General features: G+C 40.7%; 1 long non-coding RNA gene across 6 annotated transcripts; it reads left to right on the top strand.

Moving 5' to 3' along the window:
- Positions 1–52,319: 52,319 nt before the first annotated feature.
- On the top strand, positions 52,320–126,160 carry LOC120405766. 6 transcript variants are annotated; one of them, XR_005598845.1, is made up of 9 exons: positions 52,320–52,592; positions 54,317–54,432; positions 76,330–76,532; positions 94,401–94,454; positions 95,226–95,342; positions 95,680–95,809; positions 98,408–98,534; positions 98,778–98,889; positions 107,142–107,239. It is a non-coding gene; the product is annotated as an uncharacterized LOC120405766 (long non-coding RNA). The 6 variants fall into 6 exon arrangements; XR_005598844.1 differs by having other exon boundaries at positions 94,372–94,454; XR_005598847.1 differs by lacking the exons at positions 98,778–98,889; positions 107,142–107,239 and adding an exon at positions 126,040–126,160 and having other exon boundaries at positions 94,372–94,454.
- Positions 126,161–144,179: the final 18,019 nt, after the last annotated feature.

Genomic DNA, 144,179 nt, shown 5'->3' with positions numbered 1-144,179 from the left:
AAGGCCTGTGATCTGGAAACTTCAGTTAGTTTTCCAAAGAAAGCCTCGTCTACCTCATCCTCCTGGTCTGGTGGTCTATAGCACATGCCCACCATGACATCATCCTTGTTGCTCTCTCTTCTAAACTTAATCCAAAGACTCTCAACAGGCTTTTCTCCAGTTTCATACTGGAGCTCTGAGCAATCATACCACTAATAGAGAGAACAGAATAGGGAACAGCTTGACAGAACATGAGGGAACATAGAGTGGGAAAAGACAAGTGGAAAAACAGGCAGATAGGGCAGAAAAAGAAATAGAGATGTTCTTTGAGGAATGACAAAACAACAGCAAAGAGGACACAGTAAATTTCAATGTTATCTTGTGCAAGGAAGGATTGGTTCCAAATTATGACATCAGACCCGATCTTTGTGTATATGATATTTTTGGTCTGGTATAAAGGAGGGTCAGGAGACATGGCTGGGAGGTAGGCATGAACAATTAGTCCTCTGACTTTATATAGAATATACCGATAATTTGCTTTTATGTATTTTAAAAAACATATAATCCCATTGTTGACACTTTTTTTTTTAGAATGGATTATTATATTATGGTGTCTGATGGAAAATACATGCGTCCGTCTGGGGTCTAGGGTTTTTGCTGCATCCATGTTGGTGTGTAAAAGGGATGCCAATAACTTTATCAATTTAAAAAAAAAGATTTTAAAAGTAATTTCAGGTGCTTCAACTATATCTGAATTCTCATGCCAGTTTTAATAGTTTTTAACAGTCACATTTTCCTAAATTTTTTTAAGGGTGGGATTTTCAGAAGCATTGAACTCAATGGGGTCAGATTTAGGCCAGCGCTGAGCATTTCTGAAGAAAGCCACCCTAAATGTTTTTGTCTCCTCTTTGCTGTGTGACAAACCACACCCACCCACCCATCCACCCAAAAGGATGAAAAAGGACTGACTGATTAAAAGGGAAACAGAGAAAATAGCTCTACACAAAATACTATCAGATACTCAAAGTAATCAAACTAGAAAAAAGACACATTTTCTTTAATCTTTCTTGGTAATAGTATTTTGAAATGTTTTAACAATGGTAAGTTTAAAAAAAATGAGACCAAAATGTGTCTATAAATATGAGGCAGGATTCCTAGTTGTTGTGGTATTTATTAGTTTATTTTGGTCTAAAACCTTGTCACGGTTACTTTTCATGCCTCTCCACAGTACCACACTTCTTTTGTTTGCCTAACGGCCTGCACTTCTGCTTCAGATTTGTAAATGAACAATCGATCATATTAAAATACATTAAACTTTCACAAATACTCAGCAGCCATCCAGCCTACGTGAGCAGTCAATAAGACCCCACGTATAACAAATTAAATCCTCTGCTTTTATGCTATGTGAGCAGCACTTCTTGTATTTAGCCATCAGATGCCTGTTTGAGATAGATGAGAAATGACTTGGTGGTCTCAGTCCAACTCCAACAAGACAGGTGTCCAGATCATAAAACTCCCCACCATAATTGGCACTAATTGGCATCCCTGTCAGCAGACTAGCCAACGACTGTATAGGAATGGAGACTGAACAGCTTCTCTCATAGCCTAGAGGTGGTTCCAAATCCAGGAGTGTGGGTGGCCCATTGATAAGGAAGTTTGAGGTTTTTTGGTTTTTTTTTACTGCTGTTTCTTATGCTATATCTTTTCTAGGGATACACAGAAAAATTCTGTTTCTAGGCATTTCATAAACTATAAAAAAAATTTTTAAAAAGTGCATCACTTTGGAGGGAATTTTGGAAACCATGAGTGAAACAGAGGTCTCACTGAAGTCAGTGGCAAAAGTCCCATTGACTTTAATGGGGCCAGGTTTACAACCAATATTTTTAAAGATGCTCTTATCAAAGAGGTTTGGGACAAGACTGTTTGAAAAGCTTGTAGGAAGACGAGATAAGGTAATGAGTGCCATCCTTGCTGCCTAGTTAGGACCCAATCCTGAAACTTGTTCCACATAGGGAAAACAAATTGCAGACTTGGGCTCTTAAAGTCCCTTCATATTTGAATGTGTGAGTGAACAGCAAAAAATGTATAGCAATAGCAAAAAATATAATCAAAATAGAAAAAAAATCAGTATATCTCTTAATGGCCTTAAAGACTGTGTTCACAAATATTGCTAGGGATTTGTCATAAATAAATGGAACATTGTGTCCTCAGCTTAGCTAAGAGATTTATCACAAATAACATGCCATGGAAATACAATTGGTACAAACCTGCTTAAAGAGCTCCTTTGTAAACAGCTGAAACTCCCATGTGTCATAAAATGGGAAGCTAGAAATGTATAAATATTGCAGATACAGGGCCAGATACTATGGTGCCTTGCAACTTATACAGTCATTTACACCAATGCAGAGTGTCTATCCAAATCGGCAGGTTAATGATTTACATGCACTTTGCGCTGATGTAAATACCTACATACAGTTCAGGGCAATGGAGATCCTGGCCCATAATGCTGAACTACATACACCCTGAAAGATAAATGTTCTTCTACATCTATATCATTTATTCTTGCAAGTCTACATATTTTTTTCTTTCCCAGTGATTGTTTTTTAAAGAAGAAAGTCTTCTCTTTGACTTTTATGTTCTCTCTTGCATAGGAGCTCTTGACAAACTGGGGGGAAATGTAGGTTACGTAACATGCCTGTGGAAAAATAGATATGAGTTGTTTTTTTTATGAAAAACAAAAATAGGGTAAAGTCAGATGGGCATATGCTTTGTACATCTCCCAAGTGCTATCTGAAGAGCACCGTACAAAAACAAAGCGTGGTCAAGAGGAAGCAGCTGCAAGGGTGATATAGAGCCTTTTCTCATAAACAAAGAGCACCAACAAATCTGTTTGAGCATGAATATTAGATTTGCCGAGTTCTGCTGACATCACTATGGGAGATAAACATATTACAAGGAGTGGAACAGCTTGTTGTTTGAGAGGTTGCCAGATGAGATAAGTGAGTGGTAAAGTGGCAAATGAACACAGGGTGCCCATCTTGACAACCTCGGATGTGGTTGCTGGTTGTGAGTTAGTGAAGTGTCATATCGAACATAACTAATCTGGAACAAGTGAATAAAAATGAACTAAGGCCTTTGCTATAAGGGAAAAAAAGAAGTTCAAACAGCTGCTTCCATCTGGGAACTATGTGAAAGTGTTGTACAGCTGTACAAAAATAAACAGCTTAAAATTCTGCACAGCCTACTGCTCCATTTACATTCTTTCCCAATCTTTCCCCTTGTTAAGCTGTAATCTTGCTTCTAATTATATTTTATCAATCTATTGTTTATGCAACTCTAGCTTAAACTGCAAACCTATTCAAACAAAAATAAACTCATAATTAGTTGTCTTCTCCCCAAACCCCCCCACATCCTTTTGTATTAGCAAGTGCATCATTATCAGACCCTTGGGGAGGGGGGGACGCAGTCAGTTTACATGGTGCCCTTTTGGCAGCAAAGAATAAAAAAATTGTAGCTGTATAATGTGATTTACCAGCTCTGGGGCTCCGGGGTCTACACTTCCATAAATATAAGTGACAAATTATCAATAAATCATTCCTGGGTCTACCATATTGCATAATGTTTGTTGAAACCCAGTTCTAATAAATATAAGAATCACCTTTTTTAGCCAAAGCATAAGAAACAAAGATGACAGCGATTACAAACAGAAGTGAAAAATGAGAAATAAGCACCCTGGAAAGTAATGAGCTTTTTTCCCCTAGCATCCTTGGTGTTGTTGGCCTCTGGAAAAAAAATGTGTCTTACTGCAAGCATGCTCTCCAATATCGGTTATTAGTCATTGTGTACAAAATAAATTGCATGTCATATATTTCTGACAAGGTGAGGTGTTAACAACTAATTCCTGACCTCTGAAGAAATCATTCTGATTTTTTTTTCATTATGTGAGGATAATCTTTTTCAGAATCAATAGAACTCAGGCAAAATTAATTCAGCACAAGGAGATTTGTGCTTTGAAACTGTGATGCTGCCACAGTTTATCAAACAAAATTAACTGGAAAGTGAAGCAAAAGAAAACTGCAACATTCAGGGTTCAATTACTGCCATTTCTTTGTTGTTGTTATAAATTGAAAATGCGGCATTAAAATTAGCATTTAATAGATACAAAGGTGCTTACATCTGACTATGTACCCAGTATGTAAATACTCTTATTGACTTCTGAGGGATAACTCAAAGGAGTAGACTGGGCGAGATTTAGGCTTTTATCTTGTCTCTTTCCACTCCTCCCCTCCCAGTATTTTGTTAGAAAAATACAACCGAAATTCCTCAGCTATAGTTCTGAAGTATCTTACCTGTTACAGGTGCTGGTTAAATATCGGGTTATAATATCCCATGGTTTTTCATGCAGGTCAGCATCTGGGAGTAATTTATACAAAGGAGTCATTAGATTTGGGTAACACTTTAAAAAACTCAGCTTGAACCTTAATTGCAATTCCCTATTATTTTATGTTCTGTAATCTCAAAATCAAATAAATGGGTTAAGCTAACCATCTGCTTCTCTTTAGAAACATTAAAATGGCCACTTAGTACCCTTGCTATCCTCTGATTTGTGCAAGCTAGACTTCTCTTTATCACAAAGATGATCCTATGTTAAAATACATTCAGTTTTAAGACTTCTGCTAAGCACGCTTTGCAAATATATATCAGATCCTGTAATGTTTACATTTTGGGCCATTTGTAGATTCCTTTGCAGATTAGACCCACATTTAAAGCTCAGTCCTCCTCCCAGTGATATCAATGCCACATCACCAATTGTCTTCAAGGGAGCAAGGCCCAAATGGGATGGTTGAATTTCCCTTATGGGAAATTCAGACTGAATTTAATAGGAAATGGTAAATATTCTATAGACTGTATGGCCTTAACTGACTGCCCAACTGTGAACAATCACCTTAACCTCAGTGGAACTATTCACATGCATAAAGGTTTGCATGATCAAGGCCTAACTGTCTATAAACAGTTTAATGAAACAGTCTTAGGATTTTGTTCTAAAAAAAAATACATTATTTTAAGAAACATAGTTCAAAAGAGGACTCCCGCACTGCCACAAAGTTGCCTTTTATAGACATCCCTCCGGTTTGCAGTCCCCAACATGGGGAACATGGCTAGAGTTCTCGCATGATCTGGTACATCATGACTGCCAGTATGGCACTAAGTCTGCTCTAAGATACTGCTCATGACAAAACCACTGTTTGGCAGACCAAATATCAGGGAATTTACAGGCACACTTGCAGGCTCCTCGCCACCTGACACTGCACAAGACATTGAACAACCAGTCACTTTAAAAGAAAGCAACCCCAGAAATTCATCAAGAGGAAGAGAGGATGCAACATGCATCAGTCACTCAGAGTCATGTCTCTGATGCAGAGGGAGGAAACAGCTGCAGAACAGGCATGCAAGGCAGATTTCATTCCCACCATGCCTATCCCAGCATAAAGGGATGGGACTTTGGTGATGAGCTGGGGAGGAGGTGAAGGTGAGGCCACTGGGTTCAGAGAATATTTCCATTCCCTGGACAAAATCAGAGAAACATGGACATTAAAATAAAAAGCAAAATAATAAAAATAGCGATGTAGAGAATGACATCATGTGAGAGAGTATGAGCAATGTGGCTGAAGATATCAGAGGAGCAGAAAGTAACTTTTATATATTTTAATGCCAGGGCTATTGCTCAGAAGTCACAGATCACTTTCTGATGATATCCCCTAGTGAGGTCAGAGCTCGGCACTTCAAAAAAACTGCAGATTGGTCCTATTGCCAAGTAAATCAGGCCAAAAAAAAAAAGTAGTCTACAGGAAAAAGCAGACTTCTCTATTCTATTGTGGAGATATTGTAAGAGCTAAAAACTCAAAGTAGGTCTGCCCTTCAAGCTATCCTCTGAAAAGCTGGAAAAATCCCCCATTTTATGCACAGGGTTGGCTGGAATTCTGATACCCAGACCTCCCCATGCTAAGAAATTATTTCTCATGATTACTTCAGTGCTTTAGGTCCTGTTGTACTTTTCCTTTGGATAACTTAAATGATAATGAATAATGCAGGTGTTATTTTCCTTCATGGATGCTGCTGTGAACTTTTCTATTCTTAGCCCTGAAGTCTTTCTTTTCTGTTAGAGAGATTATACAATCTGCATTTACTGCATTACCTTTGAGAATTTTGTACACATTCATATAATCTTTCAAAGTCTCTACATGCTTAATTACCAGTTCAAGACCATTCATGACACCCTGATTTCTGTGCTGACCCTGGTGTTTCTTATGTTTATATTGATCATTTGCAGTATTTCATGGGGTCTTTTTGTTTTGATTTTCTTTTAGATGCACTACATTTAGTACAGAACATTTTCTGTTTATTTTAGTAGTGTGCCTTTATCTGACATTTTCCTCCAATGATCTATGAGCCTTTACAGAAGTCATCTCGTAAAACTTTTCCGGTTAATTATAACATGGTGCTCTCTTGTAGATAAGGTGTGTGTTAGAGTTTTAACTAGCTATGTGTTGATACTAATACTTGTATCATTAATTCCAGAACCAAAAAAAGAAAGTCTAGCAAAAAGATGTATGAAAACAAAGCAACAAATAATTCATGTTCATCTGAAATGTTAAAGCTATTTAGAGTTTTTATAGGAGCTTTTTTAAGCTTTGGCTACGTGATTACTGGTTCATAGCTCATAAAAACATAAGATGGAAGTCACTGAAATTGAATAATTTATCATCAAGAAGTTACATGCAATTATTACATTTTTGACTAACAATTGCTTTTGCAGACGGCACTGTTAAATCCATTTTTAACTGTCAGTGTTAACTGCAGGATACGTTATCATCTAGTTCATCATATTGATATCATGTATCTATTCTCCTACTGTCTGCATATGACTTGATATCAAATGGCCAATTATAAGCAATTAGGGACCAGTTATGTCCTCTAATGCAAACACACCGCTCTCATTAACTTCAGTGGGAGCCACACACTTCTGCATCTGAGGACAGACTTTAGCCTGAAGTTTACCAGACAGGTGAGGTGTGTATTTTTATCCTATTTATACAATGTCAGTAGCCATAAAAATGCAGCAATCTATTTGGTATTGCATAAATCCCCACTAGAGATAAGCAGAAAATTACTTGCAATTTTTAGCCATGATTTTAAAAATCATAACAAGTTAGTTATGTGCCAGCAAAAGTTACAAAGCCAAAAGAAAAGCAGGCTGATTACCTAGGGCAATATATAGTTAATGAGTGATATTATGATGACAGATGAGTCACAGTCTACCTAAAATAGTACCATCAACAATGCAAACAGCCATTAGTGTCTGGGGAAGGGCTGAATTATAAGAGGTTAAAGATTATAATGACTTGCAATAGCAGGCATAAAGGTGTGGGCAGGCCCAGATCTACGTTTTCTTGCATAGGGAGAGAAGATTCTAGAGCTGATGCCATACAATTTCTGCATCTGCCCCAAATCTGGTGTTACTTCTACACCTTCTGCAAATACTGAAATCACCCATATCTATCTTAGGTACCTGCATGGCCCCCATCACTGTAGCATTTGAACATCTCACAATATTTAATGTATTTACCTGTGAGGTAGGGAAGTCCTCCAAAATTATCTCTGTTTACAGATGGGGAAATGAGACATAGACAGACATGCCAAAGGGCAGCATGCTAAACCCGTGGAAAAAACGCAGAAATTGGGCTTCATTTTGGCTTAATTGGCTTGTGAGTTGCATGATTGCTAGTTTTTGCTTGTAGCTTATAGATTGTTTGTTTTGCTTGTTGCTTGTTATAGCTTGTTGCTTTTTTTTTTATTGGCTCCCAGCAAGCAGGGGTAAGGGACAAGCGGCAAGCAGGGACAAGGGGTGGGGGGGAGAGAGTCAGGGGTGCACAGTCCCAGACTGCAGGCCTGGGGGATCTAGTCACATAGAGTGTTGGGGGTCTTAGGGATTGGCTTGTTTTGAAATGGGATTAGCCTGATTTTTGGCTTATTGTGAAAGTCAGGGTGTTTATTTACCACGTGAAAGTTGGCAACGATGACTAAGGGCCAGATTGCAAAAGGTATTGGCGCCTAACTGCCTGTAAAAATCTGGCCCTAAATGATATTCCCAAGGTCACACAGGAAGTCTGTGGTGGATCTACACATTGAATTTAGGTTGCCTAAATTTCAGGCAAGTGCTCTAACATCTGAACTATCCTTCCCCTAAGTATGTACCTTTCTCCAGTTCAGCAGTTTTGCTTCCATGTCACTACGCACAAGGCTCTCCAGTCAGGCTGTAAACCTCTCAGAATCAAGGCCGGCTCCAGGCACAGTGTTGCTTTCCCTTCCTCCGGGAAAGCAACAGCAGACAATCATTTCAAGCCCGTTTTCCCTGGATTGCCCTGGCAGACGCCACAGCATGGCAACCATGGAGCCTGTTTTGCCTTTTGTGCCTGTCATCGTATGTGTACTAGATGCCGCTGACAGAGGCGATTCAGCAGCGCTACACAGCAGCATGCTTTTGCTTTTGCATGACAGCAGAGATGGTTACCAGCCATACTGTACCATCTACCATACCATAAATTGGTAATAAGATGGTCATGGTTAACAGTCCTTTTGCACTGCACCATTTGCTGCTGTCATAAGTGCCCCTGGCTGATCTCAGCCAGGGGCGCAAAAGCCAAAATTGGGAATGACTCCCTGAGTCAATCCCTCTTTTAGATACCAAAAAGATAGAATCAGTCCTGCCTAGAATATGGGCAAGTGTACTAGAGAACCACTGTATCAGAGAACCAGAGAGCACAGCTGCTCTGTGTCAGATCCTGCATAGATTATGAGCTGTATGCTATTCACAGGGGGTGCTCCTGCAACAACCCCACCTGTTCATTCCATTCTTCCCCCAGCCTTCCTGGGCTACCATAGCATTGTCCCCCCACTTGTGTGATGAAGTAATAAAGAATGCAGGAATAAGACACAGTGACTTGTTAGTGAGAAATGAGTGGAAGGCAGCCTCCAGTTGCTATGATAGTCCAGATAGGACATTAAGGAGTGTGGAGGAGAGGAGCCCAGCATCCCTCTGCTAGTCCAGGGGCAATTGAATCTTTTCTTTACACATGAAGGGTGGGGGCTGATGGAGCTCAGCCCCCTGTTGCTATGATGAGGACGGTTACCAGCCATACTGCACCATCTACCAGGAAAAATTAGGAGCAGGCGCCCTTGATTGACCTCACGGATGCTAGTCGGCATGGTTACCAGTCCTTTTGCACTGCCCCATGTGCCAATAGGCTGATGATGACGATGGATATCAGTCATATTGTACCGTCAGCCACCCATGGCGGGGGGCGGGGGGAGCAAGGATATTGGTGTTGAGTGCTGCAGCATCGCATCTATCTGCAGCATTCAGTAAAGATACGGTGACATGTAAAAGAGTCAACAGAGGATTGTTTTCCCTTTCACTTCTGGGGGTGGGGGGGAGTGCGTAAATTTCCGAGCTATGCCCTGACCCACCGCGGACATTGTGTTTGACCCTAGAAGCATTTGGAGCTCAGCCAAGAATGCAAATGCTTTTCGGAGACAGCAGGAACTGTGGGATACCTTGCGTCCTCAGTCCCCCCTCCCTCCATGAGCGTCCATTTGATTCTTTGGCTTTCCGTTACGCTTGTCACGCAGCAGCGTGCTGAGTCTCTGCTATGCTGTCTGTCCGGCGATTTTTTAAAAATACTTTGGACCAGGCGTAACATTACAGTAATTCCCCTAATTAGATGCAGGAGTCTCCGAGCGAGATCACCCTGAGGACGGTCACTGAAGCAGATAGAGAGCGCATGCTGCGTGAAAGCCAGCACAAACCAGGGCCCTGTGCAGCCATGCTCGGGGAGGCAATGCTCCCTGAGTACCTCCATGAAAGCCTGGCGTGGAAAAGTGTGCTACCACGGAGCACCCAATAAGGCAGCTCTCCTCAGGAACCTCCTGCGGAGGCTTTTTGATTACCTCCAGGAGAGCTTCGTGGAGATCTCCCAGGAGGATTTCTATTCTATCCCCATATATAGAGAGACCTCCTTTTCACATACTTCAGATTCCTGTTATATTAAGAATAAAAGTTTACATGTTTAAAGCTCTTACCGACTGCTCCTTCCCCTGATTCTGGATCCGGGTTAATGGCCGGGGAGGGTTGGTAGGGGATCTCCGTGACGGTGATGAAGAGATCCTGGCTGTCGGGGAAACCAGCGTTGTAAGCGCTGTCACCTGCCTCGTCCTCCACAAACCCTTCCTCATCTTCCCCGTCTGCGAACATCGCTGAGGAACTGGCCGTCGACACTGTCCCATCGTCAGAGTCCATGGTCACTGGTGGGGCAGTGGTGGCAGGCTACGGAGCGTCCGTTTGCCGCTTTGATTTTTTGGTAGCCTTGTCTGTGGTCCTTGATTTTCAAGCGGCGCTGCGTTGCATCCCGGCTGTATCCTCTGTCTCTCATGGCTTTGGAGACCTTCTCGTAGGTCTTTGCATTCCGATTTTTGGAGCGCAGCTCCGAAAGCACAGACTCCTCGCCCCACACACCGATGAGATCCAAGAGTTCCCGGTCAGTCTATGCTGGGTCCCTCTTTCTATTCAGAGATTACATGAACTCCTCTGCTGGAGAGCTCTGCATTGCTGCCGGTGCTGCTGAGCTCGCCCCGATGTCCAACCACAAAATGAGATTCTAACTGTCCAGACAGGAAAAGGAATTCAAATTTTCCTGGGACTTTTCCTGTGTGGCTGGTCAGAGCATCCAAGCTCGGACTGCTGTCCAGAGCGTCAACAGAGTGGTGCAGTGTGGGATAGCTCCCGGAGCTACTAAGTTCGATTTGCATCCACACCTAGCCTAATTCGACATAGCCATGTTGAATTTAGCGCTACTCCCCTCGTTGGGATTGAGTACCGAATTCGAACTAAAGAGCCCTCTAGGTCGAATTAAATGGCTTCCTGGTGTGGACGGGTGCGCGGTTAATTCGAATTAACGCTGCTAAATTTGAATTAAAGTCCTAGTGTAGACCAGGCCTAAGGGGGGACATGATAGAGGTATATAAAATCATGAGTGATGTTGAGAAAGTGGATAAGGAAAAGTTATTTACTTATTCCCATAATACAAGAACTAGGGGTCACCAAATGAAATTAATAGGCAGCAGGTTTAAACCAAGTAAAAGGAAGTTCTTCTTCACGCAGCGCACAGTCAACTTGTGGAACTCCTTACCTGAGGAGGTTGTGAAGGCTAGGACTATAACAATGTTTAAAAGAGAACTGGATAAATTCATGGTGGCTAAGTCCATAAATGGCTATTAGCCAGGATGGGTAAGGAATGGTGTCCCTAGCCTCTGTTCGTCAGAGGATGGAGATGGATGGCAGGAGAGAGATCACTTGATCATTGCCTGTTAGATTCACTCCCTCTGGGGCACCTGGCATTGGCCACTGTCGGTAGACAGATACTGGGCTAGATGGACCTTTGGTCTGACCCGGTATGGCCTTTCTTATGTTCTGATGTTCTTACTCACATTTTACGTTCACAAAATATTTTAAATAGGTTGTGCAGATCACAAAACTTCAAATTCTCCTTGGATTTCACACTCCTGTTTTCAAGAAAATATGGTCTCCTTCAGATCATTGCTTCACTTACTATGAATTTTAGCAAAGTGATCTGTTGCCATGAATTATATAGTATACACAATTTTCATGCTGTATTGATAAACTTTTCATCCTTTTCTATAAACCCTGCTGCAGCCAAACAGGGTAGAGATACACCTGGACCTCTGACAGAAATAATTGGGTAAAACATAGTGCTTTGCTGAAAAAAACACACTATCGAGCAAGGAGACTCACAAGCCACAAGTAGCTCTTTAATGTGGCTCCTGTGGCTCTTTGCAGCACATGATATTAAAACACTGTTTGATGTAATTATTAGTCAGTCTAAGTTATTAAGCAATCAAGATAACAGTGGAGTCACACTTCTGTGGCTCTTGTGGATAATACTGATTGTGAATTTGGCTCCTGAACCACTGAGATCTGAGTATCACTGCTGTAGCTCCTAATTTAAACACAAACTAGTCCATACCTTCTGTTTTTTACCTTGGTGGTCACACAGCTAGAAGAACAGCTAGTGAAACAGTTCTTGTCTTTCACAGAAGATAATTACATAGTTAATAAAATACACTGATGTTGAATAGATCTGTAATCCATTTAAATACATGCAAGTATACTTTAATTAGAATGTCTTGATCAAATTCTATACACTGTTTCCCACACTGTAACGTGTAGCATTAACTATATGTTATGAAAAATCCTGTTTCATCAGATTAATTCTATAGTAAGATACTATTCACCATGGGTTAGATATTATACATGCCTCTAAGACTTAATTTAATTATTAATTAAAAGTATATCCATGATTATTACCCAATAATTACATATAAAGACATTTTTTTAAATGTACTGCATTTCAGAAAGACATAGTTTTGCATAATTTAAACAAGGATACAACCAATAATAAGACAGGGGGTTGGGAAGGAAATTGTCACTTAAATAACACTCTATTCAAAATATTGAAGATGACAGAAATATAGTTCTTTTAATGCCTCCAGATCTTCTTAAAGTTGTCTGACAGTAGCTTTTTTTTTAACTAGGCTTTTCCTACTAAAATGTTGCCAAACTATTCTAATGATTTTATCCAGACAGTTCTAAATGCAGTTAAAAAAGGAAGAAAGGACCGTTCATCCAGTCTGTTATGTTTAATTATTTAAAGATTCAGGAGGTCAGATATATAACAGGCTCTGTTAATACAGAACCTTATTTGAGTTTGCCTTTAGCCCTGTCCTTTTATCCTTCTTTCATATATTTTAAAGTTAATGTCATATCAAATGCCTAAGCTGGGGGAAATGGACAGCTTTTATATTTTAGTTCTACTTAACAGTAATCAAGTTTGTTTGCTAATCCTTCATATATACAAACTACATGATCAGTTCTGCTTCCTATTACAAATATATGGGTTTGTGTGACACATCCTTTTAGTAGTTCTCTTTCACTCTGAAGCAAGAGGCACTGCTTCACTTAAAAACAACATTTAATGTATTTAATTTGCACAGTGACTTGCAAATAGCTAACAAGAGCTGGACAGAACCAGGCTTGCATAGATGTCTTCATATTTGATCAGTGGCTGTGGTTGTTTAGGGAGGCAGGACATGGAGTTTAGACTATTTGGAAACAAAGAAAGAAGGGTGCATTTTCAGGCATTGCATTTCAGAGAAAGAGAACCCTACATTTTCAATAGCATTGTGCTCCAAACTCATACTTAATTAGAAACAGGAGCATCCAGAGGCATTATCCCAGGATTGGAAGTTGGAAAGCTCTAAATTCTGCTCTCTCCTTTATCACGGTAGCAGTATATGTCTACCTCAGTTATCTCATCTGTAAAATGGGATTAATAATACTCCATACCCAACATGTGAGGAATATTGCATGCATTAATCAATTAATGTTTGTATGACTCTTTGAAAACCTGAAGTGCTATATACATTCTAACTGGTGTTATATAAGAAATAGCATGGTACAAAAGGGCACCTTACATTTCCTTGCATGCACACACAACAAATCTTCTGCCTTCTGTAAATGTCCTTCAAATATGTGTACACAATTATCATATCTTTCCCAGAACTCCAACCTTACTAATTAATTTTATCTCAGATTTGGGACTTTTCTACATGGCACAGTAATGTGTAGTAGAGGGGTCTGATTTCTAAACTGTACCAACGTGGTGCATACTATCTGGCCTATATAGACCCTGCTTGCATGCACTAAAATCTCCTAGCAACTGAATCCTTCTAGTGTGCAAACCCCTCTAGTACAAAATTTGTAGTGCACACCACCAGAGTGTACACAGGCCAGTTACTGTGCAGCACATTGGTGCACTCTTTGGCAGTCACATCCCTCTATGTTGTGGTTCTCATTTAAACAACAGGAGCTTATGTTCAACAAATATATTTTTTATTCATGCTTTACGGACATCTAACATCACAAAAACCAGTCTGCTTTTAACTGCAATCTGCAGTTCTTGGCTAAGCATTCCAATATACGGAGTATTTTTATCACTACAAGCCACTTCTCTGATGCTTACACAACAATAAAAGCTTTACATTCCACAAGCCATTATTTTTTCTAAATTAATCCATCAGTTATCTTAATTTTTGTTGCTGTCTTCTGAATTTCCTCAGTTATATCAACACCTTTTTGTTAGTGCCCAGAAATGAATGTCATATAGTAAGCACAGTCTCACCTGTGCAGTGTTGCCAGCTATAATGATTTTATCATGAGGTCTCATGGTATTTGATGTTTGCCTTAAAGCCCCAACTATGGGAGTCATGTGATTACATGAGAATCTCTGCTTTCATTTTTCGAAAGAGTAAATTTCTAGCCCACATGATTCCAGAGAAAATCTTGAAAATGTGAACCCTAAAGGCTCAAAACCCAGAAGAAAACCAACACTTATTATTTAAGCAACAAAGAATCCTGTGGCACCTTATAGACTAACAGACGTTCTGCAGCATGAGCTTTCGTGGGTGAATACCCACTTCTTCAGATGCCTCTTGCATCTGAAGAAGTGGGTATTCACCCACGAAAGCTCATGCTGCAGAACGTCTGTTAGTCTATAAGGTGCCACAGGATTCTTTGTTGCTTTTACAGATCCAGACTAACACGGCTACCCCTCTGATACTTATTATTTAAAAGCTCATGCATTTTAGGACAATCTCATGATTTTGGGGTGCCTGAATCATAATTTTGAACACTTGGGTTTGGCAATGCTGCTAGTGCCATGTAGGGCTTGAGCCTATGGCTCTCTGAAATCAATCGCAAAGCTCACATTGATTTTAATGGTGGAGGATCAGGGCCAGAGAGAAAGGAACTATCATCTTCCCGGTCCATGATGTGATAGCTCTATGTATGCAACCCAAACATGTAACAAATGCTCTGTTGCCATATCACACTGCAATTACATATGTAACTTGCATCATCCCTATCAACTGTGCAGCATTACTGCTTTCTTAGGGTTCCCCAGCCTATATTTTTGGTCACTTTTCCCAAATGTGTTAGCTGCATTTTTTCCAGGTTGAATCTCTTTTTTTATTTCCTGTCCATATATTTAAACTCTGATCCCTTTGTATTTTTGCTCCATCCTCCCTGAGGTTAGCAAGATCTTGCAATACAACATCATCATCCACAAATGTATTTAATGTGACCTTTACTCTTTCTTCCAAATCACTAATAAAGATGTTAATTAAAAGCAGGTCTAACACTGTTCCTTGTGGTATCTTGGACACTTCGATATTTTGCCATTTTTTATTACCCTCATTTGTTTGTTTTTTCAGGCTATGTGACTGTACTCACATAAAAAAATTGAATTAGTTTTAAGCAATATTTCATGAGACATACTCAATATTTTACATAAGCTGAGATACTGAATGTAAAGGTACTTCATTTCATTCATCCCTTAATTTTCCAGTTCTACCACAAAACAATTCAAGTTTATCTGCCATAATTTATTCTTTATAAATCCAGTATTGTTTGTTGCTCCTGGCTCCAGGAATAATATCTTGTGTAACCATTTTAAATAACAATTAAAAACTAGAAACCCACCTTCCTGAGAGGAAGAATTCCTCTGTCGACCTAGCACTTTCTACACCAGGGGTCAGGTCTGCTTAACTAAGTTCCTCATGGATGTGGATTTTTCACACTCCTGAGCAATGTAGCTGGGTCAACCTAACTTTTTAATGTAGACCAGGCTTAAGTGACTTGTCCAAGGCCACTTGCTAAGTTCTTGTTATTCAAGAAGTTGTCATGGGATAAAAAGGAAGGTCCTTTTATGGATTGAGAACTGGTTAAAAGACAGGGAACAAAGGGTAAGAATCAGTGGTGAGCTCCAGCTGGTTCACACCAGTTCGCAGGAACCGGTTCTAAAGAAGCTTTTAAATTTAACAAAGGCTCGGGTAGCTGTCCACCCGGTCCCTGGCCCCAGCTCACACCCGCCCCCCCCGAACGCTCTGCCTTCCTTCTCCTCCCCATCAAATGTTCGTGGGAAGCCTGAAACAAGCAGCAGGCAGGTAAGCTGGGCGGGGGGCGGGCTCCAGGGAGGCACGGCGCGCGTGGCCCAGTCCGGCTCCCCCTGGCCCCGGCCGAGCGCCCCTGGCTCGGGCTGGTCCCGGCCGAGCGGCGCCGGCCTGGCTCAGGGGAGTCGGGCCCCGGGGTGCCGGTCAGGCCCCAGGCAGTGGGGTAAGGGGGCAGGGAGCAGGGAGGGGGTGTTTGGTGGGTTGTGGGGGGTGGATAGGGGTCGGGGTGGTCAGAGGGTAGGGAACAGGGGGATTGAATGGGGGCAAGGGTCCCAGGGGGCAGTCAAGAAGGAGCAGGGGTTGGATGAGGTGGGGGGGGCAGTCAGGGACAGAGAGAAGGGGTGGTTGGATGGGGCAGAGGTCCCGGGGGGCCATCAAGAATGAAAGGAGGGGTTGGGTGGGGCAGCAGGGGATAGTCAGGGGACAGGGAAGGGGGGATGGGTCAGGGGTCCCTGGGGGTGTGTGTCAAGGAACATGGGGGGGTTGGATGGGGCACGACCCCCCTGGGGGGGCACGACCCCTCGTGAGGTGAGGAGGAGGGAACCTGTTGTTAATATTTTGGCAGCTCATCGCTGGTAGGAATAAATGGTAAATTCTCAGAATGGAGAGGGGTAACTAGTGGTGTTCCCTGAGGGTCAGTCCTAAGACCAATTCTATTCAACTTATTCATAAATGATCTGGAGAAAGGGGTAAAAAGTGAGGTGGCAAAGTTTGCAGATGATACTAAATTGCTCAAGATAGTTAAGACTAAAGGAGACTGTGAAGAACTTCAAAAAGATCTCACAAAAATTAATTGATTGGGCAACACAATGGCAAATGAAATTTAAGGTGGATAAATGTAAAGTAATGCACATTGGAAAAAATAACCCCAACTATATGATGGGGGCTAATTTAGCTACAACGAATCAGGAAAAAGATCTTGGAGTCATCGTGGATAGTTCTCTGAAGACATCCACGCAGTGTGCAGAGGCGGTCAAAAAAGCAAACAGGATGTTAAGGATCATTAAAAAGGGGATAGAGAATAAGATGGAGAATATATTGTTGCCCTTATATAAATCAATGATACGCCCACATCTCGAATATTGTGTACAGATGTGGTCTCCTCATCTAAAAAAAGATATACTGGCATTAGAAAAAATTCAGAGAAGGGCAACTAAAATGATTAGGGGTTTGGAACGGGTCCCATATGAGGAGAAATTAAAGAGGCTAGGACTTTTCAGCTTGGAAAAGAGGAGACTAAGGGGGGATATGATAGAGGTATATAAAATCATGAGTGATGTGGAGAAAGTAGATAAGGAAAAGTTATTTACTTATTCCCATAATACAAGAACTAGGGGTCACCAAATGAAATTAGTGGGCAGCAGGTTTAAAACAAATAAAAGGAAGTTCTTCTTCACGCAGCGCACAGTCAACTTGTGGAACTCCTTGCCTGAGGAGGTTGTGAAGGCTAGGATTATAACAGCGTTTAAAAGAGAACTGGATAAATTCATGGAGGTTAAGTCCATTAATAGCTGTTAGCCAGGATGGGTAAGGAATGATGTCCCTAGCCTCTGTTTGTCAGAGAGTGGAGATGGATGGCAGGAGAGAGATCGTTTGATCATTACCTGTTAGGTTCACTCCCTCTGGGGCACCTGGCATTGGCCACTGTCGGTAGACAGGATGCTGGGCTGGATCGACCTTTAGTCTGACCCAGTACGGCCATTCTTATGTTAAGCCCTAACCCAAGGCTATACCTAGATTAGGCTAGGTAGAAAGAAAGATGTTGGGTCTCTACCATATCCTGCAGCTTTATCTAATGGCACTGTCATGATGGTACTGGCTCCGGTTCCAGGTCCGGATGACTCGGCAGGAAGGAAGACAGAACCTTCTGGCACAGGCTGATGGATGCCCTGTTCTTGCTCTTCTTGCAGCGGTTCTTCCCTGCATCGTCGTGGGTGGATATATGAGAAGGATCAGAACGGCAGGTGACATTTTCTGTCAAAAAGAAAAAAATAATGTCTTTGTGAGCTATCCAGATTGGCGCTAGAAGGATTACAGCCTCTGAATCTTTGCCTCTCTCTGTAAAAGAAAATGGAAAGGCTAGCTACTGGCAGGCTTCATTTTCAGAAATTGTAACTTTGCTTAAGTGTAGTTCCAAAGTGTGATCTGTTGCATTATGTGGAATTTGTTTATGTTCTGGTTTTATGAATGATAATAGCTGAACTTGAAATAGATCTAAAATTAAACTGATAAAATATTTTGTATTTCAATGCTTTTTATTTGTGCGTGTGTAGAGAGAGGTTTTCTGCAAGGGTAAATTCAACTGAAGAAATGTTTTTCATCAATGCTTCTTATCATTCAGCAACAACTCAAATTATGGGGAGAAAATGTAAACAAAACTACACTGAACCAAGTTAATAGTATAGGAGGTTTGTAATGTGCTGAGAGGATCATCTCCAGATTTTGACCAGAATTTTGTAGCAACCAAGTAAATCTCGGATAATATATCCCAGGTTTTATACTGATCTCAATGCATGCTGGGAACAACACTTTAGGACAGTGGTCCCCAACCTTTTTGTGGCCAGTAGCACATTCATGTTTACAGAAGAGTGTGGCGGGCGCCAGCAATTACTCACATACAGGGCCAGCTCCAGGTACCAGTGGAACAAGCACGTGCCTGGGGCAGCACATGCTACGGGGCGGCATTCCGTCCGTTCTGCAGAGTCAGAGTGGTTTTCTTTTTGTTTTTGTTTTGTTTTTTGGCGCCAGTTCTGGGCAGTGCAGAGAGAAGCTGGAGAGAAGCCGAGAGGACAGAGAACACTGGTGCCTGCAGCCCTGGAGTACTCTGTTCCCAGCAGGTGCAGGGCCCAGCTTCTCTCCCCTGCTGGGCAGTAGGTGGGCCTCGCGCCTGCCAGGGACAGAGAATACCAGCACCCACTGTCTGCAGCCCAGGAGTTCTCTGTCCCCAGCAGGCACGGGGCTGCAGCTTCTCTCCGGCTTAAGCTGCAGCCCCGTGCCTGCCGGGGACAGAAAACACCGGCGCCTGCAGTCCGCAGCCCCGGAGAAGCCAGAGAGAAGCCGCAGCCCCGTGCCTGCCAGGGACTGAGAACACCTGCGCCTGCAGCCCTGGAGTTCTCTGTCCCCAGCAGGCGTGGGGTTGTGGCTTCTCTCCCCTGCTGGGCACTAGGCGGGTGCACATAAATGCCCCGGCGGGCGCCATTGCGCCCACGGGCACTACGTTGGGGACCACTGCTTTAGGAGGATTGTTAGTGCCATGTGTGCCCATGAAAAGCAGTGATGTTCTCCAGAGCTTCTTGAGATCTCACATGACTCACTCATTACAATTTTTCCATAAAATTTAAGGGAATTTTGGGATGATTTCTTTGAGGACTTATTCCTGAGGTACATGAAAAATTTTCTGACGAGCAAATTTTTGGTCTTTCAAATGAACCTGGTTGTACCAAATTGAAGGTCTTGTAAAAATATTTTCCCCAGGTGGAGGATATGCCTACTTACAAGACCTATGTACCACTTAAGCCTTTAAGAGCTGATGAGGAGGAATTTCAGAATCTAGCCTATTAAGCTACCAAAGCAAGTACTTTGAACAAGCTGACAATAAAGAGTCCTAAGCCATCAAAGAGACCAAAGTTCTCTGGTAGTGACAGTCATCCCAGGCAGATAGGGTGGCCAGGTGCCTGGTTTTCAATCCGAAAGTTCAGTCGAAAATGGGAACAGACACCCAAAGTCTGGTTACTGTAGCCAGGGGAGGAGGGAAGGCACCAGATCATCACCTGCACCAACCCCTATTCAACTGGGGCTGCCTGCTACCTGTGTTGGGCGGCTGCAGCTCCCAGACGTGGCTCTGCAGGCAAGTCTCTCCCAACCTGGGCACAGGGGAGGGCGTGAGAGGGGAAAAGCAGCGAGTGAGAGGGGAAGGAGGGAAGAGGAGCAAACAGGGATGAGGCCTTAGGGAAAGAGGTGGGGCAGAGGAGGTTCTGGCACTCCTGCTGGAGTGTCCAGTTTTTAAATATTACAGAGTTGGCCAGCACACCACACACCACTTTAAACGTTGTTTTGCTGTGGGTATAGCAGTGTGCTGGCAATATTTTAACGAGGGACTCCCCCGAAAACAGGGTTTATGTGGTGCACAGGCTTTGTGCTGCAGCCTCTGCACTGGAGAGCTTTGTGTTTGTGCTGATGGCTGCTGCCCTCCCCCACCTCCTTTGTTTTCTAAGGGCTTGTCTACACGGTGTGTTAGTCCAAAGCACTGAAGTACAAATTTTGGTCCACACTAGTGTGCTGTGCACTAACTGACCTATGCGGTACCTAGTGGTGTGCACTAAAAGTTCCCTGGTACACATTAATGTAGTCCTGTTTCAAACGGGCTACATTAATATGCACTAGGGAACTTTTAGTGCACACCAACAAGGTCCCCGTGGGCCAATTAGGGTGCAACACGCTGGTGCAGACTAGAATTTACAAACTGGTGGTGCGGACTTATGCACCGTGTAGACAAGTCCTAATTTAATAGTCCTTTGTTCTTTTTCATCCTTTAAGTGCTAGACAGAATGCATGCTCCTCAGGGGGGTGCAGCCATTTCAGTTTAGCATCTTAAGCTTTGAAAGGCCATACTGACATAAAGTGCATATAGCCATACTATGACAATCCAGAGACAACTTTCCAGAATGGATATTTTGCATTAGTGGGACACTAAAGCGGCTATAAATCATCTTCATTTAATTTTTACGTAAATTCAGTGTGTGGTATCTAGGTTGACTTAACATTTTGGAGAAAACTTGAACCTTGCCTAAAACTAGGGGCTTTCTATACATGCTTAAACTGCACATCAAATCTTGCAGTCTGTCTGTACATATGTGCCTGCGCTCAGTCATGCGAGATGTTAGATGGGGAAGAGATGTTGCATAGTCAAAGACAAATAACCATTTCATGATATGGGCCTCTTTAGGAAATCATTTTATTTAAAATAATTAGGATAGATTAGTAAAAAATGCTTTCATCTTTGCATTTTGTCTATGTTGCATTTTTAAATAATTAAGAATCCAGATTGTTTCTGTTTTTCACCTCAGTTTACTGGCATCCAGCAAAGAAGCCTACACTTTGATTTTAATCATGGCCAGACAATATAAGGTCTCGGTCTTAAAGGCAACTAGAGCAACAAGCAGAAACCCTGCTGTGTAATTTCAAAGCAATGTACTTCATGCTGCTAACCCTACAGTATGATTTCTGTTCTGCCAATGGCTCCAATAGCAGACAACTTCCAATTTGCACCTCTCACATAAATCTACATTATGCCAATAGGTTTAGAAGAAAACCACAAGCTGCCCAGCTCAGCAGTCAGAGGTCTGTTAACAGATCTTTAACTATGATCTATTGTGCAGGAAAGTCTGAAATTATGGATGCAGAGTTTCACTTTATAGAGCTCTCACTTGTGTTACGCAGTTTTTCTTGAGATAATTATAAGTGTTTATTTTGGCTTTTAACAACTTTAATCACATTATTTAGCATGTTCTTATTTTGTCACTGAGTTAACCAGTACTCTTACCAGTGATTTCACTCGCATAAGTTTGCTTAATTGGCAAACAGAATAGAAAACTGAGTTTAAAGCAGTTAATTGTGTTAAACTTCACAGATGCCAATATGTTGGTCTTAATTAAACTTTTTACAAGATATTTTCCAAATGCCAGAAGTGCTGTCTCTCATAAGTATATAGCATAGTTTCCTACTTTCAGTTGTGTTCCCACTTTAAATGGCTCAGTGCTATGAATGTTCCAATAACAGACTGGCCTAGAGAATGGAAGGCTGTGGTTGAGGTTATAATAGTAGTGAGTTCAGTAAAGCACTTCTGCTTATCTGAATTCCAATTTATAAATAACCTTGGCTTCCTGGAGAGAGTAATTCAGTCTGTTAATTTCAGGCCACCATTTAAGAAACATGCTGTGCATCAAATTGCATTTGATAGCTTTCTAATGGCAGGACTACAGTATGCTTAAATGAGATCTATAAACATATCTCCTAGTGGGAATTTCAACCCAGGTTTCCAGTGGTAAAAATGACAGTTCATTCATATTTGGCACTTCTTGTTTTGTATGCATCCTAGAACAGTGTAACTGTCCCATTCTATACAAAAAAAATGCACTTGGCTCACATTGTTTTGTGTAGTTTCTAACTAAGCCTTGTAATAAAGTATTGTAAAAGCATAGAGCTTGTTTCTTGACATACACATCTTACTTTACATCTCCAAAATAAGGTATTAAAACTTGCTGTCAAAGGTGACTGAACATGCAGTGTTTGTTAAAGAACAATAATTTTCCACAATAAGAGTGTTGCTTCTTCGTCCCTAGCAAGTACTGGTATCACTTACAAAGGTGCATGCCCACAATAGAATATTGTCCCACTAAAGGCATCTACCAGGGCGCAGGAATATTCTGCAGTGAACAGAGACATCTTCACTCCCTCCCCTGGAGATGGAAGGGAGTGAAAGCCTTTGGGAAGGTCAAGCTCTATGCCCAGGGGTCATGGGACAGGACTGAAGCTAGGGAGTCTGTTTATTTTCTAGTTATGTTGAACTGTGTTGTTCTCTTGTTGTAAACAGCACTTTTTAACCTTCCCAAATAATCTTGAGAAGAGACCTTGCTGACTAAGATTGTTTTTGTTGCTGAACCATTCTACCAACTCATGGCATCCCACTTAAATGAGGAATAACATCCAGAGAGAAACCAGTGCTAAAGCACTGATTTGTATTTTAAAATATGGTAATGAGTTGCTATACCTTTACAACCAAATCTAAAGTAATGGTGCAATTTCTCATAAAATTGTTTGTTTTGTTTTGCTGTTTGGTTTTTTTTTAAGAGTAAAGAGACTTTTTTCCCTAATGTCCAATGTACTCCAATCCTTTAAAGAACTTCCACTTATAGGCTACTATAATGCCCTGAATTATACCATGCTAAACAAAACATTGCAAATGTTTTAATAAACTTCCTGGATCATGTCATGACTCCTCCATATTGAAACAGTCAGACTATGCCAAACTGTTTGAAAGCAGAGAGATTCATGGAGCACAGCTTTTGTGGAAATGGTATTCGCCCTTAGTTAACTCTTTCTGAGGCCATATAGGTATAATTGTCAATGGCTTTTGAATCAAGAATAAAGTGAGCGAGTATTTCAGGATGGAGAAAGTGTCTGCATCACTTAGATTTTGTTCCACTTGATTTTCTATCTTCAAATCTGCCTTTAGAGCCCTCAAGGCTTCCTATGCTGATTTCCTGATCGGTAAGGACTCTTCACCTTCTTTCACTCTATCAATTGTGTCTGATTGCAAGGTCTTAGGAGCTAGAATGTTGTCTCTTAAAATGTTCCATTAAGCACCACGTGCATTTATGGCTCTATAAATAATAGATACGAGCACTCTGGTTGCAGTACTGCCAAAGCTGCTAATTATTTCAGCTGTCATACTTCATCCTTTTAGAGATACTTTCAGCCTTTCCTGCTATCATAGCTATTCATTTCATAACTTTCTTCTCTGCAATTCAATTACAACTAAACATCAGAATAAACTGAGTCACTTCTAGTTTCAGGTCAGAACTCTCATTTTCTAAAATATCTTCAGGAAGCATGTATATCTTCACCCACAAGTCTGACATGCTGATACAGTACAATGTGTCTACACTTCCTACTAGTCATAATATTTACAATATATTGTTAATAATGAATTTCATAATAATCCTGTCACCTGACCAGAGAGTGAACTTCACTAACTCAGTGAATATATATTTTGATATTTGGTGGAAAATGAAACATTATGATGTAATTATAGACAACATTTTGACAAGCAATTTTTTAAAATGTTATACTTCTTATGGCCCCATGCATATTTCATCACACAGTGAATGTGCCATGTTAGTCTTGTTAATAGGAGTAGTGCATCTAACTCCCCAAGCATTGAAGAAAATGCACCACTTAAGGGTCAAATTTAAACAAAAGCTAAGAATTTCAGAATTAAGCAGCTACTTCCTCATTAACATAACCTTCCATGCCAAAAAATTGTACCGGTTTTAGAAAAGCGTAAGGACGTGTCATTGATCACATGTGCTATCTAGGCTTAATAGAGTGAGGACATTGACTCTGACTCTGAATTTTCAGTCCTTCTGTGGGTTTAAATTACACTCTTAAGGATAATATTTAGGGAAGGGGCGGAGGGGAATCAGAAATCAACCATAGTTTTGCCCTTTATTCAAAATAAACCTAAACTTGAACTATTGCTGTTTTTTGGTTGGTTTGTTTTGTAATGCCACAAAACAAACTAAAGTATCATGTGTTGTGACCTACCAGCTATGTCAAGCTAAGCAGCTTCAGGCTGGTTCAGCACTTGGCCTGGAGTCCAGAAAGAGAAACCTAGGTGCTGCAGGAGGTGCCAATGATTCAGCAGGTGCTATTCTTCCTTCTGATATTGTATTGGCTAAACACCCTCAGTGAGGGGCTTCTAGAGATGCTGACTTTCAGATGTCAAACCAAGATTTGTGGCCATTCAGGGCCACTTGGAATTTGGCAAGGATACTGTAGTTAACACCTTGACTTTTTCAAATAATGCCAGTTGGCCTACCTAACCCTGTCCTGAAGTTTCAGTGAGAAAAGGAATTTACTATTATGTACTGTTGCTATGGACAGTTTGAACAACTGCTTCCTTTGATTTCAGCATATCATTTCAATGGTGAATGAAGTGATTCTTCTGTATAGTACACGTATCAGTTTGTTATACTTACAAAGTATGTTGGGATGCTTTTGAAGTGAAAGGTGCAATGTAAGTATAACAACATTCTCCATCCTATTCAGGAATCTCTGCACTTTCTAAATCTGGCCTGAAGTAAAAAGCTTATATTTCTGAGTTCCAGACTCATTTTCAGACTAACGGCTCAGAAGCTTTAGAAAGATGTCAATTTCAACAAAAATTGAATATAATAGAACTGGGAAAGGTGTACTCAAAATTTCCTGTCACCAGTGAGCTGGTTTTACATCCTAGCATACACCCTTGCAATACACCTGGGCACTTATAAGCAATTATAATGTGATTCCTAGAAAAGTGCATAAAAAGACAGAAGAATAGTGAGGCAATCATCATAAAACCAGATGGCTTGATGGCATATGTCACAAACCAGCCAGCAAACGTTGTTTATGCTGGCAATCAGTCCCAACACAGATGACTTCTAATAAAAGTCTTTTAAGGAAAAGACAGTAGCATATGTGTGCACTATATGGGCCAGGAGAGGGTACCTATCATGGCTTATGAAACATTGTCATAGAGTTGGTTACCATTAATATAATGATCTTGCTGCAGGAGTGGAAATACAAGAAAAAATCAGGTAGTAACTCATGCATCCAAACAGGCTCTATAAAATTTCCCGGTTCTTTACTCCTATAATGACTGTGTGTATGTGTACATTTGAAGTTGTATATATTCAGCTAATGGTGTCTGATGATTACAGGCAAAATTAGTGCCTAGTATGGCTCAACTGAAGTCAATGGAGTTACACCATGGGAGAATTGTATCCTGTGTGAACAGTAACTACTGCAGTTTAGTGTTGTGTACCATGTAAGTCTAGCAGTAAATTTAAATACAGCAAATATATGGCTTTGTGAGCAGTGCTGTCTCCTGTCAGATGCACCCTATTCCCTTGACTGTAATCATTGTTGTTGTCAGACAATGGCACTACATGGATCTCCCGTTGACCATAAGAGCTAATAGCAAAAGATGTAGTGTAGAGTTGCCTAAAGTAGCAGAGTATACTTTGTGTCAAAAATCTACAAATATAATTATTTCTAATGTTGTATGCTCTTGCACACTCTCTATCTATATAATATAAACTTAATATATAAATCTAATTGGGGAAGCTAAATGTCTGATTAGTTTGATATTATTTCTTAGCATACAGGATACACCAAAAGCAATTGCAACCAATCACAAAGGGAAAAATGTATATGCTCTTTGTGCATATGCACAACTCCAAAATGTCATTAATATAGCACTGAGTTAAAGCAATGCAATGTTCAGATCACTTTAAATTGTAATATATAAGTAATACACAAGGAGATATAAAACAAATATAGAGATATCTGTGTGTTTACATACAGATAGGTTAACGGACTTCATATGGATATGCAGTGGCCTGTGTATCTGGATTGCAGTGCCATATTTCTCTTTAGCTACTATTGGATTTCCCCATAATGCTTAGCACAGTTGATCAAAGGTTTTGCTGCAGCAATTCCATATCAGTTCAATTTATGTGAAATAGCATTAGCATGTTTGAATCAGATTTTATCCAGTGCAGGCAACTTATACAGTTACCACCACTTTTTTCAGAGTATTGCTGAGGAAAAGGAGGCTGGAAATAGTGAGTGATGAGAAGTCAAAAGGGTTTTTCGTAAAGGGGAGGATTAAAAATATTCAGAGGTAGCATGAATGACGGTGCCAATGATGTATAAGACATGGGTTAGGAGGTGAAAATTGAAGGTAAAAGGCAGTCTAGTGAGATGCTTATTTAAAGTAGGTCATTCATATCATCAGTGAATGAAGGAAGGTGCCAAGTTGAAGATTAATAAAGCACAAGGCAGCAATGAAGCTCAAAAAAGAAAATGTAGTCAATTTCTTAGAATATATTGAGGTGAGGGACAGAGAGAGGAATTTGGAGAATATGGTGTAGGAAAGCAAATAGTCCAGATCAGGCACCTAGAAATGTCAGTAACCTCTATGATGACTGAATAGAGAAATTGAGTTTTCAGACTCTAGAGTAGAGCTGGTTGGGAACTTTCTGTCCAAATGACTTGACGGAAAGTGCAATTTCCATAAAATTTTTGATTTTACCAAAAAGTTTTGATTTTTCCATTGGGAAAATAAAAAAAATACTTCATTTGGAGTTGGTTTGATTGGATTGAACCAAAACATTTTGAGTCAGTTCTACACAAAACTGCATCTGCCTAAGTTCCATGATGACTTATGGGCATTGTAGTGCGAGTGCCTCGTGTCCCCATTCTTCTCTTTGGCCAAGCATGTGGTGCATCCTGGGGAGTCACATAACTGCAAGTACGTTGTGGCATATGTAGTATGGTCAGGGGACATGAGGACAAGAAGAACCTGAACTACAGCTCCCATGAAGCACCAAGGTCCTTGGACAAATACAGTTTAGAGTTAAACTTGCTTGAAATTAAATCTTTTGATTCAGTTTAACAAACCAAAATTCAATATTTTATTTCAGAGATGTCAGTGTTTCTTTTCTATAAGATATGTCAAATACATTTTTTGGAACTTTCATTCCATTAAAAGTTTCAATATTTCAGTTTTTTGTCCCAAGTGGGAACAAAAAAAGTCAAAAATCCAGAATTTCCCTTGGGTTACCCATTCTGATTTTTCTCAACTCAACTATAGAGGGAAGCTTAGTAGATGGTAAGCCTATTCTTTCCATGTCTGCTCTTGCCAGTTACTCTGTCTCTCTCCTCTTTGATTTGCATCTTTTTATCTCCACAATCTGACATGAATTTGAGTTTGCATGTACTCATGTACTGGTGTGGTGCAGTAGGAGAGACAAAATTGAAGATAATCAATTTGTTCACGAGTCAATGAAAAGATAAAATTCTGATACTGGATCCTTCCCTTATCATCAAATATTACTTAGGGCATTAAGAAGGATGAAAGTGGACAGTATATATTATGAAATTAATTAGGGAAATAGACTTTGCCAATTAGAGCAATGTGCAGATGTTAAAGAGGATAGAAAGAGTTTAGGGAAGCCAGAGTCAAATTTTAAGATCTTCAGTATTGACAGCATCTCAGTCATGCAGAAAGGGAAGGTGATCCTTAAAATGATTAAGTTGTACGTGGTGTGGAAGGAAAGGTGGGGTGAACCCTAGAGTTGCTGGGAAAGTTGCCAGGCTATGAATGTCCAGAATGAAAAGCAGGATAGGGTAAAGTTTGCAGGTGGGGTTATAAGCATGGCTGTAAAAATCCCCAGTGATGAGACTAGGACCAGGACAGACCAACAGAGTTGCTGATGTCCAAGAATAATTAACAGAGTTTATTAGACTGAAGCAGTTCATATCCTACAGAACAATAGAAGGAGAAGAGAGAGACTGAGTGAAGAGCAGGGAGAGTAGAGGAAAGATGGATTGCTTCCGCTAAATCATTGCATTGATTTATTTAGATAGAATGACAGTTTTTCCTTGTTGAATTAATGCTCCATGTAAATATCTACCCTTTCAATTAATTTATTTGCAGTTGTAATAATGAGAGATAAAAATGGTCAAAACTCCAAAGGAAACTTCACAATTGTATATATGTGTCAAATTAATCATTAAAATAAAAAGTAGTATCAAAAGGAATATAATGTGATAAAGTGCAAACGCCTGCATAATGCTACAATGATTTGTACAAGCAACATTCAAATATGAAATATAAAGCTTGTAAAATGTAAAAATTGTGAAATCTTCCATCTAGTACAAAATGTGCATTACTGTGAAGGTTTATTCGGAAAAACAAGTATTGTGCTTTGTAATATAAAGTATCTTTTATTTCCAACTTTAGTACCAATGGATGAATTATGTTTGTTTAATTTAACTACTTCAGATGTTGTAAACAAAAGTGGGTAAAAAGTATGGTGTTTGAATGCCAGAAAGATAAACTACATTTATATAAATTATTTGGGGGAGTTCTCTACTAAAGTTGCATTTGCAGTTCTGTTTCCTTTAAAATGAGGAGGGGGGGGAAAGTAATTTGAAACTGTTTACATTGCTATTGGTTGTTTTTAAAAAGGGAGTGCTTAAGAATAGTAAAGCATCAGATTAAAAGACATACCCAAACCACAAATATGGGCTAAACATGCCAAGCTCTTATATAGCTGTTTAATGATCATTCATGCATAACGTTATTTTAATGATTTTGTTTTTCCACAAAAGCACAGTACAGGGTATGTGAAACATGCCAAAAGGGCACCCTGACCCCCTTTAAGATCTGCTATTAACCTAAAAAGGATCTGGTACTGGACATCAGATGATTGCATAGTGTAATTATAGAAACAAGAACAATTGGAATATACATAGCAGACAGGCAGTGGGGAATCAGTAACTGCACGTGTACAGCCTAATCCTGAGAAATGCTGATCACGCATAACTCCCACTGACTTTCAGCTCCTGTTGACTTCAATGGGAAATATGACTGATCAGCATATTTTAGGATATAACCTTTAATGATCAAAAATAAGGACCAGCAAAATGATCCTGCACACTTGACGGTGGAGCAATTTCACCTTCATCTGTTCTATTACATTCTGGTTAGGTTCTTAAACCACACCCATCACCATGGTACTTGAGTGCCTAGTAAAGACAGCCCTCCAAATCAGTCTTTTTCAAACTGTAGTTCTGTCTTCTTCCAGGAAGACTCATACAAGCCCTCCTCCTACCCCCCGCCCCCCGAAAAAAAAATGAGGAGAAAAGGGAATGTCCATTTTTATTACAGTTTTATTAAGGCCAGAACCCATTATTGAATAGTTCAGGATCAGGAGTAATGTTATGCCTGTAAGGGGAAAAGAAAAACACTCAAAATTGGGCTGTAACAGGGACTAAGGTACATTGCATTGCAGTTGTGTAAACTCTGCATTTGTTCAAGCGAGAGCATGTCTAATCCAACAGCAGCCCATGTCTGTCATAGGGGTTATTTCTCAACCCTCGTCTTCCTGATTTTTAAAGCAGTTTTAAAGATTAGCTTTCTGTGTTGTGGTCTTAGGCTGTACACAAAAGAGAGAGAGACTATGTCAGAATTGGAACCAAATGTGTTCTACAAATATGTATGAATAACTCAAATATGCATGATCCTGAAAAGTGTTTCGTCCACTGTGCTGGGGCAGGGGACAAAGGAATTGAAACAGGTAACCACTTCAGATCTAAGGTGAATAAAAAATGCTGAGAGGAAACAACAGTTTTCTCACAATGCTAGAAATCACCAAAATTTGCATACCTTGCATTTTATAATTTTCTTTTGATATAATTAAGATGATTATGTATTAAATTATGTTAAACTAAAAAGAAAATCATAAGCTGTATGTTAGAAAAATTCTTTCTCCAAAATATTCTGGAAGTGAAATTAAATGTGTGTGTGTGTGTGTGTGTGTATGTGTATTTAAGTGATGTAGTTTTGGGTACACTATTCAAAAATGCCTCAGTCTCATTGAAAGTCAATGGGACTCAAGCTCCTAAGTCACTTAGGTGCTTTTGAAAATGTTAACCTTTATCAATTAAATAGGTTTGCTAAAGAATAACCCCTCAGGATAGCAATAATAAATGTGCATGAGTAAAATTTATAAAGTTTCTACTGCACATATTGAATATGTGGTCATAACTTTGTGTAATAGGCTACCAATGTTTTCTTGAAAAACCCTACCATGTTAGCAGATGTTGATGCTGCAGGAAAAGGGTTAATTGTGCACTGAACTATTAAGGCAGATTGTTCTTTATTTCAGTGGTTCTCAAACTTGGGCCACCGCTTGTTCAGGGAAAGCCTCTGGTGGGTCAGGCCAGTTTGTTTACCTGCCACGCCCGCAGGTTCGGCCAATCGCGGCTCCCACTGGCTGCGGTTCACCGCTCCAGGCCAATGCCAAAATGTTTATTTTCAATATTTCTGGATTAAACTGTTTCATTCTAATTTGTGGAACCAAACTGAAACATTTTTGTTTCAAATCAGTTCAGCATTAACCTAGATCTGTGTATGGTGCTCTGGTACCTTTAGGGAACTGTACTTTGGGTGCTGCTTGCCCACACTCTTCTCTATAGGCCAGGCTTCTTGGCTGGACTACATCTCCCATGATGCAGTGCAGTTATGTGACTCCCATGATTCACCAAGTACCTCAATCAGAGAGGAGACCATGGTGCATCGTGGGACGTGTAGTCTGACAAAGGAAAAACTGCTTTTACATTGAAAAATAATTTCAATGGAAAATTCCTGACCAACTCTAGTCAATAGCAATCTAGCCAGAGCAGAGGCAGCCATTCAAGGTGCAGCATTCAAATCATATGGCACATGAACAGTGTTGGAATTACAAAAATAAAGACATAGGACCAAATTTATCTGCTGAAACTCCATTTACAGCAGGGATGAATTGGCCCCCAAAGGGTAGATACTTGGTAGAGAGGGCTGCAGTCTACAGAAGTCAGGGGGGAAATGTGACAGTAAATCAAGTTGGGAATGTGTTCCTGTTTTCTGGTAATATATTAAAATGAAAACGCAATAAGTAATAGAATGTAACAGCAGACTGTAGAAATAGAACACTCAAACATTAATTCTTTCTAGTTTCATCTAAGTCAGCCTGCAGTGATGTTTCATACTGAATGCTAAAACCAACACGCATCCAGAACCAGAAGAAAACAGTCTCTGTTTAATGTGGAAGCAGAAAGGGGAAAAGAAAAACATTTTGCTTGCTATAGTACTTTGCTTTCAGCACAAAAAGTTGAGTCTGCAGTAAGAGCAAGAACTGTAGTAGAGGATGTCACCTACTGAGGCAAATATGAAAATCTAGGCTTATAGAAGGAAGAGAGGGATCCAGAATCTACAGCAGGAGAAGGATGGGACATTATTTCTCCTGTAGCAAATGGACAGAAGGCTAACGCCTGTAGTAAAAGAAGTCTGCAGAGAGAGAAGATGACTGAGATATGAGGAAAAGGAACAGGCCAATGTGAGAAAGGGAGAATGTTCTGATCTTGAACACAATAACTTCAGAGCAGAGAGAGACCAAATGAAAAATCAAGGTTGGAAGGAGATGAACAGGGATTTAACATTGAATACCAATTCTCTCAGCTCAGAAAAGGCAATGGCAAAAAGGCTTTCAAGCAATCTTTGGCCAATGCACAGGGGAAGACACTGGTCAAATAGAAATGTAAGTGGGCTAGCAAAGTACAGAAATCCTCTTTTTGCATTTTGGATTTCCCATGCCTGTTCACCAGTCAGCTAATCAGAATTAAAGCCATATCCAATTAGCAATAGCAAAGACATTCAGAGTTGTGTAACAGCCACCATTTTGGCTGACCCCAGGGATTGGACCAGGGATTTACACAGGTAGAAATTTACAGCTTGAGCCAAAGAGCCAGGCTTTGTAGCTAAGAAATGGGAGAAACTTGCCTCTTTTCTGGATCAGGCACCAAGCGGGTCATGTAACAACCACAAACCAGAGGGTTGCATAGGCTAGTGGGCTACTATTACTTCCTCACTAATTAACTTATGAGACATCGCCCCAACTCTAACATGGACTCTGTCTTTCAAACCCCACAAAAGAGGTTTCTTCTATGGTTGCAGTTCATAACAGCCTCAGCCCAGTACTGGCACCCAGTCTTATGGATCTCAGTAGGCCAAGTCTTTCCACTCTTTCACTAAGGATTGGGGTCCTCTGTGGACCAAAGGTTCTGTCTGTTTGCTGAATCAGGAAGAAGGCCCTGACCTAGTTTAAAACCAAACTCCATTTTTGTCTCTTGGTCACTGGAGAATCCAGTCTGAACTAGTATATGCAAACCTCTCCACGGTGGTGGCTTCAAAGGGCTGATAGTGGAGGAAGTTCATTAGCATCCCCTTCTTACTAGAGAAGGCACACACAATAACACACACACAATTGCATTTCTAATTCAGTGGCTCCCAAAGGAATTAACCCTAAATCAATAAGGTTTATCTTAATTCCGTAAGGTTCATCCAGGATATTACAGATTGTCTCTGTCACATTTATAGCCTAAAATATGTAGGTGAGACATCTGCTTTATTGCTGAAAAAATTGATCCTCCCCACACACTCCCATACATCTGCACAGGAAGCAGAGAATTACCTGCATGAGGTAGAAGAATTAATAGCTCTTCATGTTTTCACTATGTATGCTGTTGTTGGAGATAGACAGTTGGGGGATAGTGACACCGCTCAATTGTTGATAGGGATCCCCCCTTCTGAATTTTCCCCAGGGACATTGATTTCCTATTCTTATATTCTGTTACACAAGTTTAAGCAGCACCTTCCCTTCTTTCCTACTTTCTTTCCCTGTTCTTCTGCCCCATGTTGTAATTTAAGATATTAATATAGTTCTATATTTTTATTGGGTCAGAAGCCACTCAGGATTTACACCTTTACATCATGCCATCAACAAGTGCTATTCTTATTAAAGTGTGTCAATGTGCAGGAATAGCATGTTATCATGATGTACAAATGCAAATAATTTATTTGAAATGTTTAAGTTTCATTGACTTTGGGAAAATGTCTAATATTTTCCCCATATGTGGAATGACAAATATTAAATCTTAAATCAGGTGCCCACAATTTCATATGCCTAGAAATTATTTGCATTACAGTAGTATAGGTCCCAGGTGGGATCAAGGGCCCATTGGGCTAGATACACATAAGACAGTCCCTGCCCTGAAGAACCTGCAATCTAAATTACATGCAAAAAAATTCAGATGAATGTCCAGGTTGCAGAGTCAAGTCCTCAAAAGTTAGGAAATGGCCAAATTAAGGTTGCCTGTGCAAATGCGTAGATCCAAGAAATGTGAAATGTGATTTGTTCTTAGGGGGGAAAGGTGACAAAAATGAAAGTTTAGCCATTTCATCAAAGTTTATCTTGAAGAGGATTTTTCCCAGTTTTCCAGTGAAAACCCCCAAAATTTTGTCAAGCAGATATTTTCCACAGAAATCTGTTTTGACAGAAAAGTTACTTTGATCAAAAAAAAATCTACAATTAAATATTTCAACCAGGTCTATACGTGCATTATGGTACAATCTTGAAAAAATATTGTGAACATTTTATTAAACAGGAACCCTCTAGTCCTTCTCTCTTCAGCTTGGGGTTCCAGTCTCTGTTTCTCATCCCTAGGTTTGGAGGAGATGGCTATAATTCCTGGACATGCTGCTACCAGCCTCCCAGTTAGTCCTCTGTGTCAGATCTCTGTAAATCCAAATCTAGAGTGCCAGATACACATGATCTGATCAACCAGTGCTAAATGCACTGAAGAAGCCTCCTTTTCATACATATCACATAACTATTCTTGGCATTATCCTAGTGGCATTAAGTAGTGTTTTGATACATAATATGTGGCTATATACTTCCCATATAGTACAAATAATGATAATATAATAAAGTGGGAAATGATCTGTTTGGCAAGTGAGGCTAACAAAAATAAATGTCCAAGCACCAGGAAGCCTCTGCAGCATTATAGTGGAAACATGAATAAATTAGGAGACATGCTAATATTTTCCTGGATGAGTCACTAACAATATGTATGAATGGTGAGGGACCGAGAGTATTGGGGGATCTCCAGCAATTCATTTGGCCACAACTCTGAGACAGCACTCTCTATGCAAAGAAAAGACATTTTGCCTCCATGATGGCTTGTTACTGGCTTCATTTATAAAAAGAGCTATAAATTATTATGAAAAATGTCAAATGTCCAGTTCTGTGATGTTAATGGTTCATGAGGGGAATGAGAGGAATGCAAGTACCATTCCAGTCATTTAATTGCAAGAATCTTTTTTTATTTTATTTTATGGCTGAGGATTGGTTAACTTAAATATAAGTCTAGTGATTCTTGTTATTCTGCTCTAAAAACGTAAGTAATTTTAAACAGCCACTTAGCCATAGACCCATCAAAGAAGCCTCCAATTAGCAAGTCATACTGAAGATAAATTCAGATCTTTGCAAATAGTTATAATCACAGCTCACCAAACTTGCTTCAGCTCTGCGCTTGCCCTGTAGTAGTAATGGAGTTGGTCTGCCATTACAAAGGTGTTAATTTCAGCATTGTGTGTACCCTTTTCTTTTACTAGATTGGCACAAACATTTCACACTCGAGAGTGTGCTGTAATTGGAACAAACTGCAACAACCGAGCTCTTTGTAGCCATTGCTTAGCCCCTCCATTTAAAATTCCCAAGCCACACTTCTGCCTCCCAAGCTGCCTTTGAAGGCAGATTTATATGTTTTAAGCACAATTCAAGCACATTGCGGGCACAGCAGGAGATTGCAAACAATCAGAAACTGAACAGTGGCACTTCTCAGCATCCCAGTATGGCAGAGGCTAAAAACCACCTGCATTTAACTGTTTACACCCTATGCACAATATGGATGTTTTGTGATTGTTATTAAATGTTATTCAGGAACATCATTTAGAACACAGCATAGTGTACTTGGGTAACATAAAGGGCTTTTCATGTAGGTCAGTCATTGCTACATTGAAGATAGGGATTATTCCCTTACTTTTGAGACAGTCATGCAGCTTTTTATCATCCTCACATTCCATATGTCACAGTTCATCAAAATACATCTCAGGCACTGCACAATGCAGAAAATCATGAAATAAGAATCTTCTGCTTTGATTTAAATTCCAAACTGATTACACCTTTCTACATCTTGAAGGGCTTTCTGTTTGTAAAATATCAATTAAGTAAACATGGGAAGAAAATTAGATTTAATAATTACTATTTTTAAGGTTCACTTCCTTGATCTCAGATGGCCCAGAATTAATACAATGACAAAGTTGCTGGCAGAAAAAATACTACATTTTCTACAGCCCTTATAAATCCCACCTTGATATGTAGAGTTAGGGTTAGATTATGCCAAGGCCAGAGGACTGAGATACAAGGAACTGTAAGGGAAAATTTTTATTTTTGCCATTGTTTTCTCCTATGCCATCTTGGATTCCCCTTAACAGCAACCAGGAATCCATGTTTAGCATCCTTCTTCCCCATCTTCTGTTACCTTTGGTGCCTTTTCTGTCTAAAGGCAGGAAACTGGCAGGCCACCTGACTGGGAGTCTGCCCAGCAACTAGGATGGTATATAAGACCAGCTCACCAGTTATGTTAGGAGAGACTGCCTGTCTGGGAGGTAGCAAGTGCTGCTGAGTGCTGCTGTTCACCTTGAAGAGTAGGCCTAGGATCACACTAAGGGTTGTCAGGAGGGTACATGCCTTCATGCAAGAACAAGCTGTCACCTGCCGTTCTGATCCTTCTCATATATCCACCCACGACGATGCAGGGAAGAACCGCTGCAAGAAGAGCAAGAACAGAGCATCCATCAGCCTGTGCCAGAAGGTCCTGTCTTCCTTCCTGCCGAGTCATCCGGACCTGGAACCGGAGCCAGTCCCATCATGACAGTGCCATTGGTTAAAGCTGCAGGATATGGTAGAGACCCAACGTCTTTCTTTCTACCTATCGTAATCTAGGCATAGCCTTGGGTTAGGGCTTAACATAAGAACGGCCGTACTGGGTCAGACCAAAGGTCGATCCAGCCCAGCATCCTGTCTACCGACAGTGGCCAATGCCAGGTGCCCCAGAGGGAGTGAACCTAACAGGTTATGATCAAGTGATTTCTCTCCTGCCATCCATCTCCACCCTCTGACAAACAGAGGCTAGGGACACCATTCCTTACCCATCCTGGCTAATAGCCATTAATGGACTTAACCTCCATGAATTTATCCAATTCTCTTTTAAATGCTGTTATAGTCCTAGCCTTCACAACCTCCTCAGGTAAGGAGTTCCACAAGTTGACTGAGCGCTGTGTGAAGAACTTCCTTTAATTTGTTTTAAACCTGCTGCCCATTAATTTCATTTGGTGACCCCTAGTTCTTGTATTATGGGAATTAGTAAATAACTTTTCCTTATCTACTTTCTCCACATCACTCATAATTTTGTATACCTCTATCATATCCCCCCTTAGTCTCCTCTTTTCCAAGCTGAAAAGTTCTAGCCTCTTTAATCTCACCTCATATGGGACCCTCTCCAAACCCCTAATCATTTTAGTTGCCCTTCTCTGAACCTTTTCTAGTGCCAGTATATCTTTTTTTGAGATGAGGCGACCACATCTGTACACAGTATTCGAGATGTGGGCATACCATCGATTTATATAAAGGCAATAAGATATTCTCCGTCTTATTTTCTATCCCCTTTTTAATGATTCCTAACATCCTGTTTGCTTTTTTGACTGCCTCTGCACACTGCGTGGACATCTTCAGAGAACTATCCATGATGACTTCAAGCCCTTCTCTGTTATAGCCAGTGCCTGTTATGTTTTTGGTCACCTGGTTGGTTGTATTTTGGGACTCCTGAGTGTTTTGTTTAATACTTTACCTTGTTATACTTACCTGAGTTTACTTTTACCTCAGAGGCTGATAAAGGAGGTGCTGTTGTCATCATGAACAGGTCTGACTACCAAAAGGAGGCCATCAGACAACTCTCCAATACCAAATTTTACAAGCTACTTCCCTCAGATCCCACTGAGGAATACACTAAGAAACTGCACCATCTACTCAGGACACTCCCTACACTAACACCGGAACAAATCAACATACCCTTAGAACCTCGACCAGGGTTATTCTATCTACTACCTAAGATCCTCAAACCTGGTAATCCTGGACGCCCCATCATCTCTGGCATTGGAACTCTCACTGAAGGACTGTCTGGATATGTGGACTCCCTACTCAGACCCTATGTTACCAGCACTCCCAGCTATCTCCGTGACACCACTGATTTCCTGAGGAAACTACAATGCATTGGTGACCTTCCAGAGAACACCATCCTAGCCACCATGGATGTAGAGGCTCTCTACACAAACATCCCACACACTGATGGAATACAAGCTGTCAGGAACAGTATCCTGATGATGCCACAGCACAACTGGTTGCTGAGCTCTGTGCCTTTATCCTCACACACAACTATTTCAAATTTAATGACAATATATATCTCCAGATCAGTGGCACCGCTATGGGCACCCGCATGGCCCCACAATATGCCAATATTTTTATGGCTGACCTGGAACAACGCTTCCTCAGCTCCTGTCCACTCACGCCCCTTCTCTACCTACGCTACATTGATGACATCTTCATCATCTGGACCCATGGGAAGGAGACTCTAGAAAAATTCCACCATGATTTCAACAGCTTCCACCCTCCATCAACCTCAGCCTGGACCTATCTACACGGGAGGTCCACTTCCTAGACACCACGGTGCAAATAAGTGGTGGTCACATTAACACCACCCTATACCGAAAACCTACCGACCGCTATGCCTACCTTCATGCCTCCAGCTTCCATCCCGGGCACACCACAAGATCCATTGTCTACAGCCAAGCACTGAGGTACAACCGTATCTGCTCTAACCCCGCAGACAGAGACCAACACTTAGAAAATCTCCACCAAGCATTCTCAAGACTACAGTACCCACATGAGGAAATAAGGAAACAGATCAACAGAGCCAGATGTGTACCCAGAAGCCTCCTACTGCAAGACAAGCCCAAGAAAGAAACCAACAGGACTCCACTGGCCATCACATACAGTCCCCAGCTCAAACCCCTCCACCGCATCATCAGGGATCTACAACCCATCCTGGACAATGATCCCACACTTTCACAGGCCTTGGGTGGCAGGCCAGTCCTCGCCCACAGACAACCTGCCAACCTGAAGCATATTCTCACCAGCAACTGCACACCGCACCATAGTAACTCTAGCTCAGGAACCAACCCATGCAACAAACCTCGATGCCAACTCTGCCCACATATCTACACCAGCAACACCATCACAGGACCTAACCAGATCAGCCACACCATCACCGGTTCATTCACCTGCACGTCCACCAATGTAATATATGCCATCATATGCCAGCAATGCCCCTCTGCTATGTACATCGGCCAAACTGGACAGTCTCTAAGGAAAAGGATAAATGGACACAAATCAGACATTAGGAATGGCAATATACAAAAACCTGTAGGAGAACACTTCAACCTCCCTGGCCACACTATAGCAGATTTTAAGGTGGCCATCCTCCAGCAAAAAAACTTTAGGACCAGACTCCAGAGAGAAACTGCTGAGCTCCAATTCATTTGCAAATTTAACACCATCAGTTTAGGACTAAACAAAGACTGTGAATGGCTTGCCAATTACAGAACCAGTTTCTCCTCCCTTGGTTTTCACACCTCAGCTGCTGGAACAGGGCCCCATCCTCCCTGATTGATCTAACCTCGTTATCTCTAGCCTGCTTCTTGCTTGCTTATATATACACACCTGCCCCTGGAAATTTCCACTGCTTGCATCCGAAGAAGTGGGTATTCACCCACGAAAGCTCATGCTGCAAAACATCTGTTAGTCTATAAGGTGCCACAGGATTCTTTGCTGCTTCTACTTTTACCTTGTTAACTGTTAATAAACCTGTTCGTGTTTGCACCTTATCCTTTTGTTAGTTCTCTTTGGGGAGCAAAGGCCCCGATGAAAGACGAGGGATAGGGGAGACATACCTGAAATTGGTCCTTTGGTCAAGTATAAAATCCAGCCAACAGAACCAGGAAAGGAAAGGGTTTTTTTCCTTTGCAACCATACTTAAATTTCATAGGCAGTAAGGGAAACCCATAAAGCCACTTTGGTGAAAACACATACAGCTTAAGTTGCTGCTGAATGTAGCACAGGTCATTCCATGTTAATAAACTATGCTCCTCTTTTTATTGTGTGTAAAGTGATCACATATAGAACTTTGAAACATTGAAACAGGGGAAATATATAAAAGCATGTTGGACCACAGAACCATATTTCTGTGGCACGGATGGAATAAACTGCAATTACCTTTCAACTTAAAATAAATATTAGGTTTGTGAAAGTAGCAATGTGAAATCCCTCATGAACACAGATCTGAGGTTTATCCCACCTTTCTTTTCACTAGAGTGTGGATTTTTGCTAGAAAACCACAGGCAACTTTGGTTTGTGGTATGTTTGAGCTAATTAAAGGTAAATAAATAAATAAAATAAGGAGAAATATTCAATTACATATCATGAGAGAACAGAGTGAATGTGAATGCTGCTTAGTATTAAATTAATTTCAGCCTTTTAAAAAAATATCTGGATAGATTCAAGAAGTAAAGTAAGACTGAGGAAAAATATAAATTAATAACACACTTCTGCGATAGAATGTTTTTGACTACCACAGACCTACTCATAGACTTTAAGACCAGAGGGGACCATCACGATCATCTAGTTTGTAATAGGGCCCATACCCTTTAGCTGAGTTATTGAAGTCCTCAAATCTTGATTTAAAGACTTCAAGTTCCAGAGATTCCACCATTTACTCTAGTTCAAACCAGCAAATAACCTGTGCCCCATGCTGCAGAAGAAGGGGGGGGGGAAACAATCTGACCTAGGGGGAAATTCCTTCCCAATGCAAAACATTGCGATCAGTTAGACCCTGCGCATGTGGGAAAGATGCACCAGCCAGACACCTGGGAAAGAATTCTCTGTATCACTCAAAGCCCCCTCCATCTAGTGACCCACCTCTGGCAGTTGAGATAATTGCCCATTGCAGTCACGGATGGGCCATATGCCTCTGTAGGCAATTTCATCATACTATCCCCTCCATAATCTTGTCTAGCTCAGTCTTGAAACAAGTTAGGTGTTTTTTCCCCTCACTACTCCCCTTGGAAGGATGTTCCAGGACTTCACTCCTCTGATGGTTGGAAATCTTTATCCATTTCAAGCCTAAACTTGCTGATGGCTTTTGTTCTTGTGCCATCACTGGCCTTTAACTCAAATAACTCCTCTCCTGCCCCGGTGTTTATCCTGCTGATGTATTTATAGAAAGCAATCATATTTCCTCTCATCCTTCATTTTGTTAAGCTAAACAAGCCAAACTCCTTAAATCTCATTTTGTAAGGTAGGTTCTCTATTCCTCTGATCATTCTAGTAGCTCTTCCCTGCACCTGTCTAATCTGAATTCACCTTTTTTAACATGGGAGACCAGAATTGCACACCGTATTCCAGATGAGGATTCACCGGTACCTGGTATAAGCCTTTCGCATGGCTGCACCACATTGGCAGCTCAGAATCATCCTTTTATCGACCAATACAGCCTTGTCTTTCTCCTCCTCTGTCACTTTCAACTGATACACCCTGAAGTTATAGCAAAAATTCTTGTTGTTAGTCCATAGGTGAATGACCTTTCACTTCACACTGTTAAAATTCATCCCCTTTCTATTATTCTAGTTTTCAAGATCATCCAAATCTTGTATGATATTCTGATCCTCCTCTCTACATCAGTTTTTTTTTTTCAAAGAAAGAGATCAGGTTGGTCTGGCCAATCTACTTTTTGTAAAACCATGTTGTATTTTATCCCAATCCCCAACTACCTCTATGTCCTTTACTACTATCTCTTTCAAAAATTGTTATAAAATCTTGCATACAAGTGAGATCAAGCTAACAGGCCTGTAATTTCCCAGATCACTTTTTCCCCATTCTTAAATATAGGATCTATATTTGTAATTCCCCAGTCATAGTATATGACCCTTGAGTTTACAGATTAATTAAAAATTCTTGCTATTGGGCTTGCAATTTCAAGTGCCAGTTTCTATAATATTCTTGGATGGAGATTATCCAGGCCTCCCAATTTAGTCCCACTAAGATATTTGAATTTGGCTTCCACTTTGGATGCGGTAATTTCTACTTTAATATCCTCATTCCCATTAGTCACCCTGCCACTGCCCCTAAGCTCCTCATTACCTTTATTAAATACTGAGGCAAAGTATTCATTTAGGTGGGCCATACCTAGATCATCTTTAAACTCCACCCCATCCTCAGTGCTTAGTGGTCCCACTTCTTCTTTCCTTGGTTTCTTTTTATTTATATGACTAAAAAACCTTTTGCTATTGGTTTTAATTTCCTTTGCAAGGTCCAGCTCTGCTTGGCTTTTGGCAGTTTTCACTTTTCCCCTACACTTTCTGCCCTCCAACACATAGCTTTCCTTGCTGATCCATCCTCTCTTCCATTCCATAAAACCAGCTATGTGCATATTTGGCACCCACCGACTGAATAATGTTAATGTGAGCAGACACAGCTTTCTGGAGTCTTTTTCTATGAAATGTGGCTTGTTCATGCTTTCAATGCTATGTTAATGAATGCCAATGAGAGTATAGGCTGTATTTTAACTTTTTGTTTACTTCACTGGACATGTGCTGAGAGAGCAGTAAGTGCCATTCCCATGGTATAGTGCTTACCATATGTACTTAAAAGGTCCATACTTACACAATTAATCACATTTTTCAAAATTATTTGCTTTCCCACATTCAGCACAATAGGCCTTTGTTATATTTTACAGCTTCAGCATAAAAGAAACATACTAGCTACTAAAACACTATAATGGCATAACTTTGGCCACAATAAATAGCTAAGTTTTAATATGTCTGGACTGCAACAGTCTCCTGATTATCCAAGATGGTGATGGATAAATCCCCACTGAAAATAGAGAATAAATAGGGAATGTAGTGGTGACTTTTTGTGAAGAAGGAAATGTACTGGAAAGTTCAGCTGAGAGTTAGAGAAGATAATTAATTGTATAGCCATGGAGGAGATGGAAGAGACCAAAATACTGAAACCTCATCAGCAAAGGCAGATTCCAGCTAAGCTGTAATGGAGGGGATGCTAGGCATGAGGAGTGGATCTGAGTGGCACAGCAGATTGGATATAATGGTAATCTGAGCAGGACAGTGGTGACTGGGTTTATTTTTGTTATATAGCAATTCAATAGCTATGTAAAGAGCTAAGAAGTGGGTCACTGGAGTGAAAAATTGAAGGCAGTCTTGTTGATCTTGTTAGCATTTAACGATGGATGGTGACGGAGATTGCTTGTGAGATCTGGTGAGAGCACAGCATACGTTGGTATGGATGCAGGAATACTTAGAGTTATGGTATAAAAGCTCTAAGATTTTAAGCACTTCTGTGTGTATTTTGCAATGAACTATTGAACGGTTGGTTTTAATTGGGCTACTGCTTGTGCTGATGGTGTGTGAAAAAGTAGGGGGAGAGGTTCACTGGCTAATTGGCTGTTTTTATGTGATGCTTCATTGTCCTAACTTCCATTTTTGGCGCCGCAAGCCTGGGAGGCGGGAGAAGTGAAGCAGCGACGGCGTGCTTGGGGTGGAGGTGGGGCAGGGGTGAGCTGGGGCGGGGAGTCCCCCTGTGTGCCGCCCCCCCCCCCGTTACTTGCTGCAGGCGGCCCTCCCCACGCTCCCCTGCCCCAGCTCCCTCCACCTAAATGCCGGCAGTGACCGGGGCGGCCGAAGATCCGGCCGCTGAGGTCGCTGCCAAAGAAAATGTCGCCCCCCAAATCCTAGTGCCCTAGGCGACCACCTAGGTCATCTAAATGGTTGCACTGGCCCTGCCAGACACATCAAATAGGCCATCAAATTAGTTTGATTTTTCCATCATTTTACAGTGATTACTTCCTGAAGACATTATCCTCACTAGGATACACACCAGCTATTTTAGTTGGCTTTCATATTTGCTTCTCACTGTTCACAAATCTATTTGCATTTAACAGCAGATCATCAGTATGATTTATTAGCAGTCCAATAATGTAGGATCAGTGTTCAAGTTTACTTTGTTTGTTGTATGTTTGGTTGCTTTATTACTTTTTGGTAATGCTGCAATAAAGAAAACATCCTGGTGCTTTTTCTATTTGTTTTATTAAACCTCTTTGCTGCAGGGTATTTGGCGGTTGTCAAATAGGCTCTCTTTTAATATACCAGCTGTACTTCATACTCACTCATTTCCTTTATCCTTATATATTCCTCAATAAACTAAACAAACTACTTATTAGAAGTAACTTTTAATGCAATATTTATATATTTAATACAATACTTTAGAAGCTGCTATTTTTGTACTGGGCCTTGGATTACAAAATCTTGGAGTTACAAAATTGCATGTTTGATATATCTTGTAAATGTGTTTTTCAGAACTAATTTACATTCATATGTACATAAAGTTCCCGTGGACATAGAATTTACAAAATATTGTAGTTATAGTTGTCAGTAAAAGTGAATAGATAGACATGTAGACTTTTACTAGATTATTCTTTCATTGCTATCAACATACTTTACACAGGTTTGGTGTAAGAAAATAGATATGAAAATAAATATGAAGCTCTTCTCCATTCCAATTCACTTCCCAGCATATTATAGTATTTCCTGCATTCACAGCCTTTTCTCTCTGTACATATTTACCAGGATTTTTGGTCTGGGTCTGATTCTCATTTAGACTGAGTCCCCTTTGAGTATGTTTATGTTGCAGCTGGAAGCGAGCCTCCATCTGGGAGGTAGACAGTCTCTAAAAATAGCTGTGAGGACGTTGCTCACCCCAGCCCTGGGTTCTGAGCTCAGGTGCCCAGCAACATCGCCACTGCCATTTTTATTGTACTATCTCGAGTTGAGGTACTGCTAGTCTGTATACCAAGGCTGGGAGGTTTGCCCCCAGCTGCAGTACAGACATAATTTTTAAGCCATACAGAGTAAAGAGGCCTTAGAATAAAGAGAATTGCACCCTTGAAGTTCACTGAGAATATATGTGCATCAAGCACAGTAGTGTTTCATATGCATGGCTTGTAACAAATTGTAATCTGCATAAAGATGAGGCACTCATCAAGTTAATCCCTTGCTCTTTGGGTGTCCTTTTACCCAAGGCTTAATAAATCATTGCTACATTTTCCAAGGTTTGGGAAATAAGACACTTCTACCAGCATAGATCAGGGGTAACTATAATGAGGTCAACTGAGTTACACAATTGTAAAGCCCATTTAAGTTAAAAGGGAGTCAGATCTTGGATCGCTAATAATACTGTTATTTAATTAACTCTTTTTTTTAATATCATTGTGTATAACACCTTCACAGACATGACTTAGAGATCAGCTCCTCATTAATTCTCCTGTTAGGTGGGCTGGGCACAGCAGATCTACATATCAGAATCTAATGATGGCTGAATAGTTTGGAGGTAGGAAGCCCCTTTCTCTCTGATCCCAGGAAATCAGAGGTCCTTACAGTGTATTCAGGGTCAGAAGCTCCAGAAAGTGATTTACATTTGAAACAGAGAGCTCTGCAAGACTCACTGGAGGAGTTAATGGATCTCCCTGCACCATAATAGCTAAACAGTCCAACAAAAGCTCATGGGCCCTATTTATTGGATAGAAGTATTTCCATTCTCCTATTCTGTGATGGGAGAATGGGACCCAGGCCTGTGGATTACAGGAAAGTGGATTGCCTTCTGTTTTGCACCAATTTTTCTACCATGAAATTATTAAATTTTTAAGATTACTAATCTGTACTTGTTATCACAATGTAATACAAAACAACTTTACTACTGACAAAGCCTCACCTTTTTATGCATTTCGACTCCTAAACCACTGGAGATATTTTTTGAGCCCTACAAAATTGGCATTGGCATCTTTCCACATACACTAAATGCTGAAGGTATGGAAATCGGCAATCAAAATGATCATTTCCACCCTCTGTTTGTATCCTAAATTCAATCATATCAATAGTTTCCAGTCTTTTCCTTTCTTTTCAGTGAATTGTTTTTTATCTGCAAGCTCTATCTGCAGCTGTTATTGCCTTAAATATCACTAACATAAGAATGGCCATACTGGGTCAGACCAATGGTCCATCTAGCCCAGTATCCTGTCTTCTGACAGAGGCCAATGCCAGATGCCCCAGAGAGAATTAACAGAACAGGTAATCATCAAGTGATCCATCCCCGGTAGCCCATTCCCAGCTGCTGGCTTCTGGCACTATTACGATACTCTATAATATTTTTGTATGTAGTCTGTTAATTCTAGTCTATATTGGTTTTTATATAGTGCCCATCACCATAGTATCTTAGTGCCTTCTATAATTAAACATACTTACAGGATTACTTAACTTGTTACCAATTCCTCTCTACTCCACCTGCCCTGAAGAGGAGTTAGCTATGGATTTCTTTGATTTCTGATCCTCTCCCCTCCTCCCCATAAATGTTTGTAAAGTTGTCACTTAGTGGGAAAGCAAAGTAAAAGAAAGAGATTTTACATTTGAAAATAAAAATGCTGAGTTCTCTGGTTGCTCTTCATTCCCAGAGAAGTGAGTTCCATAGTCTCATGCCATTTGCAAAACGGCCAAAATCTCTAGCATATCACAAGCTTCACCCAGGAGTTAGAAAGTTCCATAGATCCTGAGGAAAGGCTGAAGGAAGTAAGTCTTGAAAGGTGAGGCGGTCTCTTAGGTATCCTGGTCCCAGTTCACTGAAGGTCTTGGAAAATAAGGACTGAAATCTTAAATTGACAGCATGTCCAATTGGGAGCCAATGAAGAGCACAAAATACAAAGATGATATGTGTTCAGTTATATTGGTTGTTAAGGTGGGGAGGGGACCTACATTCTGGACCATTAGTTACTTTTTCAGTGCCAGTGCTTTCAATACAATATAACAGTCCAATATAGAGGTACCAGACATGTGTAACCGAAGCCAGGTCAAGGTTATCAGACAAGATGGAGAACAGTCTCCTGCATAACCCTATATTGTAGACAGTGTTTACTGCAGTCATTGCTGCAAACTTTACAGTCTGGGGCTCAAGGACCTTGATAGAGTGACTATAGGATGGAAGCAAACCCTTCCCAGTCTCTACCTCATCCTACCAATACAACCTGCACCTTGCTCAGGTTTACTTCATTCAATTATTATTCATATCCTGATGTTGGCTAGTCATTGGGATAGTAGATGGATAGCAGAGTGATGGCAGTGTTTGCATAATGTGTATGTTCCTTGACTATCTGGTGTATATGAGAGGGAGCCTTGTTTTAATTTTTTGGTACATTATTTCTCATTTTTGAAGTGTTTGCAAGTCTGAAAAGTAAATAGTGCTTTAATCTTGTGTGTGGAAGAAAACTTAGAATATTAATCACCTGGCTAGCTTTTTCAAATGGGAACAGTAATGTAGAAGTTTTACGATAATGGGCATGCAGAACAATTATGTATATTCTTATGCACTGAAAAGATCTATATTGTTTATATAATAATGGTCTAGTGTGTGCTTTTTGTTCCTGCCATGGTTTCTAACCAGAGATTTGGACAGAGTATCAATGAGTTACACTTTGCCAATCATCTAATAAATAACATAAATAAATTCTCAACCTAACGGTCTAATGAATAAATGACTCACAAAATGACTGGAACCAATGCCATCAATCAATCTCATATACCCAATATGTAAGCTATTTAAATGGAGCAAAACATGTGGTAGTAGTTTAAAAAAAATCCTTTGGAAAACTTTGTACAATGGTGCTTAAATAGGAGCTAATCTTTGACATAATCCAATATGAAGAGAGTGAGAGAGATTTGTTTCCTTCCAATCTGATTATAAAGTCTGCCTTTTAAAGAGCCTTTTCCAATCTCGTACATTATATTCAAAGTGCAATACTTAGATACACAGAAATTGCATAGGTTATATCTTTGTCAAAGATAATACTGATGGTGTAACAGAAAAACAACCTGTATGTGAATTTAGGGACTACCCTAGCACCTCTCTCTGGAGGGGGAGGGTCTAAGAAAATTACATATAAAGGATTATCATCAATCCTAATCAGCCACACAAGGGATTAAGGGGGCATAACATTCCCTTGAGTGGGCTACCTGTAATGTGGGTTGCAACATGGGAGGAAAAGCAGGCTCTGCGGCGCTCCTCTGCTTTTCCATCCCACGTGTGAAAGGGAGGGGACGGGGACTGTGCAGAGCCTGGGCTCTGCTCCCTCTTTCAATGTGCTGTCCACCATACTTAGCTACATTGGGTGATGTATACTGTGCCAGCTCTCACTTTGACACTCTACTTCCTCAGTGAAGAAGGAACGAAACTACGAGACAGAACGTGACAGTATCACAATTTGTTTCTTTGGAAAGCACAACTATACATTGCCACTTACTCAGAGCAGCTCATACTGTGATGAGCTAATGTAAAATGTCTTCATTAGATCCTGACACAGTAAATAGATGCACTAGTGTGGACTCCTAAGCCAATGCAAAATCCTAATCGTCTTCACCTTTTTCCAGCACTGGGGCCTTAGTTAACAACATTTCCAGTGTTACTTGAACTCACTCTTAATCTCAGCTTCAACTCAAAGTTTTATAGCTCAATGAAATGAAAATGCAGGAAATTGTTTTAAAATATGGATGGTTTTTCCTTGCCGTTGCTTAGTAGAAAAGGAGAAACAAAATTAGAACTGACATATATGGATATGAAAAATCTGTTCTTGTAAGAGATGATTTATTCTAAATGTTAGCAATAGCAACATTTATGTGAGCTCTATGCATCAAGGTTGATGTGGAAAATGGAGTCCAACCCTGGAAATGTGCATGTAAAACTCCTCTTGACATCAAAGGGAGATGCACACATGGTCTCACTGTAAAATCAGCCCTACGCTTTCTTTTAAGCCTGTTCTTGTATATGTCATAATATTCTTTTTTGGATTTTTTTCTGTCTATAAGTCCCCAAATCAATAGACAATGTCAAGTAGTCTACGGAGGAGCTTGGATATCTCAGTCATAAGAATGGTATATAAAACTAGATTGTTTAGTCCCCAAATTTGCTTTTGTTACAAAAAGGTTAATGTTTTCATGAAAAGTGTTTAAATGAAGGGTTTTTTCCTTAAAAATCCCTGCAATACTTGCAACCCAAGGTCCTGATCCTGTGACTGACAGCACAAGGGTGCACCGCTGTGATTGTATGCCACCAGTTATTAGACCAGAGCCAAACACTGCAGCTATGTACTGCTGTAAAGAAACCAAAGATTTAACATAGGTCACTGTAATTTCATGTCCAAGCTACATGAAATGGAAAAAATAAAAAAAAATGTAGATTTTTAAAAGTCTTTTAATTTAAATCTTAGGTGATTTGGAAATTTTTCCCATAATATCTAAAATCCTTTTTCAAAAGTGGCTTGAGTCCCAGACCTGAGTTCCTAAGTAGATGTGGGCAAAAATTTTGGGACAAAACTTTTTTTCAGTGAAAAAATGCAGATTCAGGTCCACTGAACTTTGTCCACTGAATTTCGTGAATTTGTGTTGATTTCATTGAATAATTTCAGTCAAGAAAAGCCTTTTAAAAATTCAAAAAATACCCAAAACCTTCTGACATTTTCAAAACAAAACACTGATTTTTTTTTTCAATTAATTTTTAAAAAAATCAAAAGAAAATGTTTTGTTTCAGGTTTAACAAACTGTTGTGTTTGTTTTGTTTTTCACTTTTTGATTCATCAAAATATTTTTTAAATTTTCATTTTGGGTCAACTCAAAACATTTTTTTTCAATTTTTCAGAATAGCCAATGAAGCAGAAAATCAGTTATTTGCACAGCTCTGTTCCTAAGTGCTTTTTAAAATCGGACAGGGAGCCACATCACTTAGACACCACCAGAAATTTTACTTTAGAACAGAGGTGGGCAAACTGCAGCCCACGGGCCAGATCCAGCCCGTCAGGGCTTTGGATCTGGCCCGCGTGATTGCCAGCCCTGTGGCACAGCAGGGCTAAGACCAGATCCCTGCCTGCCCTGACCCCATGCCGCTCCCACAAGCGGCCGGCACCACATCCCTGTGGCCCCTGGGGAAAGGGGGGGCAGAGGGCTCTGCGTGCTGCTCTTGCCTGCGGTCACCACCCCGCACAGTTCCCATTGGCCAGGAATGGGAAACCAGGACTAACGGGAGCTTCGGAAATGGTACCCGCAGGCGAGGGCAGTGAACGGAGCCCTCTGCCCCCCTCCTCCAGGCACCGCAGGGACATGGCGCCGGCCACTTCTGGGACCGGCGCAGGGCCAGGGCAGGCAGAGAGCTGGCCTTCTCCCGGCTGTGTGCCGCTGCCACCCTGGAGCTGCTCCAGGTAAGTGGTGCCGGGCCGGAACCCAAACCCTGCACCCCTCCTGCACCCCACAAACCAACCCCCTGCCCTAAGTCTCCTAATGACCTGCTGCATCCCTCCCTGCACCTCAACACCCTGCCCTGAGCCCCCTCCCACACTCTGCACCCCTTCCCTGAGCCCCCTCCTGCACGCCACATCCCTCCTGCACCCCAACCCCCTGCCCTGAGCCCCCAATCCCTTGCCCAGAGCCCCTTCCTGCACACTGCTTCCCCTTCCACACCCTGCACTCCTTCCCGCACCCCACCCCCTGCCCCAGCCCCAGCCCTAACCCTACATTCACGGCCCTGCATGCAGTTTCCCCACCCAGATGAGGCCTTCCAGCCAAAAAGTTTGCCCACCCCTGCTCTAGATCAAGCCTACTTTTGTTTTCAAAAGTAATATATGATTTTTAGCCTGCCAGTCTCATTCAGAAAAAAACATTTTTCTCAAATACTTTTTATTTCAAAGAAGTTGAAATTTCAGCATTATATAAATTAGGCATTGACATACACAGGTAAGACTGTCATTTGAGTCCTCAGTTTCACAAAGATAAGAAACACCTGGAAAATAAAAATATGTGGGAAATTTTTAACTGTTCTTGCATTTCTGAAACAGTGTAACTAAGAAAAGCAATACCACACTTATATTAAAAAGTCAGGCCTAACTCCTGCAATAAGTAGTCAATATCAAAAATTCTCATTCACTTCTAAGGGGGCAGGATTTGACTCTTTATATAAAGAGGATAACATACAGTCTTCTCACAAATAAGAGGTATGGTCATACTATAAATGTAAGCTACGCTGCCAAAATATGTGTCCTATTGAGAGAGCTGTGAAAGTTCTGAAATGCCTGAACTTTCCTACGTGAACTTCTAGAAAGCTCGGAAAATCATAATTAACTTCTAATACACTATTCTAGGGAGAAAACAAAATCCGTAGCTTGTATTCTGAACTTCTTAGCAGTACACAGAGAGAAAATACCATTTCAGTTGTTGCTTTGCTGCATGAAGGATCTTCTCAGAGTATTTGGGAACAAAGCTGTCTGCCACAGCTAATAACTCACTCAGCAACTACCCCTCCAAAATCATAGTGCTTCAACCCCAACTGCGTGCCTGATGAATGGCAAAGCAGCTGATGAATGGTAATAGCAAGCAGTCTTGGGATTCAGGGGGGACCCTCACCCAACTTATGGGTTAGAAGAATTTATGAAGATAACATGACATGCTAATATATTTTTACAGCCTAAACAAGATATTTTATGCCAGCTGTGGGCACCACATGTAGTTTATCAATATAATTTCCAAGACCTTTATCCTTTGGGTTTTTTGTTCTTGCACACAATATCATTATCAGAAAAGGTGAAAGCAAACTGCTAAGTAAAAATATTGTGAACACACAGAAGCTTCTCTGCTTTTTACTCTTGATCTCTTAAATCCATTTTCAATAGCAATAAAAGAAAATCAGCACCTTTGTGTATAGGACTTGAGCCTGGCATTTAAAACCTTTTGTTTATCCTCCATTTCTCCACAAGTCTATATTAGTAAAAGCAAGGCATTCTCCAGACTGCTGTTACTTGCATATTTAATTTTATTTCCACAGACACTTCTACACTGGCAAATATTAAAACACCTAAAGTCAAAATTATCAAATCTGATTTTGTTTAAAAAAAAAGTGTGAAATATTGGGACTTGATGCTAACATGTAGTTCTTACTGTTAACTGCTGTAAAGAACCAGCCGAGTTTGATGACTATATGAAATCTCCTGTAGTTGTGGTACTTCCAGGCCTCATATCACAAGTTTCACAACACTGGTCAATAAGTTTCTTACTTCCAAAAATGGTAATGGATGTTTCCTCTTTACTGGTGGAACTATACAATAAGGATGTAAGCAGGGTCTGAATGAGCTCTCCCCTGAGAGCTAGTTGGTGGGGGGAGAGACTTCAGGAGCAAACTGCATTTACATGAACACACTTACTCTGCATAGATATCCTGCAGACAGGAGCTGTGTTGCTCAAAGTGATCAGCTTTGGTTGGTGGTGGGTTACAAATCACTTTAGTTCTGAATGCAGGGGTAATGAAATGTTCTCAGTGTTACCTTTATTGTATGAGTAAATGGCAACAGAACTGTGCTGAGCCTGTCCTGATTGAGGGGTAATCCTTAGTTGAAAGGAACTAGCTAAGCCAGGAACTTGAATGCCAGACCCCTGTGAAAAGTAGGAAGGGTGGGGACAGGTATCCCAGTCAGGAGTCCCTGGTCTGGTTTAACCTGTTCCTCTCCACTGTTTAAAGACAGAGCTAAATAGGCTCCAATAGGAGTCTTTTGTTATTTTAAGTGCTCAATAGAGCTGAAATCACTTGTGGTGGGAAAGTGTTTCCTCCCAGCCTGCTTCAGGTTCCCCCACTAAGAGCTGACAATCACTATAAGTTAAGTGACTCTCAAGAGACTGACCTGCAGAGATCACAGTAGAGAAACAGGTGGCCCGTGGGAATGGCAAGCAGCTGGTGGGGCGGCCAGCAGAGCAGAATAGCAGCTGGCGGGAGGCCAGCCAAATCAAGTGGTCACATGGCAGAGCAAGCAAAATGCCCTCTTCCCTAGGTGGGAGGTGAACTCACACATATGCACCTCTGAAGCCTGGGTCCTCACGGACCAAGGACAACCGCTGTGAGTGGGGTATGGTGAGGCAGCAAAGAGGAGCACAGTAAAAGAATTTTTGGTTGTAGAAGTCAAGAACATGAGGTGGAAGATACTGCCCCACGCACTCTGAGGTGGGTGTCCTGCTCACAGTTTTATGATTATGAAACCTGCTTGATGCATTTTCCCTAATTAATATCTGGTGACTTTCCTCCTTTCATTACAAGTTTATTTTCTACACTCAGACTCTGTGCTTGCAATTTGGGAGGTATTGCCTCTCAGAAGCACCCAGGGATGGTATGTAATTTTCCCAGGTTACTGGGTGGGGACTCGAGCCAGTTCTGTGTTGTATTGTTGAAAAGGAACCCCTAGATATTGAGCCCAGCCCTGATTGCTGCTGGAACCACCTGGCAGAAGGGTTACAAGCAGGGCCGGCTTTATGAAGGGCGGGGCCCAATTTGAATACCTGGTGGAGGTCCAGGGCTTCGGTGGCACTTCAGCGGCAGGGGGTCCGCTCCGGGTCTTCCGTGGCACTGAAGGACCCTCTGCAGCCGAAATGCTGCCGAAGCCCTGGAGCGGACCCCCTTCCCCCCCCCTCCCCCCCCGCCACTGGGTGAGTAAAAAAAAAAAATTAAAAAGACTCCTAAGGTGTGAGGCCCTCTTGGGCGCGGGGCCTGATTCTGGGGAATCGGGGGAATTGGCTTAAAGCCGGCCCTGGTTACAAGTACTGGAAAAAATTATAACTATTTCATTTTCAAAATGCAAAGAAGTATTATTTGACCACCTCTACTAAAGTAGTGTGAACTGGGTAATCAGTCATAATATTATATAGCACCCTCTTAGGATACCAAAGTCCTTTTCAAACAATAGTAAATTAAGCCTCATTGCTCCTGAGAAGTAGGTAATACATATTAGAGTGTAGTCAACTATTCTCAGTGAATAATATATTTAAAAAAATTCTCCTTTATTTGCAAACAGAAATAATCTGTAAACAGATTTTGATATTTTTATGCATTTGCTTATTAATCATAACTCTTCAATGAACATTTTATTCAAGCTAATTTCAACCAATGGGCAGTATATGAACTATTCACTTGAACTCTGTCTATGACTAAATGCTGTCTGTTGTTTGTGGTATATGATTGGCCACATAAATTACCAATTGTAGTGAGTATCCTGACTGGATGATAGAATGGAGATCCAAAGAAATTTCAAAACAGGCCCCTTCTGGCACAAAAGCCCAGTTTTTGGTAAACCAAAAAAATTAGATAATGTTTTGAATTTTTAAAAAATGTGGAAAAAATTGGTCTGTTTCAAACCCTTTAAAAAGAAAACAAATTGAACCTTTCTGAACTTTTTTGCAACAGTTCATTTTTTGACCAGTGGAAGTAACATACTTACTCCTGGGGAAAAGTTATGCTAAGAATAGGTATTCTGATGCAAAGTGAGCTGTTATGTCTTATTTGCATGCTGATACCTAGTATGCAGAGCACTCTTGCTGCTGCGGCTGTGAGAACAAACCAGAAATGTGGGGGTACTTGTTTGTGTGAGGAAGCTCTCTTCCATACATTTTAAAAGCTTGATTTGTGGAGGGTAACCCCATATTTAGCGGTTGTACCAGCTCCAAACAAAGCTGGATGCGGAGGACAGAAACAAAACTATAAAAGTAGTTTAAAATATATTTCACTTGTTCCACAGTTGTTCTACTGTTGCTTGGCACAGTCATGGCAGAGAGGGAGATGGGAGACACAGGAATGAATGAACTAACTAATTAATGAAATTGCTACTTGTCAGGGGTGCTGGAAAAATGTGTATACTGGGGGTGCAGCCATTGAACCATGTAAACCCCATATATCAGTGCCACAGGTTGCCCACCACTGCTGTATATGATGGAAACCACATCAAGCCAAGAGGTGTGGGAGCACTCCCAGCATCCCTAGTTCCAGCACCTATGCTACTGGTGTCCTTTTTTAGGTAGGTGACAGTAAGTGAACTGGCTAATTGTGTTTGACTTAATCATATAATCAGACAGAAATTATCCTAGGTTTTAAACCAGGAAAATGAATAATTCATAAAAACTGGCCATAAAAACTGAAACTTTGATACATAGTAATATGGTTTTATTGTGTTTTATAATGTATAAACAAATTCCCAAACAGTAAATATAGGTTAAGTCAATTGTGAAAACAGATTGTTAATGAAAACAATGTAGTTTTATGCTCATTTCCCATGAGATGATTTCTTCAGTGTATAACAGCTTATAAATTTATTGTGATTTAAAGTGAAATTGCATTTCTTGGAATTTTCAAAGCCAGCAATGGTATTCAGGCCCAGATTTAAAGGAGACAATCTGTCTTGCTTGTCATGTGTATCAAGGTTTAGAACACAATATAGTTTCACATCACTGAAGCTGTGCCAAATCTCCTAAAATTAGAGCAGCACAGAGATACATCTGGATTGTTACTTTCCAGCAACATTGTCATGTCCATGGTCAGAGCAGCGAGGGTAAATTTCACCCACTGGGCTCACAGAATACCATAGTAGCACTGCTTGGTTCTGCAAAGGCTCAAACATCTTAATATTTCTTAATGAAACTCCATGTCCAGGAAGTCCACTTAGAAAAAAAAAACAACGCACCAATTGAAATGTGCTGTTTCCTTCTATTTACCCTGTATGCATGAACCATAGTGTCAGTTTTTGTTTAGAGTATAAATTCTTTGGGGCAAAGATTGTATCTTCATCCATGTTGTTCAGTGCTGAGTGCTACATTGACACTATATAAATTATTCGTATTAATGCCACCATGTGGAAAAGGCAAGTCTTCTGCTTACTATACGTTATTTAATATAAGTACTTCTAAAAGCTTCTGCTCTTACCTCACAGCTCAAGAGGTTCCTAGTTCAGATTTAAGTGGTTCCTTCCATATTGTGCCTATTTTGATTGAATGAAGATCATTCAGTATTGTTGACATGTATTTTTAATGTAGTCACCTTCTGGTAAAATAGACCTTCCAAGCAAGATTGGGAGGGTTCTAGGGGTTGGTACAGACTGTTGTCTGCTGCACTCTGCTAAGCCCCAGAATCAGCCAGAGAAGCCCTATTTGGGATATGTTAATGACAAATTTCTTTTAAATGGGTTTCCAAAGGAGCAGGAGCCCATGCTATCACGCAAGAAAACAGGCATAATCAGAGTCACTGCATTCCCCTGTGCATAGATACTATTCGGTAGGGCATTAGCAACATTAAATAGAAGGAGGAAGTGGGGTCATCTCCTTTACCCCTGCACTAGCCAGAGAAAGGACCATCTGCACCTTACTATAAGATGGTGCAATGGGCACAATCCACCTACATGCCTGAAATCATTATCACATTTCTTCTTGTGCTTCCCTGAAAATGTTTTGCCTCCAGATGTCAGCTTTTTAACACCATCCTTAAAACACACACCATTGGTTCAAATCAGCCTAGCCAGAATGAATTTGTGATAGTTATTGTGATAAAGAGTAACTCTTTAACTAGAAAACATATTGTCCCTGCCAGCAGGTATATGGGATCTTGGGGAACAATTACCACACAGGTGGGGTGCAAAATAAACTTTATTAAGAAAATACAAAACAGGGAAAATTCAATAGTGAGGTACAACACAGTAGGATACAATACCGTGGGTAATCAGTTAACACTGAGGTATAAATGTAACAGGTAGCTAGCGATTTCTATGTAAGAAGGTGTGTCACAGCAGCATATAACCAACTAACAGTTATGGATAAAATGTGTTAAATAACAAACAATTTTAGGTAGAAATGTGTCACAGTGGTGTAATGCAGAATGTGAGGGGTGTCAGAGAGGAAAAAGTAACCAATGGGGTTTTGTGCTAGACCTCAGCAATACAATTGAGGTTTGGCAGTAGGAGCACAGAGACACAGACACACAGAGAACAAGCAGGCTAGGAAGACACAGAGAACAAGCAGTCTGTAAGTTTAAGCAGCAAGGACTTCAGGGAAGTTCAGAGGGTGATGCAGACGTGGGGGAAAAGGCAGCAAAAACCTTATCTATCTTCTAACTTAATCAAACTTATATAAAATGACAAGCAGCTTATATGGAGCAACAAAACAACGAACTATAGCAAGGCAGGTGAGACTTACAAGCTTTACAATCTTAACAAACTATAACTTATTAAACTAAAGAAACAAAATCTGTGGTGCACCTTATGCTATGGGGAAGTTACAGAGGGCAGAGTGGTATGTGCCCCAGAATACTGCTCCCAAGGCAGCCCCCAAGGAAGCCAAGGGAGGTGGCTGCAGCAGTGGATACAGCTGAAAACAGTGAGTCCAAGGCAAAGCCCACAGGAGCAGAGCTTAGCAGCAGCACAAACTTATTTTCAGTGGCAGAGTGCCACAGAGTTTAAGAGAGGGTTTTTAAAACGCAGACCAAGGTTTAGCTTGAGTCTGTGTGCTGGGGAGACAGAGCCAGGATAGGGGGGTGGGTAACAGAGGTTTTAAGACACAGACCAAGGTTTAGCTTGAGTCTGTGTGCTGGGGAGACAGAGCCAGCAGCTAAAATAATAAAATAAAAGTATAGAAAGTTTCACAGAGGGATTCTTACCATCCCCCAAGGCAGCAACAGAGGCAGAAGCAGCAAGAACATCAGAAGGCTTGGTACAGTCTTGATAATCAGGAGATCTCTCAGGCAGCAATTCGTTCTTCGTGGGGTTCCTCAAAAATAAAACGAGAGCGGAGAAAGGACCCCCAGAACCCCTGGCTGATCAGACCAGGCAGCAATGCAAGAACCTTTCTGAAGTCTGTTCAAAATGTCTGTTTTTAAAGGCAAACCCTGGCAGCTTCCCGCCAGTAACTCTGATTGGTTCCCCTTCTCACAGGGAGGAGAGCAAGCAGGGAAAAACTGCAGGTAGCCACAGAGGCATGTTAGGACTAGTCCTGAGCCCAGAGGTATGACTCATGCCCAGGATCTTAAAAACACAATAGTCTTGCAGCTCTGGATAGAGCCTACCCTACACCCAGCCCAGGTTTTAACAAGGTGATAACAGGACTAACCCTTTGAACAGGGCAGTGGTCCCACTTAGCATAAGTGGCCATTCCTTTGAGAAGGGCAATGGCTTTTGTTAGACTTGAAACAACTTAACAGCCAGAGAACAAGAACAAAATGGAGTAAGGGGACAGCTTTAAGAAACAAAATGGAGCTGTAACAGACATGCCCCCCTGGCCGACCTGAACGGGCTGTGAGGGGGATATCCCATGCAAAGACCAAAAAAAAAAAAAGGTAAAAGAGAAAAGAAAAAAAAATAGGTGTTTTACAAGTGTATGGAGGTGGTGGTTTGCTGCTGTCCAAGGGGATGGAGGAATACCTCACCTGCAAAGGCAGGGCTGACACAACCTTACGAATTAGCTGCTTGACCACTGCCATCCCCAACAAAAAGGCTACAAGAACAATAGCAACAGTAATAAGCCACTGCTTAATGGACTGAGCCCAGTACCCCAGCCCCCAGCTCGACCACTGGGCTTGCCACCAGTCCCACTGCTCACGCTCCGGAGGATAGTTGGTTAGCCACGGCTGAGATGTTGTTCCACCCAGGCTGGAGGCGCAGGCAACATTGTCCTTTAATCGAGGATCGAGGTCCTCGTAGGGATCACAAAAGTCCTTCTTTAGGATGGTCTGGATCAGAAGGCGGTTCTGCTAGGAGTAGTTAGCAATGAGTGTGAGAGCATCGCTGGTTCGACGAAACCCTTAGGCTGTGATGTTGGTGAGGGCCTCCAGACCAAGCGACAGTCCACGGATTTGCTGTAAAGTTAAACTGTAGGAGAGGGGGTTAAACTGTACATAGCCCTCTATGACCATCTCGGTGGCGCTCCCATGCGGTGGCTGCTCGTCGTTTGCGTGGTGAGGAGAAGATGGTGAAAGAGTCCTCCCTTTATGACAAGTTGGGTAGGGCAGTTCGGCAATGTTGTTTCCACAGAGCCACACTTGTCCTGGGGAAGAGGGTAGAAACTGGTCATGGATGGACCTTTGATGGGGGTCTTTGGCCGGGTGGCGCATCGACCTCCATCCATAGGGCAGCTCTGACCTGTCTCAGTTCTACATGGGTCCGAGCTGTGGATAAGTATTGTTAAATACTGTACTTGTTGGAAGATGATTAATAAACCTGGTGAACTCAATGCGGTATCTTGAGCTCCCTTTCTTGGGGTTGTCCTATGAACCACTGGGTGCAATTGGGATACTGTCCCAATTGTGTGGGATTGGAGAAGCCGAAGAACACGATGCAGGGGCCGGGAGTGGTCCTGTCACCGCAACAGGGGCAAATGAGTTGGGTCTTGTCGTCGCTGGTGGTGTTGCACGTGAACAGAGGCCGATGAACCCAATCTCTGTTGTTGCAGGCTGAAGCTGGATGCTGTGGAGTCAGGTTCGTGAGGGGGAGAAACTCCCAGAGGAAGGGGGACCCTCCCTCTGAGGCCTCTGGTCTTGTACAGGCAACGCAATCGTGCGATGGGGGGACATCTGACAGGTTCCCGATGAGGACCTCCTGTAGGGCGTAGGCTCTCAACCAGGCAACCAGGGGGTTTTCTCGAGGCGGGGCGGCAATCATGGTGACTGATTCCTATGAAGACATAAAAGAAAAAGTGGCCCATCTAGGACCTGTTATGACCGAACACTAAGCCAGTTGTGGTGGACCAGGTCGGGCTTGCCCCGTCCATCTATTTGAATATGATAGGTGTTAGGGAACCGGCCAGGTGTGATGATGGTGGCTGCTAGTGGAGTGCAGGTTCCCTGGGCATTGGGAATAGAGACCCACACTGGCTGAGAAATACTGTAGGCAGGTTTCCAAGGTTCCGGTGGTTTAGCGATCTCTGGCCATCGGCTGTATGCTGCATTAAGGAAATGAGGGTTTGAAGCAGGACCCGGTCCCACCCTTGTAATCAATCTGGGTCTTCAGCATTCCGATCCGTCTCGGGTGATATGGCAGGTGGGTGTGAATACGCACCCACTGGGACACCGTCTGGTCTATAGCTTTACTGGTGAACGGTGGCCCTCCATCGGTCTGGATCTCTTCGGGTGCCCCCCAGGCAGCAATTACCTGGAGAAGGGCTACAGAAACAGCTGGTGCAGTAGATCGCCTGAGGGGAGAACACATTAACTGGCGAGACCCTAGGTCAACTATTACAAGGCCCTTTGGATACTGTCCATCTGCCAGGTTTTACCGGGCTAAAGTGCTCAGGGCTATAAGCACCATGAGCATAGACAGGCTTGTTAGTGATTCGTGCCTGTTGGCAGCTCAGACACCCTTGGACAGCTTGGGTGCACTGCTGCCTAGACACACTTGATGTCAGTCAACAGCTGATGTAGTGCACGGGCAGGCAGGTGCCCCCACTCTTTATGGAGCCAGGTGATGAAGGGATCACTGCAAGAGATAATGTTAACCTGGGATGTGTTACATTTATATTCTCGGAGTTGTAGATCCAGGCTGGAATGAAGAGGGTTACTGTCAGACCTGTGTGAAGGACAATGGGTAACAAACCATGGCAGCTTGGACTGTGCTGCCAGTTGAGTAACCTGTGCCCATATTTCTTCATGAGCGGTGGGCCCTTCTCCCACCAGGATGGACACACAGTAGCTTGAGTCCACTCCCAGGACCAGGCTGCCACAATGTGAGAGGCTGCCAACAGGATGCCTTTCTGAGCTGAGCTGGAAAAATCTAAGGGTTTAACTTTAAGGGTGTTACAGGTAGCACATAGCATTCCTGCTCGGGGAGAAGGCGATGTGCCCCATCAGATACAATCCAAGGCATAGGCACTCAGTTGGGCAATAGCCCCGGCTCAGTGGGAGCTGTGGTGGAGGAGGACTTGAGGCCCAATGTCCAAATACCTCTTGGGCCTGGAAAACAAGTCGCTCCCAGGTAGCAGGGGCTCCTGGAACTGGGGGCTGGGGTGAAGGTGAGGTATGGGAGAAGCTCCACATGAGCCCCCTAGGTGCCTGTGGCAGATTTACCCCATGGGAGAGCACACTGGACAGCAAGCATGGCAATGCCCACAGGCCCATAACGATATTCGGTCCTGACAGCTTCCGGCCAGATTGTGGACAGGAAGGTTCTCTTGGGACACAGTTGCAGCCACATGGTCTGAGGACACAGTGAGGGTAATCTCAATAGGATTGGTGGGATTCCACCGAGCCAAGGTGGGCCCAGAGCCCAACCAGGCAGCCAGGAAGACACCGCCTGCTCGGCTCTGGGTGTCCAAGGGTTTTTTTTCCTGGCATATCGCTGTAAAACAGATAGTTGTGGCAACAAAGCAGCAGGGAGGAACTGTCTGTGATAGTTAATTACACCTAACACATGCTGTACTTCACGTCTGAAAGAATTGGTGAGTGGGTGGTTGTCCCTTCTCTACAGTAAAACCTAAAACTGAAAGGTAGAAGTAGCAGTGAGGACACTTTTAGACAAACTGAGGTTCCACCCATCGGTGGATAAAGCGTCCTGGACCTGTTCAGTGACCTTTGTACTTCAGTCGGTGTGGGACCAGTTATGAGAATGTCATCCACATAGTAGACGACATGGACGTTGGGGAGGGATGGTACCTTTTCTAAGGCCTCACTGGCACAGGCAGGTGAGTTTTTGTACCCTTGGGGACATGCTTGCCATTGATACTGGGCTCCTGGTAAGCAAAGTTTAACAGTCCCTTGGGGTCATAGAGGGGATTTGATAAAACATATCTTTTAGGTCTATTGTACAGGCCCATTGGTTAGTGTCATCCAGTAGGATGCGTCTATAGTGGGGATATCCCATTTGGCAGCGAATGCTACTGACCGTGTGTTTGTTAGCAGCGCGATAATCTATAACCATTCTATACTCATTGGTCTTGTGTGGTTTTGGGATTCCCCATGCACTGGACAAGTATTTGCTCGCTGACAATCTTATTATCTTTAAGCAGGGTCTCAATGAGCTGGGCAATGTGTGGTTGACCTTCTGGGGCTGTGGGTATGGGTCTGTATTTCCAGGGTGTGGGGTTGAGCAGTTCAGGCTCGTGGGGGCACTGGCACCCGATAGGTGACTGGTAGTGCAAATGTTATTGGTGTGTGGTTTATGTGTGCATGTACCTTTACCTCTGAGCGGCTCTGTGCTATTGAGGCCTTGCACATAAATGGTGTGTCCTGTGGGAGTGTGAGGACGTGAGGGGGGTAATGGATACCTGTGCCCCGTGTCCAGCAAAAAGGGATGACAAGACCCTTGTCAAAAACTAGCGGATAATACCATCCCAGAGCTATGGCCAAGGCTCTTTGCTGCTCACTATTGAGCTTACGTACAACCTCCTTAGTGAGGCTGTAAATGAATGCTGTGAGTACTGGGACCTGGGTTGTGAACTGGTATGTGGTGGGGTGGACTGGCGGTGGGGGTGGACTGATGGGTAGAGCTTGGGCTGAGGGCCATCTTATTTTCTCGACAGAACTGCCCCAGTGTCAGGGGTGGTACTGCTATCCATGGCTAAGTCAATGGCAGCGTATCTCGGTGGGGTCAATACATGCCTGAAAGCATTGACCTGGTTAATCTGGGCCTGAGTAAGTCCGAGAGGGTGTTGGGTAGGGGACCACAGCATGATGGACCCCCTGCGATGGCACATCTCAGGGAAGGATATCCTGACACTTCCTCTGGGGGGACTTGATCCTTTGAGGAGTGCTGTAAATGGAGGAAGGCCAGGGCTGGGGCAGTCAGCCATGCAGTGTTAGATATCACCAGGCTCCTGAGAGACCCTGGACCAGCTACTGGTCCTGGCTAATACTAGGCCCTCTATCCACTAACTCCTGTCCATTTTCCAGAGGCGGTGTCTGAGATGAACTCCTTCATCTCTGCAGTTCTGTCACCTGTGTGGTGTTGCCCTGGTCATCAATCTTTATACGACTGATGGATACTGGTAGGGCTTCACCAGAGGTGACAGTGGGTGCAGGTTCATGGGCTTGGGCTTCTAGAGGGGTCTTGAGGGGAGATGAGAATTTATTGGGACTGGGCAGGCTTGGGGTCAGTGGTGGTCCCTCCTGGCTAGGCTGGCTAGTGGCCTCCTTGGCGAGGTCATTAGGGCCCCCATGGAAACAGTTAGTTTTGTCAGGGCCTGAGCCAGGATCTCATAGGTAACTGTGGCTCTTTTTGGGCTTATATATGTCATGCCACAGTTTCATTTCATCCAGCTTTTGCACCAGTTCTGTTAATATCTGGTGGGTGGGGACCCTGCAAAATTCGAGGTTCAGGGGTGAGCGTGGGATCTGAATCTGCGGCTGGCTCTCCTGCCTTAGTGCAGACTGGCCGGAGGCTGGAATCAGCAGGGCTGGCAGGTGGGTGGTATACACCCTGGAGCTCTGGCCATTGCCAATAGTACAGACCCATTCTAGGGCCTCAGGCTGCTGTTTACTTTGCAGCAAGTGGTATTGTAGGTGGTTGGTCTGGTCTTCCTCTGTCCCAGAGGTCTTGGCCTCTTTCAGGGACAGGGATGGCAGTAATGTTACCCCAAGATCCTGTTCGTGACGCCATGTCCCTGCCAGCAGGTATATGGGATCTTAAATAAACTTTATTAAGAAAATACAAAACAGGGAAAATTCAATAGTGAGGTACAACACAGTAGGATACAATAGTAATCAGTTAACACTGAGGTATAAATGTAACAGGTAGCTAGCGATTTCTATGTAAGAAGGTGTGTCACAGCAGCATATAACCAACTAACAGTTATGGATAAAATGTGTTAAATAACAAACAATTTTAGGTAGAAATGTGTCACAGTGGTGTAATGCAGAATGTGAGGTGTCAGAGAGGAAAAAGTAACCAATGGGGTTTTGTGCTAGACCTCAGCAATACAATTGAGGTTTGGCAGTAGGAGCACAGAGACACAGACACACAGAGAACAAGCAGGCTAGGAAGACACAGAGAACAAGCAGTCTGTAAGTTTAAGCAGCAAGGACTTGGAAGTTCAGGAGGGTGATGCAGACGTGGGGGAAAAGCAAAACCTTATCTATCTTCTAACTTAATCAAACTTATATAAAATGACAAGCAGCTTATATGGAGCAACAAAACAACGAACTATAGCAAGGCAGGTGAGACTTACAAGCTTTACAATCTTAACAAACTATAACTTATTAAACTAAAGAAACAAAATCTGTGGTGCACCTTATGCTATGGGGAAGTTACAGAGGGCAGAGTGGTATGTGCCCCAGAATACTGCTCCCAAGGCAGCCCCCAAGGAAGCCAAGGGAGGTGGCTGCAGCAGTGGATACAGCTGAAAACAGTGAGTCCAAGGCAAAGCCCACAGGAGCAGAGCTTAGCAGCAGCACAAACTTATTTTCAGTGGCAGAGTGCCACAGAGTTTAAGAGAGGGTTTTTAAAACGCAGACCAAGGTTTAGCTTGAGTCTGTGTGCTGGGGAGACAGAGCCAGGATAGGGGGGTGGGTAACAGAGGTTTTAAGACACAGACCAAGGTTTAGCTTGAGTCTGTGTGCTGGGGAGACAGAGCCAGCAGCTAAAATAATAAAATAAAAGTATAGAAAGTTTCACAGAGGGATTCTTACCATCCCCCAAGGCAGCAACAGAGGCAGAAGCAGCAAGAACATCAGAAGGCTTGGTACAGTCTTGATAATCAGGAGATCTCTCAGGCAGCAATTCGTTCTTCGTGGGGGGGGTTCAAAAAAACGCTCAAAATAAAAAAAAGAGAGAGGAGAAAGGACCCCCCACCCCCCTGGCTGATCAGACCAGGCAGCAATGCAAGAACCTTTCTGAAGTCTGTTCAAAATGTCTGTTTTAAAGGCAAACCCTGGCAGCTTCCGCCAGTAACTCTGATTGGTTCCCCTTCTCACAGGGAGGAGAGCAAGCAGGGAAAAACTGCAGGTAGCCACAGAGGCATGTTAGGACTAGTCCTGAGCCCAGAGGTATGACTCATGCCCAGGATCTTAAAAACACAATAGTCTTGCAGCTCTGGATAGAGCCTACCCTACACCCAGCCCAGGTTTTAACAAGGTGATAACAGGACTAACCCTTTGAACAGGGCAGTGGTCCCACTTAGCATAAGTGGCCATTCCTTTGAGAAGGGCAATGGCTTTTGTTAGACTGAAACAACTTAACAGCCAGGGAGGGGCGGCCACAGAGGAGAACAAGAACAAAATGGAGTAAGGGGACAGCTTTAAGAAACAAAATGGAGCTGTAACAGACACATATCTGAAAGCAAAAACTACAAATGCTGAAGTTCCTGGACTTTCAAACTTATCCAACCATTAAAGAAGGCAAAATACATTGTTTTGGCTGAAGAAATGAAGTGCTTTCTTTGTAAATTTTTTATGATGTACTCCAAATTAAAGTTTTAGCATAAGTAAACAAGGTCTGCAATTCCATAAACTAAAGAGCAAAAGAAAAGCAAAATTAAAATAAAGAACACACACTTTACTGAAATATGTGTGATTTTATGTTCTGACTCACTAGTTCTGGACTTGACAAATGTTTTGAACTACTCACAAATGGCAAGTGAGAAAATTTTCTAGGTGATTGGGAAGCTTTACTCGTCAGTTTCTCTCTTATATAAGATTATACTGGCAAGAAAATAAATACATTTTCTAGAATGTAGGCATGGATAAATAACTGTCTGATAATGAATAAACTCTGTATATTTACAAGGAAACACATATTAAGATGCCATATTTCATTTAAAGCAAGATTTTGATGTTTCATTTTGTTTGTCTTAATAATGAACACTAACGAAAAACTAAAGAATTCTAGAGAATATCAAAGAATGAGAGGAAATAGAAACCAGTTGATAAGTCCAATGAGCTACGGTATGATGGAGCCACCCAAGTTACCTTACTGTGATGGATGGACAGTGCCTAGTAGGGGTGGAGGGTGTTGGAATGTCAAGAGCATTGAGAGATGATTGAGAGTGTTTACAAAATAATGGACAGTGTTGAAAATACTGAAGTGTAATGGAAAACAAAACAGAATAGCAAAACCTGATGAGGTGTGATATGTGATGTCCAAGCATAAAATAAATATCTCTGCGACTATACCATGTTAGAGTTGGAATAACGAGTCACTCCCCAGAAACTCCAAGCAGGTTGCATTCTCTTGTAGGGAATTTTAGAATAGGAGAAGTGGGTGACAGGTTCATCTATTAAAAGGAGTGGGAGTTTGATTTTAGCCAAATCAGATTGGGTTTTGCCTTCAGCCCAGTAAGTGAAAGAGACTCTCTGTGAAGGAGAATTGTTGCAGATCTGTGTGACCCACCATACTTTTAGAGTCCTTATGACTTGAAAGCACCTTGAAGGCTTTTTTGGAGAGATCTGAGGTGAGAGTAATTGCTGGAGGCTTCAAACACAAATGTTTGTTTGTAAAAGTTGGAGCATGTAAGTGGAAGGTTATTTCTGCTGGAAGGTTATTTAGTAACTATAAAAGTAGGATATTTCTTTGTGCATAATTGTTTTATAGCTGGTAGGTATCTCTAGCAGGACAAAGTTATTATTAAGCTGCTCAAAATATGCCAATATTTCATGGGAAATCTTCCCTTTTTCCCCATGACAACTTAATTTACGTAAGAGCCTTTGGTGAGGGACCTTGTCAAAACTTTCTGGAAATCTAAGTACACTATGTCCACTGGATCCCCCTTCATAATTTCTCATGCAAATATTATTGTGTTTTCAATTTAAAAACCTACTGAATTTTTCAGATTTCTAAAACTATTTAATGATAAATAAATAATAGAAATAAAAATTCAGTTTTTGCTGAAATATTTTTGACTCTGGAATTGCAAAACCCTAACAAATAAGCTGTTCCTCACTTGCCCACAAGTGTCTTGAGACTGTAGGGTAACAATCACTGACTCCTTCAGCATCAGTTTTACAACAGTCTTCTTGTAGGGATTGTGAAACACTATAGCAGCTTCCTGGAATTGTGCAACTCCACTCCTTACCCACCATGGGAAGATTATAAATTACACAGTCTGGGGAGTTTGTATAAATAGAGAGAGAGAGAGATCTATACACACACATACATCAGTCTGTAGTATATATAACAGGAAGGGCTAAAAGACATTTAGGTTGTAAAGAAGCAAAAATTAGGAAATGTTACAATTAAGGTTGCCTGTGCAATCTTAATTCAGCCTCCTTTTGCATATGTATTATGAGACAGTCTTTAATTACATGATCAAACACTATTTTTAACACAGGACCTGTTCCCAATCCCATTCTCCACTTCCCCACTACCACAAGCACATCAGGCTCCTGGATTTAATCTACTCCTTCTTCATCTCTAGCCCCAAAGTTTGGCTCCTCACCCTTCTGCATTTCAGTCAAGTGTTGTCCTCTTCCATGCTGCCTCAGTACCAGCAGGGGGGAGCATTGAGAGTATAGGAGAGAGAGTATTCTTGCTCTCAGTTCCTGCATTTGGCATTACATTGACCCATAGTAGCTTGGTGGAGAAATTTCAGTCAAAGTCCTACTTAGCGACTGTATCCCTAGGTTGAAGCATACTCAATACAGATGAAATCTGTGAATTTAGCTGCCAAATTCTAACTAGTCTCTACTGAGCATATGCAAACTGATTTTTCAGAGACTTGTAACTTAAACAACATTGGTTATATTTTCACAGATATAGCAAAAGGCACATCCCTGACACCAGAGTGACTCCCTTGCCAAATTTCAAGTCCCCGTTGCAACAGGAGGCATTAGAGTTTCTCAGTTAAATTACTGTAAGAATTTTATTAACATGGGCAAAACAACATATCCATTCTGAACCTCATTCTCGGGACCATTTTATCTGATACTTTTAAAAAAATCCATCTTGAGGCAGATGCCCAGCATGGGAAATTTCAGCCCAAACAGTTAAATTTTGGCAAAGTTATAAACAACTGAACAACTGAAAACAGAGTTTAATAAAGGAGAGTGTCACTATATGAGAATGTAACTATAAGTGGCTCTGCCTATAATCCTCATACAATCCACTGGTCTCCCTAGCTACTGAACTATGGATTATGGAACATTGCCTCTGAGCCAGCAAATGAGCCATTCTGTGAAGATGTGGGTTTTTTTCAGTTCCCTCAGAGATGGTGGGTAGTTTGTGTCCCCAGAAGATCTCTTTTCGGCCTCTGAAAATGAAGCCACCTTATCTGGCAGCCTCAAATGTCCATGGGGGAAGTTGATACTCCATGATTGCTGCAAAACTTGTGAGGGAGAAACTTAACCCCGGAAGTGAATAAGCAGGGGAAACTCAACTTCATATAAAAGACACCTAAAATAAGATTGTTCTGGTTGGCTGGTAAGGGGGCTTGGGATTTGTGTGGAATCTTCTGTATAAAGACAAGTTATATATATATACTGTCTGTTCCCACTGTGTATATATTTATCTACACTACTATTTATCTTTTGGCTTGTATTACCCAGGCCAAGCGCTGCTTTCCAATTAAAGGGCTTATTTAGCCTGATTTGTACTGTCTCAGGTACACTACAATAAAGAAACATAAGAATGGCCATACTGGGTCAGACCAAGGGTCCATCCAGCCCAGCATCCTATGTGCCAACAGTGGCCAATGCCAGGTGCCCCAGGGGCATAGGCACCGACTCTGTGGGTGCTCCAGGGCTGGAGCACCCACGGGGAAAAATTGGTGGCTGCTCTGCACCATCCGCAGCACCCCACCCCTCTGCCACAGCTCACTTCCGCTCTGCCTCCTCCCCTGAGTGCGTCGCCAAGTCCTGCTTCTCCCCCCTTCCTCCCAGCACTTGCGCCACGAAATAGCTGTTTCGTGTGGCAAGCGGTGGGAGGGAGGGGGAGAAGGATGAATGCTGCACACTCGGGGAAGAGGCAGGGCCCGGGTGGGGATTTGGGGAGGGGTCCAATGGGGTAGGGAGGGGGCAGAGTTGGAGTGGGGCCAGGGATGAGCACCCACCAGCACCAAGGGAAGTTGGTGCCTGTGCCCAGAGAGAGTGAAACTAACAGGCAATGATCAAGTGATCTCTCTCCTGCCATCCATCTCCACCCTCTGACATACAGAGGCTAGGGATACCATTCCTTACCCATCCTGGCTAATAGCCATTAATGGACTTAACCTCCATGAATTTATCCAGTTCTCTTATAAACTCTGTTATAGTTCTAGCCTTCACAATCTCCTCAGGCAAGGAGTTCCACAGGTTGACTGTGCGCTGCATGAAGAAGAACTTCCTTTTATTTGTTTTAAACCTGCTGCCCATTAATTTCATTTGGTGGCCCTAGTTCTTATATTATCGGAACAAGTAAATAACTTTTCCTTATTCACTTTCTCCACACCACTCATGATTTTATATACCTCTATCATATCCCCCCTTAGTCTCCTCTTTTCCAAGCTGAAGAATCCTAGCCTCTTTAATCTTTCCTCATATAGGACCCTCTCCAAACCCCTAATCATTTTAGTTGCTCTTTTCTGAACCTTTTCTAGTGCCAGTATATCTTTTTTGAGATGAGGAGACCACATCTATACACAGTATTCGAGATGTGGGCGTACCATTGATTTATATAAGGGCAATAATGTATTCTCAGTCTTATTCTCCATCCCCTTTTTAATGATTCCTAACATCCTGTTTGCTTTTTTGACTGCCTCTGCACACTGCATGGACATCTTCAGAGAACTATCCACAATGACTCCAAGATCTTTTTCCTCACTCATTGTAGCTAAATTAGCCCCCATCATGTTGTATGTATAGTTGGGGTTATTTTTTCCAATGTGTATTACTTTACATTTATCCACCTTAAATTTCATTTGCCATTTTGTTGCCCAATCACTTAGTTTTGTGAGATCTTTTTGAAGTTCTTCAAACTTTGTCACCTCACAGTTTACCCCTTTCTCCAGATCATTTATAAATAAGTTGAATAGGATTGGGCCTAGGACTGATCCTTGGGGAATACCACTAGTTACCCCTCTCTATTCTGATAATTTACTATTTATTCCTACCCTTTGTTCCCTGTCTTTTAACCAGTTCTCAATCCATGAAAGGATCTTTCCTTTTTCCCCATGACAACTTAATTTACGTAAGAGCCTTTGGTGAGGGACCTTGTCAAAACTTTCTGGAAATCTAAGTACACTATGTCCACTGGATCCCCCTTGTCCACATGTTTGTTGATCCCTTCAAAGAATTCTAATAGATTAGTAAGACATGATGTCCCTTTACAGAAACCATGTTTACTCTTGCCCAACAATTTATGTTCCTCTATGTGTCCGACAATTTTATTCTTTACTATTGTTTCAACTATTTTTCCCGGTACTGACAGTAGACTTACTGGTCTGTAATTGCAGAGATCTAGAGATCACCTCTAGAACCCTTTTTAAATATTGGCGTTACATTAGCTATCTTCCAGTCATTGGGTACAGAAGCTGATTTAAAGGACAAGTTACAAACCATAGTTAATAGTTCTGCAACTTCACATTTGAGTTCTTTCAGAACTCTTGGGTGAATGCCATCTGGTCCCGGTGACTTGTTACTGTTAAGTTTATCAATTAATTCCAAAACCTCCTCTAATGACACTTCCATCTGTGATAATTCCTCAGATTTGTCACCTACAAGGGATGGCTCAGATTTGGGAATCTCCCTAACAGCCTCAGTCATAAAGACTGAAGCAAAGAATTCATTTAGTTTCTCTGAAATGACTTTATCGTCTTTAAGTGTTCCTTTTGTATCTTGATCATCCAGGGGCCCCACTGGTTGTTTAGCAGGCTTCCTGCTTTGATGTACTTAAAAAACATGTTTTTATTAACTTTTAAATTTTTGGCTAGCTGTTCTTCAAACTCCTTTTTGGCTTTTCTTATTACATTTTTTATACTTAATATGGCAGTGTTTATGCTCCTTTCTATATACCTCACTAGAATTTGACTTCCACTTTTAAAAAGATGCCTTTTTATCTCTCACTACTTCTTTTACATGGTTGTTAAGCCACGGTGGCTCTTTTTCAGTTCTTTTACTGTGTTTTTTAATTTGGGGTATACATTTAAATTGGGCCTCTATTATGGTGTCTTTGAAAAGTGTCCATGCAGCTTGCAGGGATTTCACTCTAGTCACTGTACCTTTTAATTTCTGTTTAACTAACCCCCTCATTTTTGCATAGTTCCCCTTTCTGAAATTAAATGCCACAGTGTTGGGCTGTTGACGTGTTCTTCCCACCACAGGAATGTTAAATGTTATTATATTATGGTCACTATTTCCAAGCGGTCCTGCTATAGTTACCTCTTGGACCAGATCCTGCGCTCCACTCAGGACTAAATCAAAAATTGCCTCTCCCCTTGTGGGTTCCTGTATTAGCTGCTCTAAGAAACAGTCATTTAAAGTATCGAGAAATTTTGTCTCTGCATTTTGTCCTGAGGTGACATGTACCCAGTCAATATGGGAATAATTTAAATCCTCTACTATTATTGAGTTCTTTTATTTTGATAGCCTCTCTAATCTCCCTTAGCATTTCATCATCACTATGACTGTCCTGGTCAGGTGGTCGATAATAGATCCCTACTGTTACAGTCTTATTAGAGCATGGAATTACTATCCATAGAGATTCTGTGGAACATGTGGATTCATTTAAGATTTTTACTTCATTTGATTCTACATTTTCTTTCACATATAGTGCCACTCTCCCGCCCCTCCTCCTGACCCCCGCATGACCTGTTCTGACTTTCCAATATATTTTGTACCCCAGAATGATTGTGTCCCATTGATTGTCCTCACTCCACCAGGTTTCTGTGATGCCAATTATATCAATATCCTCCTTTAACATGAGGCACTCTAGTTCACCCTTCTTATTATTTAGACTTCTAGCATTTGTGTACAAGCACTTTAAAAACTTGTCACTATTTATTTGTCTGCCCTTTTCTGATATGTCAGATTCTTTTTTATGTGAATGTTTCTCATCTGATCTGGCCCATACTTTATCCTCTTCCATCCTCTCCTCCTGATTAAAACCTAGACAATCAATAGACTCTCCTCTAAGAGAAGTCTCTGTCTGATCCACGTGCTCCTCTGCAGCAATCGGCTTTCCCCCATGTCTTAGTTTAAAAACTGCTCTGCAACCTTTTTAATGTTAAGTGCCAGCAGTCTGGATCCACTTTGATTTAGGTGGAGCCCATTCTTCCTGTATAGGTGCCCCCTATCCCAAAAGTTTCCCCAGTTCCTAATAAATCTAAACCCCTCTTCCCTACACCATCATCTCATCCATGCATTGAGACTCTGAAGCTCTGCCTGCCTACCTGGCCCTGTGCATGGAACTGGGAATATTTCTGAGAATGCCACCATAGAGATCCTGGGTTTCAGTCTCTTTCCTAGCAGCCTAAATTTGGCCTCCAGGACATCTCTCCTACCCTTCCCTATGTCATTTGTACCTACATGTATCAGCTCCTCCCCAGCACTACATATAAATCTATCTAGATGCCTCAAGAGATCCACAACCTTCGCTCCAGGCAGGCAAGTCACCATATGGTTCTCCCGGTCATCACAAACCCAGCTGTCTATGTTTCTAACGATCGAATCTCCCATTACTAACACCTATCTTTTCCTAATGACTGGAGTTCCCTCCCCCGGAGAGGTAACCTCAGTGTGAGAAGATACCCCAACATCATCTGGAAGGAGGGTCCCAACTATGGGAAGGTTTCCCTCTGGTCCCATTGACTGCTCTCCTTCCCTGAGCCTTTCATCCTCCTTAACAGTGCAGGGGCTATCTGACCACAGGTGGGACAAATCTATAGTGTCCCGGAAAGCCTCATCCACCTACCTCTCTGCCTTCCTTAGCTCCTTCAGCTCGGCCACCCTGGCCTCCAAAGCCCGTACGCAGTCTCTGAGAGACAGTAGCTCCTTGCACTGAATGCATACATATGCCACCCGCCCTCAAGGCAGGTAATCATACATGCTACAATAAACAGGATAGCTCCCACTCTGCTGCTGGGCTTCTGCCTGCATCCTCTCCTACAGGTACCTAGGTTAATGATAGGGTTTTTGTTTAAATCAAAAAGTTTTGATTATAGTTTAGTTTAAAGATTTTAAAGAATGGCAAGTGTCCCTCACCCCCTTCCCAAACTCCCTCTTGAAACTCCCTGTTAGCGGCCCCTGGTCGCTGACTCACTGCTTTATAAAGCCCTGGCCTCCCTGATAGCCCCGCCCCCGACTAAGTTTCAGCCAATTAACAGAGGCTTCTAGATTCTTCTATGGGCTTCTAGAAAGGGGCACAGAAGGGATATGAGGAAATTACTCTGACCTAAACTAATTGGTGCACGATAAGAATATATCTAAAACAAAGATATACACCAAAACCCCTTGTTAAATCTGGATCTACTACTTGTGTGGAGATACTCATGACAGAATGCAGTTGAAAAGCCCAGTGAATAATGAAGAGTGATGGACCGTGATGGAAAATGTTGTGGTGGTACAAAATAGTGATCAGTGCATAAGACGACAGTGTGTAAGGGACAATCCATGAAGAGCAACAGGAACTATAATGGCTAATGGGAAGGAAAAAGCCAGAGGCTACAGTTTATTAAAAATGATTTTTTTAATTAAAATGATTGTTACTCCAGAAACACACTCAAATTTTGCAGTCACTGTCATCAAAATGGGAAAGAATTCCAGGAACTTTATGTCCTTTGTTATCCCTTTTTGTATCCAATCAGAGGGCCAGTTCTGGGCACATCACCTGTTTTACTTGGTAAAAGACCCTAAAACCTATTCCTCCCAAAGCATCTGAATCTTTAAATCAGCTTCTATCACCCATTCCTTCCTCCAAGAAGACCCTCTATTAAAAAGATTTAGAAATTGTTCCAACAGTCCCAAATCTCTTTTATCTCATTATTAACTTTTATAAAATGGCTGAGCTTTGATATTCCCATGGTGGCAGTTTACAATTGTGTACAAAATGCCCATGCCAGGACCACCAATTGCATTATTGCTAGCACACTGCAGGTGAATAGGGTTTATACCATGAGCAATCCTGTAGAAATACACACCTCTTCCAGTTAGCTGGAAGGTCAGTGCCTCCCTCACTGGTTTGGCTGCTTCCTGCTCCTTCTCCATGCCATCCAAGTAAACTGTCCCCTTCCTCCCCCTCTGCTATCAGTTACCATCTGAGACTCCTACCATCTGAGAATTAGGAAGAAGAAACATGACCAAGGGGAGAAGCAGACAGACTAGAATTTGTCTCAATAGCTCTAAAAGTTCTAGAAAGCAAAAGAGGCAAATTGTGCATGGAAGTCCACGTTTTGGATGTACAAAAATGTGTGTGCAAAATGTAGCTGTTGCTGCTAAAAATGTTGAGTGCTAGACAGTGCCTAAAATTGCCTATGGTGTGCCAGGAGCAGTCCTCACCCCTTTGACCACTGGCATACCAGTGGTTCTTGTAATTCCATGCACCTAGACAGGGGAATCTGGTACATCACCAGCAGCAGTAGAAACCCAAGTCAGGAGTGGAAACATGGGCCTGTCACTCCAGCTAACTGTTATGGTGAGGCATACACCCTATTAAAAGATATAGCAGCTGCTGCTCCTGTGTATTCTGCATTGGTGTTGCCCTCAGGGCACTGTTCTTCCTTACTCCCTCCACAAAGCTGACCATGATTTAAAGACTTAGGCTGGGACTTTCAAAGAATCCTATAGCAGATAGATGCCCAATTTCCATTGAAATTCAAAGTTAGGCACCTAACTCCCTTAGGCATTTTTGAAAATCCTACCTGCAGTCTTTATCAGACACTGATTATCAAGTTGAGTTTAGAACCCATGAAATAGGATTAATTTTATGTGAAAGCTACAATAAAAAGACACAGGTATTTACAGAAGGCCTGATCCTGCAGTCCTCTCTCAGGCAAATCCCCAAGTGAAGCAAAGGAAGGTTTCCTTGTTCAAGGGCAGTAGGACTGTGCCCAGAGTGGCTTAGTGGATTTGCTTAAATTTCACTTGTTAATCTTTAGAAAACAGGTTAGAAATTCTGGAAGGGGAAAAATATATGTAAACTCTATAACATAAAACACATGAATTAAAAGTGACAAGCTCTAGTCAATTCCTAAAGGAGTGAAGTGTGCCAAGTTTTATCTGGCTCCCAACCAGGTAGATGCTCATCTATTCAGCAGTGGCAATGGGATTCCAAAACATGGCCTGTGCTGTGGGTTGCTACAATAATCCATTTGTGCAACATAAATCATTAATTCATTCCTTGAAATACCAGAGTCAATTTCCAAATCTTATGTTTACAGAAGTCCATCCATATTCATCAGTACTATCTCCTTAAATAACAAGGGAAACTTTTAACAGTGTGATAGAGTGTGTGCAATAGGACTAGAACATAAGAGATTTTTTTAGCTACACATTTGACATGGACGTGAATGTTAAATGTATGCCTTATACTAAAACTTTATGAAAAATGAAACGTACAAAAATCTGGATCCTTGCCATGACACCCATTATGGTGTAGTCTGAGGCTCTGACCCTTAGTGTTGCCCTTATTGTGTTTTTGACACATTTAGTCAATTAAAATGGGTGAAGTGTAATTTGTTTTTCTTAAGTTTAATACAGCATGTCAATAGAAGTTAACCAAAATTTATAGTAGGAACACTAAAACTGCCACTTGCACTTAAACAAATGAACACAATTTATCATGGTTGAAATAAAAAGAACATCATGCTCATTTGACTTCATACTTCACATGAGCATGTTGCCAAATATAGGAAAGCATGTTACAGCTGACATTTCCAATGGAAAAGACATTTTAGTTCACATTAAATATTGGTGTGAAAAATTTGGACACTATCCAATCCTAAGAAGTGTTAACGTTGGCACTTCCACTGTGTACTTTTACTATAAATTGTTGTAGCATTTATTTGACATGGAATACCCAAAGGATTGATGAGCAAAGAATGGAAGACTTTTTATTGTGCCATGTTACCTTTTTCAGGCATACATGCTAAGCCTTTATGTCTTCAAAGTTTAAACAAGTCACCACCTGTACTCAATCGGTGAAAGTTATTTTTCATGCAACTATAGTTTGCCTTTTTTATAAACCTATAAAAGCACACATTTTCCATTTTATTGGTCAGCAAAGCAATGGCTGATTTAATCATAAAACTTAAAAATGTGGTTTCTTTACAAAAATCTTTGTTTTTATCTTTTTTTAAAACACCGCAATAGGAGCCAACTTGATTTCATACCTTGTTATAGATCAAAACCACTAAACTAATTATGATTGTGTATTTTTTTTCATTAAAAAAATACATGTAACACTACTATCATTTATATTATTACTTCTGGCCTACTAAATATTTAGGAGGAACAAAGTACTGCTGCATAAAAATTTATCCCCTTCAATTAAGTACTTGCACATGAATTCTATGTTCCCATTATTTGTACTATAACTATATTTATCTGCAGTAATGAAGCACTGTAAAATATAGAGAAAGTGCTGAGGGGCACTTAATATGATTTACTGAACTGATCTTTAGGTTAAGAAAGCATGTCTAAAAGAAAGGAATTTTTGTATCCATATTTTTCAAATTAAGAAATTCTATAACATTTTGACTTATAAAAGTATGGCCTAGTGCTACAAATGTTAAAATTATTATTAAAATTTCCCAATCTGTTTTAAATACCAGATCCAAGACCAAGATTTTTTAATCTATATAAATAGAGCAGTTTGAGATTTCTTATTTGACTACAACTTTAAAAGGATAATATATGCACACAAACAATTAGAGAATAAGTTTTCAAAGTAGAGAAATAACAGTATTCAGAGCTACCAGCTAGAAGACTGAGAAACAAAATGGTATAAAGAAAAAATATGAAAAATATTGTACTATCATTTCTGTATATTAATGACCTACAACTGTCAATCTATTATTAAAATTATTATTTATTATTTGTATTACTGTAGTGAGTAACAAACTAGGCTTCCTCCAAGCCTGAAAATATACCTCCAGGGAAGCTGAGAAAAGTGGAATTTTGATAATGGATCCATGACCATAGCCATGACCCCACTGACGACACCTCCACCCTCCTCTGACCACCACTTGCACTAGCACCTTCTAGAAGAGACAAAGGAAGGAGAGGAGAGGGACTGGATGGGGTAAACAGAAGGTAAAATGTTTTGAAAGAGAAGCTCTCACTGCTCACCAATGTGGGTAGTTTGGATGAAGAGTAGTGATGTGGCCTGTAAAGGAACTTCTGGAAATATTGACTCTTTATGTCTTTTTTTCAGCTTATCATGATCCTAGGTTTCCTTCTTCTCTGCAACAATATATTATAGGCAACTCTAACACGGCTGCTACTCTGAAATCTATAAATATTCACTCACATCATGTAGATTTAAAAATTAATCATCAAAGGTGGTTCACAATAAATGTGAGGGCTGAAGTTAAGTTTGCCATACTCTGACATAAAAACTCCACCAGAGAGGTCCTTTGGGGCCATCTGCCTGTCCCAAGTCAGGGTAAAGGAGGAGGGTTGGGCGTGGGGCTAGCAACTTCACCCTGTAAAAATCAGCTTGCTACAGAAACGCCAACAATAGAGTTAACAGAGACTTTTAGCCTGGAAAAAGAAGGGTCTTCAACTCGAAGATGCATGACGCTGGGTGGTGAAAGCCGCGAGGAAGCCACTAAGCCGATCACCCTTCTTGCAGCCAGGAGGATTACCATCGGCACATGGAACGTGAGGACCATGTACGAGTCAGGAAAGACGGCGCAGGTTGCAGCAGAGATGAGGAGCAACAACCTGACCCTAGTAGGCATTAGCGAGACAAGATGGACGCAAGCTGGACAGAGACGACTGTTGACAGGAGAGCTGTTGCTGTATTCAGGACATGAAGAGAGCGACGCACACCACACACAAGGAGTAGGCTTCATGTTGTCCAAGCAGGCACAGAGAGCACTGATTGGTTGGGAGGCACATGGTCCCAGGATCATCACAGCATCCTTCAGAACTAAAATGAAGAGGATTAAGATGAATGTTGTTCAGTGCTACGCTCCAACCAATGACAGTGAAGAGGAGGACAAAGACTACTTTTACAACAGACTCCAGAAAATATGAGAGACTCTCCCAGACAAAGACATTACCATCCTTATGGGAGACTTTAATGCCAAAATTGGACCTGATAACACAGGATACGAACAAGTCATGGGGACCCATGCTCTGGGAGAGATGAGTGAGAATGGAGAGATTTGTGGATCTGTGTGCACTTAACAATCTGGTCATACGAGGCAGCATCTTTCCTCACAAGCGGATCCACAAGAGTACCTGGGTATCGCCAGCAGGCATGACAGAAAACCAGATCGACCATGTCTGCATTAGCAAGAAGTTCAGAAGATCCTTGCAGGACGTTAGAGTTAGAAGAGGAGCAGACGTGGCGTCCGACCATCACTTAGTGGTGGCCAGATTGAAGCTGAAGCTGAAGAAGAACTGGATAGACGCGTCAGACAGAAGAGCGAAGTACAACGTCAACCTTCTGAAGGACCATAAGACCAAGGAAGATTTTGGATTGACGCTGAAGAATAAGTTTTCAGTACTACAGGATCGGTCTGAGGAAGAGGAAGACAGTGTACTCAACAGATGGCAGAAAGTGAGAGACACACTTAGGTCAGCATGCCAGGAAGTGCTTGGAATTAAGGAACACCAGCAGAAAGAGTGGATCACAGCAGAGTCCTTGACAAAGATAGAAGACAGAAAGAAGAAGAAGGCAGCAGTCAACAACAGCAGGACTAGAGCAGCAAAGGCCAAAGCTCAAAAAGAGTATGCTGAAGCCCACAGAGCAGTGAAGAGGAATATTAGGAAGGACAAGAGAGATTATGTGGATGGACTGGCAGCAGAAGCAGAGCAGGCAGCATACAGCGGTAACATGAAACAGCTGTACGATACTACCAAGCGACTGTCTGGAAAGTTCAGCAAGCCAGAACGTCCCGTTAAAGACAAGCAGGGAAAGTCTATAACAGGAATAGAACTACAGATGAACAGATGGGCGGAGCACTTTGAGGAACTCCTGAACAGACCAGCACCACCAAATCCACCAGACATCGACCCAGCCATCGAGGACCTCCCAATCAATTGCGATAAACCAACCAGAGACGAGATCAGAAAAGCCATCACCATGATGAAGAACAGGAAGGCGGCTGGACCTGACGATATCCCAGCAGAGGCCCTGAAAGCAGACCTGGATGCCTCAGTGGAAATGCTGTACCCCCTCTTTGAGAAAATATGGGAAGAAGAAGTGATTCCGGCTGACTGGAAAGAGGGATATCTCATCAAAATCCCCAAGAAAGGAGACCTCAGCAACTGTGCCAACTATAGAGGAATCACACTCCTGTCGGTGCCAGGGAAGGTCTTCAACCGAGTCCTCTTAGAGAGAATGAAGGATGCCGTCGATCCACAGCTACGAGATGAACAGGCAGGTTTCCGGCAGAACAGATCATGCACGGACCAGATAGCAACGCTCTGCATCGTAGTCGAGCAGTCTATGTAGTGGAACTCCTCATTGTACATCAACTTTGTTGACTATGAGAAAGCATTCGATAGCGTGGATCGAGAGACCCTCTGGAAGCTCCTTCGGCACTATGGCATCCCAGCAAAGGTGGTCAACCTGATCAAGAATTCATACGACGGCATACACTGTAGAGTGATCCATGGAGGGCAGCTCACAAACAGCTTCCAGGTGCGAACCGGAGTCAGACAAGGATGCTTGTTGTCACCACTTCTCTTTCTTCTCGTCATCGATTGGATTATGAAGACATCCACTTACAAGCGTAGGAATGGAATCCAATAGTCATTGTGGACCCAGCTTGATGACCTGGACTTTGCCGACGACCTTGCACTCCTTTCGCACAGTAAACAGCAGATGCAAGAGAAGACCAACGTAGTGGCAGCCACGTCATCATAGGTTGGCCTCAACATCCACAAGGACAAGACCAAGATCCTTAGGATCAATTCCATCAGCAACGACCCAGTCACACTGAATGGAAGCCCCCTGGAAGAAGTGCAGTCCTTCACCTACCTAGGTAGCATCATCGACCAGCAGGGTGGCACAGACGCAGACATCAAAGTAAGGATTGGTAAGGCAAGAGCAGCCTTCTTACAGCTCAAGAACATCTGGAGCTCCAGAGAGCTGTCTTTGGCAATAAAGATTCGACTGTTCAACTCCAACGTGAAATCAGTCTTACTGTATGGAGCTGAAACCTGGAGGACAACCAAAACAACCACCAGGAAGATCCAGACCTTCATTAATAGCTGCCTCAGAAGGATTCTCCAGATCCGCTGGCCAGACACCATCAGTAACATCCACCTCTTGGAGAGGACCCGTCAACTCCCAGCAGAGGAAGAAATTAGAAGGAGAAGGTGGGGCTGGATAGGACATACACTACGCAAGCAGCCAACCAACATCACCAGACAGGCACTGCAGTGGAACCCCCAAGGCAAGCGGAAAAGAGGCCGCCCAAGAAATACCTGGTGACGCGACCTTCAGGTTGATAGCAAAAAAATGGGCTATACCTGGAACCAGCTAGAGCGAATGGCCCAGGATAGAAGACTATGGAGATCTGTTGTTGGCGGCCCATACCCCGGTTGGGGTGACGGGCATGAATGAATGACTCTGACATAAAAAGAAGTAAGCATGACCAGTAGCCTTGACACAATCAGAGCCAAATGAAAAATCCAGCTCATTGCCCAGGTTTTCCCACAATCATTGCCCTCATTCACAAAGATTCATTCATTTAAAAAGCCCTAATCCCTCTGCTTGGTAACAGGGAACGAAGAGAGAGATCATTCCCATCTTTTAAGTAATGAGAGCTATTACGTAACTATCATAATATGGGTTAGGTCCTAAAACACTAATCTTAATGTTATGTAATCAACTCCAACCTCTGGGCAGTAATGTTGATTAACATCCCTTAAATCCCTTGATTCAGATCAGATTAAAATTTTGTTAAGAAAAATCCAGGTATTTGCTACCTAATGACCAGCCCACTGTTTAGTAAATGAAAGGCATTTCTTCCATGTTGAAATGTTAATGATAATGGAGAGACAAGTGGCCTTCTAGTGATAAATCAAAAATCTCTTGTTCAATTATCTTATTAAAATAAGTAATAAAAAATGAAGCCGGCAAATTGTATACTTGGCCAATATATATAACCTTGTGTTCCTACTATTGTCATCCTTATCTCCTCCCTCCATTCACTGCTTTGTGTTCTGCGCACACCTGTTGTACCTTGTCCCTATTTAGATTGTAATCTTTTGGGGGCAGGCACTTACTTTATTTTATATTTATATAGCTCCCAATGGTGGGGCCCAAGTTGAGGGGTGTTCTCCTATCCATTACTTTGAGGGAAGAAAAACTGCAAGTATCACAAAAGGAGTATCTGAAATTTTTTCTCCAGAGGGAAAAATGTTTTTCTTTTGTGTTGATAGCAGTGTCAAAACTAGCTAATCGTGAATCTTATGCATACTGAGTTTGTCTGTATTAAACTCCTATTAGTCCAATTTCTGTGAAAGGATTCTGTATAATAGCTGAGGGGGTGGAATACCCCACTTTTAGAGATAGTGCTACCTTTCCTCCCAGATTGTGCTATCATCTTTAACAGCAACAATAATTCACTTAAGTCAGGAAGACATTGTTTCTGTTTTATTTATAGATCATTAGAAAGGTCAGTCTGCTGCATTAATGTGTGCTAAAGTAGTACATGGCTTTGCATTTTATGGCTCTCTGTCAAAACTGTCTCTGATAGCTGGTTCCCAACTTCACTTTGTCTATTTTAAACAATTCCCCTTTTTATTAGCTGCAGGGGAAGCTCCATGCCCCAGCTCGCCAAGCACGTGCTTGAGGCGGCATGCTGCGGGGGGCGCTCTGCTGGTCGTCGGGAGGGCAGCAGGCAGGCCGCCTTTGGCGGCCTGCCTGCTGAGGGTCTGCTGGTCCCGCGGCTACAGGAGCCGAGGGACCAGCGGACTTTCCGCAGGCATGCCTGCGGGAGGTCCTCCGGAGCTGCGGGACCAGCAACCGGCAAAGCGCCCCCCGTGGCATGCCGCCGTGCTTGGGGCGGCGAAATGTCTAGAGCTGCCTCTGATTAGCTGTACCTCACTAACACATGTCAGTTATTTGACTTCTACAATATTCTCCTATAAGTCTCAGGAGTGTGAGGGGCTGCACATCCTCAATTCCCACTGAAGACAAGGCGGTGCCCAGCATCGTATAGGATCAGGCTTAAAGAGATGTGTTTTTGAAAAGCTTTTAAAAGCTTTTTCCATGTGAAACTTCCATTTTGCGGCAAAGTGTGGACAAGTCTATCACGACATATTGCATTTGTTCATCCTAGGTAATTCATTATCATGCAGAATGTGATGCCATGAGATGGCACAAAAGAAAATGGCAGAGGCAAATTAGAACAATGATGGAAGTAAGATCCTCAGCTGATGTAAATTGGCATTGCTCCACACAAACTGAAGATCTGTCCTGTGGAGGTTTGGTGCTCCTTTCTTCCATCACTTACACGGCATATAAAAGATATTCTCCTGGTCACCACAAGCCTTGCACTTAAATAAACCAATTGGGCATGACCAAATCCCAATTATTTAAGTCATGTTACTTTCATTCAAGTGAGGTGTGAGTGATCCAAAAGGGCAGATTTTGAGGCAAATATGGGATAGAAGTAGCTTTGTAGAACAAATTATATTTTTTCTCCTGTTCTCATACTAAAATGTAGGGCTCTTCTATCCTCTTTGTACATGTGCATACCTCCCTTTGGTTTGAAAGGGTTGTTGAAGGCATGGTTGAGAAAAGAATGGGATGTTGTTTGGAGTTGGAAAGATACTATTGAAGATTGTGTTATCATATATGATCTATAGGACTTTTTCTTAGCCATGGTATTTTAAGGAAATTGCTTTATATAAATAATGTAAAGCATGGGACTGATGCAGAACACGAATGCACCTAATTTAAATTAAATCTATTCTAAAATATATTTTGTTAGTAAGCCTCAGTTTTGTATTCTGCCTCATTTTCTCATTTCATCTAACCAAATATTAATGAATATTGTCAGGCATTGCTCAAATATTAATTGATCATCTGTAAGAAATTGCCAGAAGGAATGGCTTTGTGAGTTGAGCATCAGGTTTGAAATACTTAGTCTGCCTGGAACAGCAGGTTCACATTTTGGCAGGTTTGACTCAATCTTTGTCAGCGGTCCACTAGGGGACATGTTGTTACCTCCCACTTTGGACAGGAATGTCTTGGCTACATTTTGGTGTTATATCTATTAGGTGCAGAGTGATGAATCTATCTTGCTGTTGATTCACACAGGCCGTTCCAGCAGCAGCATGTGACTGTGATCCCTCTGTAGCCAAGGGGATATTTTCCATCAGCAGGAACAGATGTTACTGATTCAGAAGGTCTAAAGAAAGAATAAAATTATATAGACATTTCAGTCATATTAGTTTGTTGAGCCTGGATCAATTGATCCAAAGGTAGGCCCAATATTGCTCCTATTGACATTGATGGAAGTTATCAATGGGAGAAGGACCAGGCCTGTAGCGGGGTTGTCACCCGCTCCTGCCTTAAAAGGTTTAAAACAGCCTTTGGAGAGGGCTGTGGCAGGGATGGAAAAGCGGGGCTGATTGGGGGAAGCAGCCTCAGCAGGGGGCCATGCCCCAATCAGGCCACAACTGTCTTAATGAGGGTCGATGTGGCCCTTATAAGAGGGCTGGGGCCAGAAGCCAGAGCAGGAGTCTCTCTCTAGCTTGCTGAGGGAGAAGGGCCTGGCTGCTGGGGAACTGAACAGAGTACCTAAAGTGGAGCAGGGCTGGGGAAAGGCTAGAGGAGCTGGGGGAGCTCCAACCTGGAAACTCCCCAGGCTGCAGGCCTTGTTAGAGACCAAAAAAGGTACTGGGGTTGGAGAGGGCAGCCCAAGGGTAAGCAGAGGCAGCAGGTCCAAACCCCCCTTGCCAGTGATGAGTGGCATTTACACTGTAGTCTGCCCCAATGAACTGGGGCTAGATCGAGACTGGCAGTAGCCATAGTCTGAGGTGAGGTGGGGATAGAGGGTGGGGGTTCCCTGGGGAGGGGAGACCCAGATCTGTAGGGGTACTGCCAGGGGGCAGCACCCCAGCCTGAAAGGGGCACCAGGGTCCAGGAGGGACTCGGGCCCAGTAGCAAGAGGGACACCAGCCTGCAGAGGGCACTCTGGAGGCTGGAAATGCTAATTCCCTGGATGACCAGCAGGAGGCACCGCAGGGGTGAGTCCCGCTCTGTGACAAGTCCTAATGAGTTTTAGGGCATTCTAATGGGGTCTACAAGCATACTCGGCATAGACGGGGGCAGAGTCTCTCCTGTTTACAACCAAGCAGCTTGATCACAACCCCATGCAACTGCCAGAGCTGCCAGTCCTGAAGACAGGCACTCATAGCTCCAACCAATAGAGGAAACAAGGCCTGCTATAAAGGGGAGAGCACTGAGAAGGAAAGGGAGGCAGAAAGGCCTGGAATAGCAAATAGCAAACAGCCCTGCACCAGGCTGCCCACAAGAAAACAGCCAGAAGACTGAAGCAAGCCCCAAAAGCCAGAAACTGACCTGACTGAGAGCTAGTAAGGAGGGTCCATCCAGAGAAGCTGAGACCCCTCAAGAGACCACACTAAGGGCTAGTCTACACTTACCAGCCGGGTCGACGCGGTGAGTTCGACTTCTCGGAGTTCGAACTATCGCGTCTAATCAGGACGCGATAGTTCGAACTCCGGAAGTGCCGGGGTCGACTCCGGTACTCCACCACTGCAAAAGGCGGTGGCGGAGTCGACCTTGGAGCCGCAGACTTCGATTCCGCGGCGTCTGGACGGGTGAGTAGTTCGAACTAGGGTACTTCGAATTCAGCTACGCTATTCACGTAGCTGAACTTGCGTACCCTAGTTCGACCCCCGCTCTTAGTGTAGACCTGCCCTAAGAGATGGTGGCAGGCATGTAATAAGGTGGAAGATAGAAAATAGATTGGGTGTGATCATGTTTTCTCAGAGGCCACCATAAGGGTAGATGAAAAGCATCTTTGAAAGTATGTGAGATGATGATTTGTGGAGACATGCTAATATGTTGTATTTATTCTCTTTCCATATACATGACTGGTAAGGGAAGTTGGCCCAGGAAGTTGCACTCTAAATGCAATTATAATAATTGGAAAGAGATCATTTAATTACAACTAAAGTCAAGATTAGGACCAGCAGAAGAGGTAGGTGGATGCTCAATCCAGAGCAGGCAAGATATTGGTAATACTGGTGAACTGGAGTGCATATAGAGGAAATGGCAAGGATAAATCTCATCTCACAGCCTGCCCCCTAGCATTGGCATAAACTCTGTCTGGATTGATCATGAGCCATCTAGCTTTCCTCCAGATCCCTTGGCCAGACATTAGTTATAAATTAATGACCTTATAAGGTATATAATCTAATGGTCCTGCTGAATCCCCAGCTGCATTTTAGATCAGCATTTCCCAAAATGCTGAGGTGAGCACAACTATCCATTCAGCTCTACTTCCTACATATTCATGACTAGCATACTGTGTCCAGTTCTGGAGTCCACAATTAAAGAAGAATGTTGATAAAGTGGAGAGGGTTCAGAGAAAAGCCACTTGAATGATTAAAGGATTAGAAAACACACCTTATAGTGATAGATTCAAGGAGCTCAATCTATTTAGCTTGACAAAGAGAAGGTTGAGGAGTGACTTGATCACAGTCTAGAAGTATCTACAAGGGGAAAAAAACGTTGATAATGGCTCTTCAATCTAGGAGACAAGGGTATAACAAAAACTAATGGCTTGAAGTTAAGGCTAGATAAATTCAGACTGGAAACAAGGCATACATTTTTAACAGTGAGGGTCACTAACCATTGGAACAACTAACCAAGGGTCATAGTGGATTCTTCATCACTGGCCATTTTTAAGTTATGATTGGATTTTTAAAAATATGTATATGCTCTAGTTCAAACAGGAATCATTTGGGGTACTTCTATTGCCTGTGTTTATACAAAAGGTCAGACTAGATCATCACAGTGGTCCCTTCTATCTTTAGAATCTGTGAATCTTCACCAATAATTTTCCTTAATTGTGGAGTGTCTGTCTACAGAACAAATTTTTATTCTGTGTGTTGTCATAGAGGGATTTTCTTTTGTCTTCTCTATCTCAGGCCTTGATCTTGCAGTGAACTCTGCACAAAATTAATCTTGCACCTGTGTAGATCAATCAAAGTCAGTGGGGATCCATATAAGCATAGGAATCCACACACCTAGAGTTCATTACAGGATCAGAGCCTTAGATTGTACGCTCTTCAGGACAAGGTTCTGGGCCTAATCTGCTGGGCAAATTCTGTCATTCACATCTGTGTTATCCCAAGACAAATTGGTTGCACAGGTGTAAGTGAGAGCAGAATGAGGACTTTGGGTCTGGCCTAAAGCCCACAGAAGTGCATGAAAATGCTTTCATTAGTTCCACTGGGCTATGGATCAGGCCTTAGGGTTCCTCTAGAAAAAAATTGTGATCATGTAATTGAAGACTGTATTATAATACATATGCACAAGGGGACAAAATTAAAGTTGCACAAAGAATCTTAATTCTGGCATTTCCTAATTTTTGAGTACTTGACTTTGCAACCTTACCATTTTTCACACAATTTGGGAAGTGTAATACTGGCAGTGTCACATTTCACTACAAGACAAATCAGCAGATGGCAGACTTTTAACCTTTATCTAGTTTTAACTGGTAACAGCCAATTTTATGCAAATTAGTGTCTGTATAGTTTCTTTGTGGGCAATAAAAGTATCACAGACACATGGAGCAAAGCTCTTCAAAGTCAGATATAACTATACTTTTTCTGTTTGGTAGTTCTTGGAATATTTATTTCCACTAATACTGGAGTCTAAGTGTTTTGTTTATTGACTTAATGAAAGCTATGTCAAATATAAGACTGCACAAGGGAATTTACTGGAATTCTGAAAATGTTCAATCTAATTCAATATTTTTGCTATGTGTGTGTTAAACAATCCCAAGAGTAAAAACTAATGTCTCTCTTCCAAAAGTTTGAAAGTCTGTCATCTTTCTCAATATACTCACCTCATTAAACAGTTTACAGCTTGCAAGGGGATCACAATGTTTGAGTAACAAAATGACTGTCCTGACAGATTCAGACAATAAAACAACCAGATTGTTGTATGAATGTTTTCTCAGAGACTGTTGCTGCAACACATAATAAATACAAATATTGAAACACCTGCTTGATAAACATAATACTTTTAACAGATGTTAATCCTCTCTTGCGTGTAACCAGTGGATTTAGATCACATAAATGTAATTTACCCAATTCACATCTTTCTCGAAACTCCCAATCATCTGACTGCATTCTGACTAAAGTCACTAAATGTACAGTTTTAGTTTTCATCTTTGGTGCTATAAGTATTTTAAAACCAATGCCACACATATAACATGTATGAAACTAAAGCTCGCCATCTGTTACAGAATGTTATGTCTTTATGCCTGCTATCAGCTTGGGTAAGTTATAAAGTTTTCATAGAAGAAAGAGCTTTGAAAAACAATATTTTCCCCAGAAGCCTTGCTCCCTTTAGGAATTGTGGGTTGAAATGAGTCACTTTTTCTAGTAACTTTCTCACCAGTAGGACTTAGTTGTCCTGCTTTTTGTTGTTGTTGCCCATAGGTTTTAAGGGTTTGGGTTTTTTCAGAGGTGCTCAGCATCTGTAGCTCCTATGGACTTCAGTCAGATTATTGGTTGTCCAAAAATTAAGCCCAAAAATTCCTAGGGCCTGTATTCAAGGACATGGCAATGGCTGCTAAGCCTCTTAGTTGCTACACAGCTTTTCACACCCCTAATGGATGAGCCTATCTCCCCAGTAGATGAAGAACCAAGGTGGCATAAAGAGCAACCGTTTTTGCCTCTTTAAGACCCAGTGCAGCAAATTCTCCCTATTCAACAAGAACTTGCATATTTTAAGCACATGCTTAAATCATATTGACTTAAAGTTAAGCATTAGTTTAAGTGCTTTGTTGAAAAAAGTTCTAAATTTGCATCAACTAGAAATAAATAATTGGCTTTTAATAAGATATTGTTTGTTTAAATACTAGCTCCAGCATTGCTATTTTCATTTCAGTTTGACTAAAGATGCTGAAGGATTACATTCCACATCTCCACTTTGCTGGTTGGCATTATTCAGTGTTAGAAGATTTCCTTAGGAGGAGCTCACCAAATACGTATACCATTGAGAAATGTACCTATGGGAAGCAGAAAATAATGACTAAAGAAAAGCTGAGTGCTCGGAGAAATCATTATGGTGGGAAGCTAAAAGAGGACTACAAGTCATTTACATCCAGACAAAACAGTGCTACTAGACTAGGCTGATGGGGAATAAATACAACAGGCCAATTGAGAGCCTGTTTGAGGAACTTGGTGTTACTAGAAACATCTATCATCTATCCATGCTTCTGCATTCACCATGGAGGGGAAAGGGAAAGTTGCTTTAAAAAAATGTGCAGGCATACAATGAAAATTTAGTAAAACTGAAAGTCACCCAATACACAGAGTTTTGCCTCTTAACTGAATTAAAGAAAACCTCCTGAGGCATCCATCTAATGGGGAAGACTTGCTTAATAAATCTGACTAATTTCTGCAATGAATAATCAATTGAAGTTGACAGGAATGTGGTAGAAATAGCTAAGATGGACTTGAAGGGAGACATTTGAACTGCTCATGCACCTTACCAGAGTCTAAATTAAACACCACCTCAGGAAAGAGATCTGAATGTCATTGTAGATAGTTCAATGAAGACTTCTCACTGTGCTACTGTGGTTAAAAAAAAACAGACATGCTGTTAGCATGGGTAAGGAAAGGATAGAGAATAATATGGAAATGTTTATAATGCCACTAAAAATATTGATGGCATCCTTCATCTGGAACACTATGTTCAGTGTGCTGGTCACCCCATTTCAAAAAGGACATTGCACAATTAGGGAGGGTTCACAGAACTGTGCTGAGAATGTTCAAAGGCCTGGAAATACTCTCTTATGAAGAGAGACTGAAAATAATGAGATTGTGTGACTTTGAAAGGTGGCAAATATGATGTATAAAAAATAATGATCTAGAGAAGGTTAATCGCTTCTGTTCTCCCATATTGTAACATAAGAACATGAGCACATTCAATGAAATAAAAAAGTGCAAATTCAAAACCGAGAAAAGAAAATACTTTTTCATTCAGCCCATGATTAGACTGTGGAGTTTATTGCTACAACATGTGAGTGAGTCCAAGAATCAGGCAGTCCTCAGGGCCAGCTGCAGTGGCCACTACTCAGGGCCACTGGAGTGGCTGGCTGCGGGGCCACCGGAATGGCTGGCTGCAGTGCAGCTCCAGCAGCAGCCGGTATGGCTGTCCCCTGGGGTCAGCCACACTGGCCCCCACAGAAGTTATGGAGGTTGCAGAAAGCCACAGAATCTGTGACTTCTATGACCTCCATGGCAAACATGCAGCCCTACTAATACATAATAGAATTGTAGGACTGGAAGGGACATCAAGAGATCTTCTAGTCCAGTCCCATGGACTCAAGGCAGGACTAAGTATTATCTAGCCCATCCCTGACAGGTGTTTTAAGGTGTTTGTCTTCTGCTCTTAAAAATCTCTAGTGACAGAGATTCCACAACCTCTGTAGGCAATTTATTCCAGTGCTTAACCACCCTGACAGGACGTTTTTCCTAATGTCCAACCTAAACCAGCCTTGCTGCAATTTAAGTCCATTGCTTCTTGTCCTACCCTCAGAGATTAACAAGAACAATTTTTCTCCCTCCTCCTTGTAACAATATTTTATGTACTTGAAAACTGTTATCATGTCCCTCCTCAGTCTTCTCTTCTCCAGGCTAACCAAACCCAGTTTTTTCAATCTTCTCTCATAGGTCATGTTTTCTAGATCTTTAATTATTTCATTGCTCTTCTCTGGACTTTCTCCAATTCGTCCACATCTTTCCCAAAATGTGGTGCCCAGAACTGGACCTAATACTCCAGTTGAGGCCTAATCAGCATGGAGAAGAATGAAAGAATTACTTCTTGTGTCTTGCTTACATCACTCCTGCTAATACATCCCAGAATGATGTTTGCATTTTTTGGAACAGTGTTATACTGTTGATTCATATTTAGCTTGTAATCCACTATGACCCCCAGATCCCTTTCCACAGTACTTCTTCGTAGGCAGTCATTTCCCGTTTTGTATGTGTGCAACTGATAGTTCCTTCCTAAGTGGAGTACTTTGTATTAGTCCTTACTGAATTTCAGAACAATAATAAAATCTGATATTGATAGCCATGCATCCTAGTTTTTACCAGGACAGACTCAGTTTTTCATATGATGTCCTGTTGTCCCAAGACCTACTTTTGGTATACCTCAAACATCCTAGTTCATCAGATAAGGCATTCCAAGTATTCAAGTTTTTATAACCACAAATAAAACATATTGCTGCACTGATGTCAAATATTCACCATACCTTTGTCTCATTCGCATCACATTATGAAACCATTTTTCACCCCAATCGTTATTCACAGGCAAAGCTTGTCATAATTCCCCAGGTAACAAAATTGTGATATGAATCCAGTGAGGTAATGACCCAATCTAGTCAGTGCAAAACTTCTGCTTAACAGGAGAGGCCTGGGGACCGAGGAGAGGGTATCTGGAGATGGGTTCAGTGGAAAGAGGCAAAACTCAGACTTTTTTAAATGTTTGCTGCTCTACTCCAGGTGAAGCAAATCAAAGAAAGGAGCCCGAATGCAGATCACTTGAGTATGTCACAAAAAAATGCTGCCACAAAAGTGTCCTGTTTTTTTTATTTTGAAAATATGGTGTCCTTAACATACGCACAAGCTTTTTGCACCTATAATTTCCTAAAATGCTGTCATTAGAAGATTCTTGTTATGAATTTATGAACTGTGTTCCTGTGGTTGATCAATCACAAACATATTCAGCTGTGTATTCACATGTTTTCATCTCTCATTCTTCATGAAGGATTTAGATACCTGCTTGAGGGGAATTTAAAATATTGACAAAAACAAAACAAAACAATCAAAATTCTCATTTCTATTAGCAGTGGAATACAGATTGCTTAGGCTTCATCACAAAACATGTATGTGAGCAAATACACACCTAATTAGCATGTGCAGTTACCATGACTGTGCATGCCATTTGGGTATTTGTAGGTGTGCCTCCTCCACATGTTACATTTCAAACAAGAACCTTTGTGCTTTCTTTCATGCTGCCCCTTGTGCTTTGGAGGAGTGCTCCATAAACATATACAAAGCCATGTCACTTTCAAATCCCTGATTAAAACTCCCCTTTTTCAGGTGCCTACAAAAAACTTGTCAGTGGTTAGGCTGCTGGTGTGCTGAGACCACTGCCTGTCACGCTGATCAACATTGTCTCACAGTTTTCTTGTACGCCCTTGTCTGTCTGTCTTCATCTGTTGTCTCTTGCCTTATACTTCATTGTAAATTCTGTGCGACAGGGACCATTTTTTATTCTGTGTTTGTACAGCCCCTAGCATAATAGGGTCCTCATCCAAGACTGGGATTCCTAGGCATGACTGCAATATATGCACAAATAGCCATTTGGATGAATAACTAGCCAATCTGGGTAAAATTTTCTAAATCACCTAAGTCCCATTTTCAAAAGTGACCTAGGCACTAAGGAGTCAATGGAATTTAGGCTCCTAAGTGACTTAGGTGCTTTAGAAAAGTTTATTCTATGTGCTTAAAGCTTGGTCTGGACCATAATCTTCATAATTTGGATGCCCATAAGAAGTTTTTTGGATTGAAGGGGTGCTATTATTTGGTTTGTTTGATATTTTTTAAATGAGCCCCCTAGTGTTTTATCATTTGTTGTATTAAATAAATAAAATAATGTCATCTATTTGCACTGGGAATAAGCAGTTGAGCTATTGGTTATATTTACATGGTCCTAAAATATGCTGATTAATTACATTTATTATTAAAAAAATATGTCTTCACAGACTAGATGATAAGGCATTACAAAAAGCTGGATTTCAGAGGAATTCTTTGGACAGCATATGTACAGGCACTATAAATCTGGCTAAATATTTGTTTCAGAAATTGTCCAGAAGGATGAACAGATTCATTTTCCAGACCTAAATCATTTCAACACATAGCAACCCTCTGGAGAAAACTGTGTTTCTCTCCTTGTAGTTTGCAAGCACATTAAGATCATGCATTAGCTTGCACAAACAGTTCAGTTTACTGTAACTTTCCCTGTCTTGAAAAGACTCCAGTTGGAGAGACTACTTTCATATAACCTTCAAAAAACTACAGAGAAATTAATGGATTAATTGTAATCTAGACCCTTTAGATAATTTTGTTGTTCTTGTTTAAACAGTTCTTCTTTTATCTATGTCTCTGTACGTCATTATGATTATTTTTCCCCAAAACATTTGCTGAGTTATTCCAGATCCACTGTTTTAGTTTATACTATATATAATATAAACCACTGTTCTATATTTTCTTATTTAAAAAACATATTTTGCAAGTATTCTTAAATGGGATTTAATATAATGTACCTTCCTTTCAGGACAGTACATTTTATAGTTTAAGCACTTGACACTGTACCTTTAAATGTATCAGAGGGGTAGCCGTGTTAGTCTGGATCTGTAAAAGCAACAAAGAATCCTCTGGCACCTTATAGACTAACAGACGTTTTGCAGCATGAGCTTTCGTGGGTGAATGCATCCGAAGAAGTGGGTATTCACCCAGGAAAGCTCATGCTGCAAAACATCTGTTAGTCTATAAGGTGCCACAGGATTCTTTGTTGCTTTTACCTTTAAATGGTTGGTGAGCAGTCAATGACAGATTTTTCATTTTCATGTTGCAGACTCCCTCCCTAAGCAGTATGTTTGCCAAAAATGATATTCACAAATCTTGAAGATCAGAAAAAATAACTATATTATGGCAGACCTCGTTAAAATACTGAAAACGAAGGAGTGGCTTTTCTCACTTCTGCCATTCATAACATGTATCAGATACAATCACATGTGCATGTTGATCAGCAACACTTTTCAGCTGCAGCTACAGAACTTACAAGACCCAGAATGATATAGTCAGTCCAGGCCATTTTTACCTTGGGCAATTATTTTACTGTCATTTTAACAAATTATCTTTAAAAATATTGAAGCTTGAGTCTGCTCTCACACTAGCAAAAATGAAGAGTTAACTCCAGGAATGTTAGTCAAGTTATTCTGGTGTACAGTAGAGTCGCATCTTAAGTGGGGGTTAGGGTCTAAAGTCAGTGCATAAGGCAAAAATCATGTATAGTCAAAATTACCCTTGAAAATCCCTTAAATCGCCCATAAAGTATAGTATACTGTATGTGGTTTTGTGTATACAACCCTGTACAGTAATATGTATAAATGTATAATGTATACAGTAATGTACAGTATATAATAAAGAGTACATATGCAAAATATAATTTTACAGTACTGTATTTTTAGTTACAGAGGGTAATTACAGGGGGTCGTCACGTCAGGGCTTGATGTCGATCCAGGAGATGGAGGTGACAGAGGGCTTGGGTGACGGAGAGCGAGTTGTAGTATTTGGCTCTGGTTCAGCTCAAGAAGTTGATTGCGTAGGCTCATCTGCTGCTGGTTGTTTTTCCTTGAAAAACATGGTGATTGGCAACTGTCACTGTTGTCTCTTGAGCTGCTCAAATATTTCTTGATATGGTCTCAAATTGTCTGTAAAACTACGTGTGATTTTGAGGCTTCGTTCCATAGAGGGATCGTATTCAGAAATTAAATCATTCAAGTGTTTCGCTGCTTGGAACACTTCAGCAAATGTATGATGATTCCAACTGCTGGCTCTTCCTGTTCATCGTCATCATCTTCAAGACGATTTTATCAGTTTCTCTAACTCTTCATTAGTCAATGTTTTTCTATGGCTCTTAATTAATTCTTCAATTTCTTCCTCAAGGATGTTGACGAAGCCATCAGCACCCACTTGCCTGGCCACCTGAACAATGCATTTCACTTCTTTGTCAATGGTCGGGAAACCCTTAAAATCATTCACACATTCTTTCCATAGGTTTCACCAACATGCATTGATGGTTTCAGGCTTGATTGCATCCATTGCCTGTTTAATGTAAGTGATGCAATCAGCAATGTTGAAGGACTTCCAACACTTCATCACATTGGGATCAGCATCCATAGCGCTACGTATCCATGAGAACATAAGCCTCATGTACATGGATGCTAGATAAGTTGCGGCCATATTTATGTGCCACATTGGAGACCGATGTACTGTCTCTCAATAAGTCCAGCACAGCCAGTTTTTCCTCCAGCATTGGAACAGCTCACTGTTTCTTCGGTTGAGCACCAGACGAAGTAGTTGGCTTGCATTTAGGAGCCATGTTATATGAAAAATAGGTATCTTTAAGCACTCAGCACAGCGAGATGCTCACACTGTGAAAGGCACGTGGGAACTGAGACTGACTGAGGGAACAGGAGATTCACGTCTCCCATCTCACGCTCACTCCGGGGCATACACTCATTGGGTGGAATCGTCCACACTATTTACAGGTATCTTGTTGTTTTTCTTTTTTTTTGCCAAGTGCGTATAGTTGAATTTGTGTAAGTGAAATGTGCGTTTGATGCGACTCACCTGTACAGCCAGTGTGAGATCAGTGTTAGACCCATTATCATGTCTGCTGTATGAAACTGCTTCTCTAAAACTGAATGGAATGGCTGTTTATTAATTTAAACGTTAGTACACATTTCCTAGAAATGTATGTCTCTTTAATGCAGTAGTCAGCCTCGGATGCCATGTAATGGACATATTTGTTTATTAATAATGCATTAAAAATGTCCCTTTCTTTGTAAAGAAAAAAAAATCTGTTCTTCAGCTCTCAAGTCAATTATCTATCGTCCAGGTGATTTTTCTTCTCCTGACTGGTTGCAGATTGAAAGTAATGCCTCGCCCAACGGGTTCCTGGTCCACCATTAGGGATTGAAGGTACAGTGGTAGTACAGATAATAAATAATAAATGCTGGCTGGAAGGGTCTGAATTAGATTTCAAGATGGATGCATAGTTGGGAATAAGAATTGTGAACTAAGGGAGGGAAGAATTTTTTTTTTTTTAAATCATGATCACAAGCTTTGTAATTTCCTTACTAAACCCCTTTGGATAAAAAAAAGTCCTGCTCTAGCCCCCACCCCAAAAAGAAAGTTCTATCACTTTGAAAGACTCCAACAGCCATGTGGAAGGGCAGGTTTTACACGTCTAAACAAAATAAATAATCAAGTCTCAACACCTACTTGCCAAAACTCTCATTTCCTATGACATAAATGAAACTGTGTTGTTGATATAGTGGTGGTATAGTGCAATTTCTTCTTTTCTAAATGAACACAATGTCCTGGGTTCTGCAAAATCATTAAAAAGGTGATTTTACAGGTCAAGGGGCTTTAGGAACTGTATGAATCCACCAGACTTTATGAGTTTTCAAACTAGTTCACGTCTCAGAGTGAGAGTGAATATCTCCCAGCTCACAGAAAGCCTCTGCTTACAAATAAAGAGAGCAATGATGGACATGCAGGGCAAGTTTTAAAACGTAATTAAAATATACCTGTGTTCTTATCCTATTGTAATTGTCTTTTTACTTAGCAATTGATCAATTTATGAATTGTGCTGTTGATCAGTTGTATTTGTTTATTCACAGTGGGCCTAATTCTAATCTCATGCTAGTCTTTAACTCCATGGTTTTCTGTTATTCACAATTTATGCAGGTGTTAGAGCAGAATCAGTGCCATTAAGGACCCCATTCCAAGGTACTTAAGATACATGCTATCCCCATCTGATGTCTGCAAGAAACTGTCTGACCTGAAAGTGAAAATAAAAGCCAGGTAATTTTTATGTTACTGCACTAATACTAAACCAATAATTTCCACTTACATCCCAGTTCACATAAATGTTGACTATCATTTTTTTCTGATGTCTTATGAACCTTTCTCATAACAATTACAGATGGTACTAAAACAAAGACCATTGTTTAGCTGTTCATTAAACTGCATTTATTTTGCATGATTTTTGCATTGTATGCCCAAAGCATACATATGCGAAGAATAAAATAATAGGGCCTAAGACAACTTGAAAACAGGTATCTGTTTGAATGTTCAAATGAACATAGGCCAAACTTGTAATACAAGTTGTTTCCAAATGCACATATGCTCCTCCCCCTAGAAAGTACTCCACCCTGCCATGCTTCCCGTGGGAGACAGTGTGCCAGCTATTCTTCCGAAAGTTATGTGATAACTACTTGAGAAACCAGCTCTTGATGCTGCCAGTCTTGTGACTATGACGTGTTTCCAAGGTAACAGAAATTTGTTGCAGTACAGTTCTAGTAATTTCTCGGGTCCTTTGTTTCACTTGATGCAAGTAAGTCAGGTTATAGGTATATGTATAAGTCAGAAGCTGCACTGATATCATTAGTGTATGATCACTTTCCACCAATGGATCACAATAAAATGGATTTATGGTCTTATACCTGGCAGCAAATCTTGATTACCCCATTGCTCTAGAAGAGTAACTGTGGTAAATTGCCCCCCTCTCCCACTCTATGGTCCTGATTTACACCACTGTCCATAAGATTCATAGATTCATAGATAGATTCAGATTCTAGGGCTGGAAGGGACCTCGAGAGGTCATCGAGTCCAGTCCCCTGCCCTCATGGCAGGACCAAATACTGTCCAGACTATCCCTGATAGACATTTATCTACCCTACTCTTAAATATCTCCAGAGATAGAGATTCCACAACCTCCCTAGGCAGTTTATTCCAGTGTTTAATCACCCTGACAGTTAGGAACTTTTTCCTAATGTCCAACCTAAACCTCCCTTGCTGCAGTTTAAGCCCATTGCTTCTTGTTCTATCCTTGGAGGCTAAGATGAACACCTTTTCTCCCTCCTCCTTATGACACCCTTTTAGATACCTGAAAACTGCTATCATGTCCCCTCTCAGTCTTCTCTTTTCCAAACTAAACAAACCCAATTCTTTCAGCCTTTCTTCATAGGTCATGTTCTCTAGACCAGTGTTTCCCAAACTTGGGACGCCGCTTGTGTAGGGAAAGCCCCTGGCGGGCTGGACCAGTTTGTTTATCTTCCCCATCCGCAGGTCCGGCTGATCGCAGCTCCCGCTGGCCACAGTTCACTGCTCCGGGCCAATGGGAGTTGCTGGAAGTGGTGGCCAGTACGTTCCTTGGCCTGTGCCGCTTCCAGCCACTCCCATTGGCCTGGAGCAGTGAACCACCCGGCCCGCCAGGGGCTTTCCCTACACAAGCAGTCTCCCAAGTTTCAGAAATACTGCTCGAGACCTTTAATCATTCTTGTTGCTCTTCTCTGGACCCTCTCCAATTTCTCCACATCTTTCTTGAAATGCAGTGCCCAGAACTGAACACAATACTCCAGTTGAGGCCTAACCAGCGCATCCCAGAATCATGTTTGCTTTTTTTGCAACAGCATCACACTGTTGACTCATATTTAGCTTGTGGTCCAGTATAACCCCTAGATCCCTTTCTGCCGTACTCCTTCCTAGACAGTCTCTTCCCATTCTGTATGTGTGAAACTGATTGTTCCTTCCTAAGTGGAGCACTTTGCATTTGTCTTTATTAAACTTCATCCTGTTTACCTCAGACCATTTCTCCAATTTGTCAAGTTCATTTTGAATTATGACCCTCCTCCAAAGCAGTTGCAATCCCTCCCAGTTTGGTATCATCTGCAAACCTAATAAGCGTACTTTCTATGCCAATATCTAAGTCATTGATGAAGATATTGAACAGAGCTGGTCCTAAAACAGACCCCTGCAGAACCCCACTTGTTATACCTTTCCATCAGGATTGGGAACCATTAATATCTACTCCCTGAGTATGGTTATCCAGCGAGTTATGCATCTACTTTATAGTAGCCCCATCTAAGTTGTATTTGCCTAGTTTATTGATAAGAATATCATGTGAGACCATATCAAATGCCTTACTAAAGTCTAGGTATACCACATCCACCACTTCTCCCTTATCCACAAGACTCGTTATCCTATCAAAGAAAGCTATCAGATTGGTTTGACATGATTTGTTCTTTACAAATCCATGCTGGCTATTCCCTATCACCTTACCATCTTCCAAGTGTTTCTAGATGATTTCCTTAATTAAATGGAAGAAAGGGGAAGTTGATAGTAATAAATATAAAGCAGAAGCTAGGGATTGTAGAAAATTGATAAGGGAAGCAAAGAGACAGAAAGCGAGCTCTCTGGCCAGCAGCGTTAAGGACAATCAGAAGGAGTTTTATGAAGTAGGATTCTTTTTTCCCTAATATAACAATTATATTGGTGCATTAATAGATAGACTTGTAGACTTATCAATAATAATGAAGAAAAGGCAAAGGTGTTCAATAAATATTTCTGTTTTGTACATGGGAGAAAAATGTAGTCATATTGTATGATGACATTCTTTCCATTCCACTAGTATCTCAGGAGGATGTTAAACAGCAGCTAGTAAAATTAGTCATTTTTAAATCAGAAGCTCTGGATAACCTGCATCTAAGAGTTTTGAAAGGGCTACTGGAGAAGCTCATTGGACCACTAACCCTGATTTCTAGTAAGCTTTGAAACACTGAAGAAGTTCTGGAAGATTAGAAGAAGCTAATGTTATATGATATTTAAAAAGGTAAATGGGATGACCAAGATAATTATAGGTCTGTCAGTGTGACCAATCCCAGGCAAAAGAATGGAGCGGATCAGTTGGATAAGCATCCAATAGTTTTATTGCTTATCTAAACCTCCAAATGATAGTGGCCTATGGAGGTACTAATAAGAAGTAATTAAGGTGCTATTACATATATGAGGAGGCAGCCAAGTGAATTCTGGTCATCTATGGAGTTCTAAATATACTGCTAGAATGAGGATGCTCTATCTTTCAACAGGAAGAGAGCCACTGGGAGAAGTGGAGCTGATAGTGCCCAATCTGGAAGACTCCAACTACGAGCCAGAACATGAAAGGCCCACAGAGCCTCCAGCTACGAGCCAGAACATGAAAGGCCCACATGAAAGGTAACTAGCTCAGTAAAAAGAATCTCTTTTTTGAAAGTTGTGTATATATATAATTTGGGAACTAGAGCAAAACCAAGGAGCAGAGACAGTAGTATATGTACCATCAAAGCACAGTAACACAATGATGGGGAGAGAAGAAAATCATAATTTGTTGTGGCTGTTTGTTTTTAAAACCTAGGAATTCTTGTAATTTGGGACACTGAATTAAAATAAAAAAGCTGTCCCATCCTCTGCCCAAAACAGGAAGGAGTAAGTACAGAGAGAAAAGAAAGGCTACAGAGGGTAAGGAAAACTGAAGAGAGCTGGTGATGTGTAAGGAGATAGCAGAGGATTTCTTTTAATAAGTTCTTTATTTGTAAGTATTACTCAGATTGTTTGGATGAATAATTCTCAGACTATCGGTTTTTCATATGTTTGTTACTCATGTTGTGTGGCTGGTCACTTAAGCCACATGATATATTTTCTGCTATCTGATTGGTTGAATTAAATATTTCAAACAGAGGAATAATGATTGATGAATATTATGTGCCTGGTAAGAATTTTTGGGTGAATAAGCATTTGTATGAAAATGTGTTAATGTTTGTGAATCTCACCAGTTTTTTACAAATACTTAGTAACTGACCAAATAATAATGATTAATATATACTTCAACCCTCGAATCATAGCAAATTGAACCTGGCACTTGATTCATGAAAATGTCCACCCATTAGTGTTACTATTCAACCAGCTCTAGTTTTAACCCAAGCATTGTATGAGGCAAAGAGGGTGATCTGAGGGCTGCCAACCTGCAAAGATCCAATAAACATTACCAAAGTTCAAAGTGTTCACTTTTAAAACTGGCCCTGAAGCATTGGTGACATCAGGCTTCAAGAGATGGCCTGGCATAGACCCAGAGAAAAGGGGATTAGATGGAAGTCTGGGTAAATGGGAGTTTTCCCTGTATTAGGACTTCAGGATGTGATCCATGCTGATTTGCTATTAGCTGTTTAAAAGATGTGGATTGCAAAGTTAATTGTGTTGGTTCAGCAGTCTGCCTCCCCAGTTGCCATGCACTTGTCCCTATTCTATCAAATCCAGACATTTGAATGTGTTTTTCTAGTCAAGTTTTCATTTTCCTTCCATCCATGTGAGAAAGCATTACCCCGGTCTCCTTTCTGAGCTTGACGGTTCAAGTACCTCTTTAAAAATGGCACTCTGGAATCATTGGTTTCATGGCAGAGGGACCACTGTTCAGCACAATGGCAAAATGACCAAGATTTGGTATTCCATGGTTTCAAGGAATCTCACCTCAAAGTTTTTTCAGGCTTTACAGGTGTTTGCGGTTTCGATAATATTTCAGCAGCTTTAGCTAAAGAAAACACTTGATATAACAGAATAGTTATAGCCATTAGTCATTTAAGTAAATATATTGGTGTCATTCCATTTACTTGCATGGAGGTGCACACGGAGTTAATGTGGCCCATTCTAGTAGCATACAGAGCTAAGAGAAACAGGAGTACTTGTGGCACCTTAAAGACTAACAAATTTATTTTAGCATGAGCTTTCGTGAGCTAAAGCTCACTTCTTCGGATGCATAGAATGGAACACACAGACAGGAGATATTTGTACATACAGAGAACATGAAAAGGTGGAAGTATGCATACCAACAGGCAGAGTCTAATCAATTGAGATGAGCTATCATTAGCAGGAGGAAAAAAAACTTTTTGAAGTGATAATTAAGATGGCCCATAGAAGGTGTGAGGAGAACTTAACATAGGGAAATAGATTCAATTGGTGTAATGTATGTAGACCAGAGTTAATAGTATCTAGTTTGCATATTAATTCCAAGTTCAGCAGTTTATGTTGTGGAGTGCTGTTGCTTTGAGTATTTGCTTGCACCATACAACATAAACACTAACCCAGGAACCTATCCTTCAAGTCTGTCACTGAGTGGTTAGACACAAGGTTGAAGTGTACACCTGCACATCTACCAACGTGATATATGCCATCATGTGCCAGCAATGCCCCTCTGCCATGTACATTGGCCAAACCGGACAGTCTCTACGCAAAAGAATAAATGGACACAAATCTGACATCAGGAATCATAAAATTCAAAAACCAGTGGGAGAACACTTCAACCTTTCTAACCACTCAGTGACAGACTTGAAGGTGGCAATTTTGCAACAAAAAAACTTCAAAAACAGACTCCAAAGAGAGACTGCTGAACTTGAATTAATATGCAAACTAGATACTATTAACTGTGGTCTAAACAAAGACTGGGAATGGTTGGGTCATTACACCAATTGAATCTATTTCCCTATGTTAAGTTCTCCTCACACCTTCTATGGGCCATCTTAATTATCACTTCAAAAAGTTTTTTTTCCTCCTGCTAATGATAGCTCATCTCAATTGATTAGACTCTGCCTGTTGGTATGCATACTTCCACCTTTTCATGTTCTCTGTATGTATAAATATCTCCTGTCTGTGAGTTCCATTCTATGCATCCGAAGAAGTGAGCTTTAGCTCACGAAAGCTCATGCTAAAATAAATTTGTTAGTCTTTAAGGTGCCACAAGTACTCCTGGTTTTTTTGCAGATACAGACTAACACGGCTGCTACTCTGAGAGCTAAGAGAAAATCTTTGAGTGATGATGCCAGGGTCCAGTCCTTCTGTTGTCATTTTCAGTTCATCTTTAGCCACACTTTCAAACATAAATAGCTACGCTAACTCTACAAAATAAACACAGGAATGCTTTGTGTGCACAGTTGTGAAAAATTATGCCCAGCAACCTATTTGTATGTGTATGTGCATTATTTTAGGTAGCTGTATTTGAAAGTTGGCCACTTGATATCAAAAACAAAAGTCTTTGCAGTTCATCTTTATCTTCATCCTAAGTTCCTTGGGTTGAAACAAGCTCATTACTTTTATTTTTTTAAACTTGTATATAAATGATTGTAGAGCTATAGCAAATGTTTCCAATCATTTTTCAAACACAAAACCACTAGGCAATCTGTGTATTTACCTTGCTTTGCTTTAATACATAAATCAAAGGACAATAACAAGCCTAACGTCAAAGAAACTTTTTGACACTTCATACATTAAATAAGAGCAGCCGATAAACAGTTTAGATGAAGTTATGGTTTGAAATGTAGTTCCCAAGAGGACCGTGGTTCATAAATTGTTTTTATACTACCTCTGTCATTGTTGATTTGAGATATGCACAAGACACCCACAATCATTACCAATGCTACTATTACTTAACCTGCCTTTACTACAAGTGATATTTAGACAAGTACAGACTATCAACCATCCATTTCTGTGAGAAATGTGTAGTTTGGTTGTCATCACATATGTAGTATGTTGCCTTCCATTTTAAAGTTTGACACATAATAAAAAAAATTGAAAAAAATCAGCCTTTAAATTTTGAACATGCTTACAGATCATGAGCTTTTTTATCTATTTGTGATTGGTGGCCTACTAATTGTTACAAAAGCAAACTGGGACTAAGAACCAATGTTGGATGAATATTTGGTCTAGCCATGCTGAATCATGAAGCTGAGGCATTTCAAGGCCAGACAGTCATCTCCCAAATCTCCATGAAGGGTATGGGGGGTTTTCCTCTGATTTTTTTTTCATTAAAAAATCTCACCATGTCTGTCACCTCAGATAGTCTGATATCATACTGTAAACATTTATTTCTTTACATTCCAGGAAATTTATATACAAATGATATACTTAATGCTCAGTAATTCCTTGGAAGCATGGAATAGTTTATACTGAAGACCATAGCTCTTGCTAGTTGCATAGTTAGCTATCAGGATTCAGAACAAGAACGTAACCACTTCTAACTCAGAGAAACAAGGCGGGGAGGTAATATATTTTTGTTGGATCAACTTCTGTTAATGAGAGAGAGGAGCTTTCGAGCTTACAGAGAGCTCTTCTTCAGCTCATTTTCTGAAGAAGAGCTCATGTAAACTGAAAAGCTTGTTTCTCTCACCAACAGAAGTTGGTCCAATAAAAGATATTACCTCACTCACTTTGTCTCTCTAATAGCCTGGGACCAATGTGGCTACAGCAGCACTACATACAAGTTCTTACTTAGTTATTCTGGGGAAAGGGAATTTTTAATCTTCAAGAAAATATCTGGAGATTAGATTATTTAAAACTGTATATTCTTATCCTTCAAACCTTTATTCATGTGAGCTGGCCTTATCCTGAGTAAGTACTTCTCACAGGAGAGAGGGTTTGTAGGATTATGCCCCTCTGTTATTGCACCAATGGATAACTGCTATATGAGAGTTAAGAGTTAAGCTGAGCATGAGAAAAGCATGCAACTAATTTTAGATATGTACGAAGAACAATATCTTATAAATAAAATGTCTACAGACGTATTTAGTGAATTAATAAATTTATTAAGTGTACCAATCTGACCTTTAAAGGTCAAGGTAAATCTATACAGTCTGAGGTGGTAGACCTCTCAAAGTGGTCTTAATCATCACGGTAACTATGTGACAGCACATTTGATGAAAGCTATACAAATGTAGTATTGTGCCCAAAGTGCAACTCTATGCCTTCAGTACAAACAGATTTTGAGAGAGACGTTATGCCTTTGGTAACGGGCAGTACTTTAAAAGTATATCCTTAACACAAATCCTTCCAATGAACTATGTGCAAGCAGAGTTCTTAAAAAGAATTTATTTGAAGGGAAGAATACATGGCCCAGCAGATTTACTATTTGCTGTGCTTTCAATTCATTCTTCTAACACCTCTACACAGAGATTTCACAGCAATATACACAATTATTTGAATCAGAAAGTAAATCTATCTGAAATAAACCATAAGTATACCCCCATGCTTAATATTTGCTTGCAGTTTTGTAAGGGATGGAGTGGTTGGCTGATAGCAAAGGTTTTTGTTTCTTTTTTTTTTTTCCCTCCCTGGATGATTTATATCAGTATGTGTCATTGATGCTGTAGAAACACTTCAGCAGTTAGCTGGAAGCTAGAGGGCTAGATTTGCAAAGTTAGACTCAGGCAATTGTGTGTATTCATCTCTGTGTGCCACATTTATAAATGCAAACACCCAATGTGCCTGTGCATATGGGATATTTGCACCAAATATGTTGGGTGCACAGCTAACTCTGAAAATCTGTTCTCCAGTCACCAGTGGATAGTTCCTAACTTGTCATACATAGTGAATTATACATATTGCCAAACAAAATATGCATTTTCTTTGCTTATTTATTTTAAATGTAATGGAGAAGCCACTGCTGTTCTTCCAGCTTCCAGTAACATTACAGCATATAATTCATTCTCCCTAAAACCACAGATATGTTTTGAAGGGGTGGGTGTAGAATTAATCATCTTGTGAAGCGTTTATCCTTTTATGGTATGAGGAGCCAAGCTCACCTTTGGGCTGTGTCCAAAGAAAAAAAATCTACAGAGAAAAAATGTATTCCTGGAAAGATATGAAACTATGCCAGGCATTAACATTGATAGCATGTTGATCTAGCTTCTGTCTTTCCTACTGCACTCATAAATTACCGTTCCCTCATCAAATCTAAGCAACTCTTCTTTATTCACATTTTCATTGACTTCTTTGCACACAGTGAACAGCACCCTATCCCTCAGACATACTCTGTTCCTCCTCCTCTTTACACAACTACTCCTTCCTCATTGCTTTCACTGTTCCTCTTCTTTTCTCCTTTGTCTGTCTCCCACATTTTGCCCCCAGCAATTGTGCCCTGTTTGAACTTCTCTACTCCATTGATTTCAGTTGCTACCTTTATGCTGATAAGGCAGACGTGCATCTCCATATCTCATCTTCAGTCCTGGCTTGCGTTACTATAAGCCACTTTAATATCTCCTCCTGGGTGTCCTGCTGCTTCCTAAAATTAAATATATCAAAAACTAAACTTCTCATCTTTCGTCCTAACTTATCTTCCTTCCCCACTTCTCCCTTATTGTTGACAACTCCATTATATTCTCAGTTACTAAAGATGACAACTTTGGAGTGATTCATTCTTTAACTCTTCCCTTTCTGTCACTTTTTATTTCCAGGTTCTCAGTAAATCCTCTTGCTTTGTCCTCTACATCTCAAATACCTGCCACTCTGCTTCCTAGCTCCATTCCTAAAATAGAACTTAGATCCCTGCCCTCACCATCTCTCACCTAGATTATTTTTATCTACCCAGCCTCCCTGCTTCTTCAGTTCATACAATATGCTGGAACTAAAATCCTTGCAGATAACAGGCAACTCTCTACTGTGATCAGGACTTCTCTTGTTTCCTCTGTTTAGGTTCTAATATCATGATACACGAGTGCCTTCCAGGTCTCTAAGACCAAACAAAGCATGTGGAGCACCAATTAGTTGGCTTTAACAGTGTCCCAGCAGGGATTGGCAAGTAGTCTTGTGACAATAGAAAATAACCTGCTAACAACCAATCCTAGGTCATGACCCAAAGGTTAAGAATCACTAACTTAGAACATTGAATTTCTCTACTGCCATGGTTGTAGGTTTAGTTTGTACTTTCCAAGGGGTTAAATACAAACTGTTGTAGAAGTTATTTTGTATATAGTAGAAGGTATTTTAATTTATTTTCCCTATATGTCAGTTAATCATCCAATATTGTGCTATAGCTTATAGGAAACGCATTCGTTGTATTCTTTAATTATTCTGTAAAATAACTTTGCTGTACATACAGGCTGTGATTTAGCATAATACACAAAGTACTTTCTTTTTTACACTTGATAACAGTGCAAAAAATGACTAGTTTCACTTTCGTTGCTTGTGATTCCTGTGTTAGCCTGAGAATAGCATTACCTAATTTTATTTTTAGAAATTTTTTAGGTAAAACAATTAAGAGAGCAAGTAGAAGAAATTTCAGCCACAACAACTCCTTTTCATTCATAATTGCTTTGAACCACCATCCTCTGAAAGAGGACTCCCCTGAGTCAAGGTTTATAGTCAATCCAAAAAAAAGTGTGTGGGGGGGTACTTTACTTTGCCATTTTAATTGTAGGATAGGGGCCTTTAACTTTCCAGGAGGCTTTACTAAGAAAATTTCTGCTGAGCAGAACTTCCTTGAACCTAGTAATCAGAGCCACAGGATATGTGTTAATTGTCCCTGACATGCAGAATTATCTGCAGTTACCCAAGCTCATAGCACCACTGCAGACATATTATTTTTCAAAAACAAGGTTTAAAATTATGTACAAATTAAATTACCAAAAATTGACTCTCATTCAAATAATGTCATAGGACTGACTTAAACTGCAAAAGCAAGAAGAATCAAAGCCAAGGCTGAAACTCTGTCCTTAACTCACCCTATTGTAACTCTACCCCTGTGTATAGCAGTAAAAACTGTGTTACAAGTGAGATCACCCCTTGTTTATAGATTCCTGTTGTGCCAAGCCATACCTGGGTTGGTTAAACATAAAGTTTATACCTTAATTTTGATTTTCCTTGCTTCTCTGGTCTAAAATCAGAAATTTCAATGTTATGTACAACATCGGGGTTCTTTCCTTAGTATGAGCAGTATAAAAGAGCATGCAAGAAAGAAAAGGACAGTTTTGTTGAGTCTTGAGGAAATGTCTGAGTCAATTTCAAATCAACATGTGTATATGTCTCAAAATGTACAGAGTTTTAACAATTTTAGAGGAGCTTATACAACATTTTCCTTGGAATTATTTGTCATAGTTGACAAACATTGAGTAATTCATAAATAATCAATTTAACAAATTTCTATTTATTTTCTGATTGTAACATCCCCAAAACAAGTCATGATTTAAATCTATTCTTTATTTGTTTATAGTTTCTACAAATAATTCTTTTTCTATAGCTTGTTTCAAGTTGTTGGAAGTATTCCCAATTCAAAAGACAAAATTTGAGCTGTTTTGATTGGACACAAATCACATGTTAGGAATGGCTATACTGTTGGTGGCTTGTACCTACCTCTCCTAATTGGCTAAGAATTGTTCGCACCTCTTCTTTTTGTTACTCTGTCTCTATTGTTCACCCCAGCTCTTGTTTCATCCTTGCATTAAATCTTGTCTTTTAGACTAAGTTCTCTAGGGCAAGGCAATCATTTTCTATACTTCTGTACAGCATCTAGCACAATGGCGTCCTGACTTGCTTCATCTATAGGTGCTACTGCAATATAAATGTTAAATAATAATGTGCTCTAATTGGATGAGCATAACTCTGAATCATTTTATCCTGTGCTAATTTTGACATTCAAATTCAAAGTCTGCTTTCAATACATATTCTATAACACTTACCTAAAATGTTCTGTTTCAACAAATTTTGCTGTTAGTAAATTCTTTATAAGAATATTCACTGAAAGGGTGAAATTCAACTCTGCTGCAAGCATTTCCAATGTCTGTGAACCACTAAAGTCCTCTGTACCAGCATTACTTTTGCACAAAATGAACTGAATGGGAGTTAACATAGTTGAAATTAATTCATTTAAAAATCTGAATGAATATTCATGGAATTTTTTTTGCAATAACAGTCCAGTTCTACTGTTAGTTATGGTGATTCCACTGCTTTTGGCTATACCAAGTTTGCTGTCTTATAGATCTGTTAATAATGGATCATTGATTTTATGGCATTTTCTTTTCCTGCCAGGCCACATTGTGGAACTGACTATGAATGGGGGACAGTTGAAAGTCAAATTAATAGACATCAGATACTGCAATGAAAATAGTGGTGTGATGGGGAAACAGGTTCAAGTTTAAAAACTAATGTTAGCCATTAAAATGTTACATTTGTGATGGATTTTTACCACTAAATATTGACTTGAACTTAAAATAAAAAGGTATTGTAATTTATAGCATTTGTGTTTTTAGAGATAAACTCAGAGCTCAAATAGAAATTTATCTTATTTATATCAACAGCTAACAACAGACAGTGCACTAGACGTAAAAAAAATGTAGAGATGACTTATTTCAGACCCTTTTTATACTATTCTTAGTTAAAAATAACCTCAAGAAACTAGTTAAATCCTTAACGTGGACTCGGTACTTTAAGAAAGAAAACAAATACATTTTCAGATTTAGTACCATATAAAAATCTGCTGCTGCTCCATACACAGTAATTTCCTCTTAGGAGAGGATGGCTTTGTTGTCTAAGCTGCGTGATTGAAATAAATAGACCCCGTGGAACCGCCAGTTTAAATCCCAGCAGGATTCACTCAGACTTCCATCTTGCCAGGGTATATATAGTTCCATGCAGCTAACTATCTGTATGTCTTTCAGATAAGACCTTATAAATGTAGGTTCTGTCTGCTGTGCTTGGACATTAAATACTCTATTCCACCTTCTGTAAATGTAGAGGTTTGCCATGGAGTTCTTAGCCAAAATTCTTCCTCTACTTCCCTTCCCACAGTCTTGCACCTTGTTAGTTACCACCTTTAACTCCAGAGCTGGCTGCATTTCACTGGTGCCACATGTAAGTGTGTAGGGCTATTTCATCCCTTTCAATGAAAAAAAAACTGCTCAGGGGCAAAGTTACACATGAAACTCTGTGAGTTGACACTTGCAGAGCCCCCATCGTGGTATCCCATTAGGTAAGAGGAGTTTTTGTGAAGGGGATACGTGACATGGTCCTCTAACTGTAAAAATCCTCCAAGAGATCCTGTGTGTCTTGGGGCAGCCAAAGAAGATGAATTCCTGCCTATTAGTCCCTAAGCATCTCTTTTCCCCAGCAGCATGGCCCCCTTAGGATTTCTGCTGTCATCACCTCTTCACTTGTGCCCGGGTGAAAAGGTAGTGATGGCCTGGTCTCTGTGGGAGTTAAACTCCCATAGGAAATTTCCCCATCGGGTGCTAGAGGTTGATTCCTGTAAGATGTTTGCACAGTGCCTATCACATTGGGGTCTTGGGCAGTACTGGGAATGTGGCTTTTAGGCCTTACTGCAATACTACTAATAATAATAAATACTAAAGAGAGCAGATATTTCCCAGCCATGTTCCCCTCCAGCCAGGACAACCAATCAATGCATTCACGTGGAGAAATTTCCCATCAGCTCAATGAGGGAGGGGGGATTTAAGCTGTGCTGGCTATCTTCTTTCCAACAGGCTTAGAATCTCTAGTACGGGATTTTTAGCCCCTCTGGGTTGCTAACCACCCCCTATTCATGCCAGTGGCTAAGGATTATATCAGGACATAGAATAAATCATACAAAGTACATTTACACTTTAATGACCAAAGTATGGCTTCCCCAGCACAGATAATCCAGAGTGGAGAGAAGGCAAAGGGAAGCACCTCTGCCACCTCACAAGACACTATGCCAGCTTGTGCCTGATGCAGGCATAGTAACTCCAGCCATCACTACTCAATCACTACCATACCCTAGAACACATCCTCTGCCTCTGAAAGCCATAATGTAACACAAAATACTCATGCATCAGACCCGAACAGTTCAAATGAAGTAGTACAGCCTGATATCCTTTTTCATTGCCCTTCTGGTAGGGCTCAGGTCTGCAATGCCCCTTGCTTTCAAAGAGAGGGGATTGTGCTCAGCACCTCACAGGATAAGACCCTTAGGATAAAATAAATTAAACTCCAAAAAGATGTCAAAAGGAAATGAAAATCAAAAAAACTATGGCCAGGTCTACATTATAAACTTACATCGGTACAACTACGTCACCCTGAGATGTGAAAAATCCACCCCCCCAAGCGATGCAGTTATACTGACCTAATCCTCAATGCAGACAGCGCTATGTTGATGGAGAGCTTCTCCCTTCGACGTAGCTACCGCCTCTCGCAAAGATGGATTAACTACACTGACGGGAGAAGCTCTCCTGTCAGCATGTTTGTGTCTTCACTGAAGCATTACAATGACGCAGCAGATTTGTAAGTGTACACTTGCCCTATGTTGAAGTGTTGTCAAATGTCCACTGTAAACCCACAAAAGCAACATATGGTTGAAACAGCACCCTTAGTTTGTTCCATTATTCTTAACTCTCTCAACAAATATGATGGGTTACACAAATGCAAACAGTTATTGGTTTTGTATTACCTAGCCATAAAATATACATTCCCACAAGTGCATGGAGATAGGGAAGACTAGATCCCGTATTGTGGCTATAATATAAACGCTGAAGTCTGAATTTCCTGTTGTTGTTGTTGTTTTGTGGGATTAAGTCTGATCCTGAATTTATTTCAACATGTTTTTATGGTTTAGTAGGATGATTGTCTGAATATGAAATATTAAATGAAACCTGATTGTTGGAGCATGAACCTTTCATCATATATTGGAGCATGAACCATTTGTCAGGTTTAACATGGTCATAGTTACACCAGCTGAGGATGTACCACACACTCTGTGCCTGAGTGCTACATTTTGCCTTTGGACCTTTGATTTAACTGACAGATGTAAGAGAAGAAAAAACATTCAGACAAATACCTTTCTAGTGATGGCACAGCTGTGGATGATGGACAGACTACTGTTCTTTAAACAATATGCAGGAGAGATGAGGGTCAGGGTATCTCCTCTTTTTTGAATGACAGAAGATCCTGGCTTAACTGAAGATCCTCAGTAAAGCTAGGAAACTGCTACCAGACCTTTAACAGCAAAAGCAAAGATCAGTTTCTGAGATCCATGCAGTAAGAGCCTGATGGTATTATTTGGCCAAAAACCCGAAATGTTTATTATAACCCAAGCCTCAAATGTGTTTCATCAAGGTTCATGAATGCTTTGAATGAACTAGGGCTGATTTATGGTCTTGGCTGGAAACTATGAGAAACACAAAGGTTTCACCTCATTTCCAACTCAAACCTGGTATAATTTGTGAGTGTCAGCTGAGATTTACTTATGAGATTTGGAAAGTCATGCAGATTCAATATTCAAAGTAAACCAGGGGGTGCATAGTCATGCAAACCACAAAGGCTTACATACAACTTCTGTGAAGCAAACACAGTCAATTTCATTCACATATATTCTGTAATCAGCAGGAAAAACCCATCATATACCCTCAGTCTCTCTTGTCTTCCCACATCCTGTTTCTTCTTATCCTCCTAGCCTCTCTATCTCTCCTTCATCTGCTCCTCTTCCCTGAGTATCTTTCATCTTCTTTCCCACATATCTTCCCTACACTAACACATTGTTGTTCTTGCCACTCCCTCTCAGTTGCTTCCCTCTCCACATTTCTCTCTCTCTTATCCTTTCTGATCACAGGGCTGGCTGACCTGCTCACTCTGTATGCCCCTGCCTCCTGCTATCTCCAGTCTTTGCTGTCAAAGACTGTACAGAGCATGGCACAAACCAGAGTCGATGCCCCTGGGAACAGTACAGCAAGAAGTCAAAAAACTGGTTCAGCACAATAAAACAGTGCCTTACAGAACGGAGGTGGGTCACCATTTTCAACGTTGGAGACAGTGGAACAACCCTTTATAAATACAATCGATGTGTGTCTGAGCATCAGTTTTTGTTGCTTTGTTAATCATTTGCCTGTACTACTCAGACCCTAGGCCTGAGCCTCAATGGCATAAAGATCAATCACGTCTTAGTGGTAGCAAAGGACTTCTCAATCTCCACTCATGTCCCAAAAACTAGTGGCCATTACCACTTTTGTTTGAACTTATGCCCAAGTCCTTGACTTTTTATCTTCTACAGATTTGAAAAATACAAATAGCAAGTAATCAAAAATGAAACCAGTTCAGTCTATAACTTGTGACTATTGTCTTCATGTCCTTTGCAGTCAAATGCACAGGCCTGTGGCCAGCTTTGCTTCTTTATTTAGATTTATGATACTGTACATGACTTTACAATTATACTGGTGCTATTTAATAAGACCAACACTGAATACCTTGCAGAAGACAGTGTAATGGATTAAGAAGCAAAGTGAATGGCATTGGAAGGCACAAGCAATTACTGAAAAGGTGTCCAGACATAAAGCAAAGTTATAGGACCCTGTTTCAAACGATAACTTCCACTGTCAATTAGTTCTGTTCATATGTGTCATCAAAACTCAGGCATAAGGCAACTGGAACAAAAATGTTTACATTTTACCAGTGTTTTATATTCAATTAAACATCGTTGCTGCTATTTACATAGTTGAATGGCACTACATTTACACCCTGCAATTTCATGTTATTTTTATGTAAATATTTATTTAAAGCCAGACATAAATTCAAATTAGTTCTGAACGAGCCACTAAAATAAAATAAACTTAAATTTAGTGTTGATCACAAATTATTATAAAACTTAAGCAGCAAACTTGTTAAAATACAAAGTGAAAAGCAAACAATATTAAACCAAGCTGAGCACATTTAGGAGAAACTAGCATGCAAGCTTGCTTAAAAAAAAGAAAAGTTTTCCTATTTTGCTAGATTTTATCAGCTGAGGGTAAACTTAATTTAAATTCAGTGGAGATCTTAACTCAAACATGCCTAAATGGAACAGTTAGAGCACATGCGGATACCTGAATTTTTGCTTTCAGCATAAAAACTGGGAGCAGAATTTGGCCCTCAAATTCCAATTCTAGTACAATGCATAAAGGACAGTTTTATTCTTCCATCCTGTTTTCTATCAAAACCTCTGAAAAGCACATACTCCCTCACCAGCTTGCCAAAAGTAAACCAAAAAAGAAAGAATGGAAAAGCGCAAAATTAGCTCATAAGTCTCCTTCACTCCTGTTTGCCTGACATCCTGTTTCTCTGTGCGAATCAAAGTTGTACCTAATGTAAGTTAGACTGTAAACTCCTCAGAGTAGTGACTATCTCTTTAGCCCCTCTGCAATTCTCTCCATGTCCCCTTAAAATGTTATGTATAAATATTAAATACTAACAGGCCAAATCTTTAAACATGTTGGGCATTTACAAATTCCCCTAAAGTCAATGGTAGTTGCAGGTGCTCAGCAACAAAAACTAAAAGCTTGAAAGTCTCACCTGGTTTTGTGCTTCCTTACAAACTTAGAACCCAGATTGTGTTCTTTTAAAGACTGATGAGTCACAAGTGTTTTGAGCAAACCAGTGGCCCAATTTCAGGGCAACATGGCCCTGATTTTCAGATTTCCAGATTAAAAACTGTCAAAGTGGAGTTAAAGTGGAGAGTACATATTACTAATTTAGGTTAAAACTATTACAAGAGTGTTGTAATTATACAAGAACAAACCTAAGAAATTCAGATAAACACTAAAAGAAATCTAGACACCTTTAGGATATGGAAATGTACAGTGAAAGCAGCAAAACAGCCTTAACACTGCCCTGTAGGGACACTGTGAGGAGGAAAAGAATGAAACAAAAATCTAATGTGTCTTTAAAAATCAATGTAATCTAATATGGAACCATGAGCACTTTTATGCACTGATCATATTCCTCTGGTTATTTCATGGATCACTACAGGGTGGAGTTAAAGTTGTTTGGGTGCATTAACTGCACATTTCCATACTTTAACATGCTTGCAGTTCTTGTAAGATTCACCTTCCCTCTGACAGCACATTCATCCCTGAGGGCAGCTTGATTTCCTTCCCTTTGGGAACTTTGGGAGGCAGTGGGCATGTTATACTTTCTATTCTAAGACCAATAAGTATATTCATGCTGGAAAAGAAACTAAACCAGAGGTGAAACTCACCCTAGCCAGCAGGTCTAAATAACTCCTATACATCCCTTAAGACACCCTTGAAGCCATATTTTTAGAGATGAAATGGTATTAAAGTGGTGCATAGGCCTTATGTTGGGGCTCTGCACAGGGCTAACTTCACCTCCTGAGAACAGCAGGAAGTTATGTGATTTCAGTTTGCCACCAAGGTGCGTGCTGTCCCTGGTGACTCTGATATAGAAGTGTAAATTACCAACTACTGAATACAGAAATTGTCATTAAAGAAAGAGTACAAGAGGAAGAGGCCCATCACAGAGCCACAGCTACAGAAGGAGGATAATGATTGATTTTCTTACCACTCAGCAGCACCAGTGAAGCTACAAACATATATTGTTTTTACTCCTCTAGGAGTTATTTATTGGACAGAGGGAGGGCGGATAGCACTTCCTTTGAAGTCAAACATCTTGCTTGGATAAGCAGATACGTTGCATGAAATGAAGTAATAAAAGGACAAAATGCTTTATTAAATCTTCTTTATCACAATAGTGTGTTCCAATAGCATGATCTAATTAAAGACGTATATGAACCCCTTTTCATCTGAGGATTAGTTCAGAGGCCTTCATTTATTTCGAAACAAATATACTGCTGAACAGTTTCCAAGATTTCCAATGATGTATTCTTCCCATTTTGTCTATTAGGTATTTAGCTACCTCTCCAGGGTCTGTTTTTAAGGGAATAAAAGATGACTGTGGTTTAGGGGAAAAAAGGACATGTGGTCTTTTTTTATTATTTCTATGGGAAATACTCTGATGATCCATTAAATACAATAAAACTTCATCATTTTTCAGAACCTTCTCTGATATGGAAAGATGTGTGATGAGGAGAGAGTTACTATATCAGTCCCAGTGAACAAAGGGTTAACTTTAACTCGGCTTTCCCCTCTGGTTGGATAGGTGCTCGGGGAAGCAACTATAAAAGCAGCTGGTTGGAAGACACAATAGGGTGAATATCTGAGGAAAGCTGATTGTCTGTAGGAAGCCCATGGTTCATAAAGACCGGGTAGAACCCTAAGCAAGAGAGTTATTCTGTTTATTCTCTGCTTGTGCTAACTATTTTGCTTTTAAACATTAACCCTTAAGGCAAATACTTTGCTGGGTGACTAAGCAGAAAAAAACATCTTCAGTCCATTGCCTATGCTCAATTATCCCTCTATTGTCCACAGTTGGCTTTGGTTTCTTGACATCCACCATTTGCCTTATCCATATTTCCCTTTCTACTCCAGCAAATGGGGTTTTATTGTATTAGGAACAAATGAACTAAAAAGAAGACCTAATCCTCTATAAGAACATGTTTTATTTACTACTATACAGTAAAACTGTTAATTTTCTGTTGGTTTCAGGTTTCTAACAGGTAGGATTTGTGAACTTGACAAATAACTCCAGCCATTGCTGCCTGCTTCAGAATCATTACTAAAGTTATTTGAGCAGTAGACATGAAAAAATTGTAACTCTCCAAAGGGCTGATCCTGAAATTAAACTGACCACTCCCTTTCAGGTTCTTAGCAGTTTGCAAGATCAGGTTCCAAACAAATTAACATGAATTTTGTACGGAAGGACCTGATGCACTTTTGGAAACTCATCTAGATATTGGTAAATTTTTCACTGAGCTAGAGTGATTAGCTGTGGTCAGTCCCTGTCAGGAAACAAAACTATTGAACTGGTGAAACGTCATGCATTAACTTACTGCATCATTCAACTTTGCTATTGGGGTACTTTTTTCAGTGTGGCTAATACAGTACTGTCCTATCAATTCACTTTTGTTTTGGGTTGGAGCCTGGTGGAATGGGTGGGCCCCCCTCCACGCAACCCCCGTGGCAGTCGGGTTGTCGCTGTGACCACTAGGCCATGCTCCCCAGCCAGACTCCAAGTGAGGACCATTACACCAGGAAATAGCTTGATCAATTAATAGTCATATGAATAGCAAGTTAAATTTCTCTAGGGGCTGCTATACAACAGTTGTAATGGATTTTTGTGACCATTGATGAGCAGGTTGCAATAGTACCAGTTGGTTAACAATGCCCACACTTATAGTTTGGAGCAGGTGGGTCTTATAATTTAGTTTCCCGCTTAGAAACTAAAAAAACTGTTGTATGAATTCCCAAATCTGCTTTTCATACAGCTTTACCATGCTTGCAATTCTTGTACGATTCACCTTGCCTCTGACAGCACATTCATCCCTGGGGGCAGCTTGACTTCCCTCCCTTTGGAACTTTGGGAGGCAGTGAGTATGTTATACTTTCTATCCTAAGCACTTGATGAGGAAGAAAAAGGGAGTCTGCTCCAGCTTTAGGAGACCAGATAATGGAAGGCATGTGAGAGGCAGCAGATTAATATTAAAAAATATGTCAAACAGGGATGAATTTTCAGGAAGGATTTGAAGGAGTTTGCTAGGTACAGAGGAAAAAGGAGACTGATCTAGCATCATGAGCCCAAATTCTGAGGTCCTTATTCAGTCTGAGGTCAGTGGAAGTTTGCCTGAATAGAACCTGAGCAAGAATCTGATGATCTGTCTGAATTAAACAGACCTACTAAAATAATAATAGCAATACAGTCGGGGTACTGCTATGGATAGTAGGTTATGACCAAAATTTATAAGAAACTCAAAGGGCCTTCATTAGACTATAGGATATAGTTTACATTTTCAGACCAAATGCATTCAGTCAATGGTTAAGGGCTTGTCTACACATGAAAATTAATCCAGAATAAGATAGAGTGTGAATTTAAAGTGTATTAACTAGTTCTGATTAACTCCATGTTTGGATGCTCTTATTTCAGAATAAGAGTGCTTGATTATGAATTAGCTTAATCTATTTTGGATTAATCAAGAATAGTTCATCAGGAATAGCTATTCCGGAATAACTATTTTTGTCTCTCCATGTAGAGAAGCCTTAAAATAGATCAAAATAGGAGCAAGAACTCCTCCATTTTGCTGGATGTCATCACAGGTCTAGTCACCTAATAATGTGTCATTGCATTGGCTTCTTTATTGTTTTTTTTATATGTGATCCTGGGTTGCAACAAGAGGAAAAGAATGAGGACATGAGAAGAAATATAGCTGAAAGGAGCTCCTGTCCCCCTATCCCCATGTGGCCCAGATGTAGCCAAACAAAAGTAAATGTGTGTGCGCATGCACATATAGTGTGCGGAACTTCCCTGGTACTCCACACCCCATTCCAAAAAATGCCAGTGTTTAGACTGGGTGGGGAATCTGTATTGGTATAGATACAAATTTTAAAAATGGGAGGACAAGAATAATTTGGAAAATCAATTTAAATTTCCTACATTTAAAAAGATTGTAAAGACATTTTGAAAGAGTTTTTCTGCTAAAATTTATTACGCAATGAACATCTGTCTTTCCCCCAAGAGGAAGGTGATGAAGGGGGAGATTTTCTTGCTGAAGAGAGGGTGTGTTTAGAGGACTGCAGTCTAGAACACCTCTTCTTTCTTCCTTGGATGCTGATGCTGCCCTGCCTATTGGTGGAAAGACTGAGAGTGCCCAAAATTTAGTCCAATGACAAGCACCAGCTTCTGCTGTCCTCACTTCAGATTGCCTTGCATGGTAACTTTTCACCTCACCAGCCAAGAAGGGGAAGCTCTGCGATAGGAAGTCTTCTGCAAACTAGGGTAGAAGGCGAAGAGGGAGATTTATTCCTCTGCTTTTAGCAAAGGAAGGGAAGTCACGCTCACCTTTAGTTTCACTCCTGCATTTAGACAAGGCCCAGTCAAAAGCCCAGTAAAGTCAATGGGAGTCTTTCCTTTCCCTTGCATAGCCTTTGGATCAGGCTCACATTGCATACTAAAATAAAGAGGAAAACTATGATGCTTCTCATCTGTGCAAATGTTTTATTTTTGTTTGTACCAATTTAATTCTATTTTTATAAAAATGCTGGTACAATGTAGGCCATCATTTATAGGGAAAAAAACCTGTGGTCTATTACATATTATGCTTTTACTCAGTATTTAAAAAAAAAAATCTTGAAATTAACAAATGAGTTTTTGATCCACAGAGGTTTTCTTTTAAATTGTTGTTTCCTGCATCATTTATTGCATTCTTTGATCTTGGGCTGTACATTCAAATCTCTGTCATCTTTCTTGGGCCTTTTAGATAAATGTAGCCTAATAACTACACAGTTATAACTTTTTAGTAACATAGATAACTATCATGCATTGTACAACATGCAATTTGTTATTCAGCTGTGAATAGCCACAGAGATACTATTTTTAAAACTTTATAAAAGACCACTTTATAGCTCACAGCATTTACAGGATAACACTTGTGCTGCTGCTGTGACTGTAAAGAAAACATAAAAACCAAAAAAGGCAAGATTTGGATTTATATTATTGAAATAACAATTATAAAAGATAAATAATACATCCTCTTCTACGCCAACTAAGTAACGTTGTTCTGCACATTGGATCTGATCCTGCATTCCTTATGCTTGCAAAACCCCAGCTGATTTCAATGGGAGTTTTGTCCATATAGAGATGGGACACAGGGCCTCAAATAATTATATTTACCGCTGCTAGGAAACTTTTCATTTTCAAATCCCTTCACAGAAAGTAACAAATTAATGAGAATAAAATCCAAGAGGGATAAGTATGTATTACTATTCTGCAAAGTAATTTAAATACTAGCATGTATTATTTTACAGATATGGAAACCAATTTAGAGAGAGTAAGATACACTGAGTGAAATACTAGCCACACTGAAGTAATTAGAAGTTTTGCCGTTGACTTCAGTGGGACCAGGATTTCACACAGAGAGTCAGTGTTGGAGATTTTAATGTATCAGGTTTTACTAGATAAGTGCATTTATGCAATTAAAGTCTTAAGAAATCAAGAACAAAAGTGAATTACAATTTGGAAGTTTTTCTAGTGCTAATTACATTTCTAAGTGTGAATGACTAGAACTAAAAATTCATTTTAAAATTTTCTTTTATATTAAAAAAAAACCCTTAGAATATTTATGTGGAGCACAAAGAATCACCCAGATTGTTAATCATGTCATCGATTACAGTCCTTTGTTTTGGGCTTTGCTCAATTAATCAAGGAGGCTGTTTCAATTAGCTTCAATTAAACATAATTAAGGTCTTTCATCCCTGCATCATTAATCATTCCTATCACTGTAAGTGATCTCTCTCAAAAGTATGGTGTATACAATTAGAGATTAATTCTCTCCAATAAATGCTTCCTTAAAGCAGCCTAATATGAGATACAGCAGTTCTGATTTACACTGGCCCAGTTGCCAGACTTCTAATTTATTCTTTTGTACTGCTTAAATTTTCAGATTGCTTTCTAGACCCTGCTTCTGCAAAGACCCTTATGATTGACTTTTACGCACTCCAAGTAGTCCAATGAAAGTCTCAATAGGATTTTTGCAATTGACTTAAATGTGACTAGAGCTTCACTCAGATTATGTAGAGTAAAGCATATGTTAAAGTTTTTCAAGATTGGGCCAAGAGCATCTTTCATTATATGTTGACTTTGGGATATTAAATATTTTCATATGTTAAATAAAAAAAACCTTGCATTTCTCAGTATAGGCCTTAAGGCCCAGATTTTTAAAGGTATTTAGGCATTGCTACACTAGCATCACAGTGCCAAACTGATTTGGGAGCCTAACTCATTTTTAGAAGGGGAAGGCATTTAGGAGTCTAAATCTCATCAAAAATTGGCATTGTGACGCTGAGTACAATAACTAACTGCCTTTACAAATCTGGGCCTAAATTACTTGATTAATCAATGTTATTAACATTTATTGAAAATATTAACAGTAGTACATATAATAAATCTATGTAGCAACTCAAATATCTGAAGCTGTTCATTTGACATATGCCCCTCAAAAAGGATATTGCAATAGCCTGCAGTTGCTATGCCCAGAGTCTCTTGGTGATTACATAATTAAATTGTCACCTAGGTCCCCGTCCTGCCACAGGATATGCACCCTATATTCTCACTGAACTGACTGATTTGGGGGGCATAGTCTATCTTAGCATGGGTCCCACCACTGATAACTGCTAAGATCCCTTAAATCAGAGCAGTCAGTTGTCAAAAGTCTTAGACCACTACACATAAAAACAAATAATCCACTAACTATTTGTATGCAAAAGCCCTAATACCATGTATAAGCAGCAAAGAGTCTTGTGGCACCTTATAGACGAACAGACATTTTGGAGCATTAGCTTTTGTGGGAGAATACCCACTTCGTCGGAAGTGAGTATTCACCCGTGAAAGCTCATGCTCCAAAACGTCTGTTCGTCTATAAGGTGCCACAAGACTCTTTGCTGCTTTTACAGATCCAGACTAACACGGCTACCCCTTTGATACTTAATACCATGTATGACCCTATTAACCATCTAATCAGAAGTGAAAGCAAATATAAAAAGTAATTATAGTCGGGGATGAGCGAACCTCAAGAGGCTTGACATTCAGGGTGAGTTCAGATTGTTCTCCAGAGCGTCCAAAGCTTATCTTCACTTTTTGGACCTTCTTGGAATTAGAGCCTGCTTCTTGTAAAGTTTTCACTCCTTCTCATAAGATTTCTGATTCTTGTGCTTCTAGTCCCAGTTGCAAAGGCCATGAGAACAGTTTTTCTTGAGTTATTTTAGCTCTTCCAGTCCAGAATCCAAAAGTGCAATGCAATGTAGAAATGAGAGAGAATGTGTTAAAGTATTTCAGAACTTCTTATTTAGGTATGGTTCTGAACACTGGCACAGGTTCAAGGGTGGTTTCTTTTTTGCTGGAGTAATTCATGACACCTAATTATAAACATTTCAAATTTGCTATGGAAGTTTGTTTCTCTGTTCCTGCCTTTTAAATTTAAGCATAATTATTTAATTTAAAAACAATATTTAGCCATGTTGACAGTTTTCAGAAGTTGTTATGGGATAATCTGTTGCTTAGACTGAACATCTGTTGGAATCTGAGGGCAGGGTGTGGGGATAAGAATCCGCTTTACACATGCTTAATCCTCCCCATGACTAGGAAGGCAGGGAATGGCCAGAACCTTGGCTCCACTCCACCTTACTCACCAGCCATTAGCGTTAAACCAAAAGGCAGGGGTTAATGTAATTTTTCTGCTGGTATAGAAGCCACAATTCCCTCTTTGTGTCACTCCTGGAGTGGCAGGGCAAAATGCTGCACCATCCTCTGTGAAGGTATCCTAGAAACACAAGTTAGTCTTAGGTTTGAAGTGTAGCTCCTTTTAATATTCTGCTGTCTTGAGTTATCTTTACATTAACATAAGGTGGTGTGTGTGTGTGTGTACCTTCCATCTTAGCCAGTCTCCTACTGCAGTATTAGCTCCTACCTATGTCATTTGGATAGCTTTCAATTCTGCTTCTATTGTGCATGTCCATGTTATCTTTGGTCTACCTCATCACTTCATGCCCTGGGGATTCCCGTCCAACACTTGTCTTGTTATTTATTCAGGTTTTTCCTTCAGGTATGTCCTAGCCATCTCCATTTTTGTTCCATAATGTCTTGCTATATCAGTTTCTATTTTGTCCTCCTCCAGAGATCTTCATTGTTGATTTTTTTTTCTGGCCATCTAATATTGGGGATTTGGCTAAGGCAGCTGTTTATGAAAACTTGGGGTTTAGATAGTAAGGTCTTAATACATCTTTAAGATAAAGCATCATATAGTAAGACCAGCTTCACAATGTTGTTAAATATTCTGTTTAGTTTGGAGGGCAAGATTTCTGTTTTTCCAGTTTTTAGAGTTACAAAGGCATGTCTGGCTTTTGCTACTCTCACTTTAAGGTCTTCATCTTTTTTACCAGTTGTACTTACAATGCTGCCAAAATATGTGAAATAGCAGACCTCTTCTATGTCAGTCCCAGAAAGTGTTATTGGTATTTCTTTTGTATATTGATTCTCATAGTTTGTTTTATCTGTGTTCATTTTCAACCCTACTAAATTGTGAATAGGCCTAAAAATCATTTATTTTGGCTTGCATGCATTTGTAGGGATAGGATAGCAAGTTGATGTCATCTGCAAAGTCAAGTCCTCTTACTTCTGTGTAAAAGTCCATTGTATGGTCCTTGATTATTCTGCATTCCTTCTCATTAGCCAATCCACTACCAGTAAAATGACCATGGAAGACATAAGACATCCTTGTGTGATACCTGTAGTAACCTTGAATATCCTAGTCTGTTCACTGTTATGTATTACTTAGTATGTCTTACTTTCAGGGCTTTGGAGGGGAGCTCGGAGCAGGAGCGTGGAGCAGCTCTGGAGCAGTGGAGCGACAGGTTTTTGCCTGGAGCTGGAGCGGAGCCAGAGCACAGCTCCAAAGCCCTGCTTATTTTCAGAGAGGCTTTGAATGATGTTCACAAATTTATTTGGGATTCCATAGTGGTGTAGCAACTTGCATAAACCTGTTTTATGCACTGTATCAAAATCTTTTTGGAACTCTATAAAATTAATATAAAGCAGTGACTGCAATTCAATGGACCGTTCTATGATTATAGGTAGGGTTATTATTTGATCTATACATGATTTCTCCTTCTTCAACCCTTAGTGCTAGATTCAAGGTTGCAACTTCTTTGTTCTGTTTGGAATAATACATGTAAATACCTTATTTGGAATAGACAGCAATTGAATGCCCCTCCAGATTTTTTTTGGCAGCTTCATTGTGTGACCCTTTTCCCACTTGTTTTGATATTTTACTTCTTCCCATATGTTTTGTAAGAGGCTTATCAAAATATCTACTATATTCTTCTTGTCTGCCTTAAGAACCTGTGTTGGAATCTTATCCAGACCTGATGCCTTTCCACTTTTTAACTGATTGACTGCCCTCTCTACTTCTATTCTGCTGGAAGGTTGGGAAGTCTTTTTCTTCCTGTATATTGGGGGTTGGCCACTAGCTCACCATTCAGTAGTTGAGTGGAGTACTGCTTCCACATATTTAACAAAGACATCAGAATTATTAAGTTGCATTCATTGTCTTGAACTGGTAGACTGGTATTTGTTTTTCTTCCTGACAAACGTCTAATAATGTACCAGGTCATTTTTTGCTGCAGTGGTCTGTGCATCTGTTGCCATTTTGTCTAAGAAGTCTTGTTTGTCTTTCCTAGCAATTTTTTTTCATTCTTTGTCCTTTATAGCATATTTCTCCTAGAGTCACTGTGTCTGTGTTCTTGTTCTTGATTGCAAAGTCAAACTGAAATTAAATCAACTTTCTTCTATTTTCTGACATGTACCATTAGATAACCATTCGTTGTGATGTTTCTTCCTGAATCCCAACACTTATTCACAAGTTTTAGTAAAAGTTTCCATGTCCATTTGCCTTCTACTTTTCCATCACCTTCAAGAACTTCATATCTATTGTGCTTATCAGTAGAGGGGCCAAAAGCAATTAAGAGTAAAGAGACCAAAATATATATTAAACTATTCCACTATGGGTATGTGAGTTATGCCCACTTACTGAAGTGGCAGTAAATGAATGCTGGTTGTACAACTTTTGAGAAGGGTCTTCTGGGAAAAAAAAACCATGATCATGTAATTAAAAACTGTATCATAACAGTGTCTGAATTAAGGTTGCATGAGAAATATTAACTCTGGCATTTCTTAATGACCAACTGTTTGACTTTGCAACCTGAATAAGTCTCTTAATGGTTTTTGTATGTAATTATTAATAGACCATATTAAAAATGACCAAACCCTTAATTTCAAGTGACAAAAATGTTGAAAATTACATTAATTTAACTCTTTTGTTCTTCTGAAGTAGATCAACATCCTTCAGAAATTCACAGGTATGTGTAGTTCTGAAATGTATACAGAAGTGATTTTTGCACACACTGGATTTAAAAACATACTAAGACTATTTGGACCTGCTCAGATAAGGGAAGGCTGCAGCATCAGACCTTTTGATTTGAAATACATTTATTAAAATGTTTTCAGCTCTGAATGTACTATGACCAGAGATATTTTTTCCCTCAGTTGCCTGAAATCCCTTGCAACGCTTTTAAATTGGAAATTTGCAGAAAAACTTTGGGACAGCACTTAAATTCAGAAAAATTATAATAAACTGCTTAATTGGACATAAAATGAGTGGTGATGCAGTATCAGGACCCGTTGGAAGGCTCAGAACAGTAATTAGTTTTAAGAATAAATCTGTCATTTAAATAAAAATTAAGAATAATTTAATTTAGAAAATCTAGTACTGGTGGCTATAGGGTGATGGAATATAGTGGGAGATCCCATTTCTAGGGCACATAAGGGTCCATCGCAATATGATTCCACTTCTTATGATGCAATGTTAAAGTCCACTTCCTGTGAGGAAAGACTCAGCAAAATCCCAGAAAGATACATTGAAGCCCATGTATCAGAGGGGTAGCCGTGTTAGTCTGGATCTGTAAAAGCAGCAAAGAGTCCTGTGGCACCTTATAGACTAACAGACGTTTTGGAGCATGAGCTTTCGTGGGCGAATGCCCACTTCGTCGAATGCATGGGAATACATGGGACTTTCAAACAGCAAGTAGCTTGGGGTCATCCAAAGGCCAGCTGAAAAACTCCATAGGAATACTTTGGGCCCATAGTATCTCCTCCTCCTCCTCCCATAGACGTCTAGTACAAGTGACTAATTAGCATATATTTAACACATGTTGATCTCTGGAAGCTGATTAGCTATAATATATTATCATAATTCAGCCAATGAGCTGCAAATTGTAATCTGAAGGTGACAGCCCGCAGGCTAAACTCTGTAGGGGACAGGGACCTGAAGGAAAGCGGAACACTGTAGGACACCTGGAAGAAGGAAGACACTTGCAGAGCTTCTGCAACCACACCAGTGGAACCCTGCCGGGTGAGAAAGTGAACTATTGCCTTACAGCAGCAGAGTAGCTAACTACCCAGGATCACAAGCATTGACAATGCTCACTAGCCACCATCGCTCACAAAGCAGCTACTACTGCAGCAGCCTCACAAGCCATAGCAACAGCTTCTGTAAGTAGCTAATGGTCTTTCCATCCTAGCCATGCCGCAGAGTAGCACCGCAACCTACGCTCACGAGCATCGTTCCCAAGCGGCTCTGGCAGCAGCAGTCCACCCAGGGCGACGGCCGAGTCTGCCACCCAGCCAGCAGGAGACCACCTCAGCAGCAGCCACACGGGCTTCTGTATCTGGTACCTGAGGAGAAACTTCATGTCAAGGGAAGCAGGCAGCCGCTTGAGCAGCCTCACAACACAGCCGCTCCATGCCCGCCACCTACAAACCATGCTCCCGAGCATGGAGACAGAGCAGAAGGACCAAAGACAGTCTCAGAGGGATTAAACTAAGATTTCCTGTAAGCCTAATCTTTCTGTTTGCCCGTTTATTCCTTTCATGTATGGGTTTGACGTGTAAATAAAGCTGGATGCTTGTGCTCTGGGTGAGATCTGCTCCTACCCATTTAGTAACTGCCAGGCCAGTGTTTACTATATGCTTAGTTTTAAGTATTTAATATTGTTACATGTTTGATGGTTATATTGTTATAAAGTATAGATTAAGTGAATTATTCTATTGTTACATGCCATAGAGTTAATTGAAATTGTTGTAGTGTTTCATTTTTATTTGCCACACTGCTTCATTCCCTTTTTAACTGTAACCCTGTTTTATCTCTCTGCTCTTTTACTATAACCACTCACTTCTAAATATTTGTTTTTAAAGAATTTACTACTTGTTTGCCTATTCTTGATCGGGGGGCTGTATCCGTGTTCTTTCAAGGTAAAGTTAGCTAGCTGCAGCTTTCCCTGGAACTCCCTTTAGGGCAGACCACAATTTTGATTACTGGATTAGAAAAGCAGCAAAGAATCCTGTGGCACCTTATAGACTAACAGACGTTTTGCAGCATGAGCTTTTGTGGGTGAATACCCACTTCTTCGGATGCATCCGAAGAAGTGGGTATTCACCCACGAAAACTCATGCTGCAAAACGTCTGTTAGTCTATAAGGTGCCACAGGATTCTTTGCTGCTTTTACAGATCCAGACTAACACGGCTACCCCTCTGATACTTGGATTAGAAAAGTTTGTAAAAGTGATACCAAATCTTCTGGTAACGGTACTTAGCATAAATTGCTTTTTTAAAATTTATGCTAGTACAACTGCTTGTCAAATTATGAGTTTCTCCAAAAGGTTTAATGCAATCAAACTAGCTGAACTATTGTATCTTGCCTCTCAGATACAATTCTCCTTTCCATCTCATTTGACCGTGAATAGTCTGTATTACAGACCCATTATATAAGGACTTTTTAAGAGTATGTCAGTGTTTCTATCATTAAACCCCTAATGAACTGGTTGTAAAAATGCACTCCAGGCTGAAATTTGACCTGCTAGGTCTCAGCCCATGGGTGAATATTTTTATCAGTTTTCAAATAACATCTGGTTGACCAATTTAAAATATTATATGAGAGTACATTCCAAAACAGGCATTTAATAAGATTTGATCATGATTTTATAATTGTATAGCACAGAAGAGCTTTGATGTGTGTAATAAAAAAAACAACCTACTGATAGGCCCTACTCTACATTTTAGTGCTACTAAACTGTTACACTAATTAAATCTGAGTGCCCATGTGCCAGCTACTTTTAAAATAAGTATTTCACTTTGTGAACAATTTTAACAAAAAAAAAATTTTAAAAGCACTGATTCTTCAGGAGCGGGTTGTTTAGAATAAAGAACATAAAATCCTCTTGGCATTTTTATACATAAATTATAAGAATGTGGTTCTGGTTAATATAGCCTAACCTTTCCTACTAAGCATTTTATTTCCCCTCCCATCTACAACCACACTGTGGATTTAAATAACTAGATATTACTAAGGTGTTAGACAAATGTTGTCTTGTATTTTCCCCTTAAGAGGGAACACAAACATAATATTATTTCTCAGATTTTTCTTTATGAACAAAATGTATAATACATTGCAACCCCATTCTTCTGCAGGTTTCAGAACCATCCAAAATCTTCAGGAAAACCAGACCTGTAGATGATTGGGAGAGGAATCCATAGGTTGCATCACTATTAAGCGTTGTGACTGACCTTCATTCCATTGGGAGTTTCTGTTACCCAGAGGTTGTATAAGCGATCTCTGAATACTGTAGTATTCTGGTTATTGCTAACTGGTTGTTTTGTTTTGTCCAACACATCTATTAAAGACAATATTAAAGACAATGCACCCATAGGATTTCTGTGCTGGGTTTCTCACAGCTGTAAGTCAGAACATTGCATTCACAGATTTCGGATCTTCTAAGTCAAGGTTTCTCAGCAAATGGGGTGCAACTCTCAGATGGTTCACAGGAGATGCAGTGATATGCACCCTATGGCATTGGAAATAAATTGACATAATACTATGGGCTTTTGGATGCAGCGAGAGCCGGATGGAGGGCAACGAAGGATTAATTCACTCATGGCCCTCGCTCTAGCTGCTGTTTCTGCTGTTATCCAGCCCTCTGGCCCTATCAGAGTGGGGCTCTGCACCCCCTTGCACAGCCTTCTGCTCTGTGCCACAGGAGGCAGTACTCTTGGATGTTGTGGAGCACAGCATCTTGAAGCAGCAATGCCTTGGATCTGAGTGCTATACAAGAGAGACAGGATATCGGGGGAGGGTAAAGAAAGATGTGAGAAAAGAAGCCTCAGCCCCATCCCAGAATAACCCCCCTCCCCCTCCACTGGCATCAATAGCAAAATTCCCACTGACATCAGTAGGAGCATGAGTGAGCTCTTAGCTGACAATGGAAATTTTAATTATTAAAATCTGCATACAAGAAAAATGCATTCCAATTAAGGCTATTTAACACAGTTAAAGCCTGATTTTGACCTTACATTAGTTTAAGCCCAGAGTTAAACTAGTTTCTAACTCCTGAACTAACATATTAATATTAAATATTTGGGAAGAAGTAATGTATATTTTATATATGATCTTACTGTAAATATTCAACATGCCAAATAATCTGTGAAATGTATCATTCAAAAAATATTTTTAGCAGACTCACTTATTGCTGATTAGAGGCTAAAGGAATTATTTACTTTTTGGACAGACTATTGAGGGAGTATTAAAAGACTTTGGGTGAGCTTTTTCCAAAGCTCGTAGCACAAGCCTACCCTTCATTCCAGTAAACTGAAGAGAAATTCCCACTGACTTCAATGGGAGCAGAGTTGGGGCATTGCTGAATACTTTTGAAAACCCCAGCCTTCAACTGCTTTTTATTTATTTTTTTAAGAATAAAAAATATATTGATTTAATTCCCAGATGCCTTGACAACTATTCTGCTGATTAAATGAACCTGTCCAAGAGAAAACCACGCTTGCCAACATTCTGATTCCCAGCCACTTAGTCCCCAATTCTGATCTCACTTACACCAGAGTAACCTTATTGAGATCAATGGAGTTCCATTGGTGTTTGATGTAAATTAGGCCCTTTAGATGTGGTTTTCAAAAGCACCTCAGAGTGGAATTTTCAAAAGTGCCTTAGTGAGTAACGCACCTAATTCCCATTGACTTTCAATGTGGTGAGGCACTTAACTCATTTAGGTGCTTTGAAAATTCCACTGATAGATTTAGGAGCACAACTCATAGGCAGTGGGACTTGTGCTCCTAAATCACTTATATATTTTTAAAATCCTACCCTTTGTGCCCAAATCTAGATCTAAATTATTTCTTTATAAAATATTGATTTGTTTAGGCACATTTGCTTGATACACACTGAAATACTCTTACGGTTACTTGATAGGTATCAGGAAAAGTCACATATCTGGCATCCGGGTTCCAATTAATTAATATATTTGCCTTTCCTCCCAGTGTTGCTGATTGGTTTTTTGGGCTTAACCTTAGACAGTGACTTAGTTAAACGCTATATTGAATTTCACCATTTCCATTTGAACTACCTTTCTGGTAGTTCACTGAAGGGTTTATAGTTATCATGAGTGACCAAAGTACTTGGGTGTGTGTACTTAGGTCAGTGCATAGAACCATACATGTGAGGTGGGGGTTGAAATCTTTTAAAATAAAACAGCTGCACAAGAAATGGTCAAGGCATTGAAGGCAATATGATAGCTGCTATTAAATCCCACTCTGAGAAGCTTCCTTTAGCTTTGATGATTTTTTCATCTAAAAAGTTGCGATCAATTTTTCACTGACCTCAAGTCAACCTCACAAAATCAGTCAAACTTCTAATCTGTTCATATTTTTCCTGTGTGGTGGGGGGGAAATAGAAAAATACAAAACTTGAGTTGCCGTGCAGCTGGAGATGGACAAAAACTGGGATGGTTTTGGTTTAGGAAAACCTTGTTGGTGGAGGTTTGAATTTGCAAAACCCTGGGCTAGCTCAGGTCTGGGTCTCATTTTATCTGAACCACCAAAGTTCACAGAGGTTTGGATAAACAGTTCTGGTTTGACCTATCATCGCTAATTGTCACCAAATGTCTTTGCAAGTACAGGGTGAGGCTCAGCATAAAGGTGTTCTCAATCTTTATGGGATTTTTTTCTTTTGTTTTTTAAAGAGTATAAAATAGTCCTTATATGGCCCCACCACTGTAGACTTTGAATGCCTCACAATACTGTTGGTAGGTAGGGGTACTAATAAATCTCCACGTTACAGGTGGGAAACTGAGGCAGAGAGAGACTGAGGCCCACACCCTCAAAGGTATTTAGGTGCCTAAGTTACTAGCTCAAGGTTACACTGGAAGTCTGTAGCAAATCTGGGAACTGAACATGAGTATCCCAAGTCTCAGCTATCAACCTCACCACTGGAACATCCTTGCTCTCATACTGTTGATAGATATATCATTTACTAGTGAAACTTAAAGAAAATATGGAGGTGAAGAGGGTTTATGCTATCAGGAATGCAACACAAATGCACTGGTTTCTATTTTGGTCTATTCTGTGTGGGTTCTTATACCACCCTCATCACCATAGTATCTGAGCATCTTCCAGTTGTGCATTAAGTGACCTGACTAAAATCAGTCATATATATGGTTTATCCTCTCTCCAGAAGGAGAATTGTGTGTGCAACACAGTGTTTTGTTGGTAGGGCATTTTGGAGCATTGTTTTCTGTTTTTAAATGTACACACTGCTCAATGTCTAGTTGGCAGCTGGAATCAAGCAGACTGGTCCTGGGGCCGGTTTTGTTCAACGTCTTTATTAATGATCTGGATGATGGGATGAATTGCACCCTCAGCAACTTTGCAGATGACACTAAGCTGGGGGGAGAGGTAGATACACTGGAAGGTAAGGATAGGGTCCAGAGTGACCTAGACAAATTGGAGGATTGGGCCAAAAGAAATCTGATGAGATTCAGCAAAGACAAGGGCAGAGTCCTGCACTTAGGAAGGAAGAATCCCATGTACCGCTACAGGCTGGGGACTAACTGGCTAAGCAGCAGTTCTGCAGAGAAGGACCTGGAGATTACAGTGGATAAGAAGCTGGATGAAAGTCAGCAGTGTGCCATTGTTGCCAAGAAGGCCAACGGCATATTGGGCTGTATTAGTAGGAGCATTGCCAGCAGACTGAGGGAAGTGATTATTCCCCTCTATTTGGCACTGGTGAGGCCACACCTGTGTCCGGTTTTGGTCCCCCCCACTACAGAAGGGATGTGGACAAATTGGAGAGAGTCCAGCGGAGGGCAACAAAAATGATTAGGGGGCTGTGGCACATGACTTACAAGGAGAGGCTGAGGGAACTGGGCTTATTTAGTCTGGAGAAGAGAAGAGTGAGGGAGGATTCTCAAATCCAAGGGGGGATTTGATAGCAGCCTTCAACTACATGAAGTTGGGGGGGGGTCCAAAGAGGATGGAGCTTGGCTGTTCTCAGTGGTGGCAGATGACAGAACAAGAAGCAATGGTCTCAAGTTGCAGTGGTGGAGGTCTAGGTTGGATATTAGGAAAAACTATTTCACTAGGAGGGTGGTGATGCACTGGAATGGGTTACCTAGGGAGGTGATGGATTTTTCATCCTTAGAGGTTTTTAATGCCCATCTTGACAAAGCCCTGGTTGGGATGATTTAGTTGGTGTTGGTCCTGCTTTGAGCAGGGGGTTGGACTAGATGATCTCCTGAGGTCTCTTCTAACCCTAATATTCTACGATTCTATTATGTGTTTATGCTAAAGAAGGCAAATTCAAGCAAGTATGTCTTGCCCTTGGAGTGAAAACTGCTGTCATTTGTGATCATCCTTCACTCTTGTGGGTGTTCGTTCAACACTCTCAGACCTGTCCGCAAGACAATGCTGTCTCCTTCACAGATGAGCTTTACCCTTGTAGTAGAAATGTGCTTGCAGTAGCCCAAGTTGCTGAGGATACATGCTGCAGCATTCTGTGCCAGTTGAAGTCCACCATGTAGATTTCACAATACATGGACTACACAATACAAGAATGCCCCCACTGACATGACCTTAGATGCAGATGTATGGTCATGCTGTTCAAAGGGCTCCATGCTGAGAACAAAATGTCATACTCCACTGCAGAAAAAGTGTCAGGACTCTGATCCAGTGTATTTCAGCTCCACTACACCTCTGGTTGGAGTTTCCTAAGCGCAGAAGCTTTCATTTAGATAGGAGAAGCCCTAGGCATTTTGCCAGGTAGGGTGAGGGGAAATATTTTTCACATTTCCCAAAGTGGCCAAGCAAAAAAAAAACCCAAGCAGTATGTCATTCACTGGAAGTTGGCACATGGAATGGGCCCTGTATATTGCCTCACTGTAGCCCAGATAGCAGGTGACAAAAGTGTGTATATTTGTCAGTTCATCATCTGCCAGGATGTGACAGCATCTCCTTGCTAACTGATGATGGTAGAAAGCATTACTCGTGGATGCTGCTGCTAGATGGGAACTCAGTGTCAATGAGGAATCCAGGAGCACACCTAAACTACCAACTGACTGGATGCACATCATCAACCAAAGGAGACTGCACCATGGCTGCAAAATCTTTCAAGTGCTTTCCCCTGTCCACCAATATAACTTCTCTCTTGCTTGTATTTAGCTTAACTCAGCTGTTCTTCATTCAAAGGCTGATCTCATCCAAGCACTGGGCCATCTCAGAGGAAATGGTGTGGTTGTATGTGGGTGAAAGATGTGTGTGTGTGTTACCATTGCTGGGCTTTCCTTTTTTTTCAAGGAGCTGCTTTAAAGATGTTTTGTTTCCTATTACAGTGCTCCACTATGAATATTGTGGAATATGTGTGCCTTTGGCCTGGTCTACACTAGGGGACGGGGTCAATGTAAGATATGCAACTTCAGCTATGGGAATAGAGTAGCTGAAGTCAACGTATCTTATTTCGACTTACCTCCCGTCCTCATGGCACAGGATCGATGGCCGCAGCTCCACCTGTCAACTCCGCTACCGCCACTTGCCCTGGTGGAGTTCCAGAGTCGACGGGAGCACATTCAGCGATCGATATATTGTGTCTAGATGAGATGCGATATATCGATCCCCGATAAACTGATCGCTATCCGCCTATCCACCGGACACAGACATACCCTTTGACATAGAGTGCAGTGAACATACAGTAATCCAATAAGATCCACCTTTATAATACCACCAGCAGCTGGGATCAGAAAGGATGAATTTATATGGGGGTCAGACTCTGTCCTCAGACTTGCTCAGCCATCAACTTTAATGGGTATTTAACACATGTGGAGAGGGCAGAATTTGATTCACAGGAATATTTTCCATTGATTGGAGAGAGAGTTTAAAAGATACTCACTGACAAGCTTCCAGTAAGTGCTGGTTAAACTTTTTTATAATTGATTTTTCATTACAAATCTCAGAGGGGAAAAAATATTCACAGATGGGCCTGACTCTCCATTGTCTTTTGGCCCCTCTGTGCCACTAGAGGAGCATAACAGAGCTATGATACTGGCTGATCCAGGCACGGGCAACAGCCTGGGTGCAGGGGATTCTCTGGGTGATATAGAACAGATGTAACAACTGTCCCCATCGCAGCCCCCAGCAAAGGGCCATGATCGGAGGCCAGGTGGTATGGCCAGACTGTTTCTGTGCTCTGGTTATTCTCAGGTGCTAGAATAGTCCCTTGTGGCCATGGGCAACCAGAACAAGTTAGAGGAGCTTTAAGGCTGCTTTGATTTACAGCAAGGGTCAGGCAGTCCCCAGACCAGCCCTGGAATAGGGAAAGCACAAGGTTAAAGCAAAGTTCAGCCTGAACTATGAGTCAGGCCCATAAGAATAGAGAGGCTATTTTACCTCTGTATTTGGCACTGGTGCAATCACTGCAGGAATACTGCATCCAGGGGCGGCTCTAGGAATTTGGCTGCCCCAAGCAGGGCGGCATGCCACAGGGGGTGCGCTGCCGGTCCTGCGGCTCTGGGGGACCTCTTGCAGACGCGCCTGCGGAGGGTGCGCTGGGAGGGCGGCAGGCGGCTCCAGCTTGGCACGCTGGGGTCTGGAGCCGGCCCTGACTGCATCCAGTTCTGGTGCTCACAATTTAAAAAAGGATGTTGATCATTGGCAAGTGTTCAGAGACGAGCCACAAAAATGATTAAAGGATTAGAAAACATGCCTAGAAAACAAGTCATAGACTCAAAGAGCTTAATCTATTATCTTAACAAAGAGTAGGTTAACGGGGTGCTCTGATTACAGTCTATAAGTATCAACATGAGGAACACATATTTAATAGTGAGTTCTTCAGTTTAGCAGAGGAAGATATAGTACAAACCAGTGGCTGAAAGTTTAAGCTAGACAAATTCAGACTAGAAATAAGGCATAAATTGTTGACAGTGAGGGTAATTAACCACTAGAACAATTTGTGACGGGTCATGGTGGATTCTCCATCACTTACTATTTTTAAATCAAGGCCAATGTTTTTCTAAGTGTAAATTTTCTAAAAGCTGTGCTCTAGTAATTATTTTTAGGAAGTTATACAGGAGGTCTAGATTATCACAATGGTCCCTTCTGGCCTTGGAATCTATTAATGTACAAGTGTACAACTCATACAAAAACATGCACATACTATCTATAAGCATACACAGAACACTAGACCAGGTACTTTCAACACACCAATACGCCATATCTATTATATTAAGGTTCTTCAACAGTTTCCCATCCTTATACCAGCCTTATACCTTATACCTTATATCCTTATACCCATTATTTTTGCTGCCATTATAGAACTTTGTGTCTCTTTTCCTCCAGTATTTTCAGTGTCTGTTCTTCCTCTTCCCTTCTCTCTACCTCCAACTTCTTCAGATTCCTCTCACTTTGTTCTCTCCCTCTTCTCTACCCATGTTCTTTCAATCTGCTTCTCCTTGTCTTTCTTACTATTTTTTTTGGTATTTTTCCATCCGTCCTTTCTCCCTTCCTCCCAGTCTCTTTTTCCTCCTAAGATTACCCTGTAATCTTACTCCACCCCTCAACAAATCTTTTTTCTTCTCCTGCTTCACATTTTTACTCATGTCTAACGAACTCATTCTCTCTTCTATCCCATTTACCTCTCTACCCTTAAATTATACCCAACATCATGCTCCACTGAACCCCAAATACATTTCCCTCCCCGCCCTTACATTTGCCACCACCCCACTGACTCACTCTTCTCCACTCACAACCCCCAGTTCAATTGTCTCCTCCACTCACACGCAGACCCAATGCATTTACCTCCTGCACTTGTACACAGGCGAGAGAAAGTGGACACAAGGACTTCTCTATTTCTCAAGGTGCTGTCTGGAGTCAATAGCAGCTTCTTCAGTACCACCATGACCACCACAAAGAACAGAGCAGTGAGGATATTTTCTTCCTCTTCCCCTTTTAAGGTTTCACTGAGCATCTTCTCTGCCCATCATGCCCGCAGTTCCTGAAAAGCAAGAAGACAATGGCATAACAATATGTGGGTGGACTTCCAAACAAAACTTCAAAGTAGCTACTCAAGCCACTAATACAGTTCTCTTTCCCATCCATCACTGCCAAAATATCCATCCAGTCAATATTCCTCCTCCTCCTACAAATAATTCATTCAACATTCCAACCACCTAATCAGTCATTTCTCTTTTAGTGTTCATCCTCACTCCCACACTTTTCAGTTGTGGCTCTTTCCTTCTCTTACTATCCCCCAAGAAGCAAGGAGGTGAGACCATCTCGGGAGTCACATGACAGAATTAACTTTTGTACCGCTGACCCATTGTAACATTTTGGAGTTCACCCAAGCCAGTAAGGGGTTCGGTCAACATCTGCTTTGTAACCCTGCGTGACTTGTGGCTATTCAGCTTTTGTTCAGAGCTCTGACTCCAACAGATTGACAGCAGCACACAAGCCTTACTTTGGTTTTGACCAAGTTGGTTACTCCTGACAGGCTGATCTTAGTACCGTTCCAGACCCATATTCACCCCAAAATAGTACTCGTGCAGAGTCCACTGGACCTCACACTGGACCTTCACAGAAAAAGTAATAGGTTTGCTACCTCTACAGAGACAGTAAAATATCCCAGCCTGTCAGTTTACTAGAAGCACATATTTTACTGAACTTAAACAGCACTGATGATTTATAATGAGAGCAAAACAAGTTTATTAACAAAAAAGCATAGACTAAGTGTTACCAAGGAAAGAAATAAAAATACAGATAGCAAATGAAAGTGAAAACACACATTTAAAAGTCTGAAACTTTGGCTATGTCTACACTACTGCGGTAAATTGACCTACACTACGCAACTCCAGCTATGTGAATAACGTTGCTGGAGTCGATGTACCTTAGGTCAAATTACCATGGGGTCTACACCACCAGAGGTCGACAGGAGAAAATCTCCCATTGACTTACCTTACTCTTCTCATCGGGGGTAGAGTACAGGGGTCAACTGGAGAGCGATCTGCAGTTGATTTGGCGGGTCTTTACTCAGAGCATCGATCCCTGCTGTAGTGTAGACCTGCCCTCAATCTAGCAAGGTAAAGTTTTTGTTCAAGTTGGTTTCTCTGACCCACAGTCTTCTTTCTAGCTTTTCACTGGCTGGCCTGGCCAGGCCCCAGATCCATCATGGAGACCAAATTACTTGGTTTCTTTGACTCCTTAAAGTGAAGGATAACTTATGGGTGCACTCCCCCTCTCTTCATGGTTCAATGAACTATGTTGTTGTGTTTTTCTGAAGGGTACCCCAGAAGAAGGGTACCCACTATGAATTGTGTTCTTCTGAAGGGTACCCCAGATAAAATCCATTAGTTCATGCTGAGTAAAAAAGCCATGAGGTCTGGAAGATAAATCCATGGTGGTTCTTCCCTCTCTAGTGGTTGTTACTATGCAAATTATCTTCTCCTGCTGCAACCTCTGCTACAAATGAATAGCCCACTGAATTTAGGCCACACCTGGTTTGAGGTGTTGGCCTCTTTCTTTTTCTAGAGGAAACTTGTTTATCAAGTCCCCATGACATCCATGATTTAAACAGCTTTTAGTCACAGACTTTAAAGCATAACATTAGTGAGTATCCATAATTTCACACACAGCATTGCCACATACATTTCACAATGACATTGTTGACCAGTGTGTTATTGATTTTCAAATGATACCTCCCAAGGTAAATTTTGTACAAAAATCCTTGCAGTAATGTGTAGGGTATGAATACAGGCTGCCTAGAGTTACACCCATGTCAGATGGCTGGTGCCAGGTTTAGTCTTTTATGAGTATTCCTGTTTGTCACACCACAACTGGGTGGATTTTTCCATCTCCCTTCCATTGGCAAAAGGGGAGGTCTTAATGAGAGCAAGCAGGGGCCATGATTAAGACTTCCACTTAGACAACACCAAGTGGCCCCCTAGGGAAAGCCCATTTTGAGTCAGTGTTGTTTTAATTAAACCTCTATAGAGTGCCAGAGCTGATGCAGCAACAAACATTACCTTAGATGGCAAGTGCCTCCAAGCCAGAGTCATCTCTTCATTATATACTTGCACAGTGCCAAGTACAATGAGGTCCTGGTCTCTAGGTGCTACCCCAATATAAATAAATAGTTATAATAATAAGCTGTGGTGGTACCCCAGAGTTCAGGCTGGGGCCAGATAATGATTAACCAGACCTTGGGCCACTGTCACATCATATGCACAGAACTGTGTCTCCCTCTCACTGCATGTACATTTCTAAAGGTTTGTCTATGTTGAGGATTTTTGCATGGGTGTAGCTGCAGCAGCACAATCCCCAGTGTAGTTGTTCTGCACCAGTGTAAAGCATTGTTTTGCTTACATTCCAGCAGTGCAGCACATGCACACTGGAGATTTGCACCAGTGAAGCTACATCCATGCAAAAGTCCCTAATGTAGACAGGGCCTGATATTGATCTAAGGATACTGGTTTCACTCTTTGGAGGCTATCAGGTGTCCTACATATTCTGTGTGGATTAATAAACTGTATTGCTTTACTGCACAGGACTTTAGGGGGCTTCTGAATTATCTTGGATCATCTTCATTATAAATTCCTTCTACTGGAGTAGTTGTTATTCCAATACCATGCCCTTCTAACCCTTCCAGGCCAATGTGTGGATTTTTCTGACTGCTCAAAGAATTATATAAACCTTTTAATAAACTTTGTTGAGCAAATGTTTTTACACATGACTCATAGACATAACCTTAAGACTCTTCTTCAAGGCGGCTCTTCAACGACTTGTACTTCCATCTCTGATTAGGAAGAAGTAAAGTTATCTACTTAGTGTTCTGGGAAGGTTTGAGACTACCCCTTTCAATTATGACCCCTAAGGTATTGATTCTCTTATCCTTCAATCTATTCATTGCTTACAACTTCTGTGAGCAAGATTACATCTTTATGGGGCATAACCAAACCGAACTGGAAGTACTATGATAACCCAGGAAGTTAATCTTCATACAGCAGATTCCTGACTGCATTTTAACAAGTAAATGCTTTAAAAGAAATCAAAACCATTTATTTTATGGTCTTTCTCAAAATCATTTTAAAGTGTATTTTAAAATAGCCTGTAGATGGCAAGTGAGGTGAAGTCTTCTATTTAACCACAGACTCAGCAGCAATGCAAGCTTTACCATGCTACCCTGCCAGGCTGTTTTTGTCTTGATATGAAACAGTCATCTCAAGGGATGAGAGGTTACTGCAGTTTCTAAACCTGTCCTGACTCTGCCAACAATGGTGCAAATTTATCACCCAATCCTGCACTTTTGGAAATCTTATTGGAAACTCCTGGGCATGATAGTAAGCCCTATATGGCTCTGCGTGAGAAACATTACAAATGCCAAATAAGTGTGAGTATCTGCATGCACCTGCCTGTGAGACCTTGCAGTCACGCATAGATGCACACACTATCCTTCTGCAAATCAAGGTCTGGTAGTCAGAGGATTAGACTCCAAAGGGTTCTTTTGGTAGAGAATTACTGCCAAATCTGAAGACATGGGATGCTGTTGGAAATATGGAAAGAGGACTAAAGCAGTGGGTCAATTCATTCATAAAGGAGTCATGAATCTGATGATTGCATATAGAACCCCAAAACTGCTGGGGGCAGTGCAGGATTTGCAGATCTGATGGTTTTCCTCTTTCACCCTAGGAGGCCACAACATAATTGGACAGGACCCCCACAAACCTAACAGGATGATCTAAGATGTTTAATATACTTATATATATAATCTTTGAGCTGCAAACCCACATCAGAAGTAACTATAGAAGAATAGTTACTTCTAGTGTGAGGTTGAACTAAATACTAGACTTCTGAAGGGTTAACAGCCAATTCACAAGTTGGGTGTTTGTAATATTTCTGCTTGGGGGGTGAAAGAACCATTTTTCACTCCCAGCATACTCCCTTCTGTCCTTTCCATATAGTAGCAAGCAGAGGATGCATAAGGAGTGAGCAGCCCCTATGAAATCCAGTGCAACATAAGAAGTGACTAGCACTATCCTGGACTGTATATTTGGTCTCCAAATAAGTGGTTTGCAGATAGGTTACTAAAAGGGATCTCTCCAGAGCAGTTTGGCAGCCTGGTGCAAGACTGGAAACCTATCCACAAAGGAGTTCGCTCAGCCCACCGAACAAATGATAATAACTTGGTGTGGATTTGAACTGGTAACCTACAAATGAAAGCACCTATTCCCTATTAATGTGCTCATGAGCTATTCACTCCTAGTCAAACCATTTCTTCATTTGATTCTCACTCTAAGGTCTTAAACATTCAATTTAACCCCATTTAATCATTCATTATATTGATTGCATAATATGCATTTTTAGAAAATATTTCAGCTTAAAACAATCGTTCCACTGGAAATTAAAAGATATATCAATCTTCACCAAAACCTCTTAAAGAATGGATATATTACTGTGTGTAGGGGGAGGCATAATTTGTGTTTGAATCTAAGCTATAAATGATGATTTGTGCAGAGAACAAGTAACACAAAAATATTTAGGCAGAGAGTTCTTTAGTTCCTATAAGATTGATTCCTCAGTAGGCAACTTTCTTTGTCTATGAAGTAATTTAGAAGTACGGTATTGTAAATTACAAAGTACAGTACATAACACTCAGGCTAAGGGTGGTTTTGTTATTATGTCTGCCTGAGATCTGATAAACTATTATATCTGCTTTTATAAACACTTTATTAAATATATCACACTATCTCAAATCCAAGAATGTTGTATAAAAGCAACTGAGCAATTCAACATCCACATTCTGTCATAAAAAGAGAAATATTCCCTTGATTAGATTCTATGAAGTATAATAATCATAACATAAACAAGATAATCTTTGGGTAAACAGCACAGGGTACATGGAGCACAGAAATGCACAAAGGCACAGAAAGAGTTGTTGGCTCTAAAATGCAAAGGAAATTTTCCATTTTATTTAATCTAGTTTAATAACCATTTTAATCGCAGTATTTTTAAGTTACTGAAAGAACTTTTCTAACTTTATATTTACAGAAACAACAAGGAGTCCGGTAGCACCTTAAAGACTAACAGATTTATTTGGGCATAAGCTTTCATGGGTAAAAAACCCACTTCTTCAGATGCATGGAGTGAAAATTACAGATACAGGCATAAATATATATTGGCACATGAAGAGACAGGAGTTACCTTACAAGTGAAGAACCAATGCTGAAGGCCAATTCAGTCAGGGTGGATGTGGTCCACTCCCAATAATTGATGAGGAGGTGTCAATACCAAGGGAGGGAAAATTGCTTTTGTAGTGAGCCAGCCACTCCCAGTCCCTAATCAAACCCACACTTGAATAGGGTCTCAGGATTTAGACCTTGACCCTGAAAAATTTTTTTGACTTCAGTAGAACTACTCACAGAGCATAAAGTTAAGCATGTCTGCTGTATTGGAAGTCCAAGACACAGCACCCATTTACTTCAATGTTACAAAATTAGGTTTTTATTTATAATGCAAAAAGATATGGACTTTGAATCATTCTCCTGTGATATCCACCCCTTGCCATTGGCTACTCACAGAAATTCCAGCTCTTCTGCCTCCAAAGGAGCAGTGTGTCCCAATTTGCTAGTTTTACTGTAAGCAACTGCTCCTACAAACCACACCGCACTATTGAGCATTTATAATAAAACAAAAGTGGGTTTATTTAGGAAAGAATAAAGATTTGATTAGAAATGAGAGAGTGGTGGAAACAAGTGGTTAAACACAAAGCAAAATGATAAAATGCAAAGCAATAGTTACTTTTCCTATATAATAAAGTATGTTTCTTCTGCTCTCCTTCCTCCCCAACCCAAGTTCAGTATGTTGCAGAGCTAGCTGGCTAGCTGGCTGCACAGGAACCAGGATCCAATTTTTCATGAAAACACCTTGCACCTCAATATGTCACCCTCAGTGAAAGGATTCAAAATACCTTTCCCTTCTCTGTGCTATACTGAAGCAGTCTTATCTTTCTGTTTAGAGACAGGACATATCCATGTCTTGTGAAGTTTCTTTTTTACCTTCAAGAAGTTTCATTTGTTTGCTATTGCCTCTGATAGTTTTCTAATGAAAGACTTGGGATTGAGGAAGGCAAAACAATTGTGCCTTGCATTGCATCACCAGCTAACAGGGCTGGGTGACAACTCTATCCTACCTGAATATGCCATCACTGAGACTAATTTTTAGTCCAAGTCCACTAAAGGATACTTTCCGTATAAATATATTATTCCTTAAATATTACCCATACATACATCTCGCAATGATTATGAATTAGGGCTGTCAAGTGATTTAAAAAATTAGTCACAATTAATTGGGCAATTAAAAACATCAGTTGTGATTAATCGAGCTGTTAAACAATAATCAAATACCATTTATTTAAATATTTTTGGATGTCTTCTACATTTTCAAATATATTGATTTCAGTTACAACACAGAATACAAAGGGTTCAGTGCTCATTTTATATTTATATTTATTACAAATATTTGTACTGTAAAAAACAAAAGAAATAGTATTTTTCAATTCACCTAATACAAGTACTGTAGTGCAATCTCTTTATCATGAAAGTTGAACTTACAAATGTAGAATTATGTACAAAAAAACCTACATTCAAAAATAAAACAATGTAAAACTTTAGAGCCGACAAGTCCAATCAGTCCTATTTCTTGTCCAGCCAATCGCTCAGACAAACAAGTTTGTTTACATTTGCAAAAGATAATGCTCCCTGCTTCTTGTTTACAATGTCACCTGAAAGTGAGAACAGGTGTTCGAATGGCACTGTTGTAGCTGGCGTTGCAAGATATTTACGTGCCGGGTGCGCTAAAGATTCATATGCCTCTTTATGCTACTGCCATCGTTCCAGAGGATATGCATCCATCTTGATGACGCTCCCTAAAAAAATAATGCATTAATTAAATTTGTGACTGAACTCATTGGGGGAGAATTGTATGTTTCCTGCTCTGTTTTACCCACATTCTGCCATATATTTATGTTATAGCAGTCTCAGATGATGACCCAGCACATGTTGTCCATTTTAAGAACACTTTCGCTGCAGATTTGACAAAATGCAAAAAAGGTACCAATGTGAAATTTCTAAAGCACTCGACCCAAGATTTAAGAATCTGAGAGGGATGAGGTGTGGCGCATGCTTTCAGAAGTCTTAAAAGAGCAATTAATGCCATTAATCGACAGCCCTATTATGAATCTTGACAAGTTACAAGCTTGCTGTAGATACTTTACATGGTACTTTTTATGGATAAATATCCTGCAAGACATGTTTGGTGTAGTGAGTTTTTCAGGTCTGAAATTACAGTTCCTTGTAAAGAACAGGTCACCTTTTGCCAAGGAGCTTCTGTGTCACAGGAACATCTGAAACCACATTTTTTTAAAAATCTTTCAGTTGATTTTTAATTATTGAAACATTTCATTCATATTAGGCTTTTGTAAGAACTTTTTATTCCTCAAAACCTAATTTGAAGTCTAAACTTTCTGAGAATGTTTAGTTCACATTTGATCTTGTCTACACACTAGCCTTTTGCTGTAATTACTTAAAACTTTCCACCATTGCTACCACAAATGGCAGCTCCATTGGCAACAACAGCAGTGGGAGCTCTAGCATAAGCAAGCCACGAATTTGTTTTAACTACCATAGCATCCAGACCACTGATCAGGGTTGTAAAACACAGGAATTGAAATGCAGGCAGCCAATCTACACTCATGTTGCCACCATTGTTACCACCAGTGGAGCTGCACAGGTGCTATGGTAGTAGTGGGAAACGTTAAGAAAAAAAAAAGCCTAATGTAGACACTGCCATTCATTTTTTTGTGTGTTGTCTTCTTTGTGACATTTTGGATAAAATGGTAAATGCCTGCCCAATGTGCAGTCTTTGATATTCACACAGCAGCGCATAATGGGAAGCCTATTACCTACAAAGGTATTAGAAAAGTGCTTCCAGCTGAAAGAGCTTATCCAACTGTTGTTTGAACAACTAAAACATTAAGGGCATCATTGTTTTATTTGCTACTGTTTAAAACAATTGAATGACTGAGTCAACATTTGTTTCATGGGAAGCTGAGTTGTTTGGGGCTGGGTGGGGGGAGAAATAGTTATATCCAGACAATCTGCATTCCAGAAAGTGCATGTTTTTAATTTTAATAACATCAGCCTATAGAAATGAATATCTAAAATATAAAGATGGCTGTGTGAATTTTACTATTTGGGAATGTGACTCCATCTTTGTGAATTTGCAGGGTAATAAAGAGAAATTGTGGATCTTTGAGCAGAAAGTTGCAGTGGTTGACAGCATCGCTGAGCATAGCATTATAGTGAAAAAAAACTTTAAACATTTAGACATACCCTTGAATTTAGAAAAAATAATTTTCTGCCTTTTAGGTATAAGTTATGCCTATTGTACACTGTAGTCTTATAGACCCACATTTTTAAAAGTGCATATACAAAAATGCCTCATTTACATGTGCCTATATTTTCACACATATGCAACCCAGTTTTGGTCATGCACATTGGGCACAACACAGGCATGTCCACTTTCCAAAAGTCAGTCCATATCTTTTTGCATTATAAATAAAAACCTAATTTTGTAACATTGAAGTGAATGGGTGCTGTGTCTTGGACTTCCCATCAGCAGACATGCTTAACTTTATGCACTGTGAGTAGTTCTACTGAAGTCAAAAGTTTTTTTCTGGGTCAGGGTTTAAATCCTGAGACCCTAATTCAGGTAAGTAATTACTGCTCAGATAAGCAATCCCATTGACTTCTTTAATGAGACTACTTGCAGAAAGAAGAACTACACCTATGAGTAACAGTTTGCAGGATTGGACTAAAAAACTAAAATATACATTTGTGTAGGTGTGATTATATGTGATTAGGATCAGCCGTTATATACTGTAGCTAACACAGTGAGTCAGTTTGAAAGTGTTCTTAAGAAATGTAGGGCTATGTGATAATTTTCATATTCTATGCAAATAAATGACCTGGGAAATAATGTTTCATCTTTCATGTAATAATATGTGGGAATAGTCCTTTGATAAAGAAACATACTTTTAAAGATTACACCTCACTCCATAAACTAATACTGCTTTTTTGCTTTTCTAAACTGCCAGTTACAAAACTCAATGATCAGTGATAGTAGTGAAGGTGTGGGTGTGGGTGTGTGCCTGTGGGTGTTATATAGATGGTGTGTTGAGAAAAGTATTGGATTCTAGGGGAAATAATCATTTCCCAGGTCTGCAGTACTAAACCAGGTGACAAACTATAGCCCCACCCTGCATTCCTTGCTCTCCTGTTCACTTAAATTGGTGGCCTGGGTGGTCAAGGAATGCAGGATTCTGCATTATGACAGTAAACAGGAACCAGAATGAGGCACGAAAAGCAGGATTAATCAAACTCTCCCTAGTGAAATAGAAGCTAACATGCTATGCTAGTAGTGAATGAAACAGCTTTATGAAATATTAAGGTTTTATAGTAGGACAAGATTCTGAGTATGTAAATTCTCTGAAGACACTATGTACTTAATATCTTTTATTGCATTAGGTGGTTTAACAATCTCAAACATTAGTGATTCTGGTGTAAAAAGAGAGGAGACAATTCAATATGTCCGTTTTAGATTAGATTATAGAATTATTCCAGAATTATAAATCATATAGATGTGTACATTTTTTAAAGATGCTTCATATGAGACAAATGACACTGTAACTAATCTCAGAATGTGTACCCACAGTAATCATATGTGCACTATACAGGATATGTATCAACCCTGCTCCCATGGTTGTCAATGAGAGTTTTGTCACTGAATTCAATGGGAGCCGAATTAGGCCCATGTAAATCAAGAAAGAGTGTGTGTGTGTGTGATATTCATACTTTCTTATATAAATAACTTCAAATGTACCTGCAAAATAGCTGAATCATAAAATTGTTGAATTACTGTGTTTTTCTGCTAAAGAGGGAATCCATAAAAAGAGATTTATGGTCATAGTTCCCTTTCGTGTTGTATTATTTGCCTTTATCATAAAAGTTCTCTCAGTTCACAGCAAAGTAAATATAACAGCTTTGTTAATAGTGCACAGCCTGCCTTTTCTCTGTTAAATGTAAGGCTTAGGACATAATTTGAGTTAACTACTGTTTTTGTTGATATTAGCTAGTTGATTGTTGCCCCTGACTACAGACATCGACCTTACTCCGGGCCTGATTTATGCAGAGGGATTGCTAGGCAGGAACTAAAGTGGGCCAGGGCTAACGCAC

This window comes from Mauremys reevesii, linkage group 5 (genome assembly GCF_016161935.1).
Source record: "Mauremys reevesii isolate NIE-2019 linkage group 5, ASM1616193v1, whole genome shotgun sequence".
Classification (NCBI taxonomy): domain Eukaryota; kingdom Metazoa; phylum Chordata; order Testudines; family Geoemydidae; genus Mauremys; species Mauremys reevesii.
Note: the sequence above shows the minus strand (reverse complement) of the source record. Positions and strands in the feature narration are given on the sequence as shown.